At 32.4% G+C, this 144,179-nt stretch overlaps 10 protein-coding genes and 5 pseudogenes across 16 annotated transcripts; 10 read left to right on the top strand and 5 right to left on the bottom strand.

Annotated features, from left to right (window-relative positions):
• Positions 1-4,439: 4,439 nt before the first annotated feature.
• LOC107638640 (putative WRKY transcription factor 31) lies at positions 4,440-6,838 on the top strand. The gene is made up of 5 exons (XM_016341995.3): positions 4,440-4,951; positions 5,043-5,150; positions 5,238-5,699; positions 5,790-5,903; positions 5,990-6,838. Exons 1-5 carry the CDS (start codon positions 4,646-4,648, stop codon positions 6,725-6,727), a joined length of 1,728 nt encoding a protein of 575 aa, XP_016197481.3. The 5' UTR covers positions 4,440-4,645; the 3' UTR covers positions 6,728-6,838.
• Positions 6,839-16,709: 9,871 nt separating this feature from the next.
• Positions 16,710-20,483, top strand: APA1 (aspartic proteinase A1). Of its 2 annotated transcripts, XM_016341994.3 has the most exons (14): positions 16,710-16,803; positions 17,126-17,510; positions 17,600-17,660; positions 17,882-17,976; positions 18,110-18,222; positions 18,312-18,480; positions 18,584-18,623; positions 18,750-18,814; positions 18,926-19,039; positions 19,151-19,215; positions 19,305-19,461; positions 19,551-19,670; positions 19,762-19,850; positions 19,940-20,483. In XM_016341994.3, the coding sequence occupies exons 2-14, from the start codon at positions 17,133-17,135 to the stop codon at positions 20,022-20,024; spliced, it is 1,551 nt and encodes a 516-aa protein (XP_016197480.1). In that variant the 5' UTR covers positions 16,710-16,803; positions 17,126-17,132; the 3' UTR covers positions 20,025-20,483. The 2 variants fall into 2 exon arrangements, with proteins under 2 accessions (XP_016197480.1, XP_088340093.1); XM_088483967.1 differs by lacking the exon at positions 16,710-16,803 and having other exon boundaries at positions 17,118-17,510.
• A 28,464-nt stretch (positions 20,484-48,947) lies between these two features.
• On the top strand, positions 48,948-50,602 carry LOC107635917 (mitogen-activated protein kinase kinase kinase 18 pseudogene; annotated as a pseudogene). The gene has a single exon (XR_015881091.1). The product of XR_015881091.1 is annotated as a mitogen-activated protein kinase kinase kinase 18 pseudogene (transcript).
• Positions 50,603-52,020: 1,418 nt separating this feature from the next.
• Positions 52,021-54,467, bottom strand: LOC107638638 (uncharacterized). The gene is made up of 2 exons (XM_016341991.3): positions 53,684-54,467; positions 52,021-52,770 (listed from the first exon to the last, which is right to left on the bottom strand). Exons 1-2 carry the CDS (start codon positions 53,973-53,975, stop codon positions 52,412-52,414), a joined length of 651 nt encoding a protein of 216 aa, XP_016197477.1. The 5' UTR covers positions 53,976-54,467; the 3' UTR covers positions 52,021-52,411.
• Positions 54,468-55,028: 561 nt separating this feature from the next.
• LOC107635916 (putative F-box protein At4g22030 pseudogene) lies at positions 55,029-57,160 on the bottom strand (annotated as a pseudogene). The gene has a single exon (XR_015881163.1). The product of XR_015881163.1 is annotated as a putative F-box protein At4g22030 pseudogene (transcript).
• Positions 57,161-58,271: 1,111 nt separating this feature from the next.
• Positions 58,272-60,936, bottom strand: PMP22 (Peroxisomal membrane 22 kDa (Mpv17/PMP22) family protein). The gene is made up of 7 exons (XM_016341990.3): positions 60,710-60,936; positions 60,400-60,498; positions 59,648-59,749; positions 59,301-59,376; positions 58,937-59,007; positions 58,663-58,748; positions 58,272-58,542 (listed from the first exon to the last, which is right to left on the bottom strand). The coding sequence occupies exons 1-7, from the start codon at positions 60,779-60,781 to the stop codon at positions 58,491-58,493; spliced, it is 558 nt and encodes a 185-aa protein (XP_016197476.1). The 5' UTR covers positions 60,782-60,936; the 3' UTR covers positions 58,272-58,490.
• A 6,782-nt stretch (positions 60,937-67,718) lies between these two features.
• On the top strand, positions 67,719-69,539 carry LOC107635914 (uncharacterized). Its single transcript, XM_016339463.1, has 4 exons — positions 67,719-67,969; positions 68,086-68,317; positions 69,236-69,336; positions 69,482-69,539. The coding sequence occupies exons 1-4, from the start codon at positions 67,719-67,721 to the stop codon at positions 69,537-69,539; spliced, it is 642 nt and encodes a 213-aa protein (XP_016194949.1).
• A 3,024-nt stretch (positions 69,540-72,563) lies between these two features.
• LOC107637540 (putative F-box protein At4g22030 pseudogene) lies at positions 72,564-74,135 on the top strand (annotated as a pseudogene). Its single transcript, XR_015880946.1, has one exon. The product of XR_015880946.1 is annotated as a putative F-box protein At4g22030 pseudogene (transcript).
• A 2,299-nt stretch (positions 74,136-76,434) lies between these two features.
• On the top strand, positions 76,435-77,865 carry LOC107635913 (putative F-box protein At4g22030). The gene has a single exon (XM_088485261.1). The coding sequence runs from the start codon at positions 76,505-76,507 to the stop codon at positions 77,753-77,755; it is 1,251 nt and encodes a 416-aa protein (XP_088341387.1). The 5' UTR covers positions 76,435-76,504; the 3' UTR covers positions 77,756-77,865.
• A 2,827-nt stretch (positions 77,866-80,692) lies between these two features.
• On the top strand, positions 80,693-82,145 carry LOC107635912 (putative F-box protein At4g22030 pseudogene; annotated as a pseudogene).
• Positions 82,146-83,169: 1,024 nt separating this feature from the next.
• On the top strand, positions 83,170-84,598 carry LOC107638636 (putative F-box protein At4g22030 pseudogene; annotated as a pseudogene). The gene has a single exon (XR_015880623.1). The product of XR_015880623.1 is annotated as a putative F-box protein At4g22030 pseudogene (transcript).
• Positions 84,599-95,300: 10,702 nt separating this feature from the next.
• LOC148566557 (uncharacterized) lies at positions 95,301-95,825 on the top strand. Its single transcript, XM_088483474.1, has 2 exons — positions 95,301-95,489; positions 95,586-95,825. The coding sequence occupies exons 1-2, from the start codon at positions 95,301-95,303 to the stop codon at positions 95,823-95,825; spliced, it is 429 nt and encodes a 142-aa protein (XP_088339600.1).
• A 5,539-nt stretch (positions 95,826-101,364) lies between these two features.
• On the top strand, positions 101,365-104,934 carry LOC107638634 (dihydrolipoyllysine-residue succinyltransferase component of 2-oxoglutarate dehydrogenase complex 1, mitochondrial). Of its 2 annotated transcripts, XM_016341987.3 has the most exons (14): positions 101,365-101,628; positions 101,711-101,779; positions 102,157-102,217; positions 102,339-102,366; positions 102,499-102,557; positions 102,652-102,726; positions 102,828-102,883; positions 102,973-103,017; positions 103,101-103,391; positions 103,506-103,600; positions 103,713-103,803; positions 103,881-103,991; positions 104,127-104,321; positions 104,520-104,934. In XM_016341987.3, exons 1-14 carry the CDS (start codon positions 101,467-101,469, stop codon positions 104,709-104,711), a joined length of 1,530 nt encoding a protein of 509 aa, XP_016197473.1. In that variant the 5' UTR covers positions 101,365-101,466; the 3' UTR covers positions 104,712-104,934. The 2 variants fall into 2 exon arrangements, with proteins under 2 accessions (XP_016197473.1, XP_088340092.1); XM_088483966.1 differs by lacking the exon at positions 102,339-102,366 and having other exon boundaries at positions 101,481-101,628; positions 102,157-102,243.
• Positions 104,824-107,589, bottom strand: LOC107638635 (Glycine cleavage T-protein family). Its single transcript, XM_016341988.2, has 4 exons — positions 107,285-107,589; positions 106,228-106,795; positions 105,773-105,891; positions 104,824-105,604 (listed from the first exon to the last, which is right to left on the bottom strand). The coding sequence occupies exons 2-4, from the start codon at positions 106,783-106,785 to the stop codon at positions 105,058-105,060; spliced, it is 1,224 nt and encodes a 407-aa protein (XP_016197474.1). The 5' UTR covers positions 106,786-106,795; positions 107,285-107,589; the 3' UTR covers positions 104,824-105,057.
• Positions 107,590-136,590: 29,001 nt separating this feature from the next.
• On the bottom strand, positions 136,591-140,017 carry LOC107637539 (uncharacterized). Its single transcript, XM_016340945.3, has 6 exons — positions 139,701-140,017; positions 139,336-139,412; positions 139,067-139,103; positions 138,560-138,707; positions 138,334-138,475; positions 136,591-136,942 (listed from the first exon to the last, which is right to left on the bottom strand). Exons 1-6 carry the CDS (start codon positions 139,957-139,959, stop codon positions 136,724-136,726), a joined length of 882 nt encoding a protein of 293 aa, XP_016196431.1. The 5' UTR covers positions 139,960-140,017; the 3' UTR covers positions 136,591-136,723.
• Between the last annotated feature and the right edge of the window lie 4,162 nt (positions 140,018-144,179).

Raw genomic sequence — 144,179 nt, 5'->3', positions numbered from 1 at the left:
TTTTATATTTAATTCACTATTAGTTTAAATTTAGGGTTTTTTAATTCTATTTTGATTTAGATTTTTTTTTAATTTCTATTTTGATGATTCTATGTTTAAAATTTTGTTTATGATTTTGATTTTGAATTTCGTTTTGATGTTTTTGTGTTTATTATTCTAATTCCTGTTTATTGTTCTGATTTCTGTTTATTATTTTGCAAGTGTAAGATCCCTAATAATGATGTATTGATAGTGTAAAACATTTTGCACAGTTGTATAATTATATTTGTTTTTTTTATGACTATTCACATCGTCAATAAAAAAGTAATTATTTTTATTGATGTGACATTATATAATTAGATATACATGTAAAATTATTTTATACCATTATAATTAAATTCACATTAAAATACAAAACATATATATTAAGAATAAATTAAATAATATATATTTATACATAAATACATAATAAATAATTTAATAGTTAATTTTTTATGTACACATAATATTTTTTTTATAAAAATTATTGTCATATTATATATATCTTATTTCTATTATCAAAACTTTTGAGATCTGTCACGGTGTGTAACTTTGAAAGCACTTAATTAAATAATATTATTAAAATTAAAATAATATTTTTTAATTATTTAAAAATACTTTTTTAATTTTAAAAAATATTCTCAAATAATAGAAAAATATAACCTTAACAATACTTAATTTTAAAATATTGTCAAAGTTATATATAACTACTATAATCACTCTAATGATCATCATCGTAGACTTCACCGGGTATTAAAAAAAAAAACAAAAGCTAAAACGCATCAAATGTAAGTTGATCACTAGGTTAAGCGAAAAACACACTTATTTAGATAGGAATTAGATCTAGATGGAGGAAAATAATAATTAATACGTTGTATATATATGAATTAATCAACTTGTATACCATAGATGGTTATGACGATAGTTGAAGAAATTTCACGTGATATGAAATTTTCAGCAATGTAATCGCCAATTGGAACCGCTGTTAAGTCCATTATTTACCCGGTGCCAATCCTCTTTTCCTTAGATATTATATGGTTTTTTTGCCGTCATATATAATAATAATAATAATAATAATAATAATAATAATAATAATAAGTTGTTTTAGTTTTGCGATATCGTCGTTGTAGAGTAATAGCAGGTATACATACATGTAGGGTTTTCAGAAGGAAAAAAAATTTATGTGCAATTAATTTTATATAAAATTAATAGTTAAAAATTATTAAATAATTTAATATATTTAATTAAATTATTATTTAGTCATTATTAATTATTAATTATTAAATTTACATAAAATTAACTATGCTTGAATTTTATTTCTTAAAAAACTTAATTGATCAAAATTACGCAAGGGATTCTAACACGATTGATCCCAAAATCCCTAAAACCACTAATAATCACAATGTAAATAAAAAAACAAATGTACTCCCATAAAAAATAAAATAAAAAATTAATTAATATCTATTTTTAGGATACATATTAATAAAAAAGATTATAAAAATATGTAAAATTTAGTTTTAAATTTAATTATTATGTATTTATTAAAATCGAATATTTAAAATATTCTGCTGATAACAATTTTAATTTTTATTCTTAAAAAATAGTTGTTAACTAAATCCATATAGAGCAATCGCATATATAAGAGCTGGCTGAGTGTAGTAGCTACCGATCCCCATCCAAATAATCTTACTTGAACAAATTGCTATGTTTTTATTTTATATGCAAAATTTTGAAAGGAATATACCCTTTTTAATTTGTTGTGTCAAGAAGCTAAGGCAAACGAAAAATTGGCATATGATTATTCATCATTGTGAGGCCGTGGTAGTTGGCAGAAGACTCTCACAAATTACCCCATAGACCCGTTGGCAAAGACAGCGACCAGTTTTCTGACCAAAAATATTTATATAATATTAGAAAGTCATAGAATAATAATCAGAGATTTACGAGTATGCTTTACTATTGGTTCTTTTGAAATAGTGACAGAAATTTCATTTTATGTAGTTATTAGTCTAATATATAAGATCATTTTTTTATATATATTTAAATAGGTCCTCGAAGAATTTTGTATGAGACGTTTGTCTTCCAAAAATATTATTACATTGAAATTTTTAAATTTTACAAAAATAAAATAAATAATTTTTTTTAGTCAAATTTATTATTTTTATTTAGACAAATAAATTTTTAAAAATATAATAAAATAACTTATATATCTTATTTTTGTAAAATTTAAGAATATCTATATAATAAAAGAAAAAATCTAGAGACCAACAACTTTATTAAATTTTGGTCAGCATGTAATCAGCAAAAGAAAAATGAGTAATTCTTAGTCATTAGATAAAATCTCACACCATTAAAATCATCATTGATGACTACTTAATGACTATAAATCACAAAAGTTGCTAACCCCTAGCTTTCCTCGTAATAATTTTTTTTAAGGACCAACATCCAATGTAAAATTTGTTAGAAACTTATTTGGGTATATGCTCATAAATTTATTAGTTTTAGTAAATATTTGATCAATTTAAAATCTTAAATATTAAATATAAATTCTTAATTCAAAATTACAAATCTTAATAGTATAAAAAATAAAATATTTGATCTAAAATATTAACTAAAATTAACCAAAAATATTGATCTCCTAATAATTTTTATATACTTGCATTCATTCATCTATATGAGCAAAAAGTAGTGACTGGTTGATTTTTATATATACTATATTTTAAAGAAATTTGGCCTATATTAAACCATACTTAATTATATATATATATATATATATATATATATATATATATATATATATATATATATATATATATTTCTTGATTGAATGAAACAATTGTTTCTGCTGCCCATATATCCCACAGCTGAATGCAACTTTTTTCATTAAAGGCCATTCATGAACCATACCAGTGATTTAGATACTACTAATAATAAATTAGTAATGTCATGAGATCATAAGAATAATGTGGAAGCAAGGAGTGATTTAAAGGAGAAAATAGCAGTAATAAGAAACTGTGAGCAGGTGAAAGGGCCCCACAAAATAAAGGGTCAAGTCAACAAGGTTCCCGGGAGAAGCGTGGATCTAAATTGAATAGATGAAAAGTAGTGGGGCCCATGCAGAGACTAAGTTACTTGGCCACCCAGTCTTCGGTCATCCCACGCACCACCCACATGATCGTGATCATTCACAAGACACACACACCCATGGCCGTCAAATTCGTTGACTTGTCTTTCTTTTTAGCTTTCTTCTCTTCAGTCTCTCTTCTTTTCTTGACTTTGTATTTTGTGTCTCTTTAATATTATATAAAAAAAAAAGCACAAATTAAAGTTGTATATGCCCATCATATTTTGTAGGACTATTAAACACACTATTTGTAGTAATTCACACTGTTACATGATGCATCATTTGCTGAATTTTTGTATTATTAAATAATTATAAAAGATCACTCTAATAATTATGCATAAGTCTATAAATTTTATAATTTTTTTATACGTATGAGACATGCAATACTTATTTCTAAAATTAATTTTAAAATAAATTAAATTCAATTAATTTCTAAAATTTATATACTATATGAGTGTCATAATGTATACAACATTAAAAAAGAATATTATTTTTACTAAAGATAACACAAACATCATTATCTAAACTGCATCTATACTTCTGAGTAAGATATAAATGGATGGTAATTAAAGTGAAGAGAGGAAGGTAATTAAGAGGGGCCGGGGGAGGGTGGGAAAGGGTTCATTTGATCACGTGGATATGGGCGTGTGATACCGGGGGCGGTGGCAGCTGCATATCTTTCTTCCATTATGAAATGAGTTAAGTTAGTCAAACCCTTTCTTCACGAAACATAGACGAAACATCCCCCACGTCTATGCTTCTCCATCCCTTTTTCTTTTCGTTCAGAAAATAAAAAAGAAAATGGAAAAAAGCACTGTATACTGTATATTCCAACTAAATTGTGGTCATGGTCGGGTGCCCATTTTTATCATTTCATTTCCTTTCCCTCATTGACCGGAAATTCATTGCCTCAAAATGCAATAACCCCTGCTACGATACTGTTTTTATTTCTTACTAATAAATTTAGCAAAATCCAAACAAATAGCTAGGTGTTTCAATGAAGAAGTGTGTGTCTGCATTGGGTTAGTTAATCTATCAAGTAAACATTATTTGACCTTAATTTTATTTACTAATATTGATTTATATTTGGAAATATAGCGAGATACATTATAATCCCTAGACTTTATTTTATGTATATGATAAATAAATACTAATTAACAATTGCATGGATAGGGTAATACAGTAATGATAGAGAAAAACGGTGGGCGTAATTGTAATTTGAGTAGGTGGATACGGACATTTTCCACGGTGACGCACCATCTGACGCAACATGTTGGGATTGGGAAAAAGATGAATCAAATCCCATAGAAATAGAATTCTCAATTTCTCACTTGGTTTACGCTCCCCAACCCTTGCCCTTTTCTTTTATATACCCCATCCCATAGCACTGGGAAAAGACTTCACACACTTTACAAAAATCTCTCTCTCTCTAATCTCAACTCTCAACTCAACCTTCTCTTTCAATTCTATATCTCTCTGTCTTTCTATTCTTATTATAATTATATGGACAAGGGATGGGGTCTCACCCTTGAAACTTGTTCCTCTCCAACCATCCCATTCTTTCATTCTTCTTCCGCTGCTGCTTCTTCTTCTTCTTCACATAAGATGTTTCCGCTGTTGGGATTCCCCGTCAACCTTACTCGCCCCGCCGATGATCATAACAACGATGACAGTAACCGCAAGGTGGTTGTTGACTTCTTCTCCGATAACAGGAACAAGGCACAAGAGCAGCAGCATGTTAAGCCCAACATATCCGTCAAGCAGGAGATTCCCCACCATGATGATATACCTTCTTCCACCAAAGTTTATGTAATTAATTAATTAACATAGTTTTTTCCCATTTAATTAAGATCATTAATTATGTGGTAATAACAATTGTGTGTTAATTATATGATCTCAGACGGGTTTGCAACTGCTTACTGCCAACACTGGAAGCGATGAATCTACGGTGGATGATGGTGGAGTATCATCATCAGATGGTGAAGATAAGAAAGCCAAGGCAATTGAGGTACGTACCTGTTGCTACTAATTAGTAATTAGCAAGATAATTGATAATTGTGAATTGAGAATGATATTTGATTATGATGATGATCAGCTAGCGATGTTGCAAGTGGAGCTTGAACGCATGAATGCCGAGAACCATAAGCTGAAAGAGATGCTGAGCCACGTGAGCGGTAACTACACCGCCTTGCAAATGCATCTTGTTACATTACTGCAACAACAGCAACAAGAACAAGTAGATGATGAGGTTGTTGAGGGAAAAGTAGTAGTGGGAGGGGAAGCCAGACAGTTGCTTGATGTAGGAAACGATAATCAAGCATCAGATTCTTCTTCTGATGAAAGAACACGATCCAGCACACCTCACGCCCAAGTTGGAATCAGGAATAATAGCAATGGAAAGAACGAGAGGGAAGACAGTCCAGATTCACAATCACAAGCTTGGGGTCCCGCTCCCAACAAGCTCCAAAAACCCAACCCCACCATGGACCAATCCTCTTCTGAAGCCACCATGAGAAAAGCCCGTGTCTCAGTCCGTGCTCGCTCAGAAGCTCCCATGGTATCTCTCTCTCTATCTCTCTTCTTCATATGGATCAACCAATTAACTAACTTATCAGACTCAACTTAATTAATCTCTGTATAATTTCAGATCAGTGATGGATGCCAGTGGAGAAAATATGGACAAAAAATGGCAAAGGGAAATCCATGTCCTCGAGCTTATTACAGATGCACTATGGCAGTTGGTTGCCCAGTTCGCAAACAAGTCAGTTCCTAATTAACATAATCAATCCATTAATTACGAGTTCATTATTCCCCATAATGTAATTAACAATAATCTTCCCCATATAGGTTCAACGTTGTGCTGAGGACAGAACTATTTTGGTAACTACATATGAAGGAACACACAGCCATCCGCTACCACCGGCAGCCATGGCTATGGCATCAACCACCACAGCAGCTGCCACCATGTTACTGTCAGGTTCCATGTCAAGTGCAGATGGAATCATGAACCCAAACCTCCTAGCAAGAGCTATTTTTCCATCGTGCTCTACTTCTTCTACTTCTTCAAGCATGGCAACACTCTCAGCTTCGGCACCATTCCCAACTGTCACATTGGACCTCACACAAAACCCATCATCATCAAATAATACTAATAATACTTCCACTCCTCCAATCAGGCATCATCATCCTCTTAATGCTGTCCCTTTGTTCCAGCTACCCAATTTCCAAGGCCACCCCCAGAACTTTGGGAATCAAGCCTTATATAATCAATCAAAATTCTCCGGTCTTCAATTGTCTCAACAAGTTGCTGCCTCTTCTCAATTGGGAATCCAAGCTTCAAGGCCACCTTTGCACCACAACCAACCACAACAACAGCCGCCATCCCTGGCTGATTCCGTCACCGCAGCCATCACCACCGATCCTAACTTCACTGCCGCTATCGCAGCCGCCATCTCCTCCATCATCGGAGGTAACAATAATAATAATCAACCAAACAGCACTGGAGACGGTAACAACAACAACAACAGCGGCAGCAATCCTAGTATGAGCAACAGGACAACAATTAGCAGCTTTTCGGGGAATTAAATTAAACTAAATCCCTTTGTGTTCTTTGGTTCTTTTTGTTAATTACTGTATAATTTTCTCTTTTTATGTACATGGGGAAAGGGGAAATGAAGTTATAAATTTATGTTCATATACTTTTTTGTCCATGTATTAGGGACGGATTAGCTAGGTGTATCATCATGGGCTGGGGAGATAAGGAAAAAAAAAGCTTCATTCTTTTGTTTTATCTTTCAACTTTGAATAATTTTGTATTATATTCAAAATATTCAGAGTAAATAGATATAAGACTCGAAACGAAAAAAAAAAAAAGAATATGTATTATCTTTCTTTTATTTATTAGTTTATTTAATTTTGCTTCGTTAGTGTCATCTTCCTCTAGCTCTTTTCTTATATCGGCCTTGATCCTTGGTGACAAATATGGAAAACAACTTAGATGTGACCGATTGCCTAAACAACAAAAAAGAAAGGAATTTTTTTTTAAAAAAAAGGGGAGAAGATGGTCAGATACAGCTTGAGCTAGCGAATGAAAAATGCGCGTTTGCAAATAAAATTGGGAATTTTCTAATAATTAGGTCAATTAATACGGCCACTGCTATTTGATATTGACACGTAATTGAGTGGTAGGAAGTAGTAATCCAAAGGTGGACTTAGCTAAGGGTAGGGTAGCTAGGGAGAAGGCTAGTGAGTTTCTTAGCAGCTTCGTGTGTTCTTGGGATACGTACTTGTAGTTTAGTAGTAATTAAGGGAGTGATTAGTACCAATATTAGTTGTATTAATTAAGTTAAGAATAAGGTCAACTTAATTAGGGGGTGGTGGATTTTGATTGGAGAAAGAAGGATACAAAATTTGACTTATGGTGCGGAGAAGGCGTCGCGTTCACGTTAGTGGCCACACTTTTAAAATGAGATTGGACCAATCGTGGGAGGGTATTTAGGAAGACATGTTACCTTGGGGTGCATGCAAAGGGTCGCACCGTACCTCATCCACCGTACAAATGGGTCTTCATTGGCGCTTTCTTTTGACTCTATCCAAAACCAAATATACTATAGGCCATTGGGCCAAGTGGGAAGGAAACATTCAATTATTTAAAGGTCATGTTCCTTGTGAATAAGGGGGCATAGAAACACACTCATTTTGGACAAGGCATACATGTAACGGATTGGATTTTAGTAAGTTTATGATGAAAATCATACTCAAATTAGTCCGATTTTATCCGTCGATTTTCGAATCAAATTGGGTACGTAGTGCCTTAGTGGGATCTATATTATGATTTATTTATTCCGAAGGGAAAAAAAAATACAAGTATTTATGGTGAATCGGCAAATTGTGCTACTATATTTTTTTATTAAATAAATATATCCTTTATGAACAAAAAAGATTGATGTATCTAGATAAATGTTTTGTTCAAAAACATCTTTTAATGAACTTAGAAAGTAAATATGTTTTTTTTTTCAACTGACATTATAGATATATATTTTTTACTTTACTTACATTAGATACTTAAATTTATTACACTTTAGTGATAAACTCTTAAAACTATATCAGTGCTCTTGGGCACAAATTAGATACATCCTTGCAATAAAATCAGATAGCAGCATTACAAGCATGCCTATGCCTTCAATTCTTTTTTTTTTTTTTTTGAGATAGTCATTTACTGGGCCACCCCATATACAAAGTCCAAAAACGAGCATGCTTTGGGCTTCACAGCCACATCTCAACATGACTAAACTTTTTAATACTCACATAGGTTAGAAAGCCTTTCACAACGTCCAAAAATTAGAAGCCTTTCACAGTACCAAAAACAACAAAGGGCTCATGCATGTTTCTCTCCCACCCCAACACACAAAAAGAAAAACTATAGTTAATTATTATTTAAATGAAATATTTTATCACTATTTTTTAATATCTAATTTCAAACCTGAGGATGACGCAATTTTCTTTCAATTATTAAAGATAGCAAAAATTAAGATTTTACGTAAAATCAAAAGAAAAATAATAAAATATATAGAACATAAAATTATAATACGATTCAAATATCGTAAAATTATTTTTTTTGAAGAAATTAATTAACTTATTAAAAAGCGTAAAAAAAATAATTAATTAAATTGAAAGTTTAGCTACTGCATGTGATCATCATAAATGATTTTGGGGATCCTACTCATCCAAAATATTATCATACGATGAGAAAACGTGAGTTTGGTGTAAGTGCTACCACATTTGAAGGAAAAAATGGAAAAGGCATTGTAGATAGACATATACTGATTGGGTTTATGTGATTAATTCAATGAAGCTTTTCGGTATATAATGATAAAAATAGGCATCAATATCGTTGAAGACTTATTGAGATACATCCCTTTTTTATGCCCATACGCTTGAGCAAATACTAATAATAATAATAATAATAATATCCACGGTGGTTTTGATTGGATTGTTATGGAAAATAAGAGTGGAATAAGCATGCCATCAATGCTATGTTTTGTTTGATCATCCATGTTCTATTATATTTAGCGGCAACTACCAAATCATATGTATTGATTGAGCTTGCATTGCTTACTTCAGTTACTTGCACTTGCATAGCACTCCACACTAGGGCTACCCTCTTTCCTTTTCTATCCAAATCCAGTTTATCTTTACATACATATATATGTTGTGACTTGTGACATTGCCTTTGCTTCTTGGCAATGTCTTCCTCCATCCCCCTTCTACTCCAAGCTTCTTATTTATTTATTTATTTAAAATAATTTGCTTTTGTTTTCCCTTGTTGCCCACTCCTTTTTCTTCAAGCTCCCTTCTACACTTCTACACTTCTACTACTAATTACTACATACCCATATAATTTGGAACTTTATAATTTATTCTTATCTTCGTATAATCTTCTAATAAAAGCTATTACCGTCAAAGAAGTATATACTAAAATTCTGGAAAAGAAAAGAACATGAGCAGATTCAACACGTTTATATTTTAAAAAAGTTTAATTATTTTAACTTATTAGTGCATATAATTTTATCAAATTTTTAATTAAGTCTTTATAATTTAAAATAGTTAAATTTTTATATACTATATATTTTATAAATTAGCTCCTTATTGTTGAATGATAAAAGAACAAGATACACACACTCACGAAGAATATAAAATGAAGATAAATGTATTGAATATATTTGTGTGTTGTTATTTATGAAATAATTACATATGTATTTATACTTTTCTTTGACGTCTAAACTTAATACATTTTAATAAACAAATGGTTTAAATTAAAACTAAATATAGACAACTTATTCAAACTGTGGTTTCTATTTATTTTTAAATTCTAATCATCAAGTTTATTTTTAACATTCTCCCTTAAACTTGATAATTTTTTCACTCCAATCATAATCCTTAACTTTTAAAAAGCATAATATTTAATAGGTTTTGTGAAAATGTCAGCAACTTGATCAAGTGATTTCACATATTCAACCTCCATATACATGTTCTCAATACATTGTCGAATGTAATGATACTTTGTTTCTATGTGCTTGCTTCTATCATGAAATACTGGATTCTTTGTTAGGGCAATCGCTGACTTATTGTCCATCATGATCTTGGTGGATTCAACTTGCTCAAAATAAAGTTTCTTCAGTAGTATCTTCAGCCAAATTGCATGACATGCACAGGCAGTGACAGCAACATATTCAGCTTCACAAGTTGAAAAAGTGACTATAGGTTGTTTCTTTGAACACCAAAAAATTGCATTATTTCCTAAAAGAAAACAAAGCTAGTAATACTCTTCCTGTCATCAATATCCCCAACATAATCACTATCACAATAGCCCATTAATTTGAATTCATCTGAAGCTGAATAAAACATGCCATACTCAAGAGTGCCTCTAAGATAGCGAAAAATTCTCTTGGCTGCCTTCATATAGATTTCTGTTGGATTCTCCATGTAACGACTAACTAACTCAACTGAAAATAAAATGTTAGGTCTGGTACAGATCAAATACCTTAAACTCCCCACGAGACTTTTGAATAATGTTTGATCAACTTTTCTTACACCTTCTTCCTCTTTGAAAAGTTTGACTCCACATTCCATAGGTGTATTGGTAGGATTGCAATCTAGCATATTGAGTTTCTTCAATATCTCTCTTGCATAAGCCTGTTGTGAGATAAAAATTCTATCCTCTATTTGTTTCACTTCAATTTCCAGATAATAAGACATTAGTCCCATATCACTCATCTCAAATTCTTGAGCCATTACCTTCTTAAATTCTTCAAACATTATTTGATTGTTTCCTGTGAATATAAGGTCATCCACATAGACACAAACAAATAACAAATTTCCTCTTTCCTCTTTCACATAGAGTGCATATTCATGAATGCACCTAGTGAAACCATTATCTTGAAAATACGTATTAAGACGATCATTCCAAGCTCTTGGAGCTTACTTCAGTCCATATAAGGAATTTTTAAGCCTTAAAACTTTATCTTCACAACCCTCAACAACAAAACCCAAAAGTTGTTCAATATAAACTTCTTCCAGAAAATTACCGTTCAGAAAAGCAGACTTCACATCCATTTGTTGGATTTTCCAGTTGTTCTGTGCTGCAAGTGACAACAATAGCCTTATCGTCTCCAAGCGAGCAACTGGAGCAAACACCTCATCATAATCTATTCCTTGCTTCTGCTTATACCCTTTTGCAACGATTCTTGCCTTATACCTTTCTACATCACCTTTAGAGTTTTTCTTAACTCTGTAAACCCCATTTGACTCCAATATCTTGATGACCACTTGGAAGTGATGCAAGTTTCCAAGTGTTCTTCTCAATTGTTTGAATTTCTTCCTCCATAACTTGTATCCATTTCTCATATTTGACAGCTTCTTTAAAACTTAAAGGCTCATCATTGGAGAGTAAACACAATAAATTTTCATCCTCTAATTTTTTTTATTTGCTTATAGAGATCAGAGAGACTTCGATATCTATGAGGGCCTTCGCTTGAACTAGAGAATGGAGAAGATGATGATGATGCTAGTGGGGTTAATGCTGGTGCTGAAGGATCGATTTTGCCTTACACTTCTTGCATCGGGGCTTCTTTTTCCTCAAAGTAAGGAAGAAAATCATAAGTGACTTTATTTTGTGTACTCCAGTCCCACTTTGCATTTTCTTCAAACTCAACATCTCTGCTTATTATTACTTTATTATTGATGGGATTGAAGAATTTATAGCCTTTAGTATTATCCTCATAACCAATAAATACAAGCTTTTGGCTCCTATCATCAAGCTTCGATCTTTCTTGCTCAGGAATTTGGACATATGCAATAGATCCAAATACCCTTAAATGTGATACATTAGGCTTCAAACCACTTCATGCTTCTTGAGGTGTTATATCTCTCAAACTCTTGGTAGGTGAGCGATTTGAGAGATAAACTACACATGCAACTACTTCTCCCCATAACTCTTTTGGTAATGACTTACTTTTTAACATCGTTCTTGCCATATTTAGAATTGTCCTATTCTTTCTTTCAACAACTCCATTTTGTTGAGGCGATCTAGGAACAGTTAAGGGACGTCGAATACCATGATTTTCACAAAACAACTTGAATTCATTTGAAGTGAATTCTCCACCTCTGTCAGTTCTGAGAGCTTTTATCTCATAGCTACCTTCTTTTTCAACGAGAGCTTTAAACTTCTTGAATGCTTCGCTCTTTTGCTTCAAGAAATAAACCAATGTTTTTCTTAAATAATCATCAATGAAAAGCAAAAAATAGGCGCTCTTACCAAGTGACAAAGGTTTGATAGGTCCACAAACATCCGCGCGGATAAGTTGAAGTGGCTTGGTAGCTATTGATTTGGACTGCTTTGGAAAACTCTTTCTTGAATGTTTTCCAAGTAAGCAGGCTTCACATAACTGATGAGGATGATCAATTGTTGGAATTCCTTTTACCATCTTTTTTGTTCCCAATTCTTTGAGTCCACCAAAACTTAAATGTCCATATCTCATATGCTAAATCCATGGTGGATCTTCAATACATGACTTCAAACATATAGCTCCACCACTTCTCATGTTTAACAAGAACATACGATTTCTTGTCATAGAAACCTTAGCAATAAGATTTTCATTTTTATCTCTAAGCAAAAGATAGCGATCTTCCATGACTATCTTGCAACCATTCTCCATAAGTTGCCCAATACTCAAGATATTATTCTTCATCTTTGGGATGTAATAAACATTGGTAAGAATCTTATGACTTCCATTCTTCAGCTCGAATAAAATCGTCCCTTTGCCATTGATCTCTACTTTTGATTCATCACCAAAACGCATGTATCCTTTTACGTTGGTGTCGAGTGCTACAAATTTACTCCTATCACTTGTCATATGGTTGCTAGCTCCATTGTCAAGATACCACGTACTATCTTCAGAATTTTGATCTTCCTTGAGCGTAAGGAATAATGTTGGTTCTTCAACATCTTCACTGTGCATAACAAGTTTATTTTCTTGTTCTTTGGATGTCTGACACTCCCAAGAATAATGTCCATTCTTTCCACATGAATAGCATTCAATATGTCTTTTGTCAACTCTTCTTCCTCTTCCACGACCTCGAGAAAAATTTTGATTTCTTTTCTCTTGAGAATAATTTTTCTCATATCTTCCTCTTCCGTAACCACGTCCTCGTCCTCGTCCACGGCCTCGATCTCGTCCTTGTCTTCCACTTTCATTGGTTTCTCCTCTAGCATTCCACGAAAGTTTTACCTGCAAGACATGCTCCACACGTTCTTGCTTGCCTTTTTCCATTCTTTCTTCATGGGCCCGTAAGGAACCATTCAACTGATCAATGGACATTGTATCCAAATCTTTGGACTCCTCAATGGCTACCACCACATGGTAAAATTTTGAGTTGAGAGAACGAAGGATTTTCTCAACAACACGTCTTCTAGAATATAATAAGTAGTTGTGACTCGGTCTAGCTAGGACAGAGCCATCCTAATCCTAAAGAGGTTCGACCAGGTCAACTAGATATGACAGATCAGATAAGTTCTAGAATTCTAACCTTGTGCCAGGACCTACGGGCCAAGGGACAGTCTCAGGTAGACAATTTCTATGGGGGCACTCCGGTCTAAGGCAGTCTATAGGCCGATGCTGACATACGATCCCCACGAAGCTCCACACTTTCCTCTTGTTCTTTGCCATAACGCCCATTCCGGGAAGATTCAATCGAACGACGAATTCTTACGTGGTCCAAGGAAATCAAAGGTCCGCTTCCACGATTTCATCTATATCGAATCTGAACATCTTCTAATTTTTCTCCAAGCCTTTTCATTTGGTGCACTACCGTCAAAACTTTGGTGAAATAATCCGAAATGGATTCAGTCTCCTTCATCATTAGAGACTCAAACTCAACCCTTAGAGTTTGAAGACGAACCTTCTTCACCTTTTCAACTCCTATGACGAAATTTTGAAGAGTATCCCAAGCTTTCTTTGCATTAGTTATATCAGCAATCTTCTCAAACATATCATCATCCAAGCCTTAATGAATGATAGTAAGTGCACATTGATCTTTCTTTCTTTTATTTTCTAATTCTTCCTTCTGAGCTTCTGTTAGCTTGTCCACATTCTCTAATTCTATGTAGCTTTTCTCAACCATCTCCCACACTCCTTGAGCACCGAGAATCGCTTTCATTCGGGCTGCCCAATTGTCATAGTTGAGCTTAGATAATTATGAATATTGAAAAGATAAAGTAGTTCTTTTTGACGAAGACATTTTATAAGTGGCTCTGATACCACTTTGTTGGAAAATAAAAGAACAAGGCACACACACTCACGAAGAATATAAAATGAAGAGGAATGTATTGAATGTATTTATGTGTTGTTATTTATGAAATAATTATATATGTATTTATACTTTTCTTTGACGTCTAAACTTAATACATCCTAATAAATAAATGGTTTAAATTAAAACTAAATATAGACAACTTATTCAAACTGTGGTTTCTATTCATTCTTAAATTCTAACCATCAAATTTATTTTTAACACTTATTAGTAGTCATCTTTAAAAAATGCATAATTATATAATATTATATTTGCTTATATAATATTACAAAATTATCCTATATCAAACATAAAAACAAGGTGAAAACTCAGGTGCAGTCGACTTCACGTGAAGTTGATAGTTGAGAGTTATAAGATGATTTGACTAAATTTTCATGTAACGACTCTTAGCTATCAACTTCACGTGAAGTCGACTACACTTGAGTTTTCACCAAATAACTATTCTAATAATATTTTCTATCGTTTAACAAAGACGTTTAATAGTAGAGACTTAATTAAAATTTTTTTATCTAGCTAATTAGACTAAAGAATAATTATAAACTTTTAAATAAAATAACTTAATTAAAAGTTTAGTGAAATTATAAAATTCAATAAAATAATTAAATATTATTTTAAAAACAAATCAATAATATTTAGTAAACAAAAAAAGTAGCGCGGTGCTTGCATGCAAATACTTTTGTTATTAGTTTTATAATATGTTGTTACTTTGCTTGTTAGGACAAAACTTGTAGACTTAATGATTGAACTATTTTTCACTATGATAGTGGTCATAGTATTTAAAGTGTTTATTAATACAACTACAAAATTATCTAAAAAATAATATTAAAACAATATATTAATAATTGAGGATAAAATAATATTTTAACAAAAACTTATGCCTTTTGATTATATATAGAGCCCCCTTTTAAATCTACATCACGCTGAATCATGTTTGACATTATCACGCAAATATTTATCCTCTTTTTTTTTTTTCTTTATTTCATTCTTCTTATGGAATATTTTCTCATTTATGAATTATCAGTTACTAACATTACTTATCATTATCATCATTAACCATTAATCATCATCATATATAACGTGTATATCGCTAAAGAAATAACGTTGAACATGTCTTTCTCTAAGCGATTCGATGGGATAAATGCAAAATTTTAAAATTAAATGTTGAAGTTGGCGTATGCAAAATTTTAAAATTAAATGTTGAAGTTGGCGTATGTCGTGCAGGTGTATTTATGTGAATTTAATTATTAAAAATTATTATATAATAATTTAATATAATACGTTAAATTATTTATATAAAATTAATTATTAAATTAAATATATATAAAATTTATATTAAAATATAAAATATATATTAAAAATAAATAAAATAATAAATATGTAATAATTTAATTTAATAATTAATTTTTTATATGAACATAATATTTTATATTCCTTTAAATTGGAATAATAAATAAATAAAATAAAAGTTAAATTGAGTTGGATTGAATTTGAAATAATAACTCAAAAGGGATTAAATTTATCATATTACATGCTAGTAGTCGTAGATAACCGAGTAACAATATATATATAAAAACACGTTACACTACATATGATATGATACCATATTGTCAGTTAACCATATAAAACATACATTTGAAAAAAAAAAAAAAACTAAATATATCAAAGTTTCTAAATTATAACACAAACCCAAAAGATTTCAAATGTTTATACACAATATTTAAATAGTAAATTAATAGTATTATTATTAATTAATTAGATACTTGGATATATACTTTTCATATGACAAAAAAAAAACATAAAATCAATCGTAATTTAATAGTTAAGAATTGTGTATTTGTGTGTAGCTTTTAGAAATTGGAAGTAACATATTCGATTTACACAATAACTATTTTAAAACTATTTGCTGGTTAAAATGAAATAAAAAGTAAAATGGCAAGTACAGAATAGATACTTAAAAAAGGAAAAAGTAAAAAAGAAGTATGAGGTGTGAAGGAAAGAAAGAAAGGGGGTGGCGAGTAGATTCACATTCGACTTTAAGGGCACGTAAGTCGCAAACGAAATTCAGTTATGGATCCCCAACGCGTCACGCCAAAACTCTACCGTTCCCTTTGCGATCAACGGCCCTGATTCACTCAATAAAGTGTAACGGTTGAGATTATTAGCTGACCTGAGCTGGTCCCACTCCTCACACGAACTGTGCCACCCCAACCTCACTTCCTTTTTCTCTTCTTTAAATACTTCATCCTCTCTTGCTCTTCATTCATTCGTTCATTCCTTTCTTCCTCTCTTCATTGGTACGTAACTCCTTCGTTATTCTCCTTTTTGCGTTCTTACATTCTTTTTCTTTAATTATTGCTGTTACATTCATTCTTATCGCTCTGGAACCAATTATGTTAGTTCTGTTTCCCATTGCATGCATCGTTATTATTTGCTAGTTTTGGGGGTTTATGCTGCTGATTTAATCAATGTTAGTAGTAAATAGCAAACATGCGCGTATGACAATAAGTTAGGGACTCACGGCATGCGTTACATTGTTGATAGAGTTATGTATGAATGAATAAATTAATTGTACTATTCCATTGTTGATCGAATTTTCTGAACTTGGATCATGAATAGGGTTGAAATGGGAAACAACTCCAATATGGTTATGCTGGGTTTGGTTCTGTCAATCCTGTTGTTTTCTCTGGTTTCCTCTGCCGCCGGTGGTGAGGGGCTGCATAGGATTGGGCTCAAAAAGTTCAATAAGCTGGATGGCCATGACCGCTTGGCTGCACGCCTTGGCTTCACAGATGTTGAGTCCATGAGGTCCACCATTAAGAAGATGATACTCCAATACTACCTTGGAGCTCCCGGGGACGCCGATATTGTTGCGTTGAAGAATTACTTGGATGCTCAATACTATGGTGAAATAAGCATTGGTACCCCTCCCCAGAAGTTCACTGTTATTTTTGATACTGGTAGCTCTAATATGTGGGTTCCATCATCTAAATGTTACTTCTCGGTGAGGTTTCTTAGATGCTTACCATGTTATCTTATCATTGTTTCCCCGTTATGCTGGTTTGTTCATAGACATTTCCAATTATTGTGCAGGTTGCTTGCTACGTACATAACAAGTATAAGTCCAGTGAATCAAGTACATATAAGGAAAATGGTTTGTTACTTTGCTTTGATTGAGATTTGAAGTTTCTTTATGATAAATTCCATGATTTATGTTGCTTCGTAATTTTTTTGAGTTGTTTGGGGGCCTTTCTTACTTTGTCTGCACTTTACTTGATCGATACAAACAATTGAACGTTGATGGAGACTGCACATACACCAAGATGGTGTCCTTTCATTTTTCCTTTATAATTTACCTTTCTATATATTATTTAGGGACTTCTGCTGCTATTCAATATGGTACTGGATCAATTTCTGGATTCTTTAGCTATGATGATGTCAAAGTTGGTGTCATAACTGTAAAGAACCAGGTAAAATTGATTGTCAATCCCTTTTTATTTAATCTTTTCCTTCACCTCAAAGGATGAGGGTGTCAGTTAAATTGGCTTCTTTCATAATATATTGATAAATCAAATGACATAAATCATGTTTTGGTCCTCTTAGGAATTCATTGAAGCAACTAAAGAGCCTGGAGTTACATTTGTAGCAGCTAAGTTTGATGGTTTGGTTGGACTTGGATTCCAAGAGATAGCAGTTGGAAAAGCTGTTCCACTGTGGTATCTGTCCACATCTAAACTCTTGATTAAATATTTTGCTAACATTTTTGTTTAATCTCTGTCATTTATGAGGCACTTTCTTGTCACAGGTACAATATGATTGAGCAGGGTCTTGTTAAGGATCCAGTATTTTCATTTTGGCTCAATCGTAATCCAAATGACGCTCAGGGTGGCGAGATTGTGTTTGGTGGTGTTGATCCTTCTCACTTTAAGGGTGAACATACATATGTGCCAGTGACAAAAAAGGGATATTGGCAGGTTAGTTATTTAAAAAAAATTGTTTATTATACTTATATGCTGCATATGTTAATTTTCTATTGCTCTTTGTTATATAATTATTTATTGAAAATTTTCTGTACAGTTTGACATGGGAGATGTTCTTATTGGTAGCAAACCCACTGGTATGTATAGACAACAACATATTAGAGCAAAATTCCCGATAATTTTTTTTGATAGCTTGAACGTGATAGAATTTTCATGGTTTGTTCATTGGTGCTTACCCTGTCATATTGCTATTTGTTACCCAGGATATTGTGCAAAGGGCTGCTCAGCAATTGCAGACTCGGGGACTTCTTTGTTGGCTGGTCCAACGGTATGAATACAACACCTTTTGCTATGATTCCATAAGGAGCAAAGAATAATACATATTTTTTTGCCAAATGAAAAAGCTTCTACAAATTGAAAATTGTTCTTGTTCTTGTAGGCTATAATCACACAAATAAATCAAGCAATTGGAGGATCTGGAGTTGTAAGCCAACAATGCAAATCTGTCGTTGAACACTACGGACAAACAATATTGAACTTACTCTTGGTTGAAGTAAGTTCTTAACTCATTCTTGGTGAATTTCTTTCTCATGGTCATGGCCCATGAATGATTTAGTCATTTTTAGAACGATTTATTTTTAATGGTTTTCACTTGAACCTGTAGGCAAACCCAAGGAAGATCTGCTCTCAAATTGGACTATGCACCTTTGATGGAAGTCATGGTGTTAGGTTAGGAGTGCAAATATGTTAAACCTTTGATTTTTGTTATCTAATTTGAAAGCTTAAATTATTATGTTTAATATCTTACATACTTTCAGTATGGGGATCGAGAGCGTGGTCGACAGGAAAGAAAGAGAATTGTCTGGTGGATACGGGGATGCTACTTGTTCTGCATGTGAGATGGCTGTTGTTTGGATGCAGAACCAACTGAGTCAGAATCAGACACAAGATAAGATCATAGACTATGTCAATCAGGTGAGATAGTCTTTAAATTCTAGCTACAATGTAAATATGCTGCTTTCTCCTCTTCATTCTGGCCTTACTCATGAATGATGATATTGCAGCTTTGTGAGAAATTGCCTAGTCCAATGGGCCAATCATCTGTTGACTGTGAAAAGATCTCTTCAATGCCTATTGTCTCCTTCACTATTGGTGGAAAAACTTTTGACCTTTCCCCACACGATGTATAGTGTCCTCAAACCTTGATCATCTGCATTTTCAGTTTTTCACTATTGTTCTGTTTTTCTGAACCACTCTTGCAATTGTTATCTTCAGTACATACTCAAGGTGGGGGAAGGTCCTCAAGCCCAATGCATCAGTGGCTTTACTGCTTTGGATGTTCCTCCTCCACGTGGCCCTCTCTGGTACTACATTGAATTTCTTTTGATTCTGATTCATTTGATTTGATTCCTATGATTGGATTGTCACTTAATGAAATCTCTTGATAATGCAGGATCCTTGGAGATGTCTTCATGGGACGCTATCACACAGTCTTTGATTATGGCAAAAGTAGAGTTGGGTTTGCCCATGCTGCGTAGAGAATCTTCTTGTGTATGTATTGCATAATGGAAATTCATTGGAGACCATTATTGCTAGTATCTTCTTTTTCGTAATGGACCTAGAATTGTACCTTGCATATATATATAATATATATATATACTCGTCACACCCCTTTGATTGATTAGGATATAACAGAGAATCCTTGGGGCTGTGACCATAGTTGGCGCACCAGGCTTTTATTTATATGCAATATGATTGCTGGGGTTAAGGATGTAGATATGGTTATTGTGATTCCTTATTTTATTCCTTGTTTTAGTTTCGGATCCCAATATGCATGTGTCGTGTGTCAGATGAAATGCTTCAAACTATGCATATGGGAAATGCATCGGAGTGTTCATCTAATATGTCAATGAGTGCTTAGATCAATTGTTACAAATAGTTTGTTTTTCTTTTAGGACATCTATCATAAATAAATAAGAATCTGGATTTTCATTTTTTATGAGGGTTCCTATGTTACTGGTAGAATGACCCGTATAAAGAACAGTACATTATAAATCTAAGCATTAAAATATATGAATATGTTACGAAAAAAAATGTATCTAGTACTATTTGTAGCATTCATATCTTAATATTTAATTATCAAAATATGCTAAAACAATAATAAATTCACAAAAAAGTGAAAAATATTAAATAATCAGTAATTTTTTCTTACATTTATTTTGCATTTAGATTAATATTAACTAATTTTTTTAATTTTTAACCTAAAATTTAGTCTCTTAATATTTTTTTAATAAAAAATAAATTCAATTGTGATACACTGTTGATATAAAAGAATAGCAATACATCAGTAAAAATAAATATTTTTTATATTAACAGTATAAATAGTCATCTAAAAAAATTAAACTCATATAATTAAATGATTCTGTAAAACATCGACATCAAAATTAAATTTATAAAAAAAATACATCTATTAAATTAAGAAGTTACCATACCCCTTTATTTTTGGACGAAAGAAGTTATCTTACCTAAGGTCCTACCAAATTTTCACTCGAATTCAGTAACTTATCAAATATTACAAACTGGCCCAAAAGGATCACTGAAATAAGCCCCATATGTGCAACTATGAAGGCCCACATCAAATCGATCAGGCTTAAATGTGGACCTCATTGAGTTGCAAACTCAAATCCCTCTATGCTCTTAAAAGTATCAGTACTCTTTCCAGGTCCAAGAAAAAAAGGGTATAAGTACTCTGTAACGCTGGTTTTGTATTCCTAGATGAAGATTTTTGTGGGGCCTCTTTACCCCACCTGGTGAATGCAATTAAACCTTGGGCCTATGGCCCCAGCTTACTAAAAAAAAAAAACTGAGAAAGAACTATGAACACTTAACGAAGAGCCTTGTTAATCACTTGACTAATAGTTTTGTATCTATCTTGTAGTCAATATAAAAGAAAAAAAACATCAACTATCAAATGTGTTCTCTTTTCTCTTTATAAAAGAAGAATCGAAAATTATTGAGTTTGCAATTTCTAATAGATACAAAATAATATGAAATTGAATATTATCTATAATAATACACTAACTATAACAAAGCCAATATGAAAAAATATCATGTGATTACTCTATATAATATAGGAAGCGGTTCACATAGTAGAGAAGCAACTTGCACTTTCCTTCACCCACATAATGAGAGATAAAGTTACTCTCTTATCCTTTAATGCTTTAACCAATTTGTGTTGGAAAGAGCTGAACGTTGTGATGGATTAATATGACTATATGAGTGGGTCTCTTTTTCACTAGCATTTTTGTTACAAAATAATTATTATTTTATTTATATTTTTAATATAATTGAAATAGTATTTAATGAAATATTTTTATTTAATAAAATGTTACACACATATTATTTAAACTTTTTTAATATATATACAATTTTTTACAATAAATAAATATTTAATTTAGATATTTATTATATCTTTATATTTTAAAATATTATCTTTATAAATTTATTTTATAACATTCATTTTAATATGAACTTTTATATTTATCATAATCTAATAATCTCAATAAATAATATTCACCGAAAGACCAATATTCAAATTTTATTTTTACCGAAATATTTTAGATGCAACCATAAAAATATATGTTTTTTTTTTATGTTTGAAAAAGATAATGAATTATGACAAAATGTTTTAGTAGAAATAATCTTTATATCACTTTTTATATACATGTATAAGGAAATAATTTTTTTGTGATAAAATTTCTGTGTTAGTTGCAAAAGAAACTTTACAAAATTTTAATATTATTAAAAGATATAACACTTTTATGTTTGTAAGAGTGGATTATTTAATTTAATTATTTTTTAAAAAATATTAATTATATATATATATATATATATATATTAAAAATTAACTACTATGTATTTGTATAAAAATACATAATATTTTTTTATATATTTTTAATTCATATTTTATATTTTAATATGTATTTTATATGAGTGATTTAATTCTCTTGTGTTTTAAAAATAAATTTAATAGTATAATAATTAAAATATATGTTAATAAGATTAAAATTATATTATCATTAAGAAATTTGAATAGGAAATTAATATTGTGTAAATATTATAAATGACACAAATATATATGAATGAAAATAGATAAAAATAACTGAGTAATAATTTCATACGTACTTGAATTTAGTTTGTGATGTATATCTATTAGATTATTTTTTTGGAAAAAATATTTAGAATATTCTAAAATAATGTTATTGTGCTCTGAAAAAAAAAATAGTGCAACGCTCTTTAAATGCTATAAACTATAAACCTTAATTTTTGAATTCTAAATCCTAAACTTTCAATCCTAAGTTTTAAACCCTAAATCTTAGTAAAGTTTAAACTCTAAATTTAAAGCATTAATATAAAATATAATAATAAAAAACTAATATTTATTTAATTGACAAAAAATATAACATTCCTTACTTAATAAAAAAATATTTAAGAATTATCTTTAAAATTATAATGTTAGTCTAATTTGATGAAAATTCAATAACAATGTATTTTACATTAAAAGTAATATACTTATATATATGAATTTGAGAGAGATATTATCAATTTTTTTTAAGTGAAATATTATCAATTTAAAATTATCAAAATTAACTAACTATTTATTTATGTACTATTTGTACAAAAATAAAAAAATTACAATATAATAACTAAAATCTGATCATCACCGTATATAAATCTTGAATTGTAGGTAAAACTACTTTTATATAAATTAAAATTATGAAAATATATAAAATGACAAAAATACCTTGTTTGAATTATTTTTATTGAGTAGGTTATATTAAAAATTAATTACTAAAGTGTATTTTTTGTGTGTCTTGATTAAACTCTTATTTATAGAATTTAACAGATAATTATACAATAAAATAAATTATAAAATTTAACATCATTCACACACTTTTTATTTTTATTATAGAGAAGAGATTGGGGTAGGACGGAGATATGGAGAGCATGTGAGCTTTACCAACTTGTGGGATCAGTTAAGAACAAATCAGACGGTCCGAAATTTCCATAAATCGGACCCTACGAGTTGTTCAAATTCGTTTAAAAAAATCTTATAATAATCAATTCGGACCCTCCGAATTGCTTTTTCTATTACTAAAAAAAAAAACAACACGGACAGTCCGATTTGCACCGTCTAAAATTTAAATTTTTTCTCTTTGCAAATCGGACTGTCCGATTTGCCACTTATATTTTACTTCACAAACAATTCGCATGGTCCGAGTTGTTAACATCAAAATTCACAAAAAACTGCCCCACATTTTGGTGTAGCACCCCCATATCTCACAATGAAGCACTACATACTCATATGTTCCATAACAAAAAAAATCAACCTCATTCACGCAAGAGCATAATATATAAATTCAGTAAATGTGTCCCATTACAATTTTAAACTAATAACACTTGAATAATATTTATGTATCAACGTATGAATTAATATTTGTAAACAAATATTTTTACCATATAGCAATAATATATACCTCCTAATGAATTATTATTTCTAGGTAATGTATCAAAACTATATTAATAACAATCAAGAATAAAATGTATACTTATATTATATGTATATTAAAAATTATTTACTAAATTAACTATTTATATAAATATATATTAAAATATAAAATATATAATAAAATAATATAATAAATATATTATGTACAAGAAAAATACATAAAAAAATAAGGGTTTTCTTGCTGATGTTACTATGACATTGTTAAAAATATGAAATTTTTTATATTAATTGATATATATGTATATATATATTTATCAAAGTATAAATCAATAGTTGACTTAAAATATTAAAAATTAATATTCAAACCGTCATATATATTTTTACTTTTTTTGCACATACCGAAAAATAAAAAATAATATTTCAACGAACACTATAAGAAAATAGAGTTATTTTAACACTTTATTTTTTAACACCATAATTAAATGTCAAAATTAATATATATTTTTGACAAATATCACAATTGTCAAATTTTCTATGTTTTCTTGATGAATAATTTGACCGTAGAAAATCACTCCTCAATTTTGATACTCATTTGTTTTCAATTTATTCCACTATTTTTCTTCTTCTTTGGACTCTGTTAATTTTGACATCACAGTGCTCTCAGTTTAGGATTATACTACTCATTCTTTATCTTCAAAATCTCAATTTATTCTTTAGTTTCAAGATCTCATTTCATTCTTTGTTAAAATTTTTTGTTGAAAATATTTTATAGTCAATAAGTGTCAAAATAAATAGTATTTTTGACAATTAATAAGTATCACAGAAAATATGTTCTCAAAATTTTCTAACAAATTATTTTTGACAGCCAATATTTATCAAAATAAGATTTAATTTTTTTTCACAATCACTTATATGTTAAAAATACTATTTTTGACAAAATTTTTATTAACATATTTTCATAGTTAAAATAGTGTCAAAATTTATTTTTTTGACAAATTTTAATTTTCTTTTACACATTATAACCCTCAAAAATAATCTATATTGTTGTAGTGGAATAAGAGTTTTCTTTTTAATTTTTCAAATATATAATAAAAAATATTTTACACTTAGTCCACCCACTAAAAAAATTTTGATCCATTAATACCTTATAAAAGAGAAAAATATTAGATAATATTAATTTAAAAATTAGACAAAAAATAAAAAAATATTAACTTCTAAAATTTTTTATACAGTATTTTTTTTCAACCATCTTAAAAAAAACTACATATCAAATGGTCTCTTAAATTCACGGTGGCCTTTTATTTCAACACTTATTTGTAAAGTCATTTTTAAAGTTACTGTTTTTGTCTTTTTCCTTTTTTATTAAAGGGTTATATTCGTCATTTTATGAAAACTACAAGACAAATAAATTTACCTACAACTTGATCGTACAAGGAACATTGAAGTTCCATAAAAGTACTATGGCATATGTGATAATTTTCCTATAATATAATGTGAATTTTTTTTTTAATGATGTTTCAATTACAATGCTACAGAAATATATATGGTATCATCTATACTATAATTTCAATGAACAAGAATAAAATTCTCATATAAAAATTCCCTACAAGTTCTCTCCTGTTAAATGTTACAGCCCAAACCACCCGCTAGTACGATATTATCCGCTTTGGCACACAAGGTCTCACGATTTTGCCTTTGAGGATAGGGATGATAGCCGAAACCCCCCACACTCACTCGTCAAAATGCATCATGCTAGGGAGAGGTATCCACACCCTTATAAGGCATGCTTCGTTCCCCTCCCAACCGATGTGGGACCTTACAATCCACCTCCTAAGGGAGCCCAGCGCCCTCGCTGGCACATCGATCCGAGCTCCGACTCTGATACCATCTCTAACAGCCCAGACCACCCGCTAGCACGATATTGTCCGCTTTGGCACATAAGGCCTCATGGTTTTACCTTTGACGATAGGGATGATAGCCGAAGCCCCCTCCCACACTCACTCGTCAAAATGCGTCATGCTAGGGAGAGGTATCCACACCCTTATAAGGCATGCTTTGTTCTCCTCCCCAACCGATGTGGGACCTTACATTAAAACTCCTTGCAAACCTTATTTTACTCTCTAAGTTTGCTCTTAACCTTCCTGTATTCTCACAATTTTTTACCTCAGTCACAATTTGAAAAACTCACTCATATTTTGAACAAACAAATTGTAGTAGTCGTATCCAGTTGCATCATCTTAATAATGACGGCCTACGTACCATTTACCAGGATCAAATGAAACGTAGTTCCTTTATTTGCCTTGTAATACTTAATATGGAATAATGTTGAGCAAATTCAAGCAATGTTGGAATTTATTTTTCGACACTACTTTAGTCAATATGTCTGATGGGTTTTCGTTTGTGTGTACCTTCACGATAGAAATGTTACCCTTCTCTATAACATCACGCACAAAGTGATACCTAACATCAATATGCTTGGTACGAGCATGATGAACCTGATTTTTAGCCAAATGAATTGTACTTTGACTATCACAATTAAGATTCACACAATCTTGCTTAAAACCCAAATCATCTAGAAGACCCCTTAACCACAATGCCTCCTTCACCCCTTCTGCTACTACCATATACTCAACCTCTGTAGTAGATAGTGCCACTATAGCTTATAACATCAACCGCCAACTAAATGGAGTACCATATATTTTATATACATAACTAGTTGTAGATCATCGTCTGTCTAGAGTACCAGTATAATCTGAATTAACAAAATCGCTAATTTGACATGTTGATTTACCACCAAAGTATAAACTTGTGCCAATGTACCCTTCAAATATCTTAATATCCACTTGACTGCTTTTCACTATGTCTTTTTTGGATTTTGTCATAAACCTGCTAACAACACTGACTGCTTGTGAAATGTCTGGGCGTGTGCATACCATAGCGTACATTAGGCTGCCTACAGCACTTGCGTCAGGTACATTGTCCATGTAAGCCTTATCTTTTGCTATTGTAGGAGATTGTTTACCTGAGAATCTGGAATGTGGAGCCAATGGAGTCACCACCGGCTTAGCATTTTTCATCCCAAACCTTTTGATAACCCGTTCAATGTAGCTTTTTGGCTCAAGAACAATTTTCGACTTGATCTCTCTCTTCTAATCTCCATGCCTAAAATTTTTCTCGCAGCACCCAAATCTTTTGTTTCAAACTCTTCACCAAGTTGAAACTTTAACCTATTTATCTCCACTTTACTCTTAGAAGCAATGAGCATGTCATCAATATACAATAAAAGATAGATATAATCACCTCCAGAAAGCTTACGAATATATACACAACAATCATAGTTTTGTTGTGTAAACAACAATCATAGTTACTTCTAAAGAAACTTTATTTTAAAATAAAGAAATCAAATCCCTTGTACCACTGTTGAGGAGATTGTTTTAATCCATAAAGTAATTTTTTCAAGCGACAAACCTGACCTTTTTTACCCTCAACCTTAAAATCCTCATGTTGATACATGTAAATTTTTTCCTCTAAATCACCGCGTAAGAACACTGTCTTCACATCTAGTTGTTCTAACTCAAGATCGCCATGAACTACAAGACTTAAAAGCATCCGAATGGAAGTGTGTTTCACCACAAGAGAAAATATCTCATTATAATCAACTCCTTCTTTCTATGCGAATCCCTTGGCCACTATCCTAGCCTTGAATCTGGTACCATCCGATTTAGTAGGATATTCTTTTCTTTTATACACCTACTTACAACCAATAGCAGTCTTTTTCACGGGCAATGGGATTACCTCCCATGTCTTATTTTTATGAAGAGACTGCATCTCTTCTTCCATAGCAACCAACTAGCTCTCACTATCTTTATCTTTGATAGCTTTTTTGAAGATGATTGGCTCATCATCCTCCACCGAGAGTGCATACTCTACCAAATTTAACTGTCCATAATGTCTCAGAGGCTTGTCTGACCCAAAATTTTGTACGAGTTTGTAATTTTTCTTTGGCCTAGTAGATGCCAAAGAATTCTGATGTTGCTGTTGTAATACATGTGTATTTTTTCGCTAAATTTTTTCATGATCAAGTTCATTGTCCTCCTCATCTTCGTAAGTAGCATTAAGATGCTCCACCTGAACATGACTAGAGTCTATTGGTTGGTTTTTAGACTCTATCTCCACCACTTGAGTGTTATAATTTTTTCAACATCACAATCATCTGGCATCATAAATTTAGACAAAGTTACCATGGATCTTTCATTAAAGGTCACATCCCTGCTGATTACAAACTTAGAATCACTTACACTCCAAAGACAATAGTCTTGAACCCCTCTTGGATGCCCCAAAATTAAAATATTGCTTTCTTAGCTCTTTCATCAAGTTTATTGTTATAATAAGTCGTGCATCCAAAGACTCTAAGTTTCTCATAATCTGCATATTCTCTTGACCACACCTTACAAGGTGTTTCTCCATCTAAAGAAGAATGTGGAGATCGATTCACTATGTAGCACGCTATAGCAACTGACTCAGCCCACCATTCTCTGCCTAACCCAGAATTAGAGTGCATACATATTGCCTTCTCTCAAGTAGTGTACAATTCAGTCTTTTCGCGACTCCATTCTGTTGTGATGTGTTTCTAAGGTTGCGTTTGTTTCTGAGAAGAAGACAAGACAAGACACTGAGAACAAGACATAAAGGACAGAGACACAAAATTTTGTGTTCTTGTATTCTGTTTGGTGATAAACTAAAACAAATTATGAAAATCCAATTTATTTTCATTTTTTTCATTTAAAAAATTTAAGAAGAAAAATATAATAATAAAAAATATATTTATAAAAAATTAACAAGAATAATAAAAAAATAAAAAATAAGTTGTGTCTTTTGTTAGTGTCTCTGGACACAATGTCTCTATCTATGTCTCATCTGTCAAACACGATTTTGTGTCTCCATGTTCCTGTTTCAGTGTCCTGTCCCTGAAAACAAACGCAGTCTAATTGTCCAGTGTCTCACAATCCTTTCCTGATCACAGAACTCCTTGAAAGCTCTATCCGTATACTCTGTGCCATTATCAGATCGCAGATTTTTTAGCTTCCCACGTGTTCTGTTTTCAACCATTGCTCTCCACCGCTTAATAGTGTCGAATACCTCATTCTTATGCTTGAGGAAGTAAACCCAAGCATACCTTGAACAATCATCAACAAACGTAACAAAGTACCTTGAACCACCCTTGGAAGTAACTTCAGCCGCCAAATATCAATATGCACGTAGTCTAACAACCCTCTGCTTTTGTGTTTGCTTGTAGAAAATTTTACCCTGTGTGCCTTTTCATATACACAGTGTTCACAAAACTCAATTTGTGGTTTCTTCATATTTTTCAGCAAACCTTTTCCACTAAGCAATGATATACCCTTTTCTGACATATGCCCAAGCCGCATGTGCCAAATTCTCGTGCAGTCTGTTTGGTCTTTACTTCCACCGATTTCAACTACTTGCTCAACTGTAACAGTTGTCTCAAAAGAGGATAAAGATTACCATGATGAACCCCCTTCATCATGACCAAAGAACCACGAACAACTTTTAAAATTCCATTTTCAGCAACAATTTTGCAACCATTTTTCTCTAACAAACCTATAGAGATCAGATTTTTTCGCAAGTCAGGAATATGCTTCACACATTCTTCAATGTTCTTACAACTCCATCATGCATCTTGATTCTTATAGTACCTACCCCTACAATTTTACAAGCATGATTGTTGTCCATCAAAACTGTGCCGTCATTAGTGCTTTGATAGGTAGTAGGCCACTTCCTATTTAGACACATATGGTGAGAAGCTCCAGATAGGGGTGTGCATGGCCCGGTTCGGCTCCAAACATTTTAGGAGCTAATTTGGTGTAATTTCACCGGGTCTAGGGTTGGGTAAGGGTCTAAAAAATAGACTCGGTCATTATTTCGAGTCGGTTTGGCCCATATCTCAGGTCACCCGAACCCGGGCCGGTGGCCCGATCATCATACACAATTAATATTTTGTGTTATTAGTGATGGATGATGGCTATTCTTATGTGAAATTTAAGTATTGTAAACCTTAATATTTTGTGTTATTAGTCATTATAAAACTATAAGTTAATGTTTTATGTTTAAAATGCATAAGACTTTAGACTAATGCATAATATTGTATTATTTGTATTGATTTAAATATTTGGTGTTATTAGATAATATTAGTATTGATTGTGGTTATACTTTAATTTTAGAAAAGAGTTGGTTCTTGTTATATTTTTCTAAGTGAATTTTACCGTGTCAAATAATGGTTGGAGTCTTGGAAATTTGGATATTTTCACATGCTAGCTTACAAGAAGATTTCAAGGTAATGTAATGTTAACGGCCCGATTTTTACCCAGTATAATCGTGGTCCGAAAGTGTTTAGGTTTCATCGGGTCTAGGGTCGGGTTTGTGTCTAACAAATAGGTTCGGTATATATTCCGGGTCGAGTTTGAGCCACATCAAACTCGATTTCATCGAACCCTTGAACACCCCTATCTCCAGAATCAAGCATCCACTTACTGGATATCTCGTAAGAATCATCTATTACATAGTAACAATCTTCATCATCATTTGAGACGTAAGTTGCTTCTTGTTTTCTTTTGAGTTGTCATTATTCTGTTTCTTAGAATTTATCTTCTTATTTGGATAATTTGCTTTAAAATGTTCAGGCTCACCACATTTAAAGTATGTTCTCTCCGCGTGAGGTCTAGATTTTAGCTAGACTTTCTACGCTTACCTTTTGCTCTTTCATTACTCCTCCTTCTAACGGCAAACAATCCTTGTACTTGATCATTATACTCTCTTCCATTTGAAGATGACATTATACTCGTAGCAACCTTACGTAGATCATCCGCCAAAAGTGATGTCCTCGTCCCATCCATGGTCAGAGTGTCACCCACCAGCATCAAAGTCTGCACCAAATTTTCATAGGACTTCAGTAATGAAAGTAATAATATGAGTGCCTGATCCTCATCTTCAATCTTCACATCTATATCCTTTAAGTTTGATATAATCCTATTAAATTTATTGATACATTCTTGAATTAAGGTGCCTTCCTCCATCTTACATGTACACAATTTAGATTTTAAGTAGATCTTGTTAGTTAGAGTCTTTGTCATGAAGTTACTCTCTAACTTTAACCAGACGCATGCTGCAGTTGCTTCTTCATTCACCAAGAAAGCAACATCCCTCTCAAGGCATAAGATTATTGCAACTCGCGGTTCAAGATCTAATTCTTCCCAATCCTCATCCTTCATATCCTCTGGCTTTTTCTCTTTTTCCGCCAGTGCCTTGTGCAATTTTTGTGATATAAGCAAATTTTTCATCTGCATCCTCCAGTAGAAAAAATTATTTTTCCCATTAAACTTCTCAATTTCTGATGAGTTTGGAAAACTCCTATTTAATTTTGATGATGAACAAATATTATTAAAATATTTAATTACAAAATTATTGATTTGATCTTAACTCATATTTGCTTAATTAATAATTTTGTTATGTAGATTTTATTGGGCCGAAAATAAATGAAATACAGCAAGCCCAAAGAAAGCTTTCCTTTGTGTACAATGCTTGATCCAAAAATCTATCAGGAAAGCAAATATTACTATTGGGCCAGAATTTAAATAGTATCACTAAGCCCAATTAGTTTGAAGGAATCAAAATTTTATTGGGTCAGATTAAGCTTTATTGCTACCAAGCCCAATTTGAATTTTGATGAATGTTTCCATGCTGATCCGAATCAAATATTCATCAAGAAAGCAAATGTTATCATTTGGGTCAGATTAAAACTTAATGTTACCAAGCCCAACGCTATTTTTGATGAAAGTTTCCAAGCTTGGTCCGAAACCAAGTTTAAATGAAAGCTAAATGGCTTCATGCTTTCCAATGGATTCCATCTCTCTGTTAAGAATGGATTTCAAATTTTAATATGTTAGCATTGGAAACATGAGAGAGAACTTGACTTTGATTTGATGGGAATCATTATGATTAATGTTATACGCTACTCAAAGCAAGGGAAGTAAAAAGCAATCTATCAACTTGTTTCATTTTCATTTAATTGCTTTTACTTTAACTTCACATTCTCTCTCATCTCTTTCTTCTTCTTTCTTCGGTCCTTGTCCAGGAAATAATGGAAGAAATGTTCTTCAACCAACAGAAGGAAGAAGCTGCATGCATCAAGACCATCAAGCTAATGATGGCAAGAAAACATACTAAAATAAAAATGAGCTGTGGCTAAGATACTTACCAAATGTGGTGAGATTTGGTGAGGTTATCTTGAGCTTTCCATGCTCAAAAAGGAAGAAGAAGATCTCGGCCAGCAAGGGAGATTCTTGAAGCATGGCTTGTCTTTGATTCTGCTCAACCACCACAGGGAGTAGCTAGAGTGGCGAAGTGATGGTTGAAGGCAGAGATTGAAGCAGATGAAGTCATCATCATCATGAAGCATCAAGGGCCAGAATTTCATCTTGGAGAGCAAGCCAAGGATGGAGAGCTCGGATTGATGAAGGGTGATGATCAAGAAAGGACTAGAGGTAATTGCATGTTGGGTTTTGCATGATTATCTCTTCTCTCTCTATGTGGCCGAACCGGTTTTGTTGAAGGAGGAAGAAGTTGGTTCGGTTTTGGCTTCAATAAGTGGAGGCTCCCCTCTTCTATAATAAGGGTGGACAGCCACTGTTTGAAGCAAGGAAAAAATTTGAGAGTGCAAGGCACAGTGTTCTCAGAGCTACCTGAGCTAACAGTTTTCTCTTCTCCTTCAATGTATTCTGTTTTGTATTTTTCTGTTTAATTTTGTCATGTCTTGAGTCTCATGGAAAAAGGCAAACAATGAGGTATGTAATGAAAAAGCCATAGAGCGGAAAAAGGCAGAGAGTGCAAAATTAAAAGAAAAAGCCATAGATGTCTTAGAGTTCCTTTGTTCATCTATGTTGTGTTTCATGATTCTGTGGGAATCCCCTTTTAAGTTACTAAGTTGGGTTAGCACTTTACAAGTTGTAATCAGATTGATTATAGTGAAATTCCATCATGTTTGTGATGGAGACTGGATGTAGGCTGCACTGCACTTAGCAGCTGAACTAGGATATATCTGGGTGTAATCTTTCTTCTCTCCAACTCCATTTCTGTTTTCTACTGCACAGGAGCAAAAAAAAACCAAAATGTCTCGTGCCAAGTGACGAGACAAAACAAAAAGTCTCGTGGCAAGTGACGAGCAAAAACAAAAAGTCTCGTGTCCAGAGACGAGCTAAAACAGAAAAGTCTCTTCTGAGTTCAGCAAGTATTAAGCAACAAAAAAAGGGGGCTAAGATTCAACCCCCCTTCTCTTAGCCACTGAAACCATCAATTGGTATCAGAGCTTGGTCTCAAAGAGATCAAGCTTTGCAGCTTGGAGCAAAGATCCTCATGACAGAAAACAGTGGTGCAAATATGGTGTCTTATAATCTAACTGAAGGTCAATCAAGCAACAGACCCCCTCTTTTCAATGGAAAAAATTATACCTATTGGAAGGAGAGGATGAAGATATTTGTACAAGCAGTGGATTACAGACTATGGAAAATCATCTTGGAAGGACCACAATATCCAACTGTTACAAGTGCCGAAGGAGTTGTCTCTCTTAAACCAGAAGCAAGATGGACAGAAGAAGATAGGAAGAAGGTAGAATTAAATGCCAAGGCAATAAATCTGCTCAACTGTGCTATAAGCTTCGAGGAGTACCGACGGGTATCAAGATGCACAACGGCAAAGGAAATCTGGGATAAATTGCAAATCACCCATGAAGGAACCACCATTGTGAAGAAGACTCGGACAGACATGTTGAATAGAGAGTATGAAATGTTTGCAATGAAGGAAGGAGAGTCCATTAATGAACTGTTCGAACGGTTCAATGCTATCATTGTTGGCTTAGATGCTCTGGGAATTACACATTCTGATTCTGTGCTAGTGAGAAGAGTGTTGAGATGTCTCACAAAAGAGTGGGAAACTAAAGCTTTAATTATTTCTGAGAGCAGTAGCTTAGATTCCATGACACTTGATGATTTGAGAGGAAATCTTCTTGCTTTTGAAAACACCTATTTGAAAAAAGATTCAAAAAAGAAAGGAATTGCTTTTTCTTCTATGACTAACCCTCTGGATGATGAATCCAGTGATAACTCTTCTGAAAATGAGTTTGTGTTGTTTGTAAAAAAATTCAGAAAAATGGCAAAGCTCAAAGGCAAAGGCAGCAGCTCAAGGAGGATGAAGAAAGACTTGAGCAAAGTAATTTGTTACAATTGCAAGGAAATGGGGCATTTCAAATCTGATTGTCCCAAGCTGAAGAAGGAGGAAAAGCCGAAAAAAGGAAAGAAGAAAGGACTGATGGCCACATGGGAAGACTTGGAGAATGATTCTGATGATGATGATGAAGAAACCGAGACCAAGTCACAAACATGTCTCATGGCAGACCACATAGATCAGGTAGTCTTTCATAACCCTAACACTGAAAATCTTCATCTTATGATAGACCACCTTTCTGAAAAAATAAGATGTTTTCTGCTAGAAAATCAAGAACTTGAACAGCAAATTACCATTCTTAAGACCGAAAACAGTTTTCTAAAAGAAAAAGTGAGAGAGGCCGAAACTGCTTGTGATCTTGTTGAAGAAAATAAGCAGTTAAGAGCCCAAGCTAGGAGCTGTGAAAGTAACCATTGTGTTCTTACATATGTAGACTGTTTTAAGCAAAATGAAGAGTTGCTTAAAGAGGTTAAAAGACTTAAGGAAGACTTGACCAAGTTTACACAAAGTTCCGAAAGTTTAAATCACATCTTGGCTAGTCAAAAATCTCTTTATGATAAGGCTGGGTTGGGGTTCTATAAATCTGAAAATTCACATTTTGAAAATATTGCTTCATCTTCTAATGACACAAGATTTCAAGATCCCACCTACTTTAACAAAAAGGCAACTCCAAGGTTTTGTAGACTATGCAATCGGAATGGACACTTTCCCATTCAATGCTTTTTCGGTGAAAGAATGGTTGGTGACAAGGTTTATAAAATTATTTTTGATTACAATGGCTTAGGACATAGAAGATGGTTTAACGTAAAAGGATCCAAAAAGATTTGGATACCTAAGGTTACTTAAGCATTGTTTTGTAGGTGTGCCTAGCATCCAAAAGAAAGGAAAATATGTGGTATATGGACAGCGGATGCTCTAGGCATATGACCGGAAAGGCAACCTTCTTCATAAAGCTTGATGACTATGATGGAGGACTTGTCACTTTCGGTGATGATGCAAAAGGAAAAATTGTGGCTGTTGGGAAAGTTGGTAAAAACTTTTCTTCTTGTATAAATGATGTTCTCCTTGTACATGGCTTGAAACATAATTTGCTTAGTGTTAGTCAACTTTGTGATTTGGGTTTTGAAGTTATCTTTAAGAAATTTGTTTGTTTAGTTGTGTGTGAAAAAACTGGGAATGTTCTTCTTGAAGCTAAAAGATGTAACAATGTGTATGGATTAACTCTTGAGGATTTAAAGGAACAAAATGTAACATGCTTTACATCTTTTGAATCTGAAAAATGGCTTTGGCATAGAAAGTTGGGACATGCTAGCATGTATCAAATTTCTAAGCTAGTCAAAAGAAATTTGGTTAGAGGAATCCCAAACATCAAGTTTGATAAGGATCTTACTTGTGACGCTTGTCAATTAGGCAAACAAGTAAAATCCTCTTTTAAATTAAAAGATGGAATCTCAACCAAAAGGCCATTGGAAATGTTACATATTGATCTTTTTGGTCCTACTAGAACTCAAAGTTTAGGAGGAAAACATTATGGTCTTGTGGTGGTAGATGATTACTCTAGATTTGGTTGGGTACTTTTCCTTACTCATAAGAATGATGCCTTCCATGCTTTTTCCACCCTTTGTAAGAAAATTCAAAATGAAAAGGATTTGAAAATTGCCCATTTGAGAAGTGATCATGGAAGAGAATTTGAAAATCAAGATTTTGAAAAATTCTGTGATGACTTAGGGATTTCTCATAATTTTTCATGCCCTAGAACCCCCCAACAAAATGGGGTGGTTGAAAGAAGGAATAGAAGCCTTCAAGAAATGACTAGGGCTATGTTATGTGAGAGTGAAATTCCTAAATTCTTATGGGCTGAGGCTATGAACACAGCATGTTATATTTTGAATAGAACAATCATTAGAAAAGGGTTAAAGAAAACGCCTTATGAGCTATGGAAAGGAACCCCTCCAAATCTTAAGTACTTTCATATTTTTGGATGCAAATGTTTTGTTCTTAACAATAAGGAAAATCTTGGAAAATTTGATCCAAAATCATATGAAGGAATGTTTGTTGGATATTCCACCACAAGCAAGGCCTATAGAGTTTATCTCAAGGAACATAGGATAATAGAGGAATCCATACATGTTACTTTTTGTGATTCTAACTTAATTCCCAGTATTGTGAAGGATATTGATTCAGATTGTGAAGAGGATGGAACAAGCAAAGAAAATCCCAAATCTGTCCAGAATGAAGAATCTGTCAGCCCGGTTCTGTCTCGTCAGATTGGAGGAGACACTTCCATTTTGTCTCCTGAACAGGCACGAGCAACTGAAACAGTGAGACCACCAGAAGTTCATCAAAGTTCTACACCTGTCCGAAAGCCTAGAAAATGGAAGTCTATGAGGGGTTATCCTCATGATTTCATCATTGGTGATCCTTCTCATGGCGTAACAACAAGATCCTCCACCAAAAGACAAACCGAACCTAGCAACTTTGCTTTCTTGTCACAAATGGAGCCCAACAATGTCAAACAAGCTCTTGAAGATCCATCATGGGTCAAGGCCATGCAAGAGGAGCTAGCTCAATTTGACAAGAATGAGGTTTGGACATTAGTACCTTATTCGGATGGTATGAAGGTAACGGGTACTAAGTGGGTCTTTAAAAATAAACTTGGTGAGGATGGACAAGTTGTTCATAACAAGGCTAGATTAGTGGCCCAAGGTTACGATCAAGAAGAGGGTATAGATTTTGATGAGTCTTTTGCTCCGGTAGCTAGAATGGAAGCAATTCGGTTGCTTCTTGCCTATGCCGCCCATAAAGGTTTCAAAATGTTTCAAATGGATGTTAAATGTGCTTTCCTTAATGGATTTATTGATAGAGAAGTGTATGTGGCACAACCCCCCGGTTTTGAACATAAAGAGTTTCCAAATCATGTTTTCAAATTAACTAAGGCTCTTTATGGTCTTAGACAAGCTCCAAGAGCTTGGTATGAAAGGCTTAGTGCCTTCTTGTTGGAAAATAAATTTCAAAGGGGTACCACCGACACTACCTTGTTCATTAAAGCATCTAATAATGATATACTTCTTGTTCAAGTTTATGTTGATGATATTGTATTTGGATCGGCCAACATTTCCTTGTGTGAAGAGTTTGGAAAACTCATGACTAGTGAGTTTGAAATGAGTTTAATGGGAGAGCTCACTTTCTTTCTTGGCCTCCAAATTAAACAAACTCCTAGTGGTACTTTTATTTACCAAGGAAAGTATGCAAAAGAACTTATTAAAAAGTTTGGCCTAGAAAATTCCAAAGCAATGGGTACACCAATGCATCCCAACACAAAACTTGAAAAGGATGATGATGGTCAAGATGTGGATGAAACAAAGTATAGAGGAATGATAGCTTCACTCATGTACCTTACCTCCTCTAGACCGGATATTGTTCAAAGTGTGGGTGTATGCTCAAGATTTCAATCTCACCCAAAAGAATCCCATCTTACGGCTGTTAAACGCATCATTAGATACATTAAGGGAACTTGTGATTATGGCTTGTGGTATCCTAAATCTGATGAATTTTGTGCAGTAGGGTTTTGTGATGCAGATTATGCGGGAGATAGAGTGGATAGAAAAAGCACATCCGGAATGTGTTGCTTCCTTGGAAGCTCACTCAATATGTGGTCAAGCAAGAAACAAGCCACAGTAGCTTTATCCACAGCTGAAGCAGAATACATTTCCGCATCTGCATGTTGCACTCAATTAATTTGGTTAAAAATACAATTAGAAGATTACAAATTAAAAATCAATAGTATACCCTTATTTTGTGATAATATGAGTGCTATAAATATTTCAAAAAATCCTGTTTTGCATTCAAGAACAAAGCACATTGAAATTAAATATCATTTCATTAGAGAACATGTGCAAAAGGGAACTATTGATATTCAATTTGTAAAATCTGAAGACCAAATTGCTGATATTTTTACAAAACCCCTCTGTGAAGACAGATTCTGTAGCTTGAGAAAAAGTTTGGGAATGTTTGATTTAAATTTTATTAAAAATCTGTGAATTTGTGACTCTGTTCAGTTTTTGCTCGTAAGTTTGGACGAGATAAAAATAATGGCATGATGGAAGAGCTGTGGTCAAGGGGGAGGCAGCGCAGAATTCAAAATTTTATGGGCCCCACCAAAAATTCCTTGACCCCACCTTAACAATTGTGGTAGTTATCTTTCTACAAATAAGAATCTTCCTCTTGTGTCATCAAATCTCCTTGGAAGTGGTTATTGTCAAATCAAATCCCTATATTCATCTAATCCCTTGATTTAAGGCAACAACTTTTCAGTTTTGGATTTCAAAAGTTAAAAGGGAAATCATTTTTGGATAATAACCACCCATTATGGTCATTAACCGTCCACTAATGGTAATTACTCTCCATATTCTCTTTCCAAACCCCATTAAATGTGTTCACCCACCTTGTCTCTCTCTCCCTCTCAATTCGGTTATCACCCCCAACCTTTCATATTTCATTCCCCCATTACCATGAAAAAGAAAACCGCGCCAAGAAAGAGTGAAAGAATTCTTCTTTCTCAAAAACCATCAACACCCCAAACTCACACTCACATCCATATACATTCTACTTCCTCATCCTCTCCCTCACCTCCAATCAAACAAACTGAAGCCATGAGAAGAAAGGTAGTGGCCCAAAAGAGTTTCGGAAGAGGACGAAACAGGAAGAATAAGGACCCCCAAGAGGAAGAAGAGCAAGAATCTCATACTTCTCCCATGCCTTCACCTCCACCCTCATCACCGAAACGAACTACTCCTGGAAAAAGCTCCCAAAAGAATCAGGGGTTTGCACTCAATGACACTACTGAACCTCCAAACTTGGAATCCATAGAATTCAGAGACAAGTATGGCAAGACTCACTCCCACTTTGATCCAAGCAGATTTAACTCGTGCACCTCTTTTGAGTTTCATAAAGAAGTTATGGAGAAGCGTCATTTGTACACAACCTATCTTGTTAGCCTTGAAAATCTCACCAACAAGGGTATCAATATCTCCTCTCTGTTTGAACTTCTCAACTGGAAGCCTCTGCTTCTCATCCAGAAACCAGTCTACCCTGGTCTTGTTCGAGAGTTTTATGCCAATATGCGGCTCATTGACGGCACCCTTCATTCCTATGTCAAAAGGGTTCAAATAGCCCTTGATGCTGAGACAATTAGAGCGGACCTTGGGTTCAAAGATGAAGGACCGCGAGCGTACATGGTGGAAAAATGGGACACACAAGTTGGCGTTCCATACAAAACTGTTCTCAAGCACATTTGCGAGAACCTTTCTGGATTGCATGGCACCATTCCAACACATAAAGCTCTAGAACCGGTCAATTCCTTGCTTCACCGAATCATCACTCATATTCTGACTCCCCAAAGTGGCTCACACAACCGAGTAACATTTTCTGACTGTCTCATCTTATTTGCTTTGGTTACTTCTACTCCTATATCCTTTGGTTATATTATGATTAGGCACATGTGGGATTCTGTTAGAAGCACTAGAAAGGCTAACCTGCCTTATGGTATGTTTTTAACTAGAATATTTGAGTACTTTAAAGTTGATTTGTTGAATGAGGCTGTAGAAAACAAGGTGTCTTCAATTAGAGGAGGAGGAGCAACTAAGGACACCAAAGGGCGAAAATCTGCTGCATCGGATAGTGAGTATGAAGGCAGGCCAGAATCTTCCAAAACAATTAAGTCCATCAAACAGATTTTGGGAGAACTTTCAAACATGGCAGATCTGATGTATAAATCCCATAAAGAAGCCCGCAAACAAGCTTATGAAAGTGAGAAAGCTTGGAACAATTGCAAAGAAAGGGTTAATCTGATGATGGAACATTTTAAAGAAGATTTGGGAGATGATAGTGACAGAGATGCTGAAGAACAAATTAATTTTTCTGATGATTAGTGACTGTTTCTTTACTCTGTTTGATATTGGCTTCATTAGGCTCAATCTGTTTTTTTGTATGAGCATGACTTGATACTCCCTGCTCTAGGATAATCTCTAGGATATTGTCATATACACTTGCTACTTTCTCTTGAATATTTTGCTGTGTTGATCATGCTTTGTGCAGATGCCCCCATGATGACAAAAGGGGGAGGAAATTTAGTGTTTCCAAAATTGAAATTGGAACGAAACAGGGGCTGGAGAAACAGGGGAACAGGGGATGAAATTTTCAAAATTGAAAATTCATGATCACCCTTGTTCAAAGAATGCATGTTGTTGCATTCACTATGGTTGCTGCTTGAACTGCATTTGGTTTATAATGATGTTTGATTTACTTTTGATGCCTGGCTGTTGATTCATCATTGATAAACTTGTTGTTTGGAAAACTTATTTTTGGCAGTTCCTTTAAATTGTGTAATACATTAAAACTGCCTTGTTTTGATCATGTGTACTTCAAATACTTTTCCATCATGTTGTTTTGCTCTGATATCTTTAACATGAAAGGATTTGAAAAATTTTGAAATTTTTTGTTTGAAATAGTTTGAGCAGTAAATCAGTTTATGATATCAAATGAGTTTTTGATTATCAATTAAAACTGCTCATAAATCAAGTATTTAGCATCATAAAATATGCTAAATAACATTGTTACTTGAAGCTTGATTTAAATGTTACAGGTTAGTGCTTCCCTTGGTAAAATAAGCATACATCAAGGGGGAGCATTGTGACATTTTGAAAGGGGGAGAAATTCAAATTCAAGGGGAGTATTCTTTACTCAATATCTAAATTTTTCCCATTTCAATTTTAATAATGTTTGTCATCAAGGGGGAGATTGATGAGTTTGGAAAACTCCTATTTAATTTTGATGATGAACAAACATTATTAAAATATTTAATTACAAAATTATTGATTTGATCTTAACTCATATTTGCTTAATTAATAATTTTGTTATGCAGATTTTATTGGGCCGAAAATAAATGAAATACAGCAAGCCCAAAGAAAGCTTTCCTTTGTGTACAATGCTTGATCCAAAAATCTATCAGGAAAGCAAATGTTACTATTGGGCCAGAATTTAAATAGTATCACTAAGCCCAATTAGTTTGAAGGAATCAAAATTTTATTGGGTCAGATTAAGCTTTATTGCTACCAAGCCCAATTTGAATTTTGATGAATGTTTCCATGCTGATCCGAATCAAATATTCATCAAGAAAGCAAATGTTATCATTTGGGCCAGATTAAAACTTAATGTTACCAAGCCCAACGCTATTTTTGATGAAAGTTTCCAAGCTTGGTCCGAAACCAAGTTTAAATGAAAGCTAAATGGCTTCATGCTTTCCAACGGATTCCATCTCTCTGTTAAGAATGGATTTCAAATTTTAATATGTTAGCATTGGAAACACGAGAGAGAACTTGACTTTGATTTGATGGGAATCATTATGATTAATGCTATACGCTACTCAAAGCAAGGGAAGTAAAAAGCAATCTATCAACTTGTTTCATTTTCATTTAATTACTTTTACTTTAACTTCACATTCTCTCTCATCTCTTTCTTCTTCTTTCTTCGGTCCTTGTTCAGGAAATAATGGAAGAAATGTTCTTCAACCAACAGAAGGAAGAAGCTGCATGCATCAAGACCATCAAGCTAATGATGGCAAGAAAACATACTAAAATAAAAATGAGCTGTGGCTAAGATACTTACCAAATGTGGTCAGATTTGGTGAGGTTATCTTGAGCTTTCCATGCTCAAAAAGGAAGAAGAAGATCTCGGCCAGCAAGGGAGATTCTTGAAGCATGGCTTGTCTTTGATTCTGCTCAACCACCACAGGGAGTAGCTAGAGTGGCGAAGTGATGGTTGAAGGCAGAGATTGAAGCAGATGAAGTCATCATCATCATGAAGCATCAAGGGCCAGAATTTCATCTTGGAGAGCAAGCCAAGGATGGAGAGCTCGGATTGATGAAGGGTGATGATCAAGAAAGGACTAGAGGTAATTGCATGTTGGGTTTTGCATGATTATCTCTTCTCTCTCTATGTGGCCGAACCGGTTTTGTTGAATGAGGAAGAAGTTGGTTCGGTTTTGGCTTCAATAAGTGGAGGCTCCCCTCTTCTATAATAAGGGTGGACAGCCACTGTTTGAGGCAAGGAGAAAATTTGAGAGTGCAAGGCACAGTGTTCTCAGAGCTACCTGAGCTAACAGTTTTCTCTTCTCCTTCAATGTATTCTGTTTTGTATTTTTCTGTTTAATTTTGTCATGTCTTGAGTCTCATGGAAAAAGGCAAACAGTGAGGTTTGTAATGAAAAAGCCATAGAGCGGAAAAAGGCAGAGAGTGCAAAATTAAAAGAAAAAGCCATAGATGTCTTAGAGTTCCTTTTTTCATCTATGTTGTGTTTCATGATTCTGTGGGAATCCCCTTGTAAGTTGGGTTAGCACTTTACAAGTTGTAATCAGATTGATTATAGTGAAATTCCATCATGTTTGTGATGGAGACTGGATGTAGGCTGCACTGCAATTAGCAGCTGAACCAGGATATATCTGGGTGTAATCTTTCTTCTCTCCAACTCCATTTCTGTTTTCTACTACACAGGAGCAAAAAAAAAAACCAAAATGTCTCGTGCCAAGTGACGAGACAAAACAAAAAGTCTCGTGGCAAGTGACGAGCAAAAACAAAAAGTCTCGTGTCCAGAGACGAGCTAAAACAGAAAAGTCTCTTCTGAGTTCAGCAAGTATTAAGCAACAAAAAAAGGGGCTAAGATTCAACCCCCCTTCTCTTAGCCACTGAAACCATCAATTTCATATTTGCCTAGTTTGACATTTCTATTAGTAGAAGCTATTGTATTCAAACTTGAATTTTACCACTCAAATCATGAATAATATAATATTAGCTCTTGATATCAATTGTTGAGTCTGCAGTGGAATTTGGACTTCTAATAGATATATACAAAGTAATATGAAATTGAACACTACCCACAATAATACACTAACTATAACAAAGCCAATATGAGAAAATATGATGTGATTACTCTATATAATATGATGTGAATTAATTTTCTTTCTTATTTTTTTGATGATGTTTCAATTACAATACTACAAAAATATATATAGTATCATCTATGCTATAATTTCAATGAACAAAAATAAAATTCTCCTATAAAAATTCTTTACAAGTTCTCTTTTATTAAAACTCCTTACAAATCTTATTTTATTCCCTAAATTTGCTCTTAGCCTTCCTGTATTCTCACAAAAATAAATTAACTAAAAAGCTATTAGTTGTTTTAATTTTCTTTAATGAATATGCAATGAGTATAATTGGGTTTAGTGTAACGAACAGAAAATAGTATTTATTTCAAAGAAAAAATAGTATAAATAGAAGATAAATATTGATATAAAGATGATTGAACTGTTATATCTATTTTGCACCTAATTTAATTGCCGGGTATAAGGAGTGTAGAAGTTCTCACATATACCCCTTCATCACATGCCTAAACCTACGTAGGATTGAAGCAACCTTGTGTTTGAATCCTGTATTAAATTACTATTTCACTTTAGTCCATGACAACAATAAGATTTAATTTTCATTTGTTATCATATAAACTAGTTTTGACATAACTTTGTTCGACGTCTTCTTCAAAAATTTAAAGTAAGCATATCTGTTGGGCTGAATACTGTTCTGCTAAGACAACTTGATATTTTTCAACTTGTTCATTATCTCTTCTTCTCGAAACTTATCACTTGGAGTAACATTATTGGTTGATGACTTATTAGCAGTTTTAAGGGTGACGTTATCACTAAACTCTTTTAATAAAATTCTTTCAAAAAATAACTCTTGAAACATATCATCAGGTAGAAAAAGTGTTGCATACAGTGAGTATAACTGAAAAAATTCAGTAATACACTGTGTAATATAGAAATCACTACCATCTAGTGATGGATATTGATTATCTTCGAATAATTCTTCAATAACAGGTGAAATATTTAACTCAACTTTTTTTAATGAAAAGCTTTCACAGAATTCTTCGTATGATTTAGGAAGTAGTGGCAAATCATTATCACTATCTGTTCCTCTAGTCATCTTGATGTTTTTAACCTCTTCATTATCTCTTCTTCTAGCAACTATCATTAGCAACTTTAAGGATGACGTTATCACTAAGCACTTCTAATAAAATTCTTTTAGAAAATAGCTCTTGAAACATATCATTAGGTAGAAAAAGTATTGTATACAGTGCATATAACTGAAAAAATTCAGTAATACAGGAATATGAAAGTTATTACCATCCAGTAATAGATATTGATTTAATAATTTTTCACTAATAGGTGGGATATTTAACTAAACTTCTTTTAATGGAAATATTTTACAAAAGGATCTATTTGTACAATGTGTACAATGAGTTACAAAATGAACATCTCCTATACTATTTAGAATAATCATCCGAGTACTAGCGATAATAAACATCTTTCCATAAACTGATTTTGGGGTTCACCAAGAATCGAACTCTTAACCTTTCGGACAGGGACGGACCCAAGTATTAGATGAGGGGGGCACTTGCCCCCACTAGGTTTAAGAAAAAAAATAATTTTATATAAATTAATATATTTGTTTCAATATATTTTATTTTGTCCCATAAAAATTTATAAAATTTTATTTTGAGATTCATGTTAAAAATAATTTTTTATTAAATTTAACGTATAATAATATTTATTTTGTTAAATTTAATTTAATATCAAAATTAAAAATAAGTAAATAAATTAACTTAAAAAAATTAATAAACAGTGATAATATAATTTTTTAAATTCAATCAACTCGTTAATTACCAAACTAAATCTTTGTTTTTTAAATATAAGTAAAATTATCAGTAATTTTTTTTGTCTTAAAAAATTAGTTGAGATAAAAAAAATAATATTTATCTATTAATTAATATCCTTTATTTTAAAATGATATAATATTTTTTAATTTTATCTTTTAAATAATCTTGCTTATAATAACTATTTAGATTAAAAAGTATCTTATGTCATAAGTATTATAAAAAATAAACTTCCTAATTCAATGTGAGGTCATTAATATTTAAAAATTATAATGAGTAGTAGAACAATTATTTAAAAGTATGAAAGTTAATTTTGATATATTAAAATATGTATATTTTTTTACATAGTTATTTGATTATATTTATTCTTTTAGATAATTATTTACGTGATAAATGTAAAAAATATTTTTAAATTACAATACATAATTAAATATATGTATAAATGTTTTAATCTAACAGTATATCAAAATTAAATTAAAAAATATATAAAAAATAATTATTTCAAAAAGAAAAAAAATAATTGTAAATTAAGTTTTTATTATTTGATATAAACATATTTTTCATATATAGTTTTATTTTTTTATGGTATTTATATACAATTATAGTTTCAAATTATAAATGCTAGTGTATTAATAGGCGCTAACGTGGCAATTGATTCAGTCTTTTATTAGTAAATATATATAAAAATACATAAGAATAAAATTAGTTATGATGAAAAATTATTTATAATTTAATTAAAATATTTTAAGTTTAAATTTTAGAAATAAAAACATATTTTTTATAAATTATATATAATAAATAGTATTTTAAGAATAAAAGTGTTCATTAAGTCTTTTTAAATTTTATATCTCTATTATATTTTTAATATAATTAACAATGTTCAACGAAATTTATTTTAAGATATATTTTTGCCCCCACTTTTAAAATTTTCTGGGTCCGTCACTGCTTTCGGATCTAATGCTCTAATACCATGTCATGATACCACTTATCCCAAAAATTTCAGCTAATAGAAAAATGTAACACTAATAATTATATCTCTTATACTCCTTAAACCTCCATTGTATACATTGTATAAATATTCCATTGGCTCCTCATACTTTCCCTTTACAAAATTCTTCATATGACTTAGGAAGTAGTAGCAAATCATTTTTACTATCTTTTTGGTTCCCCATGCATTCCATTGTTAAGAAAAAAAGATATAGCAAATTATAAGATACTTGATGTATTGTTAAAGAAAAAGACAGAAAAAAAAAAAGAAGACAAGCAATTCTAAATTATGAAAGTAAAATTAAATATATATAGAGTATTGACTTATAAAAGATAAAAATAAATAAAAATAAAATAAAATAATAAAAACTAAAATTATAACTGAATTTATCTATTTTGTTGGATTAAATTTATGAATCGTAAAACTTCTATTATTATCGTGGACTAAGATAAAATAGTAGTTTAATACCTATTCATTGGTCTTACAGCTTCTATTATAAGTATATAACTCATCACCTCGAAATTGAGTATGTATTAAATCATTACAAAATTGTATTTACAAATAACGATACCTTAATTTGTGAGTAGAAGCAAATGATTGGAGGTTGAGGAACATACCGACGGGTTGGAAAAATCTTAAAATATAATCACCTAGTTAGATCTAATTTGAGCCATATAATAGTGATGATTAGGTGACGCGTATTGAATTGAGCTAGCATGTCACCAGCCACAACGAATTTATAGTTAAATTTGGGTCAATGTATCTGGCCAATGGCTATTCAGGTGTTTAGGTAGTGATGAGTAGAAGCCAGGTTTCCATTCTGGAAAAACTAAAAAAGAAATGTGAACGCTTTTTAATCAAATCTTAATTAAAAAAAAAAGAGGGATTATGAAATGTGCACCGTACAGCATGCCGCAGCGTGATCCCCTGATCCAATGCATGCATCAAAGATGATTGGCTGGCGGCATGTGACTAATGCAATCTTCAATCATTGGCTTGCTTCAATTTCAAGCATCCAAACACGCCCTTAAGCGTGTTACCGTCACTAATACGCACGCAAAGCGTCAACGCCTACGTCCACACTTCCTCACCCTACTTTCAACACTTACACTTAACACTCCAACACATTTGTTTTCACTTTCTTTAATTTCTTATTCTTTTCCTCGTTTTAATTTATAAACTAGTATATATATATATAATATAATATAGTTAGCTAACAACTTCACAAGTCACAACGTGAATGGACAGCCTGGTTGGCATTTAATTTTGGATCTTGATAGATAATGATTCTCTAAAGTGTGCGATGTAGGAGCATTATTCTTTTTTTAAAGAGTGTAACATTGTAATATTTAAAGGATGATGGAAAAGTTAATGACACAGATTATATGATTGATTATGCTTGGGGTTCTTAAATTAAATCTTACAGTATTAGTTTTTCTCAAAAATGATTTAAATGTGACACGTTATCCTCTAAAATACATAAGTATAATACATGATGCACTTTTTATAGACTTTAGAAAAGCCAAATTCTTTTCCTTTCATCATGTGGTGATCGATGCTGCTTATGCTTATTAGTGAAACGAGTTAGTTGGCTTTTTTCGTTCCTTCCTTTAACCATATGTTATGTTATGTTATATGTATTCCAACTGTACTTTCAATCTGTGCAAAGTGCAATAATCCAACATTGTTGCCCATACTTTTAAGGCCTTCGCCGTTTAATATTTCAATATTTATTCACCTTTACAGTCATCGTGACTCATCATAGATAAATCCCAAGCTACGAATGGTTCTTTCTTTAAAATAAAAATATTAATAATAATAATAATAAAGACTTTCGCTGTTGCCTTTCTTTAATTTTGTTTTGCTTCGCATACAATCTACCTAATCTCGGAGATGAACTGGAAGTTCCTTTTTTATAAAATAAAAAACACCATTTCGTCCATTATTCCACTTTGACTTTAAAAATCAACTACGGCGTACGTAGATTAACTGAATTAATTATGCGGGAAGTAAAGCGGATAAGACTCCAGGCTACAAATAATATTCTACTTCAACAATTATTTCAATCTTATGCGTCAGTTAAATATGATAAAAGATAAATTAATATATATGATAATATATAGTTATTAGATAATATAACATATGCAAAATGTTTTACACTGTATAAAACTAAATTCCTCAAGAATTGACTTTCACCAAAACAGACACATACAATGCATACAGATTATTATATTGAATTCACTGAATCGAAACAGTTATTTTCATCTTGTTCTTTTCATTTGGAGATTATTATATTGAGACGGTTTTCTATCTTTTCCAAACAGAATGTGCTACCTACCTGTTTGGCAAAATCCCTGTAATTTTCACATTATTATCTAGGCTACCTAATAATAATAATGCATATACTATTATAGCATAAAGTTCCTAACCTATTGTGGTGGTGTGGGCTCATGAAAGGTACTAACATATAGATTACAATATAGTTAACAAAATTAATGGAACAAAAAAAGAAAATACCATGGAATATGCCAGTGAAGATTATCCATAAACACTCATGATTCATGAATCACGCGCGCACACAGTAATAACGTTCACCGGTTAATATTTCAGCACGCACCGAACCGCAATCTTAGCGTAGTATAACCACGTGCCACCATGTGAACACAATTCATTCACTATCTCATGATTATGTTGAAAAAACTTGTTTAAGTCTAAAACTAGCCAGGTGTACAGTAGTAGCACTAACCATAAGTAGCATTAGCGAACAGTGAACACACATAACATGGCCGGCCAACAACAAAAGGGAGAGGTTTGGACACGTGGATCGCTCCCATCATCTCATGACAAGAACCTTGTGATAGATGAATGAGACGGCCGCCGTCCATTGTACACAAGCAAAAAAAAGTGCACATTTTTAATTGAAAGAGCAGCTTTCCATATCACCAATCATAACTCGGTTAACCCTTCACACTAAGCCAACCAAACCAAACCAAACCAAACCATATTGTATCTTATATAAATATATAATAATTTCCATAAACTGTAAGAAACCTAGCTAGCTCCCAATTCCCAACAATAACATTCCATACCATACACACATCCAACACTCTCTTCTCTCTTACCTCTGATCCATGGACTACTACTGGACTAGAGGTCACACCCTCGGCCGGGGCTCCACAGCCACCGTCTACACTGCTGAATTTCATGGGTCTGGTGAACTCTTTGCCGTGAAGTCAGCGGAGGTACACCGATCTGAGGAGCTGCGGAAGGAACAGGGTCTTCTTTCATCGCTCAATTGTCCTCAGATTGTCAAGTACAAAGGGTACGATGTTACGTACGAGGATGGTCTGTACTTTTACAACCTCTTCTTGGAATACGCGCCAAGGGGGACCCTGCTTGACGTAATTGCCCATTACAACCACCGCGGTGCCACCATGGAACACTCGTTGGCCAGTGTCTACACGCGCCAGATTCTGTTGGGACTCAACTATCTTCATTCCAATGGGATAGTACATTGCGACGTCAAGGGGCAGAACGTTCTCATCACCCAACATGGTGCCAAAATCGCCGACTTTGGTTGTGCCTGCAAAGTTGGCTCCGGCGCCGGCGGACGAGGAGGGGTTATCGCTGGAACGCCGGCGTTCATGGCGCCGGAGGTGGCGCGTGGGGATGAACAGGGATTCACAGCTGACGTGTGGGCCCTGGGATGCACCGTTCTTGAGATGGTTACCGGGAAACCGCCGTGGAAAGACGTTTCCGGCGACCCTGTTTCGGTGCTTTATCGGGTTGGATTCTCCGGCGAGGCGCCAGAGATTCCGGAATCTGTGTCGGAGGAAGTTAAGGACTTCTTGGGGAAGTGCTTGAGGAGTGAAGCGAGTAAGAGGTGGACGGTGAAGGAGCTTCTGGGACACGCGTTCGTTGCGGAGTCGCGTTTTGTGGGAATAGAATGTGATGATCATGATTTGGACACACCCACAAGTGTTTTGGAACCACAAGGCCTTTGGAACTGGGACACCAATCAGGACTCGCCACGTGGCATCTCTTCAATGAATTCTCCAAGTGCTAGGGACAGAGTTCTTGGGTTGTGTGGTGATGATGAGCCTAACTGGGATCTTAATAATGCTGATGATGATAAGTGGATCACTGTCAGAAGCAATGGGGACTACTCTCCCGTTGGAGTAGCTCAGGATTTTTGTTCAGACAATGTTAGGATCCTTAGAGAGGATGATGAGAATGTTTTGGTGAATTTTTATGAACCACCAAAGGATGTAGTAGTAATTTGCAATGTAATTCATGAATTGAGTAGATGGAATGATGTAGTAGTTGTTGTTGGTGATTCTTACCTTTGCAGAATCATTGATTGTAAGTGTTGCATTAGAGATTCAGTGTTTGTAGGGTGTTGTTCATCATGTTCATCTCTAAACATTTATTATTATTGTAAGAAGAAAGAAATTTATGTTACGCATGGTCTCCTCTTTAATTCCACTTTGGATGATATTGCTACTTACAATTTAAATTTACTATTCTACTTCAATGGAATAATATTCCCAATAATGTGAGGCTAAAATTTAATGCTATCCATATAGCAAAGGCTGGCTCCTACTTTAACCAGCTAACATGTTAACCTATACTTTATTATATTATACTGTAACGAAACATAATGCAGATCACAACATGTTTTTAAACAGTAAATTTCTTACTTTTTTTAATATGGTATATTTGGTTTTGTTATTGATGGTGATTGGATGGTGACACCGACCAAATTGATACTTGGGTAACTTTGTATTACTGAATGCACATCAGCATGGTTAAGTTTTAGAGACTTTTAGTGGCACCAACTTTTTAATGTAAAATAAAAAACATCACTATGGTTATCTTAATTGACCAATACCTTAATTCATATAACTGATTTGGCTTGGGCAAGTTGCAATTGAGAACACATTTTGGGCTCTTAAATGAGCTGAGAGGTCGCAGATGCCACTTTATCCTCAACAGGACTAAGTAACCGCCCCTCCTTCCCTTTGTTATCTAACATCTTTATTGATTACATATTCTTTCATTATTATAATTATATTATATCAGCTAGCCTCTATTATTAGTTCCAAGGGGACCACAATTACAAACTATACGATAAGGGTAACAGTAATGGCACAAATCATAAGTTTGGGTCTTTTCAAATATAAAATGGTACCGAAAAAGGCCAAAACAAAAGAGTCAAATTAAAATAGTGTTTTTGTAATTCGAACCAGGCTGCAGCAGGATGGTGGTTGGGTTGTCTATCTTTTCATCTATGATAACATGACCTAATTCTAAAGAGTTACTAATTATTCCTTTTTGGACTGAACCATACATAACCAAGAATCTTATTTTACATCATAAATAAATAAATTGACAACTATTATTATCTATTTACCAGCTCAGCCTAAAACTCCGTTATCTTAATATAATTTGTCCAAATTGGCATATGTAAGTATGCTTTTTTTTTTCATTATCCTACAATTTGATAAATCAAGGACTAATTTATCGTAGATTTAAGTTCCATTTAAAGGTCCGCCATTAACTAATAAGTTACTGTATCTACAAAAAAAAAATTGAATTCTCAATGTGAGTTGACCACTTATCAACCTAAATTAGTTATAGGTTAGAATGCTTTGTAATGTAGTACTTGTCAAGTTACGTTTAGTTTTTAACTGAAATGTGAGTGTCATTCATCATATTAAAAAAATGCAGGCTGAGAAGAGCAATGCAACAAATAGCAATTCCATTGTACCAATGCCAACTCAAGAAAAATAAAAAGAAATACAGCAAATAGTATTGTACCAATGCCAACTTAGGCCTAATAAATTAAAATAAAAAGGAGGTAAAAGACTAAGACAATAAAAGTTTCTTAATCTTCTTGGACATAAGAATTATTTTAGGTAAGATTAACTAACATAAATATGACCAAAAATGGAAAAAAAAGTTTAACACAAGAAAATGACCAAACAAGAAATATTTTCCGGCTAAACAAGGCGTCATCTGAATAGGACCAATGTTAATATCAAACAACAATAAATGCCAACAGAAAAAAACATAAAACAGCACCAGGCACTTTCTTGGCCACATCCTTCAATGTTTGTCAAATCTTAAGTAGTGAAACATATAAGTTACATATGTGCAGGGAATCAGAACTATATTTCTGTAGTCACATTTCAAAATTTTCACATTTTTTGTCAGCACAAAATTGATAACAAAATCACAACCTTTAAGTGAAAATCCTAATTCTTATGGATCATGTGATAACCTGTTATCAGCAAACTTCCATGAAATCCTGGAAACTAAATCATCCACACACCTGCAATCTTTTCTTACATACTCTTGTTGGTACCTTAACGTGACAACCTTCCATTGACTGATTGTAATTGACTGCGGAGTTCCTGGTTTTCTTCCAGTAAGCGGCCATACTCAAGCAGGAATCCCTCAGATTGTTTTCTTAAAGCAGATACATTGGCTTCTGCAACATCTACATCTTCAGTTTTTGACCGCAGTTCAGATTCAAGCTGGTGGACTTCTTTTCTCAATCTGGCTGCTTCTTCTTCTATGGCTTTGTTTTCTTCTGAATTCAAAACTTTTGCTTCTTCTGCACGTGCTTGTTTCTTGGCAGCTTCCATGCTCTTTCTTCGAAGACGGAGTTCTCTTATGTAATGGTGTAATCTGTCTACCATAAGTGCAAGAAAAAGTACAGCACCTGCACATAATTGACAAAAGATGATTGATTCTAAATACCCATAGTGTTCTCTACTAGTCTCAAATCTCAATATTTTCAGAATATTAAGGGAACAGAGTGAGTGTCCTGAAACTCAAAACATTGTCATTCAGGTAGGATTATAACTGTGATTCCATTCCAAAGTCCTTTTTCTTATGATGCGATTTAGGATATTGGATGGCATCAACATTATTGGGAAGACAATAAGGAAGTTCATATGGAATATAATATATAGAGTAAACAATCGAATTGGTCCTTAACGAATTTTAGATCGAACACTTTGCTCCCAAGGAATTTCAGATCTGACAGAAGTAATTCTCAAAGACTTCTAGGGAATAAAAATTTGTTGGGGAGCAAAGTGTCTGATCTATAATTACTTGAAGACCAATTTGGTGTTTATTCTAATATATATTATGTATTTTACTTGAGGAAGGTGCTTTAGCAGGAATCCAAAAGTTTTTATTAGAACAGAACAATAATGTTAGATTGTTTGATTTTGCTTGAGTAATATTAATCAGTAAAAACCATATAATTTGATTATTATGGAATATTTAATCAACCCATTTTGATGGCTCACATTTAGAATCTGCTTAAGAAGTTCACACAACTCAAGTTGATTCAACATTCGACATTCATCTACTAAGGAAAGAAAAACCAGTACCAAACAGTAATATAGACATTTCTAGAATGACCCAAACCAAAAAACAGTGAAACAGTAACTCCAATGCAATCATGAAAAATGCTGAATAAATCTGAGACACAACCATGAATATACAAAGTCTCACATTGTATTATACATCCTCAATAGCTCAAAATAGCAATGTAACAAATCAGTTCACACCATAACAAAAACAACAACTCATTCAACTAATGAAAGGAAAGGAATTGTACATACCCATTAGTGTCGATTCAAGAAGGTGCTTGGCCATTAGAACCTGATCGGTTGGGTTGAGAGAACCACCAGCAGCATCCTCGATCCCACGCTTCTGAATCTGGAGCATGGTGTACACAGTGGAGAAGAGCACCACAAAGATGGTACCTGCAACACTCTTAACCATGAGTGGTCCTCTACCCCTCTTCAACCGATCCAATCCCATTATCACAAGCTTCCTCAATGGGGTCTTGAACAGCAACACCACTATCATCGCTGCCTCCATGAACACCACTAGAAACAGCAACTGAATCATCTTCCCACAGCAACAATGAGCAGCGTAACAATGTCAAGAGCTTAAATTTCGGATCTTTGATCGATGGGGTATGAATGAGTGTGGCAATTTCACAAACAGTTGGATGACAGAGACACAATTCTTATGGGCCCACTGGGAGGTTGTGCATCACTGTCATCAATCTCAAATGGTCATTGATACCAGTCAGTCAGATTCAATTAAAATTTTAAAAACAATAAAAAAAAATTGGAGCTTTTGGTTGGAATGTGAAGAAAAAAGGAAAAGGAAAAGGCAATGGAAGGCAAGAAGAATAGTTTGTGGTTACATTACACCACTCTTGTTTTTATTAACGAGAAAATGTCGTTTGTGTAAATCAGATCTATGTGAGCACCGTCCTATTAGTGTTAATCATATTCTAATCCGCAATTAAATGAGTTCTGAACTTAATAAGATTATTCTCTCTAAATGTAATGCTTCTTTCATAACTCTTATTTTTGCTTCTTTTGTAGGTTTAGTTGACTAGAAATTGTAAGGTTATGTTTTTAACTAGACCAAAAGGCACTAGATGGAAGCAGAATAAACTAGTAATAATGGATAATGAAGGTCACATAATTAAAGTAATCCGTCTGCAAATTATGCTTTTGTTTAATGCAGCCTGCATTAGTCTATTATTACTTTTTACTACCAACCGTTTACGTTAGACAAGGACTGAGTAACTAGAAGTGTAAAATTTGAATACTTTAATGTTTTGGTTTTGCAATTTTCGGTAATATCGCTGGGGGTTTACAAAAATCAGGTAAAGAGAAAGCTGCAGCATTGTTACATACTTATATCAATTTGTTTACCGATTGTTGCTAATCCACATAATTAGCTTCTTATGGATCATGGATATGGATGTCAAAACAAATAAAATTCCCATTTCATTTCAAGTCTCCAAACCTGTTCTCACTTGTTCTGTTCTGTTGTTCAATTGTAACTATTAGTGACCAAAATTAGTTAGCATCCTTTTTCCTGTTTTGGCCTTTTGGCTTTTCTATTTGTTTTTGGTCTTCTTATAATTTAATAACAAAATAATAAGGATAAAATTAATTAAGTCAAGCGCTTTACATATAAAAGAGTGAATGAATAGTACTACTTGACCCCTAAACTATGCATATCGAAGCTGTCCAACAGTCATGTGCTTTAATAATCTGCTATTTCCAAAATTTGATTATTTGGATTGTTTGGATTACCCTGGATGCAATGCATAAGGACAATGCAGATCAGAACCAGCTTGATGAATAATTTGAGCAGATAAGCTAAAGTCTCAAATTATCATTTACAAAGAATCTTAATAACATTTTCGGTATGCCTAGAAAAGCTTGCTAGCAAAATCGTTTTGAGTAGAAGATGAAAATTGACTTAGTTCTTCAAGACTTTTACCAAGCTGTAGGGCAACTTTGATCTCAAACAATTCTCCATTTTCCCTTCTGTGAAGATCTTTTTCCCTTAAATTCTGCTGAATAGACTCCTCCATGAGCTTGAAGAACCCAATAAGAGACCTATATAACTCAAACACCATGCCAACTTGGCCACCATGCTCAACTGTGTTAACAACACAAGCCAAAGCCCCACCAACAACACCAAACATCACAGGCCATGAACCATTCACACATCCCAAACAAGCAGAACCAATTGCTGCAAGACCAGTGAGTAATGGCCCTGAAACTGCCAACACCTTGTTTAGATTCAAAGCCTTTCTACTTAGCCTCGTGTACTCAGCCATGTCCTTCTTCCTCACAGCTTTCACAATTGCTTTCATTTCCCCTTCCAACCTTGAATCCCATCCATTATTGCTGTTGTTTTTGTTGTCCCCTACTTCTTCTTTCCAATGATGTTTCTTCTTCCTTTGAGGCCACCACACTGCTGGTTCAATTTTGTGAGGGAATTTGTCAAGCACGGTGCCTAAAAGAGGAAGAGGGTAAGCCTTGTCCAATGCCAAAACTCTTTCCATTGCTTCAGTTACCTCGAATTCATTGGCGTTACCGAGAGAAACCTTTGTTCTTAGCTCTCCATTAAGCTGCTTGAACAACCTAGCAGCATTTCTCTGTTCCTCAGCAAGCTGTGATGGCTGGAATTTGTTCATGACAGCAAGTATCCCAGTTGCAGCCATGAAAAGGATTGTTGATGAAACCTTAAGTGCCATAAGAGGTGCTCCACTTGAAGTAGTACTAGTAGCTGCAAGAGCAAGCATGGTTGAAGCAGAAAGAGTGATCATGTTAACTGATGTTAGAAGAAGGTGGTTCCAGTTGTCGCGTTGCGCTGCCACGTTCTTGTGCATCTCCAATCTATCTGATACAATCTCCATAATCAAATGAAGCTTAACTATCTCCATGGACTTTTGAGTAAGTGTTGTTGAATTGTTAGAATAATTATTATTGTTGGTGTAGTGTTTTGTGGTGGTGGTGGTGGTAGATGAAGTGAAGTTATTTAGATAATCCAAGTCTGCTGCCAAACTTGATGGGGTGGTGGTGATTTTGGTCACATGGATCTTGGGCACATTCATTGTAGCAGCAATCGATCTTGTACTCAAACACCAGAATGAAGAAACTCTGCTATGAATTACACAGGTTGCCATGTGCTATTACCCTCTCTTTGTTTATGAAGGCCTTTGATTTTATATGCTAATGCTTAATCACATGCATATATTTATATACAAGAGGATCCAGCAATGAGATTTTATTATTTTAGGTAATGCAAAATATGGTTGAAGGAGGTTATGTTGTGTGAAATGTGAATTGATTTATGTCTTCTTACTTTGGCTATATCTACATTGAGTATTCTCCCTCCTATGCTGACTTTCAACTTTCAACAGACATAACGAGTAAACTCTGCAGGCTAACTATAAACATGTTAATAAAATAAGACCTTAAGTCCATAACTTTAACAATTAATATTAAAAAATTTAAGTATTTACTCGTGTATGTTCTTATCAACTAATATATTGTGTCAAATATTGTGTTATAGCTCATATAATGCATGTCCCTGCCTTATTTTGCAAACATTTTGACATTATAATAACTCACAATACAAAGTTCTTTTTTTACGATTTATTGTGTTCATTTGCTTACTTACTATTCAGCGTCTTCATAGTCTTTATAAATAATTTTCAGATTTGCTGAAATAGTCGTGTAAAATTGATGGATAATTCTAAGTTCCTAAGTCTAATTTTCCATCCTTTAAATGAAAGCAATGACCCTTATTTTGTGGGTGACATACACTTATTAATAATGGGAATGGATTCTCTCAATTTTTTTAACAATTGAGGAAATAAAGTGTGATCTCTCATCATAAATTTTATAAATAGAATAAAAAAAACATAAAAAAAAAATATTAAAGAATTAAAGATCACACTTTAATTACTTTCTCAATTATTAAAAAAATAAACATGAATTGAGGAGCCATTTGGCGTAACCTTTAAATATAGCAAGTGCCTTCTCTTCTTCTCATTTCTCAAGTCTCTCAATAACATAAATTTTTGGCATTATTGGCACTTCAATTTACACTTCATGACCATGCATGTCTCACTTCTTCATATCATATTTTCTAAGAGATGCTAAAAACTTCATTATTATAATTCACATGTTCACATGTGCTGTTCCGCGTATGAACCTCCGAAACTATATTTTATTATGTGAAAAAAACTATTACTGGGATGTTATTATAGGGCAATGTACTTATTGAGAGAAATGTTTAATTGTTTACTGATAACAACAAATAGAACTTCCTTACGTGCATGGCTTGTTTTAATGGCTTGTTTTAATATTATATAATCCGTGAAAGCTAAACCCAGTTAGTTTAGCTTCCACGGATTATATAATATTAAAACAAGCGATGCACGTAAAAAAGTTTCATTTGTTGCAATAGGTAAACATTTCTCTCAATTAATTTATTTAAATACATTGCCCAATATTATATGTCCAACAAATATTATTATTTTTTATTAATATTTGATCAACAATAATTTATACACATTTATAAAAATTTTATACATATAAATTAATAAAAATTATTTATTAAAAATAATTTAATATTTATGCTAATCAAATAATAACTAAAAATAGTACAAATTGCAGGGAGTTTCTCGGATGTTTGTTATAGAACATCATCATGACTGACTTCTTTTGATTATTATCTAAATCTATTATTTGTCATTACGGTTTAAGCGTTTCAATATTTTTTCTTACTAAAAGTGACTCGAAATTTTGGCAATTAAAATACGAGGATAAAATTAACAAATTCTATGGATTCCACCACCAGCAATTAACAAACCAAACATACTCCCAAAATAGGCTTTACCCTTTAATTTTAATTCAGACATACTGATTTTTTTAGATTCTCAAGCGAACACTTATATTCTGAGGGAAAGGGTATGCCTTATGAAATTCCAATAGTTCAAAATAAATCAGAAGCATACAGCACTGGGAGCAGTTAGATATTGACCCTCATAACATATTATATTATCTATTACTTAGAAGAGCTTTTACTATGATCACTTTAGGCTTTAATCAATACCATGGACCGTGCTCTTAGGTTCAAGAATATTCCCCTGAAATGAAAAATACACACAACACAATGAATGAATGATCTCAAGTTTTGTTCACTGTTTACCAAATGATGATGAAAGACAAGGAGAGTCAAAGAAAGAAAGAAAAAAAGAAACATGTACCAGCAAAATGCAACTAAGCTGTGGAAAACAACACGGAAATGAAGAGGCATGAATTTGTGATTTATGAACCCCACAGCAGGAAAGAACTGCACCCCAAATCCATTAGAGGCTCTCAAGTTGGTGATCAATGACAATAATAATAATAATCTTTTTTTGACAGAAATACTTGCATGCTCTTAGCTGTCACCATTTATTTTCAAATATAATGTTTTTAACATTTACTCAATTTTTGGAGTGATCTTAAATGTTATTTGAAGTTGTAATTGAAGATTACCGTCCATGATGTGTACTGCACTGATGGATAGTCCTTCTTAACCTTAGCTTTCACATGCACCCATGGTCGACCTGCGGTCAACGGCGTATGGCAGTTTAGACATCATTTTGTGGATTCACTTGGTACCCAAAAAATGAGTCATTCTCTTCATTATTTTTTAGGATATTTGTTCTTCTTCTTTGTTTTTTTCGAGTAAATAGTTGACCAGGAATATAATTGCATTAGGTGGACTATTTAGTGTGTTGACATGGATGAGAATTATCTTATTTGTTCACATTTTTTCCACTTGTGTCTAACCAAGTGTAAATCCATGTTAACTTTGCTAAAAAGATGCAAGTTAATTAGGTATATAGAAAGGGCTAACCTTCAATAACTAATCCATAATAAATCAAGAAAAGCAAATTGTTCAGAGGAGAAGATGTCAACTGTTCAATCAAAACCTGAAAAGCCAAAAATAATTGAAAAAGGATAAGCAACTTATTACCTTGTCTCTTTTATAGAAGTGGGTTTGGAATATCCAAGAATCAAACATTAAAACCAAATAGAAATAGATATAGAAATAAATCCTTGTGGAAATATATTAGGACAGATATGGTTAAAGAATTGAAATTCATTTACAAAAATTTGTATAGGATTTGTGGTAATCTTATTTTTCAATTTTCAGTTTTGCAGTTGGAATAATGTTTCTAACACAAGTTTTTGCAGCTTCACCTTCTTGGCTGCGGTTGTTGAGTCTCTCTTCCCTTTGAAAATTTTATCCAGTATAATATGAAAGAAGTGTCCAAAGGGTCCAAGATAAGCAGCTCCAAAAAACTGCATGCAATAAACGATTTATGTTATTCCTAATGTAAACATGGAATGGCATTGAAAACAAATATTTTAGACATAACTTGTATCTAAATTTATTGGCCAAAATGATGTGACATTATGCATATAACAAGTTGACCCTGAATAATTAATAAGCGGTAAAAGATCAGCAGCTATTATTTTACTCCTTTTTTTATTCTTATTAGGTATTTCCAGCACCCAAAGTGTGATCCTGATCATTGCACAAAGTAGTTTGACCTCATTGGTATATTGCAGTTCATCAAAATAGTGATATTAATGAGAAGCAAATGTTAATCGTTCTAATGAAATTTATAGATATTTTAGAGAAAAAAAAAAGGGGGCCGTTTCAACATCTTAACAAACTGCTTTTCAACATATAGGTTTAAATTTTCCTTCAATGTTTCCCTTCCACATCACTGCTAGTTATTTAGATTTTAGAACATTGCTGATTGAATAAACCTTCAGCTTATTCGTTGAAATTATAAATGCAGATCATTAGAATGGCTACTTGGGAAAATATCTTGTTAAGATCCTAACATTTTACCCTTATTGGTCAATTAATCTTATTGACCAAACTAAAACTAAATTATCTGGAATTAGAGGCAGTAGAAAAGTAAGAAGGAAAAGGAGCTGACCACTTTGAGAAGAATCCGTTTGAATTGAAGTTTTTGTATTCCAGTAAGCTTCTGAGACACTATGTCACTGATAGCTGACAACACCCCTGCTGTGATAACCTGAATTAGTCACAATCGAAGTTAATAAACCCATCAACACTCTCTTACCTGAATGGTTAAAAGTTTAAAACTTAAAAGGTAGCTCTTTTAGGACTACCGAAAACAGAGGGTCGACGAAAATGGATGCAAGAAGGAAAATTGCTGAAGTGAGAGGTAAGTTTATAAAAAAAATGCAGAAAAGAAAAACAAGGTAAATGAAGAAGAAGAAGACCTTGGTTCTCAAAGGGTGTTGCTGGAGCTGTTTCAAGTAATTGTTGAGTCCGTTCTTGGCTAAAGATCCCATCTTTGGCTTCAAACACAAGTGGGTTTTGTTTGACTTAGGAACAGAGTGTGTTCGTGCTCGTCTTAAATCTTAATAATGGAAGGTTTGTGGTTTATGCAGCACATGCGTAATAAGAATGAGTGATGTATCGCCTTACAAAATATCTCCCCCAAATGGGAGGAATTGAAACCAAATCCCTAACTAACCAGCTTATTGGTCCACTTATGACTTAACTAAATATTTAAAATTTAAATTTTATTTTATATATGTAATAATTTATTACAACAACAACAAAGTCTTGTCCCAGTGGGGTCAGCTACATGAATCAAACGACGTTATTATGCTCTGTCATGTATCATATCTACAGAGAGACCGTTTACATGTAGATCTCGTTTGACTACCTTATGGATGGTCTTCTTAGGTCTTCCTCTGTCTTTCGCCCTTTGTCCATCTTCTATCTCATCCACTCTCTTGACTGAATGTTCTATCGGGTCTTCTTCTCACATGTCCAAACCACAATAATAAATTTTTAAATAAAATTTATAATTTATAATTTTTTAAAAAAATATTTAATTTAATTCTTAAAATTATGTTCAAACTTTAATTTAATAATTTTAATTATCTTAATTTAATTTTTAAATTTTTTAAATTTAATCACATTAATTTTTGTAGTAATTTTTGTTACAGAATTAATTAAAAATTTAAGAATTAAATTGAAGTAATTGAAATTTAAAGATTAAATTAAAATTCGAATATAATTTTAGTCCTTAGAGACCAACTTTAATATTTACTCTAATTTTTCGAAAATACCATAAAAAATGAGGAATAAGAGTTAGGACACTAATGAATGTAGGTGTTAGGCCACATCAACCATTTTTATTTTGTTGATATCAACGCCATTTTTTCCTTTTTTTTTTTTGGTGACTTGACAATTTTTCGTTTAACAATTAACAACTATGACGGATTCCTCAATCACATTATATTGGATCTTATATGTATATCATGACTATTTCATTTCATTTTTGCTTTTATTTTGTTCAGCTTCTATTTTTCACTTGTTCATCCTGCTTCCTGAATTTAAACTTCTGAAATCTCAAGGTATTTTCACATAATTTGACTCAACTCAACTCTATATAGTTTAATTTTATATTTTTATAACTAGGAATGAAAAAATGTCATACAATCTAGCAAGAACTTACAGACTAATTTGTATTTGACTTGACCTCACAGAAAATAAATTCAGGCCAAAATTATTTTAAAACTTAAAATTTTTTAATAAATTAGTCTCAAGTTTATGAAATAGTCTATTTAATTTTTTAGATCCGTCTAAATCTATTAAGATATATAAATATATAATTATATTAAAAAATATAATGATTAGAATTTAAATTTATATCATTTATTTTATTTAAAGATTTTTATCTACTAGATATTTATTTTTTTAATTAAATACATACACTTTTTTTAAATATATTTAATATATTTTATTTTATTTTATTTATTTATTATTTATTTTTTTTAAAAATACTAAAAAATTAATAAATTTTATAATTTGTAATTATTAATTAATTATCATTAAAATTTTTATTGATACAAAATTATATTTAATAATATAAAATTATTCATTTTTTTTTATTAATTAAGTACGAACAGGTGAGACTTATTATCAGGCAAGACCTAATACTTAATAAATAGCCTACAACAATAAATCCAAACTAATCTTACTACAGACATGGCTTGTTAAGAATAAACATAGCCTAACGTGAATACGTGATTTATTTCTACCCTTACTCGTGAGTCATCATAACTCTCAAATTGTCTAGTCTCAATATAAATTTTATTTTATTAAAATTTTAACTGGCTTTTTTTTCTTTTGATGATAATATTTTCAGATTTTTATTTATAATATATTTAAAAAGTAAGGTATTTTTATAATTATTTTTAAATATTTAATTTTATTCTATTACTTAATAAATTTTTTTAGAAGGCATATATAATCGACTTCTTTTTTTTGGTTATTTTTTTATTTTTTATTTAAATTTATTTTTTTCTTATATTTTTCTCCTTTTTTGTTTTCATATCGTTAATTCGTTATTTATCTATTTATAATATGTAAAAGCATGAAAAAAAATAGTGTTATACTAAGAAATTAACATTGTAAATATTGTCACCTCATCTTATTATGGGGAAGTTGATATATTTTTGTTGGTTCCTCTTTTTTTTTTTCATTTATCTTTAATCTACGTAATGATATACTAAGATTCTTTTTCCTTTATTTATCCTTTCATCAGATGATTAAATGATACTAGGTTATAAGAGAAAAATTAACATTAATAATATTCCGAGAGTTATCTAAAATGTTAATTTGGGTTCGAACGTAAGATTTATATTTTTTGTAGAGCAGACTTATTTCAGTGCCGACAAGTCGCTATTCAAATTTCTCGTGAGGAGGTGGGGAGTGGTACATGTAAAAGACTCTAATGTTTATGTTAGTAAAAAAATTTTATGCAGATTTTTAATAGATTAGAACGTGTATATACATTAAAAGTGTCAGTGTATTTACAATAAAACTGTTAAAGTATGAAGACCCTTTTTTTTTAGGTGAGTCTTTCTTTTTTATTAAGTCTGACTTTATATTTTGTGTTAAGTATGAACAAATAATATTTATTAAAATATAATATAAAAATAATTATTTTAAATAAATTCTAAAAAGTCTCAACCAGAGTTTATGTATATTAATTTATTCCTTTAATAAAATTTTTTTTGTTGAATTCTAAACTCAATTTTATCATAAAAATATATATGAAAAAATAAAAATATTATAATTATTAAATTGACTCATACCTAATAATTTTAAATGACATTTAAGAAGCCTTAACTCATAATTATTATCCCAACATATAACATCTCGTCACGGCACCAATTCCTAATTTGTTATAATTTTTTTTTATTGGTTTGGACGACGTAATAAATCTCGCTGATGTCTTCATAATTTGTCCAGATTATGATATTTTTATGGTCCGTCGCAAGCTTGTAACTTGTTAAGTTTCCTTGTATTAGTCTTTTTATTTTTAAATAGAGAATGGGGTATTAAGTCTAGAAAAAAATAAAACTAAACAAACATTATCTTAAAAAATATAATTCTAATGAAATATGCATGAAAACTTTAAAAAATATATGAGAAAATAAAAAAGAAAAAACAATATCTCAGTTAAAGTTTATGACTTTGTTTTGTAAATATATTTACATAAGTATTCATTTGTCGAAATTTATGATGAATGTTTTAATTATTTAGTCTGCTGCGATATTTTTTAATAGCCAGAATTAATATTTTTGTAGAATACAATTTGATAATTTTTTGAAGGCAGAGACTATTTTAGAGTTTATTTTCATGCAAATATTCATATATCTAAGATTTAGAGTTAGGTCTAAACTTAACAGAATATTCTAGAATTCTGCTAGAGTCACCGTAAAATTATTTAGATTCGCACGATAACAAGCTAAAAATTTACTTTTATAGTATCTTAATATACCACTGTAAGTCGCCTAACCGTCCTTTGTAACAGAGTCATTGGAATTCAACTTAATGAAATAAGGGTTTGGAGGGATCCAACTGACTTGTTTTTCAGCAAAGCACCCAATTCTTTTCTTTATTCGAACTATCTCCTCATGCACTGAGTTATACTCTTAAGCTAAGTGCATGGCCAAATCATGGATCTTACATTCATCTATTGTATTATCTCTCCCAAAAATATATTTGTTATGACAAGACTAGAGAGAGCATAGGGTGCAAGTAAACAACAATGGCCAATGAATACATTGGTAACGGGATTGAGATGACAATTTTTTTAACAACAAAAAAAAAGGGTTGATTAAAGAATATACTAGAACTCAATGAAGCATTCATATTCTTTCATGTATTATTTGTGACTCTAAAAAAGAACAATAAATCGGGTAAGTATCCTCTTCGATCATGTGCCTACGAACTCCAACCTCTTTATTTGTCAAAAGAATTTCATTAGCAACTAATAAAAAAAAGTGCGTAACTTTTGAAGAACTTTAACTTTTCAAATTCTCAAAAATAAATCAACCTTAGAGTTCTTAAAAACATTTAAGTGAAGAAAAACGTTGATTTGATGGTAAAATTACCATTGAAGTTAAAAAATCATGCTACCTAATCATCCTCTAAATTTACTTCTGAAACCTTTAAGGATGAGAAAATAGGTAGGGTTGTATATTGTTTGGTTAATTCAAAAACCAAACCTAATTTTTGGTTAACAAAAAATTTAATACTGGTTAATTAATCAAATTGGTTTTATATGATAAAACTGGTTATTAAATAGTTAACAAATTTAAAAATCGATTTTTAATCGAGTATAAAAATAAAAACCAATTTTAAAAAATAACTGGTTTTTGAAAAAATAAAACCAGTTTTTGAAAAAAAAAACCCGGCTTTTTTAAAGTCTTTTAAATTGAATTTTTAATCTAAAAAATTGAAATTAATAATTTTTTTATTTGGTTTTGATTTTGGTTAATCAGTTAAAAATTAGTTTTTTTAAATTTGATTTTAGTTAACCAATTTTAAAATATGGATATAATTTTTAAAATTATTTTGTTAAATTGGTTAAGCAAAATGTAGTTAAAGTTTTTTAACCGATTAACCACATTTTGATTTTTAATGTAGTCCTAAAAATAGGGACCCAATCCTCTCTTAAAACCTCTTTAATTTTGCTTAAATCTCAATTGTCATTTACTGCATATTCATTGACTATGTCTTTTAGCATATCCTCTGATATATCTAGTTGAGCAAAGTCTTTAAATTTATTCACGTCCAAAATTCAATGATCTTTCCAAAATCGAATGCTATCACCATCGTCATACCAAATTCCTTTTAAATATGGGTCATACTTAAGCGATACCTTTCTAAGCATTCGAACAAGATTGGAACTTCTTGACGATGGACATGGTATTCTCCTCACATTTATATTTTCTTCTGATTACCTTGACCTAGAAAGCATCTCTATTTTACACCAAATTTCATGCTAATTTCATAAGATTAGCATTATTTACTACTCTGACCAGTCTAAAATCCAAGTCGTCGAACTTTTTTGGCAAACACATTTTCTCTAAACTAACTAAATGGACCTTGTTACCCGTTCTATTGTTGTTCCATACGAAATTCCTGCAAACTTCATCAACCTTATCACACTCTCAGTGATAGTTTCATTATTTGCATGAGATAGAAAGGAATATTTACTAAAATTGATTGGGCCAAAGTGACCATATCTTCAAAAAAAAGATTTTGTGTCTTTCAAGTACTAAGTTGAGATGTCATTTTATCAAAGATAAATTAAAAGTTAAAATTTTATTTTATTTTGTGATATATTTTTTGTCTTTAAAATTAAAAGTTTTTTATGGTATCTTTTAATTTGGCAAATCAATAATTAATCTACTATAAATTTAAACTCTATTTAAATGTTTGTTGATAAATAAATTAATGTATATACAAAACGAATGAATTGACTATTCTCCTAATACAAATTGGATAAATTAAAAAGACTTTATAAAGACTGAAAACACACTTTTCATTTTTTGGATGGGCATGATCGGATAAACTGACCCAAATCAAGACTCTAGCCCAGAGCTAAACAAAATAGATATTCCTAAGGTAAAATGATTTTCCCAAAGAAAGGCCATGATCCAGTTATAACTGCTACATCATCAAATGTCAAGCCTAAATTCATTTGAAAAAAAAGGTTGAAACTAGAAAGCCCAAGCAAAGAACCCCCTTCTCCAAACATGAAAAAAACAAGGAAATCCTAATCCTTGTATTTCATTTCGGTTGGCTAAGATTCTTGCATATTATATAGTCTTGTTCTTGATAAAAAGTTGATCAAATTACTTTGGAATTAACATGCGATGTGTAGTTGAATAGAAGAAATTCATGTAATTCTATCAAATAATAATAAGAAATTCATGCAGTTGGAGTTAATGAGTTCTAGCTCAAATGACATAATTCTCTCGTACTTATCTAGAGATCGCAAATTCGAGTCTCACTCTTAATTTAAAAAAAAAAAATTCATGTAGTTAAAAAGTGCCCTAAGAATAAAACCTTTTTTATGATTCCTACTTATCAAGAGTAAGTTTTTTAATAAGGAGGTTTTTAGAGAGTTTAATGATAAAGAGCACAAACAACAATTTAAAAGGGGCAATAATACATTTGTATGTTTCATCCTTTAATTTTTATTTAATAAAATTCAATAATTTATGATTGAGAAGATTGATGACATGGTCGGTAATGGGTCTTATGATGTAACAGTGGAGGTAAGAAGGAGGACTTTAGTTGCTTGCTGTGAAAAATGGTATGTGAGAAAAGAATTACATTGGAAGCAGATGTCGAGGTCTAGGCATGCGAGGCACATGGACAAAAACACGAGATACTTCCACAACTTAGCTTCTGCGAGAAAAAGGAATAATAGGATTGATGCTCTGGTTATTAATGGAAGACTGATAAGGAATTAAGCTAGGATCAAGAATGCCATCAGAGAGTTTTATAAGGACTTATATAATCAAGAGAAGTCTCCTATGGTAGGCTTCAGAGATGGCCTGGTAAAAACGATTGGGGAGGAGGATACTATGGCTCTAGAGATGCTACCGACACCTAAGGAGGTCAAAGAGGCAGTGTGAGATTGTGAATTGTTCAAGGGTCCAGGAAGTGATGGGTACAACATGAACTTCATAAAGAAGTGCTGGGATGAAATTGGCTCTGAATTCACGGCAGCAGTACTGGGCTTCTTCCAAACTTCTAGATTGCCGACAGATGCTAACGTCACTTGGGTGGCGCTAGCCCCTAAATTTACTGGTGCTAAGGAAATCAAAGATTTGCGTCCAATTAGTATGGTGGAGGTGTATGTATAAGGTAATTTCAAAGATGTTGGTGAGGAGAATGAAAACAACTATGCCAGGGTTAGTAGGCGAGACGCAGAGTGCGTTTGTCAAGGATCGCAAGATTCATTGTGGTGCCTTTATTGCGTGTGAAACAGTTCAGTGGATTAAACTGAAGAAGAAGGAAGCAGCAATAATAAAGTTAGACTTTCAGAAAGCATACGATAGAGTCAAGTGGAGTTTTGTCGACCTTGTGCTACAGAAGATGGGATTTGGACAGAAATGGAGGGGATGGGTTATGGAGTGTGTCAGTACATGCTCTATGTCAGTTTTGATTAACGGCTCGCCGTCTAAGCCGTTCAAGATGGAAAGGGGTCTGCGGCAAGGTGATCCTTTGTCTCTATTTCTTTTTGTACTATAGTTGTTGATGTCCTACATAGAATGATTGGAGAGGCTGTTAGGAACGGTTGCATATCGCCGTTGTTGGTTGGGAGAGATCATATTGAGCTGTTGCATCTTCAGTTTGCAGATGATACTATTTTGTTCTGCCCCCCAGAAGAAGAGACCATCAAGAATTACAGGAGGCTGCTTCGTTGTTTCGAGTTGATGTCAGGCCTAAGTATTAATTTTGACAAATCAAGCTTGGTTTCTGTTAACTGTGATGATCAATGGGTACAACGTATGTGTAGTGTGTTGGGCTGTAAGCAAGCTTCTCTTCTAGTTAAATATCTGGAAATCTTACTAGGAGCAAACCTAAGGCTGGTTAAGACGTGGAAGCCAATAATAGACAAGGTGGAGGAGAAGTTTAGTCTCTGAAAAGCCAAAGCGCTCAATAAAGCCGGTAAGTTGGTACTTATCAAATCCGTGTTGAATAGTCTTTCGGTTTATTATTTGAGCTTGTATAAGATGGCGAAGGCTGTTGCAGAGAAACTGATTTCATTACAGAGAAGATTTATTTGGAGTAAGGAAGATGGGAGGAATGGTATAGCCATGGTTAAGTGGGAAGTGGTGCAGGCTCCTAAAAGATTAGGAGGGTTAGGAGTGGGAGATGCTATAATTCGTAATACAGCTCTTCTGTTTAAGTGGTGATGGCGATTCTCTAAAGAGGAGTGTCCGTTGTGGAAGAAAGTGGTCTGCTCATGTAATAACTTGAATCCAAATGAGCTTCTATTCACCCAGGAATTGCCTAATCGGGGAGGCCCGTGGAAGGATATATGTCTGTTACAATTTAAGAATCAAGAAGTTAGGCAGAAGATGATTACTGGATTGTCTACGGAGGTGGGTGATGGGAGACGAACTCGTTTCTGGGAGGATGTTTGGATCCAGGGAGGTTCTTTGAAAGATCGTTTTCCAAGACTTTTCTCAGTTTCAAATAAAAGAGGATCAGTGATAGGGGACTGTGGGTTTTTGGATGGTTTAGTTTAGATATGGAACTTTCAATGGAGGCGAGAACTATTCCAATGGGAGTTGGATCTAGTGAACCAACTCCACCTTTCTTTGACGCCTATCAAACTTGCATATGACAGAGAGGATAGAGTTGTGTGAAAGTATGATAAACAGGGTATTTTTTCTACTAACTCATTTGTGCAGGTGCTGCAGATGGAAATGGCTCTGGAGGATATATCAAGCTACAGCTTTACTAGGACAATTTGGAAAGGGCTTGTTCCACCTAGAGTTAAGTTATTTGCTTGGTTTGTATTGATTGGCAAGGTCAATACGAAAGAGAGGCTTAGTCGGTTTGGCGTTATCTACCAAGAAGATACTTTATGTGTTTTATGTAATAGAGGTGTTGAAACTGGCTACCATTTGTTTCTTGGCTGTAGTTATTCTTGGCAGGTATGGTGTGCTTAGATATCATATGTTGGAATGCACTGGGTCTCTCCAGGTACGGTGAAAGAACATTTTTAAAGTTGGACTGAGATATCAAATAGGAAGGAGGAATACAAGAGGTGAATGGTATGCTTTTATGCGATCATTTGGAACATATGGTTGGAACGAAACTGCCGGAGGATTTTTCAGAATAAAGAAAAAAGGGTTGAGGAGATTATTAATTTGTCTTTTCTAAGCTGCAAGAAATGGTTAAATGCGAATCCCTTTTGTTATTGATGACAATAGCGGAGATGACAATGAGATATTTATGCTTGTTTCTGTTGTTCATTTGTTTGCTTATTTCGCTTATGTTGCTGTACCCTGTACTCCACTAATGTGTTGAGCTTTTCTTTAAAAAAAAAAATTATTTATAACAATGTCGCATCTAACAAAGTCAAAGGGATTAAAGCTCATTTTAGATTATTTTTTTTAAATATCACCTCAATTTAAGAATAATTCGCGTAAATACAATATTTAATAAGAATATATTCTTTCTCATTAACCGACATCATCCCTAAGTAGGAGGTCATTTCTGATGTCATTGATCCAGTTGAATGCGCATATTAATGTGTTCTTTCTTTGTGCCACGAACAAAATAAAACGGAATATGCATCTCCTTAATTTTATGTATTATTTTTTATATAATTTTTAATTTTTTTATTTTAGTCTTAAATATAATTAATAAAAAATATGAATTTTTTTATATCATGAAATAAAATTTACAACAGAATATAAACAAATAATAATAATAAATAAAATATCGAATTCAACCTTATGCGTGACTGCTAATAATAATAATAAATTAATAAATAGGAGAGTCAAAGATGAACGAATCAACAGAAAGATTACACTAAGAGAAAAAATAATACAAAAACCTCGCAGATTAAAATTGGTGGCTAAAGAGTGAACACTTTAGGCGCTTATTAGAGAAGTAGCGCAGCTATATAGCCCTATATATTTTTATATTCTGACCCAATAAATAAAGTTAAGCCTAATAAATAAAAAAGTTTACCAGAAAAATAATTTATTCGACTTTTTTAAAGAGGTTGAATACTGATAAAAAAACCCAGTCTTATTTGCTTAAAATAAGTAACTACGTCCGCGAATTTTATCTACAATTTCTATTTTCACTAAAAAGATAGAGTCCAAAAAATTTTCAAGATAAATGAAATAGTTATTCATAAAAAAGATGGAACTACTCCTATAAATACACTGACATTCTTTAGGTATACATACTTACATTCTAATCTACTAAAAATCTGTCTAAAACCCTTGCTAACTTAAGTATCGGAGTCTCTTGCAGGTATCATCCTCCACCTCTCCACAAAAAACTCGGACAGACGACACCTTGGCATCAACCAATCAGACACTGCCATACGAAGGGAAGGGACCTGGACCTCACGTTCAAGCCCAAATCAACGTTTCAATAACACTCGGAACAATATATATATATATATATATCCTAATTAATATTCACTTGTTTTTTGGATAAAATATATATTTTTTTAAAATCTTTTAAAAATTTTAAAGATATCTTTAAATTTTATATTGTTTTAATTTTATCCTAAAAATTTTTTATTTACATCAAATTTATCTATAACTACTAATTTTTTAAAAAAATTATTACCAGTTCAAGAATACTTTACAAAAACAACATTTAACACAAGCAAATTAAATATATTTATTATGTATTATTATTGGATTAGTATTAAATATTTTTAAAATTTAGTTGTTAGTAGTATATTTAATACAAATAAAATTTATGAAATAAATATTTTTAAATTTTTTAATAAATTCTAAAGACAAAAAATATATTTTATTTTTTTATAGTAATTTTTACTTCAATAAATTAAAATTTAATTTGTTACGAATTTAAATTCTATTTAAGAATTTATTATCGATCAAAATTTAATTAATATTCACGTGTTATCTGAGGTTAAAATGTTTGTAAAATTGACATGTTTATTTATTGGCCACAAATCTAGTAGTTAGATACGGTGTCTTGTGTGCGTATGCCCTATATACAGTATACAGTCATAGTAAACGCAAAATAAAATAAAAGTTAAAAAGTAAAAACTATTGAAATGTAAAAAAAAAAAAATCCAAGTGTTTTTTTGGGAGGAAAAAGAGGGAGACAGAGAAAGTATATATGAAATATGAACATAAGAATATGTAATAGAAAAATAAATATTTTTATTAATTTCTAGTATTATCTATTAATATAATATTTAAATATATTTCATGTTAATTTATACTAATTTAATTTAATTTAATATTAGATAAATTAACATAAATATTTATTTAATATATGATCTATTATTTATGTGATTTTTCTAGAATACTCTCACTTTTTATTTTTTCTTTTGTCCTGAATTTTAAATTAATTGTATTTTTTTTACTGTTGGACTAAAATCTCGTCTTTGGAAAAAACTTAATATTAAATATAATTAAATATTATATATTTTTAACAAATAGCATATTGACACCCGTTCAATTCGAAAATATTGAGTAAATTTCTAATGATTGGTATTATATGCAAGGAGGCAGAAGCTGACAATGCAAGTTGGCAATTTGTGTTAATTGGGTATATATGATCCATATATCTACGGATTGATCAAAAATGTTATTTACATATTAAAATTAATTTTTAATATAATTATGTATAAATAAATATATAATTTAATTTATTTTTAATTTATATTTATATTTTAATATATATTTTATACTAATTTTAATAATTAATTTTAGTATACGCTTAACGAGTCCTATAGATAGATCAGTCTTATCCTGACTTGGTATATAGGTAGCGCAGAGTTCATAGATTGAATAGAAATAATCCAAGTAGGACGAAGCTTGGGGGCTTTACCATTTCACCGCTTGAATTCAATCAATATGCATAGAGATAGTTATGTTATTAGACTAAGACCATGCCAATGAATATAGAAAGGGCAGGGTCAAAGAGAATGCCCAGTCTCCATTGACTTCTTCCCATCTTGTGTGCCATCATCTATATATATATCCACACATCGTCCCCTCTTCCCTCACCTAATTCACAATTCTTTCTCACATCTCATCTCATCACATCAATTCTCATTTGATCTACAGATTACTCAATAAATCATTAAATTGTAATTATTGTCTATCATGGCTTCCTTATTACAAAACTACTCATCATCATCATTAACCCTAATTTCTTCTTCTATAAGGAGGAGTAGGACTACTACTGTCAACGCCGCAATCCATGTCCCTAAGCTTCCAATCTTCCCTTCTTCCCTTCCAAAAACAAATCTGCTACATCACACACTTATGAAAGGATCCACAACTACTCAGTTAACGGAAAAGAAGAGAGTCCTCACCAATTATGACGACTGTAATGATAATAATAATAACAAGGTCGTTGTTCAACTCTATGCAATCTTGGAGGCTGTAGCTGACAGAATCGAAATGCATCAAAACATTGGGGATCAACGTGACAACTGGAACACTCTTCTCTTGAACTCAATTAACATGATCACTCTCACCGCCACAACCATGGCTGCAGTTGCTGCCACAACTGGGCCGCTTCTGGCTTTGAAACTATCTTCGGCTCTACTGTTCTCCGCCGCCACAGGGATGCTGCTCATCATGAACAAGATCCAGCCCTCTCAACTCACCGAGGAACAGCGTAATGCAACTCGATACTTGAAGCAGCTTCAATCCGAAATTCAGACAACACTTGCTCTTGGAAATGCCACTGAGGAATACGTGAAGAGTGCAACGGAGAAGGTTTTGGCACTTGACAAAGCTTTCCCACTTCCATTGTTGGGAGCCATGCTTGAAAAATTCCCTTCTAAGTTTGAACCCGCAGTTTGGTGGCCTTCCACTCAGTTCCAAAGGAAAAGTAGTAACAAAAAATCACAAAACAATAACAAGAAAATGAACGGATGGAGTGAAGAGCTAGAAGTGGAACTTAGAGAGATTGTTGAAGTTGTAAAGAGAAAAGACAGCGAGGACTATGAGAGGCTTGGGAACATTGCATTGAAGATGAATAAAGCTTTGGCCATTGCTGGCCCTTTGCTCACCGGCGTTGCTGCAGCTGGATCTGCATTTCTTGGAAATGGAAATTCATGGGCTACAATGGTGCCTCTCGTGGCTGGTTCTTTGGCTGCCGCAATCAACACATTGGAGCATGGAGGCCAAGTTGGTATGGTGTTTGAAATGTACAGAAACTCTGCTGGCTTCTTCAAGCAGTTAGAAACCTCCATTGAATCAACTTTGGAAGAGAGTGATTTGGAAAGAAGAGAAAACGGGAATCTGTTTGAAATGAAGGTGGCAATGAAATTGGGAAGAAGCGTATCACAGTTGAGGGAACTTGCCTCAAAATCTGCTTCCTCTTGTGTTGATGAATTCGCCAGCAAGCTCTTTTAGGATCAACATACATACGATACATTATGACACATTCTTTTGTTCTTTCATTTATTTAATTAATTAGAGTACATACACTGACTTAGATAAGGAAAATGTGTATATGAGTATAGACAATTAAATCTTCTGCACATATATTTTGTAACTTCTTCTCATTCAATCAAGGAATGAGTTCCAAGATTCTTTTATTTAACAAATTGATATGTTTTCATCCGAATCTCTTGTTGCTACACAGTTATATATCTTCATTTTTTATCTCATATACGTGCAGTGCATGAAATTGAGTTAGTTAATTTCTGATTTTTCATAATTATTATTAACTAGTGCTATATACAAAATCATATGCATCTAAATTGAAGTCTGTCTTTTCTTATGAAGAACCGAAGTGCTAAAACTTGAGAAATAATTTATGTTATTGATTTGTCTAAAAAGGCAAACCATATCTTATGAGATTAACAAAAATGGTACGGTGTATGTTCGATCTTGAAGTATCTAATAATAAGATTGGTTTTAAGAGTAAAAGAAATAAATTGGAGCTAGTCGTCCTATATAGTATGCAGTTTAGGGGATCGAAGTAGTACACTTTTGCTTCTTTCTTTTCATTAGTGTGTTTTTGTTTCTTCCCTTAACAAAATTCAATTCTTATAAAAATTTTAGGTAACCAACGTTTTTTTCCCTTATTTTTATATTGGGGAATGCTAGGGGACAATGACTTTGTTGAACAATATTAACAACCACCAATCAAATAAAAACACACTACACCTCTAAATTAACCCTATAAATTTTAATATTAAAATAACCATTCGTACACTAATAAAATGAACATCCGATATATCTATTATTTACGTTGTTTAATATTTTCATTGTTTATCTATACTTTTCCTTTTATATTAGATTATGTTAGGTAATTAATGACTTTTTTGAACAACATGAACAATCACTAATAAAATAAAAATACATTACACCTATAAATTATCCATCTAAATCTTAATATTAAAATATACATCTGTACACCTAGTGAAATGAATATCTAATACATTCATTGTTCATATTATTTAATATTTTTATTGTCTACCTGTATTTTTGATTTTAGGTTATATTTGAACCAACACTAATTTATATTCTGTCTTTTTTACAGTAAAAATGCTGGCCTCTAACATTCTCCTAATTTTTGTATTGTTTTTCAACCAATAAATACATCTCTTGTAGCTAGCTAGCTATGTGTTTAGTGTTCCGTGGATCTTAAAAGTTGAGGGATGAAAGATAGAAAATTCATAGAGAAAACGCATAAATTATTAAAGAATGCTTAGCTTTTAATCAAATATTTGTTCTTTATGCAAGGTCCTAGATTTATGTTTCTCAAAATAGTTATTAATGAGTAGATAATGACAGGTGTGGCTGCAGTTCAACCAATCAGAAAGGTGGGCTCCTTTTTTATACTTATTTGACTTTTTGTTTGTCATACATCAAATTCTTTATGGAGATCATGTGACCCTAATAATTCATGCTTTTATGAGAGTTGTATATGGTTGATCACATCGCATCAAAGCCTTTCCGATATGATAAAGCATGATATAACAGTAATTTAAAATATTAAAGAACTTATATAATTATTTGGAAAATGATATATATGGGTGATGTTAGTATGATCTATATATGATTTAAACTTGAACAATACTTATATAATTATATATATATATATATATATATATATATATATATATGTTTGTGTGTGTGTGTTTTTTTTCTTCTATTTTATGAATGTCAAACTCACGAAATATTCAATTGTATCATTATAGAATAAACATTAATTCAAAATAAAGACTCGTTTCAAACTCTCTTTAATTGAACTACTCATCCTAGACCTGTAAAAGTCAAATCATTTTTACAACAAATAGTTTAATATATGCGTTGTTAATTAATATTCGTTATATTTATATCCATGATTTTATCTCAAATGGAAAATCATCAGTTTTATATCGTAACGATATACTAATTAAGTACTACATACATAATAAATGTTGTCATATACTCCTGTTGAATATATACATAGTGATAAGCAGGGAGAAGTAAGATATTCCAATAAAATGAAAGTAAAATTTGTTTTTGTATATTAATTACATCTGGATTTTCTTATTTGACAAGATTTCACATATATCATTTTAAAAGGGTAGTAGGTCAAAAACGACAACAAGCGTATCGTTTTATATTGAAGAAGTAAGAGTTACGGAGGGATGAAGAAAATTAATAGCCTTTGTTATACGCTAAAAAGTAGTCATGATGCGCAGCTGAGCTCTTATTAGCTTTTTGGTTCTATGTCCTCTTAGGTGTAAGACCCCCAACCATGCCAATGTTGATTGTTGAACAGCGACCTTTTCAATTTCTGATCGTATACTAGTCAACGAACACCATAATTTTCCATATTTTCATTTTGACCCCTTCCCCTCTCTTCACTAACATACGTTATAAATACTCATCTTATCTTATAATTTCCCCCCAACACACATTCATATTCATTCAAGCAATTAACGCAAGCTAAGCTTCATTAAGTTACATACATATACAATCATATTGTCTAGCTATCTCATGGCTTCTTGTGCTTATTATTCCGTACAAGTCTCGTCAGCTCTGCTCTCTTATCATTCATCAAAGAGATCTGTCAACGCTGCAATCAATGTCCCCAAGCTTCCTAGAATCGATTTCACATCATCAGTGCCTAAGATACCCTCCAAACCTAAGCTTGAGGATTTCAGCTTCATAGACACTGCTACTCCTTTGTTAGACAAGAATCTGAACAATCAAGTGCGACATTCTAATAATAATAACAAGGTTCTTGTTGAACTCTATGCAATCTTGGAGGCTGTAGCTGACAGAATCGAAATGCATCAAAACATTGGGGACCAACGTGACAACTGGAACACTCTTCTCTTGAATTCAATCAACATGATCACTCTCGCCGCAACCACCATGGCTGCTGTTGCCGCCGCAACTGGGCCAAGTCTGGCTTTGAAACTATCTTCTGCTCTACTGTTCTCCGCCGCCACGGGGATGCTGCTCATCATGAACAAGATCCAGCCCTCTCAACTCACCGAGGAACAGCGTAATGCAACTCGATACTTCAAGCAGCTTCAGTCCGAAATTCAGACAACACTTGCTCTTGGAAATGTCACTGAGGAAGACGTGAAGAATGCAACAGAGAAGGTTTTGGCACTTGACAAAGCTTTCCCACTTCCATTGTTGGGAGCCATGCTTGAAAAGTTCCCTTCTAAATTTGAACCTGCTGTTTGGTGGCCTTCCACTACTCAGTTCCAAAAGAAGGGGAAAATGATGAACAATGGATGGAGTGAAGAATTAGAAGTGGAACTTAGAGAGATCGTTGAAGTAGTGAAGAGAAAAGACAGCGAGGACTATGAGAGGCTTGGGAACATAGCATTGAAGACGAATAAGGCTTTGGCCATTGCTGGCCCTTTGCTCACCGGCATTGCTGCAGCTGGATCTGCATTTCTTGGCAATGGTAATTCATGGGCTACAATGGTGCCTCTCATGGCTGGTTCTTTGGCTGCTGTAATCAACACCTTCGAGCATGGAGGCCAAGTTGGTATGGTTTTCGAAATGTATAGAAACTCTGCTGGCTTCTTCAAGCAGTTAGAAACCTCCATTGAATCAACTTTGGAAGAGAGTGATCTGGAGAAAAGAGAAAACGGAGAATTGTTTGAAATGAAAGTGGCAATGAAATTGGGAAGAAGCGTATCACAGCTGAGGCAACTTGCATCAAAATCTGCTTCCTGTCGAATGGAGGGAATCACGGTTGATGAATTCGCCAGCAAGTTATTCTGAGAGAGGCTAACATCATTAATTCATTCATTCATTAGTTTTACTTTCTTAAAAGTGTATATGCGACTGTTGCTTGTAATTAATCATATTCTTTCATTCATTGTATTGTGTAACAATTACATATGGTATATATGCATATTTTGGATCAACTTATACATTCATTCCTCTTCATGCATGAAAAATAGGATTATAGAATTATACCGTGGTCTTCTCTTTTTAATTTATACAGATGTTATAAGATTCGTAGTTTTACTTTTTGTTACAAGTTGCAGTTTGTTTCTTCAATGTATATATATAACCAACATTTATATAAAGAAAATGTAGTGCAAAATTTAATGATATATATATATATATATATATTATCAATTTTTATATGTACACACTATGTAATAAAAATATACATTATAAACGAAAAATGTTATACGGCCAACACACAATTTATTTTTTTTTATTAATAATTGGCCAATATTTTAAATATTAAATTTTAAATTCTAAATTTTAATAATATAAAAATAAGATATTAGTCTTTTAATATTTTTTCTCTTATAGAAAATGCTACGTGACTAACAAAATTTATTATTTTTAGTCAATATTTAATTTTAAATTCTAAACATTAAATTATTCTAATAGTATAAAAATAAAATGTTAGTACTCTAGAAAAATTACTTTTACCGACCATTTATTTTACTTTTAGCAACGATAAAGATAGCCACTAATATATTTACTAACAATTAAACATTAGCCAGGTTTATATTTTACCATTAAAAAATTTCAGCTGCAATTATACAATTGTTAATAAAAAAAATTTTAATAACCGTAAAAATTATATAATTGTCACTATAAGATATAATAATAATAATAATAACAAATATGTACTTGCCTCAAAAATATAAATCAAATAAAATATATAATGACTATTATATTATATATTATTATTATTACTAAAAATTTATCACTAAAAATAACTTTTATTATGTGTGACTAAATATTAACTAATATTAATAAAAAATATTGGTATCTAATATTTTTGGTAAAAATAAAGTAAATGTTCTTCCTTACTTTTTTCCGAGAATCAACTACTACATGCATAACCATTTAAAAAAGAAAATTGCAATTAAGAATAAAAATTGAGAAAGTTTTGTGAGCTAATATATACAACGAATATTATATTTAATATAAAAAATTCAAAATTTTTAAAAACAAAAATATTTAAAATTTAATTAAAAATATCTAAAATTTAAACTGAACAAAATTCATTTTTAGTGAATTTTATATTCAACTTATTTGGTAGGATTGAAATTGGCTTAGTTCTCTAAAGTATAATATGTATTTTGTCAACCAATAATAAATATATATATCTTGATAGATAGAGTATATAATATACTAGTATCACAGAAGTTAAAACAGCCTTTGACTACCGTGGATGCACATTCTTGCTTCTTTAGCATATATATTTTGGGAAGATGATTTTTCTTTCTGAAAAAAAAAAAAGCATTTCGCAATTTATAGAACTACAAATTCTCTAAATGCACACTATTTCAAATATCAATGTCAAATTATATTCTTATTTGTTGACTATATATAAACAACCTTAATTTCAAAGAATACATCTTTTAAATTAAAAGTCATCTTCAAACATGTTTACCAGAAGTTTTCTTTATCTTCGATAGAATTTTTTTTATTATTTAATTAATTTTACTGACCAATAGAATTTATATTATTGACCAACTTGATTTAAATAAGTCAATAAGAAACAAAAGAAGTATACAACTGATATTGCCACATAAAAAGATATGAAAAAAGAAGTAAAATTATTTTTTAACACATTTTCAATTATATATACAACAATGCTAAAAACCAAGAGGATACCAGTCAAAAACCAGCAAAATGCTTCTAGGTAAATTTAAAATTTCTACGTGGATGGTGTTTATGCTAGGCATTAGGATGTTTCTTCTACTAAGTATCAGAATGTTTCTTTTTCATACTAAATGGATGTTCTTTTATATATTTTATAAATTTTTTTATATACTAAGAATCAGGATTGTTAGAAGTTTTGTGATTCTCGCCCCTATTTCTTCAATCGTATCATTCAGAATTTTAATTTGGGGTGAGAAACAATTAATATCAAATATTATAAATTAAAAACAAATATAATTATAAATTAGTTAAATTGTTTACTTTTTGGCTGATTATCTCTTGATTCCATATACTTTTACTTATATATATTAGTATTCATATCTGCTCATCAACATAACCATTATTATATAATCCAATATCATTAAATTTATGCCCTTGTATATGTCTCATATAAAGAGAAATGTACCCAAATAAATCTCATCCTACAAGATCGAGAAAATGTCCTTATTATAAAAACGCGTACATTAAACGGGTATCTAACGTATAATTTAGTCTCTAAATTTACGTAAAAGGAGTGTTAGGGCCAGCAGAATTTATAATGTGTAGTTATTAATTAGTCATTATCAATATTTTTAGTGATATGAGATAACATCTAATAGTATAGAATTATTTAATTTTTTTTATAGTTAAGTGCTAACCAAATTTTAATAAAAATGCTGACCTCTGGACTTTTTCCTTTATCTAATTAAGCGAAAAGTGCATGCTGAATGCATTTCAGAGTGCTAAGTTTCTCATAAAGTCATAATTACGTCAGCATGCAAGCATGGCGACTAAGCTACATACTATGGTCACAATATTTTAATTTGAACAATGAACAGGACGACTTGGTCATCAAGAATAATAATTCAATAAGATGACATAATTGTATATGTTATATGGTATAAAATGGACCCAATCCAATGGTCAATTTTTTCCGTATCTATCTAGCACTTTCTCTTATCTTGTACTTTAGTTCGTTATATATTATTATAAATAGTTAAATACACATACGATGGTAACCAACCTTGTTCTCAATATCTGCATTCAAATCAGTACTATTTTTCCTCCTTAAAGAAAACAAACACAAATAAACACTTGCAATTACAATAATGTCTTCCTTACAATTAGCTTCAAATATGTTACTTAATAACCCTTCATCTTGTTATTGCTCTAATATTAAATCTAAACATTCATCAACACTATCTTTGAAGAGAGTCAACTGCGCTATCAATGTTCCAAAAGCATCAACGAGAAAGCTTGTCAAATTCAAAGAAACAACAGCACCATTATTTGAGAAGAAGAATAATGACAACATCATCAAAATACTACATGATAATGAAGATGATGATGATGCATATCATCGTAAATATACTACAGATTCTTCTGAGGCCACAAACAGCACAATAACAATTCATGAACTCTATGCAGTGTTAGAGGCAGTATCGGAGAGAATTGAAATGCACAACAACATGAAAGAGCAACGTGACAATTGGAACACTCTCCTCTTAAACTCCATCAACATGATAACACTCACTGCCTCAACCATGGCTGGTGTTGCTGCCACCACTCACGATGGTTCTTCTGTTGCCCTCAAGCTATCTTCTGCTCTCTTGTTCACCGCAGCCACGGGGATGTTGCTTGTCATGAACAAGATCCAACCCTCACAACTCGCCGAGGAACAAAGGAACGCCACCAGACTGTTCAAACAGCTCCATAGCCAAATCCAAGCCACAATAATAGCCCTAGTTAACAACAACAATAATAATATTTCCATTGAAGCAGTGAAGGGTGCAATAATTGAGAAGGTTTTGGCACTTGACAAAGCTTACCCTCTTCCATTGTTAGGTGCAATGCTTGAAAAGTTCCCATCAAAGTTTGAACCAGCTAGGTGGTGGCCTAACAACCCTAACAACAACAATAATAATAATTCTCAAGACAACAATAATGGTTGGAACATAGAACTGGAAAGGGAAATGAGGGAGGTGATGGAAGTGGTAAAGAGAAACGACAAAGAGGAGTATGAGAGGCTAGGGAACTTGGCTTTGAAGATGAACAAGGGATTAGCTATTTCAGGACCTTTGTTAACTGGAATTGCAGCAGTTGGATGTGTTGCTTTTCTTGGAGGAGATAACAATGGTGGTATGGTTGGTGTTGTTGCTGGGGCTATGGCTGCTGTGGTGAATGCAATTGAGCATGGAGGACAAGTAGGGATGGTGTTTGAGATGTACAGAAATTGTGGAGGGTTTTTCCAGCAATTGGAAGAGAGAGTTGAAGCCACACTTGAAGAGAATGATTTGAATAAAAGAGAGAATGGTGAGTTGTTTGAGATGAAAATGGCTTTGCAATTGGGAAGAAGTGTGTCACAGCTGAGACAACTTGCGTCAACATCTTATTCCTCTCGTCTACACGCAACTCAGATCGATGAATTTGCCAGCAAACTCTTCTAATTACTTCATTTAATTTGCATATATTTAATTTCTTATTTTTACTTATTCTTTTGTTGTTCTTACTTTGGTGTATTTAATAGAGGAGATGTACATATATACATTAGATGCAGTATCTGAAAATCCAAGCAAGGAGGAGTGTTAGGAGCAGCAACTTTTGTGATTTGTAATCATCAAAAAGTTATCAATAATAATTTTAATGATGTAAAATTAGTATAAAATTTTATCTAATAACTCACTTTTCTTTGTTGATTATATACTGGTTAGAATTTAAAAAAATTGGTGCCTCTAAACTTTTTCTTTTATTTTATTTTATCCATTGATGATAATAACCAATATTCCATACAACACCATTCCCGTATGTGGATGCATTTCATGGTTATTTTATATGTCAAATGAAGCAATTGACAATAATGCAATGATATGTTACTAAAAATTATTTCAAATATACTTCTAAATTTTCCCTTAATTATTGAGTTTAAAAAATAAACTTATAAACACTTTATTTATTACTGTACCCAATGTCAATCATGCAATGATATTTTACTAAGAATTATTTCAATGTTTATTAGTGAATATTGAAAGTGCTCTCTCTATAATAGATTAGTAGTGTAACAGAATTGTATGCATATAACCACTTAAAAATTTTAACTTATGTATATATGAAAATATTTAAGTAAATATAAAAAATTTAATTTATGTATATAATAATAAATTATACTACGTGTACACTAAAATTAGTCATCAAAATCAATCATTAATATAAAATATATATTAAAATATAAATACATATTAAAAATAAATTAAATCATACATATATTTATACATAAATATATTAATAATTAATTTTAACATATAAAAATATTTTTATATAATAATTTATTAACTAATAACAAATTTTTAAATAGAACTATCATCGTCAATCATGGCCTAGAGAACATTGAGAAAAAAGATTGTAAGATGGGTGACTGTTTCAGGATGAGTTGATATTATATTTGACTTTTCTATGGTTTGAGGATGTCATTAACCTTGGAAAACAAGCAAATACTTGAATAATACAAATTCAAAGGGGCCAAAATTAAAGTCAACAGTCACCAGCCGAGTCAACAGTATCCTTACCTCTGACCCATTCTAATCTTCGCTCACACATTACGCACTATATATTATTACAAATTTTCTACAGCAAGACCACCATTATTCAAACACAACAATAACTAACAACAAACAATGGCTTCTTTACAGATCATCGCATCATCATCATCATCATCAGTGTTTTGTTCTTCTTCACAGAGAATCAAATCCTCCATCCAATTCCCAAAGCTCCCTAATGGAGTTCCTTCTTCTTATAATTATGTACCAAGCAGAAAGCTATTTGAGGAGCTCAACGGTTTCCGTTTCACAACCCCACCAACCTTTCAACAAGATTCTTCTTCTTCTTCGTCATCCTCATCGTCATCATCCAACACAAATCAACAACTCTATGCAATTCTAGAGGCTGTAGCTGACAGGGTTGAACTGCACCACAACGTCGCCGACCAGCGTAACAACTGGAACACCCTCCTCTTGAACAACATCAACATGCTCACCCTCACTGCCACCGCCATGGCCGCCATGGCCGCCGCCACACCACTCTTGGAACTCAAGATATCCTCCACGCTCTTGTTCTCCGCCGCCACGGGAATGATGCTGGTGGTAAACAAGATCCAACCCTCCCAGCTGGCGGAGGAACAAAGAAACGCCACGAGGCTCTTCAAGCAGCTCCAGTCTCAAATCGAAACCACAATAGCACTTGGAAACGCTAACCAGGAAGATGTGAAGAAGGCAATGGAGAAGGTTCTGGCACTTGACAAAGCCTACCCTCTTCCATTATTGGGTGTTATGATCGAAAAATTCCCTTCCAAATTTGAACCTGCAGTTTGGTGGCCGCAACAACAACCATTATCACCATCTTCAAAGCGAAGAAGTGGAAGAAGAAATGGGTGGAACGAAGGGCTAGAAAGGGAACTGAAGGACGTGTTGGAAGTGGTGAAGAGAAAAGACATGGAAGACTATGAGAGGCTTGGGAACATGGTTTTGAAGATCAACAAGAGCCTTGCAATTGCAGGGCCATTACTGAGTGGAATTGCGGCGGTTGGTTCTATGTTTGTGAGTGAAGGGTCGTCGTGGGCTGCCATGGTTACGGTTATGGCTGGGGCTTTGGCAACTGCGGTGAATGCGTTGGAGCACGGTGGACAAGTGGGGATGGTGTCTGAGATGTACAGAAACACTGGTGGATTCTTCAGGCTTCTAGAAGATTCGATTGAAGAGGAGGTTGAGGAAGAAAGAGAGAATGGGGAGTTGTTTGAGATGAAAGTGGCTTTGAAGCTTGGAAGAAGCGTTTCACAGTTAAGACAACTTGCAAAAAAATCAGCTTATTCTCGTGTTGAGGGGACTCCCACTAATGATGAATTTGCTAGCAAGATCTTCTAATAATAAAATTAATTCATCTAACAATTCTTTAACTTCATTCATTCTTCATCACTAATTAGATTACTACTAATCATCCTCATCACTTCCAACTCAGTATCATGTTATTAAGTAAGCGTACGTGTGCCTAGGGTAGAGCTCGTCTACTCGATCGGTCCGATCCAAAGCAATTTTCACCAAGTTTGATAGAATCAAACCGAATTTGATCGATTTAATTACATACACACTTTGTATATGTAGCCAGACGGTTAATAATATGTTTAATCGATACAAACCGGTCCGGGGAGAGGGTTTTTTGTTTTACTTGTCCTGTTCGAGATTTAGACTGAAATTTATTATCATATGTACAGCAAAATTAATTATTAATATAAATATATATTAAAAATACATTAATTAATATATATTTATATATATAAATACAATAATTGATTTTAAAGGTCTTTTAAACAAATAAAAAAAATTATATTTATCACTTTATATTAAAATAAATACAAATATTTGCCATTTTTATGTAGTATATTTCAATTTCAAATGCATCCAATAATTTATTTTTTGCTTATTCAATTTTTCTGGCATAAATGGTAAAATTGAGTGTCTGCAAAATGATAAAAATTTATATTTTAGTATAAAATAATAAATATAATTTTTTTTATTTATTGAAAAATATTTTTCTAACTTTTAATATACAATTAATATTTTAAAAAAATTATTTATTTATTTTGACTTTAGAAAAATAAAAAGACTTTGACCGTTTATCATTGTCTTTGTATTATCCAAGTCCACAGCCGCGTGTAGACTTTTCAAATTGCAATTTTTTTTATATGCTTTACAAAGAATAATATACTAAAAAATCTTCTAAAGTAAAGAGGTTAATAAAATACTATTTTAGTTATTTTTGAATTTATAATTTTTATTATTTATAAATTTTATTATTTTTATCAACAAAAATGATTAAAATATTATTTTATTAATTTTTTCAGTTTACAAGAATATATTACGATATAAATCACATGAAGATAATTATTTAAATAAAAATAATAAAAATATTTTTTTATAAAGATATTTTATTTAAAAGTATGATTGATTTATTTAGTTACATTTTAAATAAAGAGATTATTTTTATAAAATATCAAAATCTATTTATACAATTTATTATTTAAGAGTTAAAAAAATACTTTTATATAAAAATAATTATAAAATTTTTATTGCAGTATCTATCAATCATAAAATTTTGTAATCTCGGTCACATATATATATATATAAGGAGAGAGAATAAAAATAAGGCTGATGTTAAATTTTTAGTATGGTTTGATTTAGAAGGAGTACATGATATAAGCTTTATTTCTTAAGAAATAAACTAATAAAACAAGAAAGAATAAAAATATTCGACTATGTTGCATGTTTGATTAAATTTTTGAAGTGGTCTTTGAAATTTGTGCTGTGCATTCATTTAATTTTTGAAATTTTAATTATACTAATTTAAACTCCAAATTAAATTTAAACTACATACAGGATTTTGGCCCAATTTCAAGTGTAAATCAATAATTGAAAAGCTTCCAGTTCCACGTGGCACAATATAATCACTAGCTAACGTGGTTGTTGATGTGAAATTTTTTAATTAATTTGGTCTCTAATTTCTAATTATAAATCCTAAATTTTTTTTTCATGTGTTTTTTATTCACTTTTTTTATCTTTTTTTTGATAACCTTATTAGTGAAGACAATGAGAAACTTTCTACAACTCTTTACACTCAGTCTCTACTGAGTCAGTTATGACAGCAGCTCAGCAGCATTCAATTAGATTTTAACTCAATACCTAACCAACTTGTAATCACTCATCTCACCTTTTACTAACCAGGCTCAGGATTTGGTGGTCTCACAACATTTGGATCACTTAGTGGTCCCATAACAAAACATGTTTTTTAAGTTTTTTTAATAACTGCTACATAATCCTTTAACTAATTTTAATTATAAACTGACCCATATATTTTATATAATTATAAAAACGATTTTTTATTTTATAAATAATTAATTTATCATAAATTTATCATGTTCATTAACAATCAAGAACAAAAACAATTTTTTGGCCATTACAATCGATTAAAATATTAAATTTGATTCGTCTCGTTCGCGAGGAATCATAAAATTGTGTTTTCTGCGAAAACCAATCGATTGGAATAATGAATCAATCGATTGAAAATTGCCAAAAGCATGGTTTTCGCATAATTCAATCGATTGGTCATACGATCCAATTGATTGAACGATGAATAAATATTGGAATTTTGTAATTCAATCGATTGTTTAGAATTTCCAATCGATTGTTTAGAATTTCCAATCGATTGAATGCTTCAAAACAACCTGGGTCTCACCAAATTCAATCGATTGCTTTTGTGACTCAATCGATTGAATTTATCCAAACAATATGAATTTGCCAATTTCAATCTATTGTAGTGTGTGTAAATTCAAATTCAATCGATTGAAATGATAATTCAATCGATTGAAACGCGATGTATTACGCTGATGTCAATCTTGTTTTCGTTTTTAAAAATTATCTTCTTATTCATCTATCTTATCTTTAAAATTCTATCTTCCTTTTTTTTAAGGTTTTATTTTGATTTAGATACTCTAATCTTATCTTTTCCTTAATATTAACATTATAAATTGGTAAATAATCCATCACCAATTATTCAATCCCACCATTAAAATCGTGTATCATTCTCTTTATAAAAAATTTCATTATTTTTCTTTCGAACATCCATCCATCTACTGAATATCCAATTTTTTTTTATTTTTTATCCGTCTATTTAATATCCACTTTTTGTTCATCGTTAATTGACAATCACCGTTGCAGCAATCAGCAAAGGTCCAATCAATTTTTTTCATTGTAGTGTTCAGAAAATAATCCATCGTTTTGATTACAAAATCGAGGTAAGTGGATAGAATCTCTAATTTTTCAATTATTCGTTTCGATACTTTATTCATAAAATTGATTGTGTAATGAAAAAATATTTTTTTTATCTTTTATTAACTGACAAGACATTGAGAATTACTAAAAAGTAAATAGATGTTATTATTTTTTATTACTCATTAGCTAACAATCAGGGACGGACCTAGAAGGGGCAAGTAGTGGCCTGGACCCCCAAAATTTTAAGAAATTATACTTATATATAAGATTTGTGTTTAAAAAATAAAAACAAATATTAGGTAATTTAATAGTTTTATATGTATTATTTTTCACTATGTAATAGATTTATGTCTTAATTGTTAATTCACTAATATTTTTACCTGACTAATTTAATATAATACCCTCAAGTCTTTGTACCTTTCAAATTAGTTTTTATATAATAATTTCTATATTTATTTTTTTTAAAAATCATTTATTTTTTTATATTAATAATAACTTAAGTAGTTATGTTTTGGTAATCGCATTATGTACTGTAGATATTATTTTCTTGTAAAAAATATTAATTCTTCTTCTAAATTCACATTGGTAAAAGAAAAATTTTATAAAGATATCGTATATCTTGTATTCTACAATGGTACCGTGTCTTTCAATTAATTAATAATTTATAATTTATTTTCAAAATTTTTTAAAACTTTTGAAAGAATGAATTTTAATTAATAAGATATGGGATCATTTTTAGCAAATCCCGTTAATAATTTATGAATGAATTTACAAACATTATTTGCTAAAAATATGAATGTAATTACCAAAACAAAACTACTTAAGTTATTATTAATATAAAAATATAAATGTTAAATATATTAATATAAAAAACAAATGATTTTTAAAAAAAATAAATATAGAAATTATTATATAAAAACTAATTTGAAAGGTACAAAGATTTGAGGGTATGATATTAAATTAGTTAGGTAAAAATATTAGTGAATTAACAATTAAGACATAAATCTATTACATAGTGAAAAATAATACATATAAAACTATTAAATTACCTAATATTTGTTTTTATTTTTTAAACACAAATCTTATATATAAGTATAATTTCTTAAAATTTTGGGGGGTCCAGGCCACTACTCGCCCCCTCTAGGTCCGTCCCTGATTGCTAGCTAATTAGTAATAAAAAATAATAACATCTATTTACTTTTTAGTAATTCTCAATATCTTGTCAGTTAATAAAAGATAAAAAAAAATATTTTTTCATTACACAATCAATTTTACGAATAAAGTATCGAAACGAATAATTGGAAAATTAGAGATTCTATCCACTTACCTCGATTTTGTAATCAAAACGATGGATTGTTTTCTGAACACTACAATGAAAAAAATTGATTGGACCTTTGCTGATTGCTGCAACGGTGATTGTCAATTAACGATGAACAAAAAGTGGATATTAAATAAACGGATAAAAAATAAAAAAATTGGATATTCAGTAGATGGATGGATATTCGAAAGAAAAACAATGAAATTTTTTATAAAGAGAATGATACACGATTTTAATGGTGGGATTGAATAATTGGTGATGGATTATTCACCAATTTATAATGTTAATATTAAGGAAAAGATAAGATTAGAGTATCTAAATCAAAATAAAACCTTAAAAAAGGAAGATAGAATTTTAAAGATAAGATAGATGAATAAGAAGATAATTTTTAAAAACGAAAACAAGACTGACATAGGCGTAATACATCGCGTTTCAATCGATTGAATTATCATTTCAATCGATTGAATTTGAATTCACACACACTACAATCGATTGAAATTGGCAAATTCATATTGTTTGGGTAAATTCAATCGATTGAGTCACAAAAGCAATCGATTGAATTTGGTGAGACCTAGGTTGTTTTGAAGCATTCAATCGATTGGAAATTCTAAACAATCGATTGAATTACAAAATTCCAATTTTTATTCATCGTTCAATCGATTGGATCGTATGACCAATCGATTGAGTTATGCGAAAACCATGCTTTTGGCAATTTTCAATCGATTGTTTAGTGGTAAACTGTAATCCAATTGATTGAGATATAATTCAATCGATTGATTCATTATTCCAATCGATTGGTTTTCGCAGAAAACACAATTTTATGATTCCTCGCAAACGAGACGAATCAAATTTAATATTTTAATCGATTGTAATGGCCAAAAAATTGTTTTTGTTCTTGATTGTTAATGAACATGATAAATTTATGATAAATTAATTATTTATAAAATAAAAAATCGTTTTTATAATTATATAAAATATATGGGGTCAATTTATAATTAAAATTAGTTAAAGGACTATGTAGCAGTTGTTAAAAAAACTTAAAAAACATGTTTTGTTATGGGACCACTAAGTGGTCCAAACGTTCTGGGACCACCGAATCCTGAGCCTACTAACCATGTATAAAATCTACTGTAACAAATAGAGAACTACTTTAAAACACGTTGAAGAGGATAAAAGTGCGTTTCAGTGCTTTGAACGCTATTTTTTAATGTTTGACAACTTTTTTTCTCTAAACGCCAACGTGATTCTGCATCCCAAAAATTCGTTCACTAAAAGCAAAAAATTATAACTTCTGCGTTTATTCAAAAGCACGTTTAGATTGTTGCTAGTTATTATTGGTTTTTCCATAATTTTTTCTAAATAAATATTGAGAATATTAAAATAATTATTCTAATTTTATGCACTGTTTACTATTTTAATTTTTTTAATATATATTATTATTCCTATTAAAAATAATAAATTAAATAAAAAATAATTATAAATAATAATAAAAATATAACTTGTAAAAAATTAGAATTTAAAATAATAATAAAAATAAAATTATTAAGAATATTTAAAAAGAGTACTAAAATATATTATTTTTAATTTAATAAATAAATATTAATTTTTACTATAAAAAAATACTTAAAAAGTTGTCAATTTTTATATGTTATTTTTTATTTTATAAATAAATATTAATTTTTATTATAATAATAAAAAATTATAATATACTAAAATAGAGTACTATAAAAAAATACTATATACAAAATACTAAAGAAATATATAAAAAGATTAAATATATTTAAAAAAATAATATTATAATTTAATATTATATTTTTTTAGTAATTAATTAATTATTTATGTAGAAGTAATTTTAACTAATATTATTCAAATAATATTTATTTTATCAAAATCAATTTCAATAAAAATTGCCAAACATAAATTATATTAGCACAAACTCACTGTTAACCTAAACAAAGTTATACTACTATTTTTTTCTATTACATATTTTTTTCTATTACGGTATTACTTACATATAGGATGTAATGATAGTGATACTTAGAGTCAAAATTTAAGAAGATCCACAAATTTTGACTCTAAGTATTACTATCATTACATTCTATACGTAAGTAATACCGTAATGGACAAAAAAAGATGTAGTAGAAAAAAATAGTGGTATAACTTTATTTAACTTAACATACATAAATTTTGATTTCGAGCATATAACTTTGTTTAGGTTAATAAATACATACATTTTAATTTTGAGTGTATATATATATATATTCCAGTAAAATGTATGTAAGAAAAAGGTTTTAGAATAGAAAAGAATAAGAGAGATTTTGAGAAGAATTAAAGGAGAGAGACAATTTTATTGAAAAAAAATTTTAAGAAGAAAAGATACAATTACTAATGTTTTGTTTGTCAATTACATTTCTATTAAAATTAGTAGTATCAAAAAATATTTCAAATTTAATATTAAAAAGAAAAAATAAAAAAAAAATTATATAAGGACTAGTTTGACTAATTTTTAAAATTTGAGGGATGAAAATGACTTACGTCTAGACTTTCAATGACTATTTTGACTATAAAAATCTTTTGTACATGTCAAGTGACACGTGGCGTTGACCTGCCACGTGGCGTGCCACGTGTCGCTGACCTGCCACATGGCGTTGATCGTGGCGTTGACTTGCCACGTGGCATGCTACGTCATCATGCCACGTGGCACTTAACGTGTCACGTCATCGCCCAACTGACAGAAGGACTAATTTGACTTATTTTTTATCTTTCAGGGACTAATTTGATTAAAAAAATCATTCGGAGACAAAAATGAAGATCGCGTAATATTTCGGGGACGAATTTGAGTATTAACCCATTAAAAATTTGTACATAAAATTTGTAGGGTTAACGCTATTGTTCTTAATAATAACCCAAATATTATTTTTTTCCTAAAAGATAGTAAGTTATATTTTATTAATTATTGAAAAATAAAATATAAAAATGTTCAAAAGTAGGATAGCATAATAAAAAGTAGGAATTTTTTAAAACAATATACTGAAAGTATTCATCCAACGGTACATAGTAAAAAAAATGAAGAAAAATCTTAAAGAAGAAAGAATGATAAATCAAATTGAATGAAACTAAGAATTTGTCTCATGGAGATGACAATTTAAACTGGGAGTTCTTTAGATTTTACGGAGCAACTTGACAGAGCTTGCTAGAATGGCAAACGGCATTGAAGTAGAACCTTCAAAAATTAATTGGTTGCGAGCTTTCCAACAGTTCCAGCAAATGATGGCAAGTAATTGAGGATTACGGTCAGCATTCTTCAATGGGTTAAGCATCTCTGATGATGCAGTCCACCATGTCCAAAAGTCGTTAGGACTCTAAGGGGGAAGACAGTCATGAAAATAACTCTGAGACCATACTTCTTTAATTCTAGAACAATCGATCAAACAATGAGTGACTGTTTCTATTGCTTCATGACAGCAGGGGCATATTGGCGATATAAATGGGATGTGGTGATGAATGTGAGCAAGCACCGGAAGCCGTCCATGGAGAGCTTTCCAGATAAATAGCTTAATTTTGTGAGGCAAGTTCAACTTCCATAAATCAATCCACGGCTTTTTCTGCTGCATATAATTAGGGCAAAGCTCCAGAGACGGATGGTAAAATAAATAGCCAATTCTGTAATCTGAAACTGTATCATATTGCTTGGATTTGTTCAAATCCCATTGTAATTTGTTCCTACTCTGCTGAATTTTAATTGACAAAATCCTATCTGCAACGTTTTGGGGAAATAATTCTTGAATGAGATTCTGATTCCAATTCCTATCTTTAGTAATTAGATCTTTAACTCTTGGAACCAACTCAGAAATAACCTGTCTATTTGGCATGTCAGAAATCATTAAAGGATACGGAGGAGGCAGACAAAGATCCTCAAAGGTTTGGATATTCTCTCTAGTATCCACAGCCCAGTTAAGACCTTTTTCAACAATCTTTCGGCCTTTCAGTATGCTCCTCCATCCCCAAGAAGGTAAGACTCCAATTTCTGCCGTTATAGCATTACCATTGCTAAAGTATTTACCTCTTAGGATTTTGGATAGCAGGGAAGTAGGCTGTGTTACGATTTGCCAAAACTGTTTGCCTAAAAGCGCCAGATTTTAGATTCTAAGATCTTTAAATCCGAGGCTTCCTTCTCTTCGTGGGCGAGTCATAGTGTCCTGACTAATCTAAGCCATTCGCCTTTCAGAACCTTTTTGTCCCCACCAGAACTGAGAAAGTAGAGAGTGAATTTTCAAAATTAAACAATCAGGCAACTTGAAGCAAGACAATGTATAAATAAGAATAGCTTCTCCCACTTCCTTAAGTAATACCTGTCGACCCTTGCATTGTCGGAATAAGACCATGTTCAATTAACATGTCAGTGATTAATACAATTAAAGTTCATTTGAATTTAACAACGATTAACTGCATACCTTTTGTTGGTCACTATTGAAGTTCCAACCATGTACTTTGTAGTTGCCCAAGTCGTTGTGTAAATGCTTCAGGAACCATTTCCAGATATCTATGGTTTCTGAATCCACCACGGCATAGGCAATTGAAAAAAAATCTAATTGTTCGCATCTTGACCTATTGCAGTGAGTAGCTATCCTCCATAGAAGCCCTTCAAGAATGTACCATCAAGGCCAATGAATGATCTACACCCTAGGACAAAACCCTTCTTACATGCCTCAAAAGAAATGTAAACTCTCTTGAACAAGGGCAGAGAGTCAGGCATTGGAGTGGTATCCAAATGCATAGTTGATCCTGGATTTGTAAGCAGTATTTGGTTAAGGTAATCTCTCAGGTTGTGTTTCGACTTCAATATGGCCTTCGGTGGGCTTTTGGGATACATTCGGAGGTGGTACTTCGGCTTGACTTTGCTGCTGAGTGGTGTTTTGGTTGACGTTTAGGAATTCGAGTTGTGGCATTGGTTAGTTTGTAGGAACAGGATTGGGAGATGTGGGTTTTTGGCTTTGATTGCAACTTTAGTTGGTTCTGTTTTTCTTATTTCCATTCTTAACATCTATCTTCTTTTTCGGGGTTAGCTTTCTATGGATTGCCATCTTACTTCTTTTTTTCGGATTTTTTGTAGTGTAGGTTATTCAACGGTATCAGAAATTGGGTCTGACTCATCATCTACAACATCTACCACTTCAACTTCTTCAGGTAAATCAACAGTATGATCCCAATAAATATGGTATATTCTCCTATTTTCAATAGCGAATTCATATATTCAGACTACATCACTGTCAAACCTAATTAAATGCAAATCATTGCATATTTTATTCTCAGCCCAGTAAAAATTCTTGAAAGAAACATACCCCAAATCCTTAAATAACCCCACCATGAAAAATGTATTCAGAGTTTCGACATTCATTACCCTAGAAATCACAGCAACCACTCCTCCAACATATTTCAGAACTCCATTCATGTTTCTCTCAAATATTCCCTTGTGATGATACACAAAAGTTATGTGATTTGCCATCTGTTTATCGAAAAACCCTCAATCAAACTATAGAACAACCAAATTGATGCATTTTCATATCATAACACAGGTACGTATGAACACTATTTAGATTAGACAATAAAGAATGATTTGGAGATCTATTTCCTACATTTGATTCAATGTAACAACAAACACATATTCAAGGGAAGGAAGCATTACCTTTGATCGCATCTGATGCTGAACTCTCCTCCTTCGCATACGCCTGCGTGTGGACTTCGACGCTTCTCATCCTATCATGTTTGCCTTCAGAATATGATGAAAGCAACGAAATGCAACAAACTTAGTTGCAAAGTGTTTAAAAATTTACTCTCATTATTTACTCTCTGTTACGTCATATTTTCATTTAACACTGACTTATGAGAACGAAGAGAATGAAGAGACATAACTTATAAAACTTTTTTTTCTAATTTAACAAATTTAATAATGTAATAATTTTATTTTTCACGGTGTCATTCAAAACGGTCACCACACAATAACGTACTATCTGGTCTCTACCACTCCTGAAAAAATTATTTAGGCGACGAAAAATTAAAAATGACAATAGAGTTTCATATTAATTGTACAAATAACTCATTAAAAAAATTAGAATGTACTTGTCCATTATATAAAAATTCATATGTATTTTTGTCGATTTTTTTCTTGTAAGTACTAATAGAAAAAAAAATGAGTTAATAGTCAAAATCGTCCCTGAAAGATACCCCGATCTCCATTTTAGTCCTCGAAAGATAAAATTAATCAAAGTCGTCCCCGAAAGTTATTCACGTTGGTCGAGTTTGTCCTTCCGTCATGTGAGGTAGTGACGTGGCTAACGTTTGGTGAGGTGGAACGTTAAGTGCCAGCGTGGAGAGGTCCAGCATGGCAACCGTTAATGCTGATAAGATATGTTTGATTAGTTATGTCAAATTAGTCCTAATGTTACAACCCTAACCCCCAATCTGAAGCATATATGTGCGCGATTCTCAGGTGGCGATGTATCTTTGAGGAGTCGCTGCTATGATGAGTGGAAGCCGGAGTGGTGACCTGCCGTCGCAGTCTATCGGTAGCCATGAGTCGAACTCTGCCATGCGACGGAGGAGGAAGATGAAGGACCAGACTTGCTTTTGTGGGTTGAAGACGACAATCAAGAAATCCGGCACAAGAGAGAATCCGGATAGGTTGTTCCACACCTGTGCCAGATACCCGGTGAGTTAGGTTATGATATATTAAGCTTGTTTTCAATATTCCTTTGTCTATTATGCTGGGTTGTTGAAATTGATTTTATTTTTTTTGGAAATTCAGAAGGGAAGTCACTGCAACTTCTTTAGGTGGGTTGAGGAAGATGGGTATGTAGCAGGGGCGGAAACTGATGCAGAGGTTGGTGGGGACTATGATGAATGGAGACTGAATGTGTCATGGAGATTGGGTAGCTTGGAGGGTGAGGTTAGAGCAATGAAGATGCTGATAATGTTCCTGTCAGTTGCAGTGGTGGTGGCTACTGTATTGTGTGTATCACTGTTGGTCACATTAATCTCCAAGTAAAGCCACAATTGGAGTGTTATGTTCTTGTGTGTTAGAGGTGTTGTTAGATCAGAGAAATTGAATTAGTTGATATGTAATGATGATGTTAATTATGAATGAAAGTATGGTTTAATTGTCTTTAATTTAACATAAACTTGTTGTTTAAGCTTGATGGGTTTCACTGAGAATACATGATGGTGATGTGTGAACTATTATAAGTATCTTTTCACCAAATAGAACCATATATAACAGTAGACAAAATAATTGTAATTCATAACAAACATCATAATTATATTGATATCATAATGTCTTAGTAGACACACTACAAAGGTGAGAAAGGATCCAGACAACATTGTTGAGACAACATTGTTCATGTAAATAAAAAAACATACTAGGCCTAATTTAAATGATCCTGAACACAGAGGCAGTTTACAGAGCCATGTTCCCAAAAAGCAAACTTTTCAACTACATACAAAATATATTTCCTAGTTAAACATATTAATCTTTCTTTCTTGGACGCTTGAACCCTGGAGTAGGCACGAATGTCATGAAGGTTTGCATCTTCTTTGCAGTGGCAGAAGTTGTTCCTTTCAATGTCTCAGCAGATATGGCCACAGATGACTGGGTGGAGGCATTTGATCTTGCCTTTTTTTTTATTACATGCAGTTTGGGTGGCCTGCCTCTCTTTTCACCCTGCATAGGCCAGTTGCAGACCAATTAATTTCAAGTAAATAAAACAAATGCAATTGGGCAGAATAAAAAGCAGCAAATAAATAACCTGAATGTCTTGAACAGGCAGTTGGGTATCTTGCACTGGTTGGTTGACTTCCACAGCAGGTTCTGGCTGGACTGGGGGAGGAGGGGGAGAATGTGATTGAACTTCATTGTTGGTGTTTGGGTCATCTGTAGGGGGAGCAGGCCCATTAGGAAGGGCAAGCTGAAGTTGCATTTGCCTAGCTTGATCCTCAGCATCCTCCTTTTTCTTCTTTGCACAGCTTCTCTTGTTGTGTCCAACTTCACCACAAAACATGCACCTAATTGGGTTGTACTTCCTCTTCATCTTAGTGCCTGACCCAACTGGCTGCTCTCCTTTGTCCTTTCTCCTCTTCTTGGTAGGCCTCCCAGGTTTAGGCTTGATTGGGGGTGGGACAGGGGCAGGTGAAGATGTTTTCTCCCACAAATCTTGTCCTTTAACCGGGTTAACATTGAAACAGTATGTCCTTTTATACGCCTCCATTGTCAACAACTCATGGCAATACTCCTCAATTCTCTTACCATTTTTGTCTTGAATTGCTGAAATTGCATGCATACATGGCATCCCTGTGCCAAGTGTAGACAGACAAAGTTAATGAGAAAACCAAAAGCAACTCTGACTAATTCATGCTAAGGGAAGTATCTATAGGGTCCGAATGAATTACCTGTGAGTTGCCAGAATCGACAGGTGCAAGTGTGCTTTCCCAGGTCGACCACCATGTTTGTGGGCCAGCCATGTACTTCAAACAGCTCCTCTTTTTCATCCCCGCACCATTGGGGAGCCCAATGACTAGATAACTTTGTCATGGCTTCTAGTCTGCTTTGCTGAACCGGGGGTAAAATTCCTTGATAAGTGTTCAACTTCAGTTTGTTATCGACCATGCTCTTCATGATTATTCTCCTCACCTCTTCAGCCAAAGTTAAAATCGGCTTGGTCCTCTCATGCTTTATCTTAGCATTGAATGATTCGCAAGCATTGTTGCAAATATTGTCATTCTTAGGGTCCTCACTGAAGTAAGCCTTAGTCCAAGCCTCCTTCGGCCACTTTTCAAGATACTGCCAAGCCTGTTCGTTAATCACTTTTACTCTCTTCATGTTCCTCTCGAACTCATTACGTGTCCTTGATCGAGCACACTCCCAAACCAGGTCTTTCAACTCCGTGCTACCCCATTGTTTTGAAAAATTCCGCCACAGATGCCACACACAGAACCTGTGCTGGGCCATGGGCATGACTTCCTTCACTGCTGGGATGAGTCCCTGCCAGAAACAAAGAAACCCGAAAAGATTGTTAGTCAAAAGAATCCCTCAATTATGATCATTAAATCAATTTAGTCCTAGAAGTATAACTAATTAAATCAATTTAGTCCTGACCTTCTGCATGTCTGAAATGAGGCACAAGTTTTTGCCAAGGAAGTTGCTAAGGTCTGATTGCAGGAGCTCCAGAAACCATTTCCAGTTGTCCTTGTTTTCCACATCCACAATTGCATAGGCAACAACAAATATGTGGTTATTGGCATCCTGAGCACACGCCGTCAATATTTGTCCACCGTGTAGGGTCTTAAGAAAAGCCCCATCTAAACCTATCATCGGTCTACACCCAGCCTTAAATCCTTTTTTACAGGCATCAAGACACACATAGAACCTCTCAAACTGAGGAGGACCCTGTGGCATTGGGATTACACCAACTTGAACTGTAGACCCAGGGTTACTTGTAAGCAACTCATTCGCATAGTCCCAGATAAGTCCATACTGAGCAACTTCATCACCCTCTACCACTTTCCTAGCAGCTTTCAATGCTCTAGTGATGCAGGTGCTGTTCAGGTTTACGTTACACTTCCTCACAAACCACTCATACACTTCACGATGTCTCATTGTAGGATGCTTCCTAAGTTTTGGAACAAGTTTGCTTAGTGTCCACTGTTGGGTGGCTGCCCTGTTTTTTCTCCTTCTAGGACAGATATGGTTGTCAACCAGGGTTTTAATCTGCCACGACCCGTCTTGCTTACTTCGTGCACAGTAAACTACCCAAGGACAACCCTCAGCCTTACACACAGCCCTAACCCGAACATTATCATTCTTTGTAAACAATATGTTTCTACCTAATTGGATTGTGTAGTCCCTAGTTGCATGCATAAAATGTTCCTTTGATTTGAATATCATACTAACCTCAAACTTGAGGTCCCCGAACTTTGCCTTGTCATTATACTGGGGATAGACAGTTGGTGATTCCTCATCAGAGTCTAGTTCCTGGCCTGAGTCCTCCGAGTGCCATGAGTTGAGATCCGAATCATTGTCCTCAAGGGGATTATCCTCTAGGTCTGCCAAATAGAAACCACAAATTAAGTAATCAGTCATGTGACCAAAATTAAATCAACATCTACAAACCAATTGATTTAACCAAATACCTGAGTCACTTTCATCCTCACTCTCAGAAGCTTCATAGCTTGAATCGTCAGTCTCTATTTCTTTCTCTGCCAATCTGGTCTTAGCAGGCTTGTGCTTCTCCTTAACTTCCCTTTTTTTGTTCAGCCTTGTAGAGTTGACACCATCATCACTGTCACTGCTAGATTCATCATCTCCTAGCACCTTTGGAGGTTTGTAAAGGCTGTCTTCAGCACTCTCATAGGAGTCATGAGAGTCACTGTCTTCCTCAACCTCTATTGCCTTCACATGCCTGCCTGCCCTTGTGGTGGTAGTGACCTTGGCCTTTCCTTTAGGCTGAGTTGTAGCAGGGGTAGGTTTGGTAGGCTGACTATAGGCCTTTCTCTGCTGTGATGAAGTTTGCACAGGTTCATGTGACTTCTTGGTGGGCTGAGATGATGGTCTGCTGGGCTTAGTGGTTGGTCTAGTGGGCTTAGCTGATGGACCCGTGGGCTTCAATGATGGTCCAGTGGGCTTAGTGGGCTCCTTAGTGGGCTGTATTGGTTGCTTAGTGGGCTGGGTAGGCAGTTTACTAGGCTGACTTGGTTCCTTTGTGGATTTGGTAGAAAATTTCTTGGACTGAGAAGGCAACTTTGAAGGCTGAGATAATCTGCTTCCTTCAGCTGATGCCTTCGTGGACTCAGAGCTTGCTTTTTGCTGGGATGGTAACTTGGTGGGTTGAGACTGATGTCTCTTGGTCTGGGTTGGGTTAATTTTAGGCACATCTCCTTCCTGCTCATCAACCACACATGGCTCTGAAACACCATGCTCGAAATACAGGTTGATCAAGTTGAAGTTCCTCCTGCAATCCTTCACCATTGCAACCAAATCATCATCTGTGGCCAGCCTCCTCAGCCCATATTCAAGGGGAACTCCTGGAGATTTCCACCAGCACTCCCTAGCCTCAGCATATCCCAGTTCGACATAGTACCCCCTCACAAAGAACACGTCAAGTGTGTCAGCTTCAACTCCCATTAACACCTCTGTGTGATCCGGTTCATAGTACAGATATCCACCCTCATCCTTTTTAAACTTCCCCCCATGGTGAAATACAAAAGTCATCGGAGGACCCTCCATCTACAAGTACAAATAAATGTAGTCAACATCAAAATCTAAAACAACTCCTCTCTTACAACTGCATGTAAACACACAGCAAACTACATAATCATAACCATCGCAAACCCTCAACTCCCAGAAAAATCCACCACATAAGGACCAGAAAATCCCTAACAAACGCATATAGAATATTGTGTAGCTAGTCCAAACCCTAGCCTCACTAGATGGTTCTTAGAACTAAGACACCCAAAACCAACGGACACCAACATTGCAAAATCAACAGAAACTGTGAAAAAAATTAAGCCTTACCTATGGAAGTTACTGTTCCTTCCTCCAACTACGAAACTCCTCAGCGACCTCCTCCAACGTAGCAGGGCCTACTCTTCTACAAGCCTCGCACACACGAATGCTCGATAACGCCACCAAGTTCTGATCAAAGGATCTTTGTGCAGAGTACCAGGGTAGAGAAAAGACGAGGGGTTTTGGAGCGAAAGTGGAAGAGGTTTGTTACGAGAGAAGAGAAGGGCAGAACGTTTGAATATCCACATGTGCCTCATAAACGACGTCGTTCCACTGATTTCGGGCTCAGGGTATGAAACTACGTCGTTTTGCACCTCTCCACGCTGGCACTTAACGTTCCACCTCACCAAACGTTAGCCACGTCACTACCTCACATGACGGAAGGACAAACTCGACCAACGTGAATAACTTTCGGGGACGACTTTGATTAATTTTATCTTTCGAGGACTAAAATGGAGATCGGGGTATCTTTCAGGGACGATTTTGACTATTAACTCAAAAAAAAATATTCGTCGCATCAATTCGATTTTTATGTACGCCGTACCTATACTGATAATGTCAACCAATGAAAGTGCGTGCCCATGCTGCTCTCACTCAAGGAAGAATGGCAGAAATAACGAAAGTAAAAGCATAAAGTAAGACTTAAATGTTGAATAAAGTAAAATTACTGGTAAGAACTAAGAACCCTATTCTCATGCATGTTTCTTTTACCATATTTGAACTAAAGAAATCTCGTCACAGGCATTCTCCAATAGTCCAATCTTGCACAAATTATAAAAGTTTCAATCATAAGTGATGGGCAGAACAAGTGACACAAAAAAACTTGCATCTTTTCTTGTTTAAAACTAAATTTAAATGAATTATATTGAATAAAATCCTAACACTCAAGATTTTTATTTTATTTTTAGATACTAATATAATTTATCAAATTAAAATATCAGAGAGTATGTCTGTTTTATCTAAAGTTTATTACCATCTTTGTTATCATTATTTTCCTACTTAAGAAATAAAAGACTTTTTTTTATGATACAAACTAAAAAGAAAATAAATAAAAAAATGTGGGGACATTCCAGACGCTTCCCATTCTGCATACACAGACAATTTCCAGACACGTAAATTGATAGTTTATTGAATGAATGAAGCCCCATTCATATTCAAAAGGTGTCGTTCATTCTCTCTCTTCTCTGTTCTGTTCTGTTCTGTTCTGTTCTTCACCATTCAAAAAAACATTGTGATCATGTGGCCAACCATCATCAGGCGCAAACTTGCTACTAATGCTTTCTCCACACCCTCGGTAAGCATTTCATTCATTCTCAAATTTCAGCTTCCATGCCTTCATCCTTTTATTTGCTTCCTTCTAATTTCGGAGAGTTCAGGTTTTGAAGCAGGCACTGCAGGGGCCTCCTCCTCCTAACTCGCCACGTTATGCCACCATAGCAAAAAGGGTACCTACTGTTCGCATTCATTCACATATATAGCTCTAGCTCTAGTTGAATGCATCAACAGTAACTAACCAATCTATGTTTTTATTCTCTAATTAAGTCACAAATCTTATACAAGCTTGGACTAACTTTCCTAAGAGCTTAACTTGTTTAATCTTCATGATGGCATTATATCTGTTACAATGTAGGTTTAGTTATGTGATATGCTGTATTGCTTCTGTTAGTTCTGTATTTGGCTGTATCTCCCGGTTTAAGGCTTGGAGTTTGTTCTTCTTTGCAACTGAGTTTCAAGGATTTCGTGATTTAACTTGAGTTCTGCTTGTTTAAAACTGGATAACTTATTGGTTGCTTGAATTACATGTTTCGATTATTGATCGCAGTTGGTGCTTCTTGGAAGAGGATCAAACATTGTTAACATTGCTGGTCGCCAAGGTTGCCCTGGTAATTACTTAAGTTTCTATTTGCCAGTGTATGTCTAGTTAAGTTTTAATTCTCATGTTAAACAAGTATTCATTAATACTGCTACTTCATATGAATCATATTAGCTTACACTTGATGGCAGGTTATCCAGCTCATGTCAAACATATCAGGTCAGTGACATTTTCCTTTCCTCTGGAATATGATTTACTAGCAGTATACATTTTTTTTCTCAGTTTTTATGATGCTAAGACATAAAATGAGTTAATATAAATTAAGATCATGAATACAATTTGTTGTTGCAGGGGTGTTCAAGTATCTTTTCCTCTGTCCATGTGGACTAGGCTTTACTCTTCAGAAAATGGTATGGTATCATGTTTTTAAAACTATTGAAGGTGTTCTATTACTTGAAGTTCAATATATTGAGATTTTTATTTTATTTTATTGTTCCACTGAAGGAGATTTGGCTGATGCTGTTGTGCCCTTTATGGGTGAATCCATTAGTGATGGCACTCTTGCAAAATTCTTGAAGAGTAAGCTATCTACTACCAAGTGATCTGGATTGGCAGATTTTGTTCTTATACATGAAATTTCTTATGTTGCTTGTGTTAATGATTTTACAAAATGGGAGCAGAGCCTGGTGATCGCGTCGAAGTTGATGAGCCAATTGCACAAATAGAAACAGATAAGGTACTTAGGAAAATGACTTTGCATTCAGAGGACTATGTTTTAACCGAATTCGGGTATGAAATTCTTATTTCTTTGTATGACACATGTAGGTGACCATTGATGTGAATAGTCCTGAGGCTGGCATAATACAGAAGGTATTAAATCTGATTAATTAAAGTACTATACCTTTAGAAGTTATGATTATGTCTTTGACTTTGTTTTGTTGACTTGTCCCTAGCTTGTTGCCAAAGAAGGCGATGTTGTTCAACCTGGTATCAAGATAGCTGTAATTTCAAAATCTGGTGAAGGTGTTGCTCATGTAGCCTCATCTGAAAAAGTAACTAGCAAGCCACCTCCTGAGTCATCTCCGGCAGAAAAGAAAACTGTTACTGAGGAACTTCCCAAGGCTAAGCCCTCTTCTCCCAAAGCCTCATCCCGTCCATCATCCGCGACAGATGCACAGGCAGCACAGCCTTCTAAATCCTCAGTGAAGGAACCTCAACTTCCCCCCAAGGAAAGGGAAAGAAGAGTAAGTGTTGCTATCATCTAACTATTGCTTATTTACCTGTTGAAAGATCTATTTAAGATGACTTATTTGTAATTTGTCACATGTTGCTTGTGTTTTCAAACTGTAAAATCTCAGGTTCCTATGACAAGACTCAGGAAACGTGTGGCGACGCGTTTGAAGGATGCACAGAACACTTTTGCCATGCTGACAACGTTTAATGAAGTTGATATGTAAGTTGTTTGTTATTAAGTTACTAAATCTATGCTTTGGTTTTGTCCATGGTGCCCTCTGGTTTTGAATTGTATCTTTAACTTCTGCTGCTTCGAATATTCACTGGTTCAGGACTAATTTGATGAAGCTTCGTGCTGACTACAAGGATGCCTTTTTCGAGAGACATGGTGTGAAGTTAGGACTTATGTCTGGATTTGTTAAGGTACCTTAGATATGCCAATATTGCAATGTGTTTGCAGCACCTTGATGGTGTTTATTTAGTGACTCTTCTCATGTCAGGCTGCTGTTAGTGCACTCCAGCACCAACCAGTTATCAACGGTGTAATTGATGGAGATGACATCATCTATAGAGATTATATTGACATTAGTATTGCAGTTGGTACATCAAAGGTGTTTATCTTATGATCTTATCTCTATATTCTATATATAACTATTTCAGATCATATTTATTCTTGAAAATATTTTGATCTTTTTCTTTCCTGATGTCTGTGATATCTGATTCACTCTTATGGGGTTTTGTTTCAGGGTCTTGTTGTTCCGGTATTACGCGAAGCTGATAAATTGAATTTTGCTGACATTGAGAAGCAAATCAACATGCTTGCAAAGAAGGCAAACGATGGTACCATATCAATTGATGAAATGGCTGGAGGTACATTCACCATATCAAATGGTGGCGTTTATGGAAGCCTTTTAAGTACCCCAATCATCAACCCCCCTCAGGTGAGTTCCACAGATCCGTTATAATTCTATCACCAAAAGGACTGCAAGAATTTTAACTAATGGTTATGCAAATATTCATACTATGCCAGCCACATGATTGCTCAACTCACCTATCATTTTTCATGCTTCATTTGACTCTATGGATCTATTGTATCAGTAAACATACTAATTCTTTTTCTAATATCTTAATGGTGGCAGTCAGCAATACTTGGTATGCACTCTATAGTGAACCGCCCAATGGTTGTTGGGGGTGAAGTAGTTCCAAGATCAATGATGTACATTGCACTTACATATGATCATCGACTGATCGATGGAAGAGAGGCCGTCTTTTTCTTGCGCCGCATCAAAGATGTTGTGGAGGACCCTCGAAGATTGTTGATTGATGTATGAAAAGCCCCTAGAAGAAACATTTTCTGTGATAATGATCTCTATTGTTAATTTGCATAAAGTGTATCAGGGGCAATGTGCCATCCTGGATTTGCATAAAAGTTTAAAGTTGGTGTGGCCTCACAAAAGTAGAATTATTTTATATGAACAATGTGTGCAACTGCAAGATAACAGGTTGAATTCAACTATCATACATGTTTTAAATGAAAACAGTCATCAAAGCAAATCAATCATTCTCCTTGTACTTGATATGAGTAGGGATAGTGTCATAAAAGTTGAACATTCAGATTAAGGAAAAACTGGTCAAGAGGGTATGTGGAATGAAATGTTCAAAGTGATCCAAGGTTAATTAGGAGGGCTTGTAGTATTTGGTTGGTACAAAAGGCATTTTTGTAACAACCCCTTCATTGGCTTTCCCTCGGATAATGATCTTTACTTTGGTTCCTGCCTTGTGCAATCCTGATTTCACATATCCCATCGCTATGTTCTTCTTGAGGCAAGGGCTGAATCCACCACTGGTGATTTCTCCGATGTTGTTGCCACCTTCATCTTGAATCTCGCTGTGGCTTCTAGGCGGTGGTCCAGTAGAAAAGAAACCAACACGTCTGATCTTAGGACCTTCCTCAAGCTGTTTCAGTATAAACTGAGCTCCAAGAAAACCACCCTCAGCTCTTCTTCTCTTACCAATGGCCCATGTGAGTCCTGCCTCAACAGGTGTAATGTGTTGCTCCATGTCATTACCATACAGACATAATCCGGCTTCAAGTCGCAGACTGTCTCGGGCACCCAATCCGGTCAGTCTTATTTTCCCTTCGGATTTTTCCAGGATTGCCTTGGCAAGATCGACTGCATTCTCAGAAGGAACTGAGATCTCAAAACCATCTTCCCCAGTATACCTGAAAGTCTCAATGATATTATGCAAAGTACGCCAATGGCTAACAAGAAAAACTGAATTATGAGACAGAATTTGACATTGATGTAGCAGAAGTGAAATGAGAGAGAATTTCAAAGAGCATTACTATGGTAAATTTCAAATTTTAGAGAGAAATCACAAGAAAGCATACCCTGTGCGGGTGAGAAAACACTGTGAGCCATTGATGTCTATCACAGTGAACATCCCAAAGTACAGCTTGCTCAAATCCTCTTTTGTCAGATGTTGAAGAACAGGAGCAGCAAGAGGACCCTGTTGCAGGAACACTAGGATACTTAGTTTTTCTCCGGGAATAGAGATTCATAAGTCCAATTTAGCAGTCAACTTCAAACTTCAAAAATCACCTAAACAATTTAGTAGTCCAATTCCAATATATACATAACATAATGAGTTACTCTACCAAATATCCAGAGTGCAGGTGATATTTACTGCCACCCCAAAGGTTGCCATTAAGTTCTAGATCTTATCAAACAAAATACAGAAACTGCTAAAAAAGGAAATTCAAAACAAGAAAATAAACCTAAAACACAGCAAGTTCAAAGTGTGTTAAGACACATGAAGCAAATGTACAAGAGTGTGACAAATGACCTGCAGAGCAAGAAGGGATCTCTCATCATGGATGTGCCACGAAACATCACCACCTTTGGCCTTGAATGCCTTCATATGCTCCTCAATATGAGCCAGATCCTTATCTCTACAGCCAGCATTCACAACCAAGTATATGTGATCATCCTTCACCTTGGTAATCACCGAGTCGTCGATCGCCCCTCCTTTCTCATTTGTGAAAACAGTCAAAGATCCAGTTCCCGGGGCAAGCCCAGCAACATCAGCAATGACAAGCTTTTCAAGGAATGGAACAGAGTCCTTTCCCTTCAGGCTTAGCCCACACATATGGGAAACATCGAAAAGGCTGCCATTCTCTCTACAGTTTATTGTTGAGTCCATGATTGAATCCTTGTATTGGATTGGCATGCTCCATCCAGCAAATGGCACCATCTTCCCACTATTAGCGATATGGAAATCATACAGAACTGTCTTTTTCAGTTCAGCTTCAGAGGCGAAAAATCGACGAGCAACAGCCTTCTTATCACCATGGCCAAGTCGGCGGGTGATTGATTGCCCAAGCTGCCACAATCCCCCCCTCATTTTCTGTTATCTGAGACATAAAAGAATTTCATGTCATTGATAAGGAATCATGTGAATTCAAGTATAGTACATTGCTCATTAATTTACTCTCCCAGCTCATAAACAAACAATTAGATGCTAATTCATTGAGATATGAAACAGTTCCAGAACTGATCAAAACGCTGCAGGCAGAAACAAATATGATGCTAATATCCACTGCCCAGTTGCCAGATTCCTAAAAAGGTGAAACCTTTGAGAACAATTCGAGTTCTTATCTTGAAACCAGAAGTGATACGGAGAACTCAGAAATGGAATCAAAATCAATGCAAGGCGGCAAGTGACGCATCACACATGCCAAGGGGAATCATGTGATTAAAAGAAACAAATCCATAACCGGGGAAAATTGAATCTTATCAAATGTACAGATCTAAGCTTCAAATCATAGATTGAGAATCAGCAGAATAATCGATTGCAAAAATGTAACATTGAGAAAGTAACAGAAAACGTTGAAAGAACTTACAGAGTTGGTTATGTTGGGTGTCCGGATTTGTTGTGAATGGAACAAAGTTATAGGAGCAGTGGCAATGGCACAAGATAGAAGGGTGTCATGAGAATGAAATAGATAACCTTTTTCTCTATATATATGTTATATGTGTATGAAATTAAAAACTTTGCTTATCTGGTGGACCTGTATACTAAAAATATTGTGTTGGGGGGTGGGGGGGGGTTGGTGGCTGAGACTGAGAGTGTTCAGATTGGGATACCCCATCGTTAGTGAGTGGTAGGAACACTACCGAAAGGGGTAACCTTGTCTTCTCCTATCCTATCTATTTTGCACTTCATGCTTTCTCTCTATCCTGCGCTGCTCCATGCCCAACCCCATCTTCAATTAATCTTAGCCGTTCATTTTGCCCCACCTACTTTAGGAGATCATCATTTTTTTCTCTTATGTTAACCTTAGCTTAGATCTACTATTTCAGATAGAAAAATGTTACCGCATCAAAATTTATTATTTTTTATTATTATTTAATTATTAATTTAATTTTTTAATTTTTTAGATTAATAATTTAATAATATATTTTATCTCATATTTTTTAATATTAATAATTAATTAATAATTAAAATAATAAAATCTAATAATTATCTAGCATTTTTTTGTAATTTTTACAAAGACAAATTATTATTAGTTATATAATATATTTTTCGTTCTGTTTTGATAAGAATGAAGGATGTGGATGCCCATTCCTAAAAGAATCACATTAAATGAAGGTTGAAAAATAAATACTTCATACATATATAAATAGGACATGATCTGAGGCCATATATCCACGAACAATCAATAAAATTCTCTCTTTCTCTTATACTACTAACACATTTTTCTCTCTTTTTATATTTTTTTTATTTTATATTTGTTACCTCTTCTTTATTTATTTATTTAGTTATTTCATAACACGTTATCAGTACGAGACTCTAATCAAATTTTAAGAAGATTTCAGGTAGCAAATTTTCATTATGTCGAAACTCTCTCCTCTTAAATTTAATGCTCTTGATATATCTGGAAACAATTATTTATCATGGATACTTGATGCTAAAATTCATCTTGATTCAATGGATCTTGGAGATACCATTAAGGCTGAAAATAATACATCCCATAACAATAAAGCTAAAGTCATGATTTTCCTTCGCCGTCATCTTGACGAAGGATTGAAAAAAGAATTTCTCACATTAAAAGATCCTGCAGATCTGTGGAAAGACCTTGAAGAAAGGTACAATCATCAAAAGACAGTGATACTTCCTCAAACACGATATAAATAGACGCACTTGCGTCTACAAGATTTTAAATCCATAAATGAATATATTTCAGCAATGTTTCGAATTACCTCATGAATAAAATTATGTGGGGAAAAGATATCTGATAATGATATGTTAGAGAAAAATTTCTCAACCTTCCATGCGTCGAATGTGCTCCTGCAGCAGTAATATCAAGAAAAAAGATGTAAAAAATATTCTAAGTTAATTTCTTGCCTTCTTGTTACTGAACGCAACAATGAATTACTTCTAAGGAATCATGAAGCGCGTCCAGCTGGCGCCGCCCCATTTCTTGAAGTAAATGCAGCAAATCATTACCACAGAGGAGGTAAATGGCAAGATTTTGGGAATAAAAAAAAATTATGGAAGGAAAAATAATTATATTCACAAGAAAGGATCTCACCAGAAGTGGGATAAAGAAAGAAACAATAGGCAAAGTAAATCAATTGAGGATAAATGCTTCCGTTGTGGTGGAAAGGGCCATTAGTCACGTACCTGTTGTACCCCAAGGCACCTAATTGATCTTTATCAAGTATCCTTGAAAAAGGATGACAAAGAAAAGGAAAAAAAATTTTGTTTCAAATTATGAAAATTCCACCCTCATTATGATGTATCTAATTTTTTTGAGGATCTTGAAGGAAATATTGGCTATTTGATCAATGATGAAATAGTTTAATATGTGTGTTTGTTAAGTATTCATGTGAATAATTTTACTGTGTATGTACTTTTACTCATTTTATTATTATTATTATTTGTCTTTGAAGAAAAATGGAAAGAACATATTATGAAGATATTTGTCTTGCGGATAGTGCAAGTTTGCACACTATTCTCAAAAATAATATATATTTTACCCATCTTGTGCCAAAAGAAGAATATGTTAATACTATTATTGGCTCAGAAAATGTGATAGAAGGCTCCGGAAGAGCTATAATTTTGTTTCTTGGAGGAACAAAATTCATAATAAATAATGCACTATTATCTACCAAGTTTCTGAGGAACTTGTTGAGTTTCAAAAATATTCGCCGAAATGCATATCATATTGAAACTATGAATGAGGAAAATCATGAGTACTTATGTATGACAACTCATGATTTAAATAAAAAGGTTATATTAGAAAATTTATCCTCACTTTCATTTGGGTTATATTATACCAAGATTAGTGCAATTGAATCACATGTCATTGTAAACCAGAAGTTTACTAGCCCAAATGAATTCATAACTTGGCACGACCGATTGAGTCATCCGGGAACAACCATGATGCGGAGAATTATTGAAAACTCCCATGGACATTCACTAAAGAACTAGAAGATTCTTAAATTTAGTAAATTTTGTTGTGCTGCATGTTCTCAAGGGAAATTAATTTTAAGGCCATCACCAGTAAATATTGGATTTGAGTCCCCTGAATTCCTAGAAAGGATTCAAGGTGATATATATGGACCTATTCATCCACCATGTGGATCTTTTAGATATTTTATGGTCCTAATAGACGCATCTTCGAGATGGTCACATGTGTGCTTATTGTCTTCTCGCAACATGGTGTTTGCGATATTACTGGCTCAAATTATTCTGTTAAAAGCACAATTTTCAGAAAATCCAATCAAAGCAATTCGTCTTGATAATGCTGGTGAATTTACTTCCCAAGCCTTTGATGCTTATTGTATGGCTAATGGAATAAGTGTTGAACATCCAGTAGCTCATATTGACACACAAAATGGGTTAGCAGAATCACTTATTAAACGCCTCCAATTAATTGCTAGACCCTTACTTATAAGAACAAATCTCCCAACGTCGGTTTGGGCATGCTATTTTACATGTCGCAGCACTTACTCGTTTGAGGCCAACGAGTTACCATTAGTTCTCTCCTATGCAATTAGCCTTTGGCCAGCAGCCAAATATTTTCCATTTAAGAATATTTGGGTGTGCAATATATGTTCCCATTGCACCACCTTCTCGCACCAAAATGGGACCCCAAAGAAAATTGGGGATATATATTGGATATGATTCTCCCTCTATAGTGAGGTATCTCGAGATACAAACTGGAGATGTATTTAAAGCCCGATTTGTGGATGGTCATTTTGATGAATCAAAATTTCCAACATTAGGGGGGAGAGAATAAGCTTCCTGAAAAGGAACTTAATTAGAAAGCATCATCTTTGATGCATTTAGATCCTCGATCAAGGTAATGTGAACTAGAAGTTCAAAAGATTATATATTTACAAAGAATATCAAATGAATTGCCTGATGCATTTTCCGATACAAAGAGGATAGCCAAATCTTATATACCAGCAAAAAATGCCCCAATTCGAATTGATGTCCTAGTAGAACAAGTAGCTACTAAAGCAAATTCACGGCAAAAGCGTGGTAGGCCTGTCGGTTCCAAAGACAAAAATCATCGAAAAAAAAAGAGGTAAATACGATTTCTGTTGAAAAAGACATAGTAGAGACACCTGCAGTTGTCCAAAATTCTGATATAGTTTTAACGCCAAAAGACGTTCAGGTACCTGAAAATTGTAAAAATGACGAGATCTCGATAAATTATGTCTTTACAGGAGAGAAATTGGACTGAAATAAGGCAATTGTCAATGAAATATTTGCATATAATGTGACATTAAATATCATGCATGAAAGTAAGGATCTTGAGCAAAGATCAATTGAAGAATGTCGACAAAGGAATAATTGGCCAAAATGGGAAGAAGCCATGAAGGCTGAGTTAGACTCACTTGCAAAACGTGAAATCTTCGGACCTGTAGTCCTTACACCAGAAGATGTAAAACCTATTGGATACTGATGGGTATTTGTGAGAAAACGAAATGAGAAAAATGAAGTACGCTACAAAGCTCGGCTTGTGGCACAAGGTTTTTCACAAAGACCTAGTATAGATTATGAAGAAACGTATTCCCCTGTAGTGGATGCGATAACATTGCGTTATTTGGTCAGTTTATCCGCATATCATAAACTACATATGCATTTAATGGATGTGGTAACAGCCTACTTATACGGCTCATTAGATCGTGATATCTATATGAAAGTCCCTGAAGGACTAAAGATATCTAAACCATCCAATGAATATTCGTAGGGATTATACTCAGTCAAATTACAAATATCTTTATATATGGTTTGAAGCAATCTGGACAAATGTGGTATAATCATCTTATTGAGTATCTTGCCAGAAACGGATTCAAGAATGATGATATCTGTCCATGTGTTTTCATAAAGAAATCTGCATCAGGATTCATTATAATTGCTGTGTACGTTAATGATTTAAATATCATTGGAACTCCTGAAGAGATTCCAACAATTATTAAAACTCTAAAAGAAGAGTTTGAGATGAAAGATCTTGGAAAGACTAAATTTTGTCTCGGCCTGCAGATCGAGCATATGAAAAATGGGATCTTTATTCATCAAACAACATACACAGAAAAGATCTTGAAGAGATTTTATATGGATAAGTTACATCCATTAAGTACCCCAATGATCGTAAGATCTTTGGATGTGGAAAATGATCAATTCCATCTTAAAAAAGAGAATGAAGATATCTTGGTTTTGAAGTATCATATCTTAGTGCCATTGGAGCGCTAATGTATCTTGCTAATAACACACGACCCGATATATTATTTGCTGTGAACTTACTAGCAAGGTATAGTTCCTCTCCAACCAGAAGACATTGGAGTGAAATCAAACAAATCTTTCGATATCTTCATGGAACGGTTGATATGAGATTATTTTATCCCTATGGATCCAAGTCACTACTAGTTGGCTATGCAGATACATGATACTTGTCTGATCCATATAAAGAGAGATCTCAAATAGGATATCTGTTCACATATGGTGGTACAGCTATATCATGGAGGTCCACGAAACAGACGATAGCAGCAACCTCCTCTAATCATGCTGAAATACTCGCAATACATGAAGCTAGTCACGAGTGTTTTTGGCTCAGGAGTTTGATCCAATATATTATGTCATCATGTGGATTGATTGATCGAAAGATAACTCCAACTATTGTAAGACCCCGAATTTTTTTAAAATTAAATAATTAACTATTTATAAACTAATATATTATATTGAGATATAATTTTTAAGAAAAATATTTTTAATAAAAATAATTAAATAGATTATTATTATTATTATTATTATTATTATTATTATTATTATTATTATTATTATTATTATTATTATTATTATTATTATTATTATTATTATTATTATTATTATTATTATTATTATTATTATTATTATTATTATTATTATTATTATTATTATTATTATTATTATTATTATTATTATTATTATTATTATTATTATTATTATTATTATTATTATTATTATTATTATTATTATTATTATTATTATTATTATTATTATTATTATTATTATTATTATTATTATTATTATTATTATTATTATTATTATTATTATTATTATTATTATTATTACCTCGGCAAAGCCTTAAGGAAATTAAAAGAAAGGAAGCCAAAGGTGGCTTATGCATTACTATATATATCATGACATTTAACTTTGCTTTGCTTTGACAAATCATTCTTCCACCAAATAAATATCTTCTCCAATTCATTATGCTAACGAACTTGTACTTAGGAAGAAAAGAAAGATTTGTGACACCAAATCATCTATGGGTCGCACTATGATACAGATGCTATTTGGTACAGATTTATAAATATTTCATCTGCTTCAATAGCATATCAACATATGGCACTGGTAGGTACAGGTCCTGGCAGGACTTAGATAGTAGTTGTAGTTAAGCCAAACTTAATGAATAGAAGTGGTAACTGATAAACTTGTGGAATGAGCCTTAGCAGCATTAGATCACTGAATTGGGTATCCAAAAAAACAAAAATGAACTTGAAGTGTTTTTTATTTTGTTAATAGGAACAAAAAAGAGTGAAACCCATCTTCATCGAAGGACATTCTAGTTCAATTAAATACTTATTTTTTAAATTAGTTCAATTAATTTTAAACTTTTATTAAAATATGGGAGATTTTAGTTAATACTGTTGTAGAAAAAATACACACAATGATTTATTAAATTAAACGTATTAAAAATTATTTTTATTAATCAATATTTTAAGGTTTACTTACGATACTAATTTATTAATAATTTATTAATAATTTATAAATAATTTATTTTAAATTAATTTAATAATATTAAAAATTAAATATCTAACTACCTTGCTAGTAAATTCAAAAACTAAATCCTTATTAATATCTATTAATCTAACCAAATAATTTATTAATTTATAAATAAAATTTAAAAAAATTACAACGATGACGTCTAAGTAAATAATTCCCAAACTCAACATATGAGCACCATGTCAGCATTTTAAATTAGTTCAATAATATTAAAAATAAAAATTAAATTTCTAACAACCTTGCTAATAAATTCAAAAACTAAATCCTTGTTAATATCTAGCAACCTAACTAAATAATTTATTATTTATTAATTTGTAAATAAAGTTTCAAAAATTTCTAATTACGACATCTAAGAAAATAATTCCCAAACTCAACATATGAGTGCCATATTAGCATAAGAACTTTCTATTTGTATTACTATAAAGATAAAGATAAAGATAAAGATAAAAAAAAATTCATAGTAGAAGAAGCTAAATTTACTCTTTCATTACATTTATAGGAGTGTAGATAATTCACAGTTATGATATTTTTTTAATTTATTTTTAAAGTAGTATTATTTTTTTAGTGGAATAATTATAAATTAATATATGATGGTCATTAATTGGGATCGAAAAAGAGAAGGTGGAAAAAGAATAAGAAAAGAAGGAAGGAAGAAAGAACAAGCCAATATAATAGTGGTAGTAAGACAATGATAGATATGTATATAGAGAATAGTAAAAAAAATAATAAAAATTAAAATTAAAAAGTCTAAAAGAATAACAATAGTATGGTGATAATTAATTACGGTTATAACACCTTAACTATCAAAATGTCACGCTTCCGGCTACGCCACTCTGATAGTTGCGGGTATTACGACAACTCTTAAAATATTTAATACTAAAATAGGAACCTGTTTAAAATTTAAACCGAATTTCTCAAAACATATATATATTATTAATTTACACGCTTTACATAATCAAATTCCTATCCCTCTTATAAAAACTTGTACAGATAAAGACGAGGGAAAAAGTAACTAATACAACATAAAACATCGTTTGAACATAAAAGAAATAAAATAGGCTCTTCCGAACTTCGTCGTCCATAACCTAAAAAGAAAATACCTGTAGGGGAGTGAGAACATTGTTCTCGCTGGTTCTCATTATGGGGTTAGAGAATTACTATAATAGGATACGTGAAATAAAACTATTCTTAAAATACAGTGATTAATAACCGTCTTATGCATCTTTTCAAAACCAAAGATTTATTATTCAAAATCCAAAATCCTTTTTAAAAGAGAAAGTTAATAATTCTTTCAAAATCCTAAATCTTTTTAAAAGTTTTTCCTATATAGCATGAATGACCAAACTGTTCCGAGCATAAGTTCATTAAGTCTATACTGAACCAGCTCATAGACGATTCGGCGGTGTGGTCTCCTTCCAAGGTCCAATGACGACGTGATGGTGGCGGTGAGGCGTGGAGCAGTGACGGCGCAGCTTCTCTTCCTTTTCCTCTCTCGGATCTCCTCTTTCTGTTAGCAGCAGCGGCGACGTTGGCAGTGACACCCACCGCGTCGCCTTCCCTTCTCCCCCCTCTTCTCCTTTCTTTCTTTCTTTGTGGGCGTGGGTGTTTGTGTGTGTGTGGGTGAACCGTGGATAAGGAGTGGGGTGTGGCTGCTATTTGTGTGTTAGAGGGTTAAAGTAAAAAAAATTAGGTTTAGATAAGATTAGGATTATGTTAGGGTTTTAGTTTAGGTATTTTTATTAAAAATATGGATAGTAGTGTAATTTTATGAATATATAAAAAGTAGGATAATAATAAAAATCAAATTAAATATAAAATATCCATCTTTAAAAATGTCTTTTAATTAATAATCTTTAAATAATTTTCAGTTAAATATCAATTTAATAAAAATTAGAGATAAGTAAATTAATTTTTTTATTTATAAAATAAGATTAAAAATCTATATATTAAAATTAAGACATATAAAATATTTATTATTTTTCAATTATAAGAACTCTAAATAATAAATAAGAATTTACTCAACTTATATATATAAATCTCTAAAAATATAATTTTAAATAAATATAACTGATTATAAATAATTTATTAATAACTTTTTAAAATTCGGAGTCTTACAGCGGTTAAGGTGAATAGATGAAGAAAACAAGAAAAGGGAATAAAACAAAGCAACATAATAGTGACGGACTGGGTGTGAGATAATAATATTTATACATGTATAAAGAATGATAAGAGAAAAGGATAGTGTATGATATGATTGTTGAGTAGGTGTGGTCGCTTGTGGTGTGATGTACTGTAATCTGGTATGTCATCGTTGATACTATGAACTGAATTTTGAAATCGTGCCTACAGTTGGGTTTATTCAGTGGTGTATCATATTGATTCGCTTTCTTTGTACCGTAGCAGGTGACTGAGTTGCTGTGTTATTGAAGATTGACTTTAGGTTTGATTTAGCGGTGGAGAGGAGGGGTCTGATTCAAAGAGTTTAGAAGAGATCTGTAGTTACACTTCCTCCAGTACGGAGGAGGACAATAATGATAATCTATACCTCAAACTATAATTAGAGGAAGCATAATAATAATAAATTTGAGTAAAAAAACTTATTCATATAAACTTCAACTAAATAAGTTCATTAATTTATAATGCTGCAATAATATTTTTTTTATTAAATTTGGTTTAATATGTATTTTTATCTTATATTTTAAGATACAGATTATAGTTCAATTTCGATATACTGACGGTATAAAATATTTTTATACAATTATTCGATTACATCTATTTTTTTGGATGAGATGACATAGAAATTTAATTGTGCTAATTTTTCTAAAATAATTTATTACTTTTTTATTTATGCTCTTCCAAAAATACAATTTTACTATCTTATTACTTTTTGTTTCTTAACATTATTACTATCTATTTTTTATTGTTATTATTATTTATATTATTATTATTATTATCATTATTAAATCAAAATAAAATATACATAAAGAGCCAGTCAACTAGTCAATATTTTAATACATTTTACTTCAGTAAAAGTTATTTATTCAACATAAAATTAATTGTTATCCGATCTTTTCTTTTTTTAAAATATTTGTTTTATATTGAATAACTAATATGAAATATATATATATTTTAAAAGAAAATTCGTTAAGGCCTCTTTAATTTCTTAAGCTTAACATTCTTAATTTAAAATAAAATAATTTGTTACCATTTTATTTCAAATATTTGTATGTATTTTTAGAATTTCATAAAAAATAACAAAAAATTTAATACACATCTAATACAATATTTCTTTCCAAAATAAAATTCAATCTAACCAAATAAAAAGAACCAAAGAAAAAGCCTATTTAATTAGTCACCCACCATATGACCAAAAAAATAAAAAAATAAAAAGATCAAAAGGAAGAACTTCCATGACCAAAAAGAACAATCCATGACCAAATATTAAAACAATGGCCCACCTTCCTTGCAAGCAGCTAGTTATCGTCCTCTAAGCCGTGGCTCCCCTTGCAAGCCCGATAAGAGTCAGAATCTCTGCCAAACCTATCCCCTCTCAAGCATCATATTGCCACTTGTCATGTAATCCATCAATCTGTATAGACAAATCTGTACGCTATAATTTCCCATCATCTATTTATCACACACGACCTTAGATCATAACACATGCCTCCTTTCATTAATTGCACATATTCCTTTTTCATTCACCAAACCTGATAAAGAAAAGAAAAGAAACACCGTGAGAGAGAGAACGAAACCATGGAACTGGAACCGTGAGTTTCCAACTTCGATTACTTGCGATCCGTAATTCCAATAAAAAATTTAATCTGATAAAAGTATTTGTATCCTCCTCCTCTACACGTTAGTGTTACTCTTGTCCGGTAGAAGTTGACGTCACCTCTTCTTCTTGAGTTCGGCCAATTAGAGTTCTAGGAGATACAGACGATTTCTGACATTTTCTTCTTCAGCAACTCGGTCAGAAAGCTTCTCTAGAGCTTTCGTTGTTTTGATTTCGTACGGAGGTAGGGAATTTATTTTAAAATTAATCGTTTAAATTTATGAATGCCATTAAAGTCTAGTGAGTAATTGCAAATAATTTGTAAATGTCTTACGTGATTAATTGATGAATTGGTTGAGTTGTGACGGTGAAAGGTGATTAAATTAGAGTTATTTGTTAAATTGAAAGATGATGAGTTAGTTATTGAAGAAATTGTTGTATTGATAATTATTGAATGGAGTTGGATTTGAATTTGGTTTTGGAAGTTAGGAATATGAGGGAGCTCGCATGAGTGGTAAAGTCCAATTTTAAGGGAAGATGTTGTCCAAATTTTTGTAAAAAGTATACGAAAAAGTGTTTTTGTTTTGAAAATCTGGTTTAAATATGTATTTACATTAAGAAGTGAACTTTATATTAAAAACTTGATTTACAGGCTTATTTTGAAAAACAATTTTAAAATTGAACCTAGTTAGCTTTCAGGTTTATAAAATGATTTGGCATTGGATTTAGATTGTCGGATTTATCAGGAAAGATCTTTGAGGATCAAAAATGATTTTATTGAGACCCTTGAAGGATGGCAAAGCCCGAATTTTAGAGAAAATGCTGCATAAATTTTTATAAAACTTTGAGGCTTTGCTTAAAGCGTTAATCAAAAGAGAATTTGATTTAAAACTCATTCTATTTGGCTTTCAATTTATGAGGAAAAGAGTTATGTTTTAAGTTTATTCTATAAAAAGTTTCTTGTTTAAGTAATAACTTGAGTCCAATTTATTAAGGAAAGGAATTTTTATTAAACGTTAAAGAAGTTTGGCAGCCTAGAAACTAATGTTTTGAGGTATGATAAGTGAAGGAATATGTGGTGATGCGGAGGTGCGAATAACAATAAGGTGATGCGAAGGTATGTATAGTTAAGCGATGATGTGGAGGTATGAGTATGTAATTAGTGATGTGGAGGAATATTGAAAAGTCATGAATGAAATAAATAACTGAAGTAGATTATGATTCATGAAAATGAAATGTGAATGGCCTTGTGCCAAATTGCTAATGCGAAAGGGCCCGCCTAACAAATAGTCTGAGATTGCTAATGCGAGAATGTTCGCCTAATTGATAGTACTGTTCCTTACTGTGATAACATTAAAATGTTATTATAATGAGGCCTAATTGACACGGGTAACCGTGATGCCAAGGTGTCTAACTGACACAGTAAAGGAACCATATTCGAGGTTCACTCCGAGTAATGTCGGGTTGCGGGTAGACAACCGACGCATGAGCTCATGGCCTGCTTAGGATAGACATGCATCATATTGATTGCGCATTTGCATTTGGTCTTGTTTTGCTTGTTATATTTTCTCTGTGATTGTGCTGCTTGACTTGTTTGTCTTATTGCAATTTGTTTGTTTGTTGATCTGTTTCTTGTACTATTGTTTCTCTGTGATTGGGAACTGAGGTTGTGATTGAGATTAGTTTAATTCTGGAAATTTAAAGAAGGTAATAAGTTAATAAAGTAAAAATAAAAAAGTATTTCCAAAGGTTTAACAAAATAGTTTTATTGAATAAAGTTAGTTATTTGCATTTTATTCCATTACTTCTACGGCATTCCTATTCCCTATTGAAAACTAGTGGTTTGTTCTCACCCCAAAATCTTTCACCCTTTCAGTGACACAGGTTCGGAGACTCAGTTTGAAGTTGCGGGCGATTATGAGTTTTATTTAAGTTAAGTCTATGTGTTGAGTTGCTTTCATAGAATTCCCTCGCCCTGATTACTTTAAGTTTTTATTATATACAGAGGGATAGGAGTTGTAACTGAGTCTTATTTGAAATCTTTTGTATAATATTTATTATTATTAATAGTTATGTGATTATTATTACTTGTGTTTGTTGATGAATGATTTTCATTGATGAGAAACAAAAATTTTCGGCTTTTTCCTAAAAATTGAAACGCGAAATCGAATTAAGGGCTCAGTATTAATAGTAAATATGGAAAACAGGTCGGTAATGCCTCACTTTTGGTACGATCATGACGTGCTAAAAGTTAGGGTGTTACAACTGTCCTGTTTAAAGATAATACAGCATGCATTGCTCAACTTAAGGGTGGATATATCAAAGGCGATAGAACAAAGCATATTTCTCCCAAATTCTTCTTCACTCATGATCTTCAAAATCAAGGGATAATTGATGTCCAACAGATCCGCTTAACTGATAATCTAGCAGATTTATTTACAAAGTCACTCCCAAAATCCTCTTTTGAAAGATTGGTACATCAGATTGGGATGTGCCGATTTCGAGATATTAAATGATGTCGACAAAAGGGGGAGACTATACTTTTTTTTCCTTGGTCAAGTTTTTTTCCATCGAATTTTTCTTGACAAGGTTTTTAATGAGGTAGTCCCCATCACAAAGGATATTGTACTCTTTTTCCTTCACTAAAATTTTTTCCATTGGATTTTTCTTTAGTAAAGTTTTAACGAGGTATAATCCTAAATGGTCATCAAAGGAGGAGTGTTGTGATAAGAATGAAGGATGTGGATGTCCATTTCCAAGAGAATCACATTAAATGAAGGTTGAAAAATAAACACTTGATGCATGTATAAATAGGACATGATCTCAAACCATATATCCACGAACAATTAATAAAATTCTCTCTTTCTCTTATACTGCTAACACATTTTTCTTTCTCTTTATATTTCTTTATTTTATATTTGTTACCTCTTATTTATTTATTTATTTAGTTATTTCATAACACATTCTTTCTTTTTTTTATTTTTAATATGAGCGAAAAATGTGTATTTTTCGCATTATGACTTATGAGTGAGGATGTATTGCGAAATTGTAAAAAATAAAAAAGAAGAAATCAAAAGTTCATATTTGGGTATTAAAATTTGTGGGTTAAATTTGTGTTTGTGAATTTTTTTTATTATTTTAGAATTAGATTTGTTTTATAAATTTTTTATTTTTTAAAATAAAATATTTTATTCTCAAAATTGTGATTATGTATTTTTTATTTCTAAAATAAGAAATTTAACTCTCTGAATTATGAACTTGAATTTTTTTAAATTTTAAAATACACAAATTTGACACATTGAGTTTATTCTCCTCTTCTCTCCTTAATAAATCTCACAGTTTGATTTGTTTAATAATTATTTAAAAAAAACTTCATATTAAAAAGAAACCGGAACCTTTCTCTTTTCTTTTCATAAAAGTACATCACACACCAATTTTTTACATAGAAATTATTTAAATATCAATATATATATATATATATATATATTGCTAAAATAAATAATGAATCAGTTTAAAATTTCAGAGAAACATTTTATTTTTATTGTTATTATTTTACAATATTCCCGCTATCATAATTTTTTTTATATTATTTAATGCCATAATAATATAATTTACAACCACATTGATATCCTGCCGGATGTGTAGTTTATGTACTAATTTTATTAGGTGATACTACAATGATGATTTTATAATTGTCTTTATGTAAATATATATATTTTTTTATCTTTAGATGATGGATTGTATGGTTAAATTTTTATATTTATAGAAGTATTATTTTTGTTTAAAGTGTGGCTAAATAAATAAATCACACTTCTAAACAAAACATTTTCATAAAAATATATTTTTGCCATCTTTATTTGAGTAGTTGTCATTTTATTAATGAGCGGAGAATCCTTTACAAGCTAGGGTGTGTTTGGGGTTCACGTTGGAGAAGAGAGAAGCTCGTTTGAGTGTCTTGAACGTCCCACTTTTATGTTTGGCAATTTGTTAGAACTCTAAACCCAGAAGTGCTTTCACCTCTGAACGTACGTTCACGTGAAGCTAAAATTTCTTGCTTCAACGTTCACGTTGAGAAAGTTGATTATCGTTGGAGGAATTAAGTGAAAAATTTATTCCTTTTCTACCAATCATACCCTCCATTCTCTTCTATAAAAAGGATGCAAGTAACCATAACTTTCACAATAGTTCTTCGTTCATTTGTTGTGTATGTTCTTTGTTCTGAATTTTTTTTTCTATCAAAATTTTTCAGATCTGTTTCAATCACTGCCAAGATAAAAAATTTAATTGTTTTTTTATTATTTTTAATACTCTCTTTCATATTTTGATTTTTATATTTTTTATTGTATTTTTTTATTTATACGATAAATAATTTTTATATTATTTTTTAGTATTTTGATGTTATTTTTTTAGTGCTCTATTATATTTTTATTGTACTTTTTTATTCATATGACAACTATTGTTGATATAAATTCTTATTTTTATTAATTTTATTATTTTTTGTTTATATAAATTCCTTTTTTTCTATCCTTTATTGTATTGTATTTATGTTGTGTATAAAATTTTTTATTTTTTTATTTTATTTTATTCATATCAATTTTATTTACTTCTTATTGTAATTTTTTTGTTCATATGATACATGTTGTTGGTTGTAATTATTATATACTATGTTTGATATAAAAAAATTTTTTTTTTTGTTTTTATTGTATTTTTTATTGTATTTTATTTTATTTTTTATTATATACTAAATATAAGTAACAAAAGAGTCGTAAATAATAAAAATGTATATTTCAAAATGATATAAATTAAAGAGTAATAAAGTACTAAAAAGATTATAGAATATTTTCTTTTTGTTTGACATTATAGAATGTATAGTACGTACTCTCTTTTATAATTTTATTTTTATTGTATTTTTTTCTCAAAAGATAGATATTATTTTATTATTATAAAATAATAATGTTTATTTATATGATAAATATTTTTATTATAAAATGAATTACTAAGATCTATTTAAATATCTAAAGTAAAATGATAGGATAATATAAAAAATTATTTAAACTGATGTCTCTTTTAGTAATTTTTTTTCTAAAAGTGATTTTGAGTAGCAAAATCAAAACAACATTTATTTTATTATAATCCATTTTAATATAAAGATTGCCAAACATAAATCACGTTAACACAAACTTACTTTTCATCAAAATCAAGTTTGCAAAATCAATTCTATGCAAACTCTCGTTTACAAACTGTAATCCAAACACACACCTACTAGTAGGAAAGAAAGGAAATTCTACAGCATCCAGGAATGTGGTTGGTGTGAGTGTCAGGTCCATTACTCGCCAATGAAAAACGCTAAAGAAAAACATAATAATAAAAATGAAAATATGTTTTTTTGGAAGGAAAAAAATGTCAGAAATTATTTTTCTTATAAAAAGGTTGTTGGTGTTTTGGCAGGATATTAGGTAGTGGAGTGATTTGCCGATCAATGGAGGTAGCGGTCAACACGCAGAGGGCGCGGTGTCTCTGCTCGTCAGCAGCGTGTCAGCACCTCAGCAACACGTCGGGGGCGTGGTGACGCAGCGCGCATGCAAGGCTCTGGCACCACGCAGGGGGTGTGGTGGAGCTGGCTTCGCAGATTCCCAAGGTTGCTTGCAACACGGGGTGGGCGTGTTGACTACTGCTTCCATGCAGGGGACAGCTCTTCCACCCCGGTAAACAACAAGCGTCTAAAGTGGCTCTATATAAAGAGCCTCTCCACCCCAATGTTATATACGTAGTGTGTTAGTGAGAGAAGAAGGCTTGTGTTGGTTTTTATTAGAGAGGGAAAGGGGGATTGCTGATCAACAAAGAGGGGAAGGGGGGATGCAGGAAACAAAGAGAAAGGGTGGAAAATAGGAGGGAAAAAAATATTACTTTGTATTTATTTTAAAAAATGGTTTGTAATTATAGTGCCCCGTAAGAACATATTATAAATTATTTGGATCATCTAATTTATATAAGTTGGTAAATTATATTTTTATTGTGTATTTAAATTTCTGTTATTTTTTGTTATTTAACATGTTAGAATATAATTTTTTTTGTTAATTTTGGATTAATTTTATGTTATAAAAATACTATAATAAAATATATATTATATAATATAATAAAAATTCTATAATAAAATATATTTTTCTACAATAAAATATAAAAATACTATAATAAAATATATATTCTATAAATAAATAAATATTAGAAAAATACATTGTTATTAAATGTTAAAAAAATATATATTTTTGACGCATGGAAAAAAAAACGGCTCGGTCATTTATATTTATTTAAAAATAAGTCTGTATAATAATATTAGAAGAAAAAATTGTTAATATATAATTTTTTTTATTATTTTTCTTAGAATAAAGTATTTTTCCGGTGAGTTTAGTGAATAAACGGTTTGTATATTAATAAATATATAGATACACTTTTAAAAAAATAAATATGGTAATGCACGTTAATTATTTTAACAAATAAAATATTAAAATAAATAAATATGTAAATATTATTAAATGAATACATACATTTTATAACTAAATATGCTGATATTTGTATATTAATAAATGAATATTTGTAACTAATCTAACAAATATATTTTTGTTGATACTGCTTAATAGGAATTTGTTGGTGCGTAAACTAGATCTGCCACAGACGTGAAATCCGATGGTCAAAAACTACTTACGCGCAACAGGATTCTATCATGTATCTAGGATTGGGGTGATAAGAGGATTTCACCCCTTATTAGCTGCTCTGGTTGAAAGGTGGAGACCGGAGACTCACACTTTTGTATTGCCGGTGGGTGAGGTTACAGTGATATTGGAAGATGTCGCTCGTATATTTGGCCTACCCATTGATGAAGAACCTATGAGTGGATGGACTGATAGTAGTAGCGACTTCGTTTAGAGCCAGAGCATGGCAATATTCGAACGTGAACCAATACTCAGTCATAATTCGAAATCCTATATAAAGCTTGGTTGGGTTCGATGTATCAGAGACGCGGAGTCGTTGGACACTGAAAAGTCCATAAGGAGATACGTCAGATGTCAGATTTTCTGTATGTTAGGGTCGACCCTATTCGCAGATAAGTCGACCGCATACGCCTACATGAAGTATTTACCGTTGCTTCGCGATTTCGAGCGGATCCATACTTATAGTTGGGGGTCAGCATGTTTCGCACATCTTTACAGAGCACTATGTCGTGCATCACGATATGATACAAAGGAGATGGATGGCCCTCTTAACATGGTGACATGGTAGTCGTTCCACCTGAAAGTGCTCATAGTCACACGTCCGTCGTGCAAGATCAACGACTGACATCTTTCCGCTAGTCATTTCACGCACCTCAAATACCTCATTCCGTTTGTCAAAACGGTGCACAACTATATTCCCAGCCTGTTGCATATTTGCCTCTATCCGCTGTTGTGCAAATACGGAATAAGTAAATCCAGCACGCTTGCGTTCGTGAGTCTCGGCACTCTTCCGCGTAAAAAGTTCATTTAACCGATAATATGTTGCTCGGACTAGTGCCAACACAGGTAGATTACAGGCACCCTTCAACACTGAGTTAATGCACTCGACAAGGTTCGTTGTCTTATGGCCCCATCGATGTCCCTCGTCGAATGCCAATACCCAATGTCTAAGTCCAATGGCGTCGCACCACCTGGCATATGCCTCGCCTCGCTCTTCCAACCTCTTATAGTTGATGTTATACTCTTCCACCGTTCTTGAATACCCAATGTTGACCACAAGCTTTTGCAAGTGAGGGACTTTGAATGCTCGTAGGAAGTTGCTGCCGATGTGCCTTATACAAAACATCCACCATACTCTTGTAGGTTACCAGTCACCTCCGGAACAATTTACTGTTTCCCGAATGGACTCATGCCGGTCTGAGATCATTCCCACACCGTCTTTTCTGACAACATGCATTCGCAGATTCCTGAGAAAGAAGTGCCACGCATCAGCTGTCTCCCCTTCCACCAAGGCAAAAGCGATAGGCACAATGTTTTGATTCCCATCTTATGCAACAGCGACCAGAAGTGTACCTTTGTACTTTCCATATAGGTGTGTGCCGTCAACCTGAACTAGGGGCTTGCAATGCCTAAATGCCTTAATGCATGGATTGAAACTCCAAAATACGCGATGAAGTATTTTTACCCCTTGCGCCTCCTCATTACAGTTGTACATTGGGCGTGTTTCTATTTGGACAACTGACCCAGGCATCTTTTGAACCATAACCGAGAGCCACCATGGCAATGCATGGAAACTCTCCTCCCAACCACCGAAAACTTTCGCTATGGACTTCTGCTTTGCCAACAAAGCCTTTCGGTAACTGATGGTATAGTTGAACCTTGACTGGACTTCTGCTATTATAGATTTCACCTTGATGGACGGGTCAGTCTCGACCAATGGCCTTATAGCCTCAGCAATTGTATCCGAGTCCAACTTGGAAAGATCTTGTGAAATCACTCCCATTGTGCACGTGTGCCTACCGTTGTATCTGCATATCTCCTAACAACCTTTTTTCCATATCAAGCTGGCTCGGATAAGCCAATCGCATCCACGCCCATACATCTTGCACTTTGCATAGAATGTTTGTGGCTCAGACTCATACACGTCGTAGTCAACTCCTCTAGCGATAATGTAACTTCTAATTGCTGCCACGACCGACTTTCTAGAACTGTATTCCATTCCAATCCGGAACTCTCCGTCTTCAGGATCAGCAATGCCTATAGAAAGTAGAAATCATCGTTTATTAATCAATCCAAAGTATAGATTAACAAAAACGTATTATTCAGTCATCACGTACCTATGTTTGAATATTCTAGAAACTCCAGTGCATGCATGGCGTCGAGATCCAACTCACGCATAAAAGGTGGCACGTTCATTGGTTGACTAATAGAGGGATGAACCACTACATTCTCCGCTGCTGTCTCAACTCCCACATCACAATCCTCGTCTTCGTTGTCGGCTTCATAAGTCGCTTCGAAGTCCTATTCGCTGTCACTATTCATTTCCTCGTACACTGCAGCTCTATCATCCTCCACCTCTAAATCATTTTGGATCCCTTCCGCCTCTACAGTTGCAAACTCAACATACAGCTCAATCTGTGGCTTTCGCATCTGAGTCTGCCGGTGAATTTGAAACATATTCTGCATAGTCACTTCGTCAGTGATTGGCATGGTATCAAACTGTATTAGACCACCAAAAACTGCAACCAGATTTTGGTACAGAATTCTACTCACTCTCTTTAACGTACCGTTCTCCATGCTTTGACAGAGATCGTTCTGAAGCTCCATTAACGTCATGGTGCACGGAACCACAAACGAAAACAGATTCTGGCACACAAACCTCACTCCCTCATGAGTATTACGTATTATCTCACTGTCGCGATACACCACCAAGTTTGGGGTACCCTCTATTACACTACAAACACACTCAAAGAACACTCACACACTCTTACTCAAAATGAAAATGGACCCGAACACCGTCTTATATAGAGGGGAGCACTCACCACGCCCCCCACGTGCTGGTTGCCTCAGTCAATCACGCCTTGCCACGTGTCAGCACGCCCCCGCGTGCTGATTCAAGCTAGCCAATCACGTTCTGCCACGTCATCAAGCCCCCCCCCCCCACGTGATGACTCAGCACGCACCCCACGTGCTAGCCAAGCAAGCCAATCGCCTTCTGCCATGTCATCACGCCCCCCACGTGATTCTTGCTCCGTTCAACCACATGCTGCCACATCTCTTCACGTTCCCACATGTAGCAAGTAACACGCCCCCTGCATGTTGACCTTGCACCTGACACGTCCACCCAGAGGTAATACACAATGCTCCTCCATTTCCATCCAAAACACCACGTTCTATTCCATATTGAAATTCTTGAGCCAAAAAAATGTTTGTTATTCAAGAAGCCAATTGGAATTTGGAAAGATACTTCAAATCATATGGAGGTGCATCAAGGCAGCAACTATTTTATTGACATGATGAAGATGGTGAATTTGTGATCATGTCCATATTGTGATTTTGTCTTTTACATATAGGGGTGGCAACGAGGCGGGTAGGGACGAGTTTTTGTTCTATCCGACCCCGCCCCGTCCTATAATAACCTGCATAAAATTCGTTTCGCTCCTATCCGGAGTAGTAAAAAGCTGAACCCTAATTCGCTTCTGTGAGTATCCACTCGGCCCCTATCTGCCCTTATCATTATTAAAATCTAATAAATAAAATAAAATTTTAAAATTTATATAACCATCATTACATACATAACATAAATTAAAATAAAATTTTAAATATGATACAATATTATCAATTATTTTATATATATTACACATATTATATATTAAAAGGGATAAGTACTTTTTTCGTCCCTAATCTTTTTTTTGTTATTAAAATCATCCTCAACGTTACAAAACATTATAAAATCATCCTTCTCTACATCAATTTTATTTTTTTGACCAAATTACCCTTAACAAATAATAAAGATAATATTAAAAAATAATAACAAAAAACAAAAACTCCCCTACCCCATCCCCACCCGCCCCCGACCCCTCCCCCTACCTCTTCGAACTCCCGTGTTCCCTGTTCCCTTCCCATCCCTTCCTCATACTCCTCTTCGAACTCCCCATTTCTTAAACCCCAATTCTTCTTCTCAAACTTAAACAAAACACCCTCCCCCTTCAGCCAATTCAGCAACAACAACCACAACCACAAAAACAAAAACAACAGCAACAACAAATTCAGCATTTTCAACCAATTCAACAACAACCATAAAATAAATCAACAAAAATTTTAGATTTAACAATTCAACAATCATCATCAGCTACAACTTCAGATCAAAATTAGAAATAATAGAAATTTTTTATGTTCTTCAAAAATAAAAAAAATAAAAAAAAGGAAGAACGAAAAGAGGAAGGAAGTGACAAAAATAAAAAAATTTTCTCCTACTGCTGCTGGTGCTGGCACTGTCGCAGGCACTATCGCAGCTGTGGGTGATGGAGCTCGAAGGTGATGGATGGAAACGAAGCAAGAGAAGCATGTGCGGAGGGAGGAATCGGAGGGAGCGAAGAAGCAGAGGAGAAGGGACCCACCGCCACCGTCTTCATAACCCACAGATCTGGCTCTGACACCGGTTGGCTCTTCCAGAAGATTTGCATCCTAGGCCATGGCCGCTCCGACAGTGAACGGGCTTAATCTTCTCTGCACTGCATGGAAGTGAAGACGAAGAAGATGAAGAAGAAGATGAAGGGTTGTTGTGAATGAGAAGAAGAAGAAGAAGAAAGAAGATACGAAAAGAAGAAGATGAAATGTGGGAACTAATGATGATGATAGATGGGATGGAATTTGGGGTGGAGAGTTAGAGAGTAGGAGGAAGGAAAATTAGGGGTGGGTTTGGGGTGGGGTGAGAGACGAAGAGATGTTGGGTGTGGGTGGGGTGAGATTTTATTTTTTAATATTATTTTTATTAATAGTTAAGAGTAATTTTGTCCAAAAAAAATAGAAAAAGACAATTTTATAACGTTTTGTAACGTTGAGGATTATTTTAATAACAAAAAAAGATTAGGGACGAAATTGATTTTGATCCCAAACCTTGGGGACGAAAAAAGTACTTATCTCTATATTAAAATTATATATTATATATATATCGAGGCGGGTAGTATCTAAACCCAGCCCCACTCCACCCCGCACAAGAATTCGCCCCGAACGAATAAGGATGGAGTGGGTACCCATGAATTCGGATGGTGTTGCCATCCCTATTTACATAGACAACCATAACTTTCCTTTTAACAAATTCGTTCTATCTATAATTTGTGACTTTGGGCTGATTATATTTTGTAGAAAGATAAGCTTAAAAAGAGATGAGGTGGACATGACATCAGTTTTCTTTACAAGTTTTTTGGGGGTCTGCAGTTGAGCACACAAGTTTTCTGTTTTTGGAGGGAGATCAGAGGGTTAGTTCAGAAAGCAGATGGGGCTTCTAATTTTTTGTTAAAATTTGGGCTTCAGCATATAGCATATTCCCACCAAAACTATAAACAGAAATCACGAGGCAGCAAATCAGACTACTTTGGTTCTACAAAGCTGCATGCATGATGAAGGTTAATGCATATATAAGATTGCGTTTAGTAATTAGTAGTAGCATGTACCTCATTGCAATTAGATAAAAGAAGCAGCAGAGTCCTAAGAGTCCGAATAACAAATAGTAATTTATTACAATATGTGATGTGTGAAGAGATAAATAACAAAATTTAACAATTAAGGGCCATGATTGGTAACACCTACTTGATTGCTTCCAATGCCAAAACCAAAACCCATCCCCATCCCCATTCCAAAACCCATTCCCATCCCATTACCGTTATTATTACCATTTCCCCCGCCAACTCCATAACCGCCACCTTCACCACCCATGCCTGCCCCTGCACCATAACCGCTACCATGACCTTCCCCTCCATTCTCACTTCCTTCACCACCACCACCGCCACCTCCTCCTCCTCCTCCTCCTCCTCCCATGCTGGTTACTCCTGCACCTGCACCCGCACCATAACCACTACCGTGACCTTGTCCTCCATTGCCACCACCTTCACCACCACCACCTCCTCCTCCTGCACCTCCTCCCATGCCGCCTATCCCTCCGCCTGCACCTGCACCAAAACCACTTCCTTGACCTTGCCCTCCATTGCTGCCACCTCCTCCACCCTCACCTCCACCTCCACCACCACCTCCACCTCCTCCAATGCCGCCCATTCCTCCACCAGCACCATATCCACTGCCGTGACCTTGTCCACCGTTAGCACCACTCCCACTCCCACCACCTTCTCCACCTCCTCCTCCTCCTCCCCCACCACTGCTTCCTCCATTTCCCCCACCTACTCCAAAACCACTACCTTCACCTCTCCCTCTCCCTCCACCTCCACCTCCTCCACTGCCACCACCACCTCCTCCTCCTCCACCAAGACTTCCAATGCCTCCCCCGGCACCAAAACCGCTCCCATGACCAAACCCTTCGCCACTCCCGTCAACTCCTCCTCTTCCTCCTCCTCCTCCTCCTCCTCCTCCTCCTCCTCCTCCAACGAAGCTCCCACACCCCCTCCAACTTCTATACGCACAGTTATTATCATCATCACCATACCTCCACCGACTGGGATCAGCAAAACCGCCACCATCCACATAACTCCCATGACCAATGCCACTCAAAGCACAAAGCGTGCTCAAAAGAACCAAACCCAAGTACAAACACTTATCATTAACACCCATCTTCGATTCTCGCAATCTTAATTTGCATTCACAATTCACAAGCAGAGAATATATATAATTCAAGTGCTTTTGATTTTGTTGCTTGCATTGCATTCTGCTCCTCTTTATATAGCATGTGACATTCGCTAAAGCAACTCCTAAACCTCATAATTGAGTCTGAAAAGTGAAGTGGATCACTGTCTCACTCACTAGACAGAATTCAACTACCAAGCCTACTAGAAAAGTTTCAGCAAGTTTCTAAATTAGTCAACCATGGCCGACACCAAATATTACAATAATTTACCTGAATTATATCACACCTATATATATTATCATTAATTTCTCGCTACTCTAATACAAATCCAACAATATAGCTTCATATCTTGCATTTTAATACTAATTATCCCGAGCTTGCTGGGCAAACAGCGCGCTATAATATTACATATTATGTGTAGTGGAGTAGGTATAATACCCTTATTTCGAGAGATATTAAATCAAATTAATTTAGTACTTTAATGATACATACATACATAATTGACACTACATATGCATGTGTCAATCACTAATTAGCTTATTCCTTTGATTCTAGAATGTAATTAACTGCTTCTAATCTAATCTTCCCCCTTATCTTTAATTATTGCAAAATACTGAATATGATTATCATAATGCTATTTTTTTAATAGTCTATACTAATAAAAAAAACATGAAAAATTATACCTGTAATATTTTTTTAAGAGTTTTTTTTAATTTACTTAATTTTATTAAATAAGAATTTTTTTAATTTATTTAATTTTATTTAAACTTTTTTTTCATTTATCTTATGCTATTTTTTTTAATATTTTAGATACAAAATTATAATAAATTTTGATACTATATTATAATATCACTTTTTCAAAAACTTAAACGATTAAAAAAAATACAATATAAATAATTATATCTCTAATAACAATAATCATCGATTAGTTGGCCTTATAAGCAAAATGAATGCCAAATCGGCCAAGTGATTGCCATGTGACCAGTAACCAATCAATTCTCGAGTTTTGGCTGCTTAACTTTCTTTTTTGTAGTGCCAAGTTTATTATTTGATTTATAATCGTCATTACATATTCTTGTATGAATTTAAAGGAGAATATGTTTTAATTTCATGCATTTTTATAGTAGGATTTATGAATAAAAACCAATATTTTTTATTGTCTTCTCTTCCATTATTGTTGCATTTTCGGATAATTTTCACACTCTATAATTTATTTCTTTTTTTTTAAACATGAATTCATATAAATAAATTGTTAAAAGTGTAATAATGAAAGGCTTTTCTGTTTGGTTTTGCAATGGCTTAGCTTGAACACTTGAAATTGTGCCTAACGAACTACAAGCAAATCCCACTTGTAGCACTACTGCAATTTCATCATTGACACCAAAAGTTTAAGACAGCTTGGCTTGTTGGTTTGATCGATAGTGGCAATCTACCAACAAGCACCAAATCTTTTGATATATCTTTGCATGAATTAAACAAAGAAAAGTACTTATTATTCCTAATATTTATTGTATACCACTTTAATCAAGCATGTGATGAATCGTTGCTATTTTAAATTTTGTCAATAAAATTTTCAGTATTGTAGTCAATGTGATACAAAATATATATATATATAGACACTATAGAGAAAATAATTTCGTTTCAATAATAGTTACTTTAATTTTAATTTCTTTAATTTAATATGTACCAATTCATAAGTATTGTCAGTTATAATTTTTAGGCGTCTGCACTATGGAAACCTCATTATATAATTTTCTTCCCGAAATAAAGCAAAACAGAAGTCAAACATTTACTGGTAAAGAATTAAAAGAATAATAAAGACTTCAAGAGACCTGATTAATTGTTTATTTGGAGAGCAGATTGAAGTATCTGCATATGGAGTGTATATAGCTCTTATCATGTGTCTCAAGATCATTGTGTTTTATGCACATGCTTTCTAGTGTTCTAAAATTTGACGCATTTTAATTAAAAAAGCTAAAGTATGTATTATGTACAACGAAGGCAAGTTTTATAATCTCCAAAAAAAAAAAAAAAATAAATAATCAATTAGGAGCAGCATATGTAACATTTTTAAATTACAGATTTTATTAAAAGCTGTTTCAGGTTAATGATCCTTCAAAGATCTTACTTATAATGGTAAGAGAATATTGTTTATCAAATTCTTCTGAATTTTTTTATGATAGATAAATCTTAATGAATTAAATTAACGTCCAGCTACTCCCACTTCTGCTTCTGATCAATTTTATAAAATTTTCTTCCAGGTGTAAGGATATATATATAAACCCATATGATAATCAGCGGGAAAAAATATTTGTATATATACGCATACATATTGGTGTTACTAATTTTTAAAAAAAAAAATAAGTGATTAATTTATTTGATCGATTAGTTTTATCTGACAGCTATTCTCAACTTATGACAAATTTTAATTGGATCTTTCTTTTATCCTTCAACAGTGTTTATCATTAGTCATTTAGTATTGTTTTCAATTTTTTTTGTCCCAAAAAAAGTATTGTTTTCAATATTTTTAGTGTAAAAAGAAATTAATATTACCTTAAATATAAGATAAATATATAAAAATATTAATTATTTATTATTTCTCTTTTATAATATGAAACTTATATATGTTTTCACCCGAAATAATATATATACCAGGACATAATTCAATATAGTGAGGTTTCCATATGTATATCTCCTTCACACCGTATAAGTGCAGTTTCACTCTTTCAACTACCTCAAGACGGGAGTAGTAAATAATAAAAGAAAAAAGGATAAATAAGTAATTTTAATCTTTTGATTTATAGGTATTTTTTTGAAAATTTAAAAGTATATTTAAATTATTGATTTTATTAAAATTTAGACACTTCAATCTTTTTATTTATATCCAATAAAAAATTAAAACATAATTTATGTTGAACTCATCTAACTAATATACAAATACAAACGTAAGAAAATTTTTAAAATAAAATAAATTAGACTCAAATATCAATATGTCCAAATTTTAAAAAGTCAAAAATTTTAATATATTTATAAATTTTTAAAAATTTAAATATCTACTAGCTAAAAAATTAAAAATTTATTTATTTTTTATAATAAAATAATAAATCGGTAATGAGATTTGTACATGTGACTAGACACTTGAGAGAAAAACATAACTATTAAAAGATATAATTAACTTGTTGATGCGAACGCAATTTTCATTATTTTTTGTGATTATTTTAAGTAAACTTTCAAATTATTAGTTTATGCTGTTGAAAATGTTTAGACAAATTAAATATGTTAGTATTTGAAAAAAAATTGATTAGTCGATCTTATGTTCTCTAATTACAATAATTAAATATATGTGGTGCAATCAATTTGAATTGATCAAGTAATTAATTTTATCCATTATTTAAGTGAATGTCAAAAAATTTAAATTTTATAATATATATATTAATTTATTGATTAATAATAAATTTTTAAATAAAATTTTAATTTGTGATAATTAATTTTTTATCTGTTAAATTAAAAAATATCGTGTATATATATATATATATATATGTATGTGTGTGTGTTTTTTTTTTTCAATTACCAATTTACCATGACCTCATCTCATGTACCACTTTCTAAATAGTGCACTATTTTCGAATATTAGAATTGGGTGAAATATATATTAATTTGTGAGTTTTCCAACTTATGCAAACTAAGGTGTCAGTGCCACATGAAATGCAAGGAGATGAGGTTGTTAGGAAAGTTCCAGTAGTCTTCCATTTTTATCTTGATATTAGACCGCCTTAGCAATTGCAAGTGGAGTTAAGATTTAAGAATAATGAGAATAATGTCCTCTAATCTCTAATTAATTAATTATCATAAGGGGTTGATGATGAATGATGATGCTCAAATTTTGCAATTATCAATAACTATGGGATTGGTTAGTTTTTGTAAGTGATGAGCGTACCAATGTGTTCTAAAGCAGACGGGTTAAGGCCATTTTATGTTTACATTCATGAAGAGTTGAAGACTATTTTGGTATATTTCGTAAATTTACATTTTATATTTTACTTTTTTTTTTCATTCTATTTCTTCACCGTATGTAAACAAGCCAAGGGATTGCATCAAAATTTTAACTATTTTTTACATTTCTTTTCATTTTTCTAGTTTTTACCACATTTATAGGATACTTTTTTCTTATTGTATTAGTTTTTTTTTTCGTTAAAGGCAAAGAGTTTCTTAAGTGGATTAATGAATTAACTATTAAATATTTATTTCTTTGGTTCATTAACATTGTTGAGATTAATATATAACAATAAAAATAATAAAAAATTTAATTTTAAAGTATCAATAGTCCTAATAAAAATTGAATAAAATACAGATAATTAAGCATTATATTACTATTGATTTTTTCTATTTTTATTTCATTGACTATAATAATTAAATAGAAATTAAATTCAAATTAAATAAAATAAAATGCACATACAACAATAATAAAATTAATAATTTTGTTGAATTTTTTATTATTTAATTATAATAATAAAAACATGGACTTATTTCTAAATGTTAACAACAACATTAGTTCTTACATCATTTATTATCAAAGATTCTAAATAAATTTAGATCTCTTTAAAAAGGATCCCACATCCTCTAAAATTTATATTGTCAGTTCAATAAATATTATTACTTTAGAGGATCTCTTGTCCTTTGAAAATGGTAATCATAAAACATTAGAAAAGAAAAAAAGAAAGAGAAAAAAAAAAAAAACCACAAAAAAAAGGAGGAAAGAAATTGTATGTAGCGTGGAATTTCGAAGTCATGGGCGCAGCCCATTGACAACGTGTCCACCAATACCCCCACCAAAACCACTGCCTAATCCGCCACCAAACCCTCCTATTCCACCACCGTATCCACCACCACCACCACCATATCCAGCACCACCGCCGCCACCACCATAGCCAGCACCGCCGCCGCCACCACCACCATAGCCTCCATTATTATTTCCACCTCCATTGCCGCTACCATATCCACCTCCTATGATGACACCACCACCACCACCACCAGAACCGCCTCCAAATCCTCCAGCGCCTCCCATTCCGGCACCAGAACCACCGGCGTATCCGCCACCGTAGGCCTGCAAGAAACGATATGGCCTTTGGTGGGGAGATCCATGAGTAGTAGCCTGCAAGAGTGTGGTACATGATGTTATTGTAGCAATAAAAGCTACCAAAAGCAACTTGGAAATCATGATTACCATACTCATCAATTAACTACTAATTAATCACTAATCAGATGCTTGCTCGCTCTTCAACTCCTAATCTCCTATCTATGTATATATATATATACAAATAGCACAACACTCAGAATTCAGGAGCCACTGGCTATGTATGTTCGTTATGCCTTCAATTTTGCCGTTGTCCCACGTTAATTGCATGTGATCCAATTTTGAGAGAGTAGGATAGTATTTATCAAATTAAAATATATAATTTTCCTCTAACAATTTTTTCACAAATGTTTCATGTTTTATTTTTGCATTTAAAGATATATCCAATTCTCGGAACTTATACCATCTATTTCCAAGAAAAATGTTTGGTAACCAAAAAATATTAGCCAAAAACAGCCATAACTTTCTTTATTTAGCTTTTATTAATTGTTGCGACAATTAATGAATGCTAAATAAAAAAAAGTTCCGGTTATTTTTTTTTTGTATACCTAGCATTTCCCATTTGCAATTGGTTCAAATTGACCGTAGCTATTACATCCCAATAGACGAAATAATGAAGCAGCAAATATAGTTAATTACTAATAAAACACTAATTAATATATATTAAGTCCATCACATTACTGCGTATATAGTGCTGCATATACTCTAGTTGTTGCAGCAGAAGGGGGAACAGATGAGAATTCAGAAAGGTAACATTAATAATGTTATGGTAGTATATTAATTTGTTCTGGGGTGGCCCCTCATGGGGCCTATGCCATATGATGATGATGTGATAAAGAAAGCTTGAGCTCAAGGGAGATATCATTCCTAACTGGACTCATCATCTGTGACAGAGACGCCATGTTGTTTTTTCCTTCATCACACACTCTCACTCTCTTTCCTTTCTCGCTTCTGTCTTCGAATCTGCTACTTGTACCAATCTCTTCTGATGATGACACCTTTCTACCCCCACCATCCTTATTGTTCCCCTGAAAAATATTTTATATATACAACATCAAATCATATATTTTTACAAGGAACTCTATCAACGAACAATGATTTTATATATATTCAATATATGTATATCTTATTTATAGCAAACTTATAGGCAGTAATCATAATAATTATTATTAAACTTTGAGAATTAATCAGAGTTTTACAAGTTAATTTTTTAGTAGAAGTAATTTTCTATTGAGTAGTGCTAGGGAGCCAATGGCCTAAGCGTACAATGTGTACAATGGGCTAAATCTTTGATTTATGAATAAAATGAACATCACCTATACTATCCAAAATAACCATCCGAAAGTTTGAACTCTTGACCTTCCGGATCTGAAACTCTAATACCATATCCTGAAACCACTCATCCCAAAAACGTAACCTGACAGGATAATGTAACACTAATAATCATATCTCTAATACTTTCTAAACCTTCATTAGGTCATTGGCTCCCTATACTTTCTCTTTTCTATTTGAGTTTATATTTGTTGTTGATTTGTCTAATTAATAATGAGTTGACTTTGGTCATTTTGTGCCCTTAGAGGATGGTTTAAGGAAAGAGTGAACAAAGAAACACTTTTACCTTCTTCGGGGTAAATAGTACGGTAATAGTTGTTTATTGTAAGAAATAAATCATTATTATTATCTATCAAAAACAAGTATTATCCTTTTATGAAAAATAACGTGACTACTAAAAAATTAGCTACTTATTTTATTTTTAGAGACGATAAAAATAAACGTTAATATATTCATCAGTAATTATATATTAATTTTTTATGTTTTATTATTAAAAAATTTTAATAATTATAAAAAATATATAATAATTATTATAATATATAGTAATAATAGTAAATATATTATTACTAAAAAAATATAAATTAAATAACATATATAATAGTTATTATATTATTATTATTAAAAGTTTGCTATTAAAAATTATTTTTATTATAATGTATGGAAAATATATATTGAGATAAGTTATTTTTTCTAAAAATTTAAATCGATAAAAAGAGGTATATAATTACATGAATGGTTATATATCTAACACAATATTTTACGCAAGAGCTTTTCTTAAAGTTGTTAGAACTTTTTGCATAAATTTTTTTATATATTTTGTTGATTTTATGCTAAATCTTTTTTGAAAATAATAATAAAATTCTAAATTTTTATATCATAAAAATTCTGATACTAAATTATAATTTTTTTAAATTTAAATTAATAAAAAAATACATGAATAATTATATATATTCTTTATTTTGTGACATTATGCATGCATTTAAAATTTGAAAGAGTTATGTAAAAGAAAACTATTTAAAAAGCTGAATTTTCTTCCAAAATCATTATTGTAGATGAAAAACTACTGAGGAGGAGGAGGGATTATTACTTGGGCAGTGTGGGGTGTGAGAATATCTCGGAAAATGATGTAAGTGTGAGTCTTCTGTTCATCATTCTCCTTACAAACTATAATCGACTGATTACTCCCTAGCTTTGCATAATTCTCAGACTCTTGCTGCTGCTGCTCATTCCTGTTTGCATAACATATTGTTCAACTTTATTTTTAATTTTAGGGCCAGATGTGAATTAAAAAATATTCCTAAAATTAGAAATACCAAAGATCTTGGAGTTTGGTGCGAGCAAATTCTTCGGTATAATGACTAATTCCACAACAGCTCCCTTGCAGAAGACTCTGTTGACCGTTCCACCTTAATGAAGAAAGCAGCAATTCTTGTGATGCCGTTATTTTCTTCTTCCTTTCGGCTGTTAATTAATTAATTGAATCATGTATATATATTAGTTAAGATAATTAATTGATTTAGCACCAGGACTAAATTTGGAAGATGTGGAAGAATTGAAGAAAGAATAGAATATTTTTTACGTAACGTAGGTTTGATTTTCTTTGGTGACGGAAAAGGGGAATCAAAATAATTATCGGTTATGGTGACGCCACTATATATACCTCTGCTTATGATAAATATATGTAATTTCCTGAATTGTACCAAACAATATGTCTAATGCCCTATACGGCTAGTTATTTTCTTGAATTAGAGATCTCTCTATACATGCTTGCTTATTAATTAACTCACTCATGGCATGCCACAGTAGTGCGATTTATATACCTTGTTTCATCTCTTCCTGCTTCACGCTCCTGTACATCTGTCAATACATACAGATACAATTTACTTCTAACTTCAAATTAACTATTCATGCATGTTGCCTAACTAAATTCAAATAAATGATATTCGTATACCAAAATCAGCTACTACTATATTTGTGTATAAATATATGTGTGATTTAATTTATTTCTAATATGTATTTTATACTAGTGACTGATTTTGGTGGCTGATTTTGGTGTACGCATAGTTGATATATGAGAATAGATACCCACCTGTAGGTGGCTTTTAACATGAGATATGGTAACCCCCTTAACATTCATTAGCTGCATAACCATCTTTGGCGTCGCCCCTGCGTATAATATAAGTGTCCATTCAAAACAAGAATTAACATGAATTTAATTCGTTACCAGAAAATCAGTAGAAGGAATTAATTAATTCATTAATTAAGAGTAAAGGAAGAATGGAATAATAATAATAATAATGTTGACATCATGTATGTACAGAGCCGTGTCTTGATATCTATCTCAAAAGAGGATTACAAAAAGAAGACGAAAACTCAGGTAAAGTCAACTTCACGTGAAGTTGATATCTGAGTTTTCACCCAAAAAGAAATAATAATAAAGATGAGAGCGCTTACTATCTACTCCTCCAAGCCTTTGAATTGCATGCAGGAAGCAACGGTGGAGATCTGGTGTCCAACAAATTCGAGGCATTCTGGATCTTACATAAGGCCTAACCATTGGTGCCTTCAAGCTTAGAGCTGTTGATAAAGGCTCAACACTGCTAGCTAGAGAGAAAGAAGAACAAGAAGAAGAAGAAGATGACGACGACGCTGACATACTTGTAGTTGGTGAAGCTTTGACGATTATGAGAACGCGCTCGTCTTCACTCTTCATTGAACACTACTAATTGAAGTACATTAAATGTTTACTTTTGTTTTGTTTCTTTCTTAGCTTCTCTCTTTCCTAATGAAGGATGTGTAGGAGAGAGAGAATTGAAGAAAGTGTGAATGTCTTATGAAGAAACAAGAGACAATAAATACTAAGCCAGACCCTACTCTTCCTCGAAGCCCTTGTCTTTTAGCGCTGCTTTTGTGTTACCCTCTGATCTCTATACAAGCCTCAGTTTTCGGTCCTAGACACTTTCGATGGATAAAAGGAAAACAAAATAGGAATTTCAGACACCCTAACTCAGAGATACCCAGTTTTTTCAAATATATATTATTGTACTTTGTATTCCTGAGATCACGTTATTATCTTCAAATTTTAGAGAAAATGTAACGATATATTTAAATGACAGAGATAATACTCATTTTACACACAAGTTTCAATTTAGTTTTTGAAGTTTTATTATCTTTATTTATTCTTTAAATTTTTTGAATATGATTCCTGTTAGTTTTTGACTAAACGGTAACGTAAATAGTCAAATACTAGAGTGATGATTCCGTAATATTCAAATAGTTCAAAAATAATATTTTAAGTAATTTTTTATTAAAATTTTGTTCCTAAACAAATGATATAACGTTGTTTTTGAACTATTTAAACGCTACAACCAAAACAGCGTCATTTTATATGTTTCAATATGATTTTCGATTATTTTTGTCCTTACTCCATTAATATTTATGTGTCTCAGATTGTCCCAAAATTAATATGAGTCATGTTCATATAATTTAAGAATTAAATAGAGACAATTAAAATTTTAAAATTAAATTAAAACTCAAAAACAAATTCAACAATCAAATTGAGTATTATCTCTTAAAAGATATTTTTTTCTATTTATAAAATATATATTCTCTTCGTTTATAAACAACATACGTTTTAATTTACTTAAACCAAAAGAATCCATAATTATTATAATTATTTTTTATTATGGAAAACAAAATACCCAACTCATTAATAAATACGACTGATGTGACAAACAAAAACGCTTATGTAGTGACTTTCATTAAACTGATTGATATGTGTGAGAGAAATTTGTGTTGTTTTAGATTTGGCTTAATATTTGTTAGAGGATTATTTGTGTTGTTTTATTAGATTGAATCCGTGATTAGGTAATGAGTGGTTAATCAGTTAATGGTAGTGATTTGGGATCATCCGTCATTTTCCATAGGGAATTAGGGATGATAAAATAGACTACACGTTTTATTTAGCTCCGTCAAAATAAAATATGTCTAAAATATTAGTCTATTCTATATATATATATATATATATATATTTTGTGGATTAGCCGCCAACACACTTAACTCTTTTTTAATTATAAAATTAATTAAAATTAGTCTAATAAAAATAATAAATAAATATCTAATAATAATTCAAAAACAAATTAAAAATATTTAATTACAACACATTGTTTCAATTTTTTAATTTTCAATCTTAATAGAATTATTGTTCATCATAATGTTATTAAATTATTACAGAATAAAATAATAACAATTTTCAATAAATAAAAAAATACACAAAAAAATAAAAGATATGTATTTTAAAATTCTAATTTTTAACTTTTGTATATATATTTTTGTAATTCTTATTTTTTTTCTTAAAATAATCGCGTTAGTATGTTCTGTCCTAAATTATAACCTATGATTTTTGCGAAACATGCTTGCCATTTTTTTTAATTTAGTGGACTAAAAATTTTGGTTCAATCTATTTTTTTGCCGATTTTATGAATCGGTTTGGCAAATTTAATTGTCTTTCTATCATTAACTCTCTGTACTTATTTTATGTTAGAAATTTTTTTTTGGTTTGGCAAATTTAATTGTCTTTCTATCATTAACTCTCTGTACTTATTTTATGTTAGAAATTTTTTTTTGTTATTAACTCTCTGTATTCATTTCATGTTAAGAAAATTAAGATTCATAATTTAAACATTTTAGAAAATTAGGGTTGACAGTGAAATATTAGAATTTGTATTTAAAAAATTATAACATTATCATATCAATTTGTATTAAGATTTATAATATAAAAAGTTAAAGACAGTAAAAATCTTGGAAAATAGTTTGTATATATATTTTTGTAATTCTCATTTTTTTCTTAAAATAATCGCATTAGTTCGTCCTGTCCTGTATTAAAACTTATGGCTTTTGCGAAACATGCTTGCCTTTTTTTTTTAATTTAGTGGACTAAAAATTTTGATACAACCTACTTTCTTGGTTGATTTTGTGAATCGATTTGGCAGATTCGACTGATTTTTTGTCATTAACTTTTTGTATTCATTTCATGTTAGGAAAATTAAGATTCATAATTTAAAATTTTTAAAAAATTAGGGTTGACAATGAAAAATTAGAATTTGTATTTAAAAAGTTATAACATTGTCATATCAATTTGTACTAAGATTTATAATATAAAAAGTTAAAAGACAGTAAAAATCTTGAAAAATAGTTTGTATATATATTTTTGTAATTCTCATTTTTTTTAAATAATCGCATTAGTTCGTCCTGCCTGTATTAAAACTTATGACTTTTGCGAAACATGTTTGCCTTTTTTTTTTTAAATTAGTGGACTAAAAATTTCAATACAACCTCCTTTTTTGGCTGATTTTGTGAATCGGTTTGGCAGATTCGACTGATTTTCTGCCATTAATTCTTTGTATTCATTTCATGTTAAGAAAATTAAGATTCATAATTTAAAAATTTTAGAAAATTAGGGTTGACAGTGAAAAATTAGAATTTGTATTTAAAAAGTTATAACATTGTCATATCAATTTGTACTAAGATTTATAATATAAAAAGTTAAAGACCGTAAAAATCTTGAAAAATAGTTTGTATATATATTTTTATAATTCTCATCTTTTTTTCTTAAAATAATCGTGTTAGTTCGTCCTGTCATCCTGTCGTCCTATATTAAAACTTATGGTTTTTTCGAAATATGTTTGCCATTTTTTTTTAAATTTAGTGGACTAAAATTTTCGGTACAACTTAATTTTTTTGGTCGATTTTGTAAATCAATTTGGTAGATTTGACTGATTTTCTGTCATTAATTCTCTGTATTCATTTTATGTTAGGAAAATTAATTTTCATAATTTAAAAATTTTAGAAAATTAGGGTTCAGAATTTGTATTTAAAAAGTTATAACACTGTAATATCAATTTGTATTAAGATTTATAATATAAAAAGTTAAAGACGGTAAAAATCTTGAAAAATAATTTGTATATATATTTTTGTAATTCTCATCTTTTTTTTCTTATAATAATCGCGTTAGTTCGTCCTGTCGTCCTGTATTAAAACTTATGATTTTTTGGAAACATGCTTGTCATTTTTTTTTTAAATTTAGTGGACTAAAAATTTCGGTACAACTTATTTTTTTGGTCAATTTTGTAAATTAATTTGGTAGATTCTGCCATTAATTCTTTGTATTCATTTCATGTTAGGAAAATTAATTTTCATAATTAGAGTTCACATTGAAAAATTAGAATTTGTATTTAGAAATTTATAACATTGTCATATCAATTTAACGAAAATTATCTCGGTATTTTTTATTATCACATCAACCGTTTCGATTAACGAAAATGGTCATTTTTCTATAGTAAATATTTTTGTGCAAATTTAAAATTATTTTTATCATTAACAAAATTAGAGTTATTATCGATTTGATAATTCAAAAATATTTTTTAATTTGCTTTTATTATTACTTTTGGGGTTTTCAAAAATGGCTTGATGATTGGGTGAAAATTAAAGGTTAAAAAAGGGAATGTGCCGTTGTTCCGACGGAGAGAGTCTTTGTGATATCATTTTCTTTAGACATTCCTTCGGTCTTTTCCTGACATTCTTTGTCTCTTGAGGAAAAGAGAATCAGCACTCTCTATGCATGTTTATTATTGTTACAAATACTATTGGAGAACAACATACCAATACAAGTAAATAATTGCATAGTAATTAAGGAAAATAATAAAAGAGAAAACAAAATAAACATAGACTTTAATTTAATTTCTCTTTTAGTACATTAACGAAGTACGCGACAAAAAAACTTATAATCTCGTATTAACTGTTTAATTCTTCTCATCGTTAGTTCATTTCAAACAAGTTCTTTTTTATATTATTGTTAAAAAACAAATATATTTGGCCTTGAAATTTTATACCTACTCTTGATCTATAATTATTTTTTAGTGATGTTACAGGTAT

The sequence above is a fragment of the Arachis ipaensis genome, chromosome B4 (genome assembly GCF_059453495.1).
Source record: "Arachis ipaensis isolate K30076 ecotype BB chromosome B4, ASM5945349v1, whole genome shotgun sequence".
Lineage (NCBI taxonomy): Eukaryota > Viridiplantae > Streptophyta > Magnoliopsida > Fabales > Fabaceae > Arachis > Arachis ipaensis.
This window is presented reverse-complemented; position numbering and strand designations above follow the sequence as displayed.

Coding starts and splice junctions, on each gene's coding strand:
- LOC107638640 (XM_016341995.3), top strand. CDS start 4,646: ATGGACAAGGGATGGGGTCTCACCCTTGAAACTTGTTCCTCTCCAACC. Junction 5,700..5,789: donor CTCGCTCAGAAGCTCCCATG/GTATCTCTCTCT, acceptor GTATAATTTCAG/ATCAGTGATGGATGCCAGTG. Junction 5,904..5,989: donor GTTGCCCAGTTCGCAAACAA/GTCAGTTCCTAA, acceptor TTCCCCATATAG/GTTCAACGTTGTGCTGAGGA.
- APA1 (XM_088483967.1), top strand. CDS start 17,118: ATGAATAGGGTTGAAATGGGAAACAACTCCAATATGGTTATGCTGGGT. Junction 19,040..19,150: donor TGAACTTACTCTTGGTTGAA/GTAAGTTCTTAA, acceptor TTGAACCTGTAG/GCAAACCCAAGGAAGATCTG. Junction 19,851..19,939: donor CCTCCACGTGGCCCTCTCTG/GTACTACATTGA, acceptor TTGATAATGCAG/GATCCTTGGAGATGTCTTCA.
- LOC107638638 (XM_016341991.3), bottom strand. CDS start 53,975: ATGATTCAGTTGCTGTTTCTAGTGGTGTTCATGGAGGCAGCGATGATA. Junction 52,771..53,683: donor TCTTGAATCGACACTAATGG/GTATGTACAATT, acceptor AATTATGTGCAG/GTGCTGTACTTTTTCTTGCA.
- PMP22 (XM_016341990.3), bottom strand. CDS start 60,781: ATGGGATCTTTAGCCAAGAACGGACTCAACAATTACTTGAAACAGCTC. Junction 60,499..60,709: donor AACACCCTTTGAGAACCAAG/GTCTTCTTCTTC, acceptor TGACTAATTCAG/GTTATCACAGCAGGGGTGTT. Junction 59,750..60,399: donor AACGGATTCTTCTCAAAGTG/GTCAGCTCCTTT, acceptor TATTGCATGCAG/TTTTTTGGAGCTGCTTATCT.
- LOC107635914 (XM_016339463.1), top strand. CDS start 67,719: ATGCCAGGGTTAGTAGGCGAGACGCAGAGTGCGTTTGTCAAGGATCGC. Junction 67,970..68,085: donor TGTGTCAGTACATGCTCTAT/GTCAGTTTTGAT, acceptor TGTCCTACATAG/AATGATTGGAGAGGCTGTTA. Junction 68,318..69,235: donor TTAACTGTGATGATCAATGG/GTACAACGTATG, acceptor TCATTTGTGCAG/GTGCTGCAGATGGAAATGGC.
- LOC107635913 (XM_088485261.1), top strand. CDS start 76,505: ATGGCTTCTTGTGCTTATTATTCCGTACAAGTCTCGTCAGCTCTGCTC.
- LOC148566557 (XM_088483474.1), top strand. CDS start 95,301: ATGATGAGTGGAAGCCGGAGTGGTGACCTGCCGTCGCAGTCTATCGGT. Junction 95,490..95,585: donor ACACCTGTGCCAGATACCCG/GTGAGTTAGGTT, acceptor TTGGAAATTCAG/AAGGGAAGTCACTGCAACTT.
- LOC107638634 (XM_016341987.3), top strand. CDS start 101,467: ATGAATGAAGCCCCATTCATATTCAAAAGGTGTCGTTCATTCTCTCTC. Junction 101,629..101,710: donor ATGCTTTCTCCACACCCTCG/GTAAGCATTTCA, acceptor CGGAGAGTTCAG/GTTTTGAAGCAGGCACTGCA. Junction 103,392..103,505: donor CCAAGGAAAGGGAAAGAAGA/GTAAGTGTTGCT, acceptor GTAAAATCTCAG/GTTCCTATGACAAGACTCAG.
- LOC107638635 (XM_016341988.2), bottom strand. CDS start 106,785: ATGAGGGGGGGATTGTGGCAGCTTGGGCAATCAATCACCCGCCGACTT. Junction 105,892..106,227: donor GATCCCTTCTTGCTCTGCAG/GTCATTTGTCAC, acceptor TTCCTGCAACAG/GGTCCTCTTGCTGCTCCTGT. Junction 105,605..105,772: donor TGTTTTCTCACCCGCACAGG/GTATGCTTTCTT, acceptor TGAGACTTTCAG/GTATACTGGGGAAGATGGTT.
- LOC107637539 (XM_016340945.3), bottom strand. CDS start 139,959: ATGAAGAGTGAAGACGAGCGCGTTCTCATAATCGTCAAAGCTTCACCA. Junction 138,708..139,066: donor GCAGGAAGAGATGAAACAAG/GTATATAAATCG, acceptor ATTAATTAACAG/CCGAAAGGAAGAAGAAAATA. Junction 138,476..138,559: donor ACCAAACTCCAAGATCTTTG/GTATTTCTAATT, acceptor TTATGCAAACAG/GAATGAGCAGCAGCAGCAAG.